Source organism: Struthio camelus, chromosome 1 (assembly GCF_040807025.1).
Source record: "Struthio camelus isolate bStrCam1 chromosome 1, bStrCam1.hap1, whole genome shotgun sequence".
In the NCBI taxonomy this organism is placed as follows: Eukaryota; Metazoa; Chordata; class Aves; order Struthioniformes; family Struthionidae; genus Struthio; species Struthio camelus.
The window spans coordinates 41,557,277-41,701,455 of record NC_090942.1 but is presented as its reverse complement, the minus strand read 5'-3'; the positions used below and the strand labels follow the sequence as shown (position 1 = coordinate 41,701,455).

Genomic DNA, 144,179 nt, shown 5'->3' with positions numbered 1-144,179 from the left:
GAAACGAGGCCCCCTTTTCAAAAACCCTAAACATACATTACAGGAGTATTATTCTTTCAGCTTATTGAACCACTAATAGGTTTTCCACATGGGATTGGCTCTCTATCAGGTTTTTTGTCTGTGCCAAATCATATTAAAAGATGGCTGTAATACTTCCCACATAAGTAACTTTACGCAGATGCCACGAAGACTGTAAACAAGTGGTCTTCATGTTTGAGAACGAGGCAAAGTGGTTGGTGACATACAACTGACATAGCAATTTTCAAAAACTTAACTTTTTCTGAAATTACGTATGGCCCACGTCTTAAATGGGAGAAAAAGTGGGAAATACTAGTTTTAATGCAGGGTAGTGGAGAACGAGTCTGTACCTTAAGTCTTTATGGCAACTTTCATGTTTCAACCTGAATTATAAAACAACTTCAAATATTTACCCAGTTTAATGGCCTCGTTTTCCTGCAGACTGCAAAACCGATGTCAGAAGGGTTGACTCAGATCCATTCTTCCTTGAAGTAGGATAATAACCAGTTTCTTTGAACTCGAGTAATACAACTCAGAATGAAAAAGATATAGGTCATAAAAATGTAGTATTTCTTTTTCTCATTAAAAAGACCCTCAAGTATGATAATATGGGCTTGTATATGTGTTGCCAAATGTTATTTCAAAATTTATCTTTAAAACTTTGATAAACATTTCATATTTGTCTGCCGCAACACCTAGACACATGAAGTATTTTACTATGTGATGCTGTTTTACTCATTCAGCTTTTATTAAAAAGTCAAGCTTAATACTGTCAAGGGCTATAGCATTAAAAATGCTATGTACACATTCTCTATCTTACGCTTGTCTCATGACTGGTAGTTCTGTTACTGTTCTTGTCTTGCTGTACAGTGACTTTGTAACAAAAGGCCTAGTTTCTGGTTTTTTTGGAGACCTTAAGCCTTAAATTTTCATCAAGGATTAGTCACAGGTACTCTGCCTTAATGGTTTCTTGAATACTTGGAGGTAAAGAGGGGACCCCCCCCCCGCAATGTTCTATCTTCGTTGTCCCTGAGTCCAAATTGTTTTAATTAAAATACTCCTGGTTTATACATGGCCTTTTTACCCAATTTTGCTTGGCTTGACATGGAAATGACTAATTAAAATGGGAATTGTTCATCCAGGAGCTGAGATGAAGTATGAAAAAGTATATTCTTTGAGCAGCACAAGCTCATACAACTTCTTTTACCAAGCAAGAAACAAAATGCACTGGGTAATGTGGAACTTCCCGGAAGAATATAGTGTTTGCAGGAGGTCTACAGTTAGCATTGAAACCTTTTCATTCTTTTGTGTTCCATTTGTTGCAAAGAAGGCATTCAATTTAAGAAATGAACGAGGCATTTCATCTGTCATTTTGCAAAACTTCTTTAATTCACCATTGGGGAGAATGAAATATGCAGATCAATTCAATACCCTTGGTTGTACTAGTCTTTTAAATTAGTGATCTCTCCTGAGGACTTCTTCACTTCTACAAGAAAGATTTTCCAAATTATGGGTAATTGTGTTAAATGATGGGAGAAGAAAGGATAATTTGAGCTGTTCAAGCAAAATGCTAGCTGTATAAGAGGAAAATTAAGTTCAGCAGGAAAGCACGGTAATACTTAAATGTCTTCTACTTCTTCTGTGCTTAAAATGGCAACCTCAGGAATAGTGATTGGATTATTTAGGTTTTAGTTTAAGCTCTTCTGCAAACAAATTTTTGCTTTTCAGTAGTACTACACCAAGCTATCACTGCTGCAGTATTTTTCATTTCCTGGCTATTGCAAAGAGACAACAATATAAATGAGACCTTCAGGTGCCTTAATTTAGAAGAAAAATAAATGGAGAAACATTTTTCTCTTTTCAGCGGAGACCTACATGAAAAATAATTTTCCATTACTGGAGTAGTTCTAGTGCTGAGCAAGAAAATGATCAGTTTATGGGAGTGGTATGCTATTTACTTTTCCTAATGAAGTCTGATACATAAAAGTTCATGTTTAACCCAGCTTTGACAGATAGAGTGTTCTCTACAACTACAAGGTGAAGATGCATTAGAAGGTTAGTGCAGAGGGACAAGCAATAGTAGGAGAGAAGCAGAGAGGTTTTTCAAGAATCCTTTAGATAAATCTTTCTAGCTAAACTTCTTAAGTAGCCTTAATAGCCTTTTGTGGGGGGAAAATAAGAGGATATCTTTTTCTATGTACTTTTTTTTTTTTTTTAATGCTTTGGAATACCAAGTAGTTGTCTACAAGACAGCTCCTCTTTCCATTGGATTCAGAGGTAACCTATTCATTCCTCTAGAGTCTCAAGTTTAAGCATCCTTCAAATAAAAGCAGACCCACCAACAAATAGTATGTTACCCTCAGTAATGCTTGTACAAGTCCTGTTACGAAACACTGGGCTAATGTTGAGTAATGCAGAGCTGGCTACACTAGTATTGAACCCACTAGTACTGGGTAACTGTAGCATGGGCTCATCAGCTCTGAAATATTTGGCATTAGCAGCTATGGGTGGGGCAAGGGGAGAGGCGCTGATCTGGTGCAATTTCCTAGTTAACTGTAGACCCTGTCAGAGCAGCGTTCCTAGTGATGAAGATTGCTGGTCCATTGCCAACTAAATGCAGTCACCTAGGCCAGCTGCATATGAACAGCGGGTTCAGGAATGGATCTGCAAGAGGAACGTTTAACTTGATAGCTGTGAGCGTGTCGACTTTGTTGTCTAGCATATATACGCACGCTTTCTCCTCATTTCCCTTCCACCGTGGTCCATTCAGTTGAATTTCTTCAAAGACTGTGAGAGGAACTGCCTCAATAGTCTTTTAGCAAATTTCTAACACATTCAGGGCAACCTGCTGCAAGTCTTAGGCCAACTTAAATGCTCCATAATTTCAGGGAAGCAAAAACTTAATAGTGATGATTTCTGCTCCAAAAACATTGGGCTATTTCCTTCTCCAAGTGAAATAATTAACCTTGTGTCCCAAACATGCTAGAATCACTTTCCTATTTTAGAACTTAGATTTCAGATACTTGAGTGACCTGCTAGAAGTCTTGCAATAAAGTGTATGTTTGTGTTTTGGGGGATATGTGTGAGTTTCCCCCCTGCTGCATCCTGCACATGACGGAACAAGGTACTTGAGCCCTACTGCACATCAGATGTCAGCCATAAGAAACGTGAGCTATCCTCAGGCTCATTAGCTCAGAGTCCTCTATTTTAGGGGTTAAAGCTGTGGGTCTTAATGTCTAACGAATTGTTTTGCAGCGGAACCAATTGTACCTATTGTACAATTTTGTAACCAACCAATTGTTGGTTATTTATCATTTCTGCTCATAATACTGAGTTAGTGCTATTCCTGTATGAATTGCATTCTGTGCTTTGATAGGTTCTTGAGCCTCTGTATCTTACCTTACTTTTCATACTTCATAGGATGCACTATGAAGATAGCCACATGCTATTTTCTCCTCAAGTGAGGAGTGGAAGGAGGGAAAGCAAAATCTTGCCTTAACGAATTTATAGACAGTTTTTCCTGATTGGGTTATATTAGACTGCAGATACTAAAAAGGGACTCCCATAAGGAATAGTTTCTACCTAAGAACTAATTTATACTAAGACTGTAATTACCGCAATGCACCAGAACCTGGCCTGTGTTTTTAAGTATAAATGTATGCTGATATTTGGTATTGAAGATTTCATAGTGAACTTCTCTCATACCTAACAACCCACTTAACACTCATTGTCATGCTTTCATTGACATATGAAGTCAGATGTTTGTGTGGAAGCTAGAATGACAGGAATACATAGGGGAAGGAGCAGATCTCTTCTATGGGAGATGATCTGTACAGCATTCCTGGTGTGTATGAAATCCATATGCTTTTATCACCATTGTTAATGAGCTGCACCTGGCCCCTCATTGCCCACATGCTCCTTTTGTCAAAGACAAAGAGCATGGAGCCAGGCCAGCAGGCTTGGTTCTTTCCTACCATCACTGGCTGAGACAAAACCGTGAGTGCTTTATCTTTTGCACTTGGCTAACTTTGTTTGTAAATATTTCTTATCTTAGTGTACATAATAGCTTAAGAACTATTTAGGGACCTTGTAGAGTTTCTTTAGTGCTTTTATTGAGGTGTTCTACACCACACCTTTCTTTTATATACTCAGTGCAGAGGCTGCAGTTACAGGTGGAATCTTTTTGCCTTTGTTCTTCCCGGAGATAACCCTGTTCTTCAGTGAAGGATGGACTTTATTTTTTGTTTGGGTGATTGGCCAAAAAAAAAAAAAAAGCTGAAATTCAGAAGAATGAGGAAGCTTGTTTATCTTGCATAGCAGACAGTTGAGAGCCTTCCTCAGATCCACGTGGTTCAGGTACAGAACTGGCTTCCTCCTAAAATCTGCAGGCATTTTTCTGGTGCTATTTTTGCCCTCAGGCTCACTGACTACATCTCAAGAAGTAAGATAACTTTTCAAAATAACGATATCGCACCAAACATTGGAAGTTGGTATCATCTTTGGAGGAGATAAGTCAAAACAGAAGAGGGAAGCTTCCACCTCCTCCAAGTTTCCCAAAGAGCACATTATGATTCAAAATCTCATGCAGTCATTGGTCTACGATACTGTCCTGTATCTATACTGTGTCTGAGATTTCCATACCACTTGTTGCGGATGGCATAATCTGTATTTATTTGAGACGACTGATAAACTATCTAGCATCCTAGGTTTTTTGAAAGACTTATTACTTAGTAACTGTAGCAAATTGAACGCAACATCTCCCTCTAAACCCTAGATGTGTAGCACGTGCCAAAGTGAGCTGTCTTGAAACAGGTGCAAGTGGCTGGACATGGAACAAGCTTCAGGCTTTAGAACTGCAAACCATGATGACTGTTACAGAAGTGAAATTACCCCAATAGTTAATGACCTTGAGAATAGGTTTCCCCTAACAATGTATGGATGAAATCTCCTTGATCCAGGAAAATCACAGAAACGCAGAATCACAGAATGGTTTAGGTTGGAAGGGACCTCTGGAGCGCATCTAGTCCAACCTCCCTGCTCAAGCAGGGTCCTCTAGAGCATATTGCCCAGGATCACGTCCAGACGGGTTTTGAAGATCTCCAGCGAAGGAGACTCCACTACCTCTCTGGGCAACCTGTGCCAGTGCTCAGGCACCCTCACAGGAAAGAAGTTTCTCCTCAGGTTCAGATGGAACTTCGTGTGCTTCAGTTTCTGCCCGTTGCCTCTTGTCCTGTCGCTGGGCACCACGGAGAAGAGACTGGCCTCTTCCTCTTGACACCTCCCCCTTCGGATACTTGTAGTCACTGATGAGATCGCCTCTCAGTCTTCTCTTCTCCAGGCTCAACAGGCCCAGCTCTCTCAGCCTTTCTTCACAGGAGAGATGCTCCAGTCCCCTCGTCATCTTTGTAGCCCTCCGCTGCACTCTCTCCGGCAGTGCCATGTCTCTCTTGTACTGGGGAAGGAGCCCAGAATTGGACACAGTATTCCGGGTGAGGCCTCCCCAGGGCTGAGGAGAGGGGCAGGATCACCTCCCTCCACCTGCTGGCAACACTCTGCCTAATGCACCCCAGGAGACTCGTTGTCCACCAGCACTCCCAGGTCCCCAGGTCCTTTTCTGCAGAGCTGCTTTCCAGCAGGTCGGCCCCCAGCCTGTACTGGTGCCTGGGGTTATTCCTCCCTAGGTGCAGGACCCTGCACTTGCCTTTGTGGAACTTCAGGAGGTTCCTCTCCACCCAACTCTCCAGCCTGTCCAGGTCCCTCTGAATGGCAGCACAGTCTTCTGGTGTGTTAGCCTCTCCTCCCAGTTTAGTATCATCAGCAAACTTGCTAAGGGTGCCCTCAGTCCCTTCCTCCAGATCATGGATGAATACATTGAACAAGACCGGACCCAGGACTGACCCCTGGGGGACAGCGCTAGCTGCAGGCCTCCAACTAGACTTTGCGCCATTCACCACACCACTCACCTCTGAGCTCGGCCATCCAGCCAGTTCTCAATCCACCTCACTGTCCACTCATCCAGCCTGCTCTTCCTGAGTTTACCTACGAGGATGTGATGGGAGACAGTGTCCAAAGCCTTGCTGAAGTCCAGGTAGACAACATCCACTGCTCTGCCCTCATCTACCCAGCCAGTCATTCCATCATAGCAGGCTATCAGATGGGTCAAGCATGATTTCCCTTTGGTGAATCCATGATGACTACTCCTGATCACCTTCTTGTCCTCCACATGCTTAGTGATGACCTCCAGGAGGAGCTGCTCCATCACCTTTCCAGGGATGGAGGTGAGGCTGACAGGCCTGTAGTTTCCTGGCTCCTCCTTCTTGCCCTTTTTGAAGACTGGCGTGACATCGGCTTTCTTCCAGTCCTCAGGCACCGCTCCTGATCTCCAGGACCTTTCAAAGGTGATGGAGAGTGGCCTAGCAATAACATCCACCAGCTCCCTCAGCACTTGTGGATGCATCCCGTCAGGGCCCATGGATTTGTGGATGTCAAGTTTGGACAAAAGATCTCTAACCTGATCCTCCTCAACCAAGGGAGAGTCTTCCTTTCTCCAGACTTCCTCTCTTGTCCCCAGGGTCTGGAATTCCTGAGGACTGGCCTTAGCTGTAAAGGCTGAAGCAAAGGCGGCATTCAGCAACTCTGCCTTCCCTGTATCCCTCATCACCAGGGCACCCACCCCTTTCAGCAGCGGGCCGACATTTTCCCTAGTCTTCCTTTTGCTATGGATGTATTTGAAGAAGCCCTTCTTGTTGTCCCTGACATCCCTTGCCAGATTCAATTCCAAACGGGCCTTAGCCTTCCTGGTCGCATCCCTGCACACTCTGACAACATCCCTATATTCCTCTCAAGTGGCCTGTCCCCTTTTCCACATTCTGTAGACTTCCTTCTTCTGCTGGAGTTTGGCCAGGGGTTCCTTGCTCATCCATGCAGGTCTCCTGCCTACTTTGCTGGATTTCTTACTCAGAGGGATGCAGCCATCTTGAGCCTGGAGGAGGCGATGCTTGAATATTAACCAGCTCTCCTGGACCCCCCTTCCTTCTAGGGCCCTACCCCATGAGATTCCCCTAAGTAGGTCCCTGAAGAGGCCAAAGTTAGCTCTCCTGAAGTCCAGGGTTGCAATCCTACTTGTTGCCCTGCTCCCTCCTCGTAGGATCCTGAACTCCACCATCTCATGGTCACTGCAGCCAAGGCTGCCCCCAATCTTCACATCTCCAACTTGTAGCATGCTTGAGGAAGCAGCAGATGGTTCTGATGTGGCCTGAAGATACATAACCTCTGCAGTGTCACTGCAGTTGCTATCAGGATTGTACTCTGAAACCTGAGGAAGCTTCAAATCTCTAGAGAAATTCTCCCTTCTGAGAAACTCACTTATATAATGATTAAAATGGAGATGCCCTTCACTCAGGGATGAATATGAGACACTCCGGCCTCTAGTGAGCAGGTGAATTAAGAAACAGATGCCCTGTAAACAGGGAGCACTAGTCTATTGAAAGCAGTCATCTGTGAAGGAGGAAAAGCATCACAGAATAAAAATATCTTCCTTGCAGAAGCTAGATTCTCTGCATTCCTGAGAACCACTTGGGCTTTCTTCTGTTCTTTTGCTCTTTTCTAGCAATTTTGGACATTGGCTATTGTTATTTTTCCTTTGCTTCATGAAGAAGACTGCTTTAAGGATCTGGAAATTGTCAAGAGAGACTATATTCATTAAGTGGAATATTTAATAAGGTAGACTTAAATAAATGAATTTTGTGATAGAAGAAAGAAACTGATTCTGGACTTGCCTGGTGCTAGATCCATGGGATTGTTTCATGTCCCAGAGTTTTCAGATGCTCATGTACTTAAATTGGCCCCTAGGAAGGCAGTCGCACTCTAAGTAACCTTCCTCTTAACCTGGTTAATCTGTTTCATGAACTGTCACTCAGAGTTACAGGAAGACAATATTTCTTGTTTTATATGAATAAATGAGAAGTCTAGTCATCCAATTTATGCCATGGAGCAATTGAGCTGAGGGATTAGTTCATCAGTCATCTGATCAGTTTTTTCAGATTATGAGCAGACTACTTCCCTGCGACCGTGGAAACACACTCCGGTCAATAATATTGTGAGCAGCGGGCACACGATCATTTCTCTCCACTAGTAGTATTTCTTTGGGTTTTAAACTAAAAGTTACTAAATGAAGGCCAGCCAATCAAACCAGATGCAACCTTCTTTCCCTTTGCAGGTTTTATGTTGGTTGCCTGGGGTCATATCTGTGCTAGATAGTGCAAGATAGGGTTGTGAAGTTCTTATTGTTTGTTCTCTCTCCTTTTTTTTTCTTCCCCTGAGGGCAGTTAGCTTCCTGAACTGTTGTGCAACAAATTGAGCTTTTCTTAACCTCTTGGTTTCAAGGACTTGTGAAGAAAGGAATACCTTCCATCATTTGTGTATCCACCAAAAATCAGAGCATTTTCATTGACAGGGGTTTTGGGTGGACAGGGACAACACATGGTATTTATAACATTTTAGGAATACAGATTTTTAAAATAAAACTGCATGTATTCACACCAAGGTACGTTCATGGAGCTTCCTTGTCACTTCTCCAAGACCTAGCCTACCTTTCAGTGTCTGGCTAATAAAGTCATTTATTTCCTTGGCGCTGGGAATCTCAAAAAGAAATAATTTGAATAATTTACTAGACTCTATGTCAAATCCTTGAGTCTGATAGATCTCAAAGATAGATATGAAGTGAACTGAATGTGAGGACGTATATCTTGGTGGTATTTGATTACAAGATGATAGTTCTGTGGGTTATGTATCTTTAATGAAAAGACTATTAGATGATGTTTCTCTATCTAATCTGTCTAATGCATAAGATATGCTAGCTATATCTCTATCCTGTAATGAGAATATAACTGTAGATGCAGAGATTCTCTTAAGTAGTTTCGAAGAAATGAAGATGTAGCAGCGTAAACTTCAATATTTTTCACCAGCTTTCAAATTCATAAGAGATTCTAAGTAGGAACTGACATAGTTTGACTGCATAGAAAGAGATGTTACTGCGTCTTATCTGAGAATCTAGACTAAAACCAGCAGATGTCCTTACATGTCCTGTCATTTCACCTGAGATTAGGGGATCATCCTACCAATTGTTTTATGAAGTCAGATTTGAGATGATATCAGAAAAGGGCTGTTTTCCAGTGTATCAGTATCTCACACTAGGGCCTTTCTGTTGTTCCAAAGAATAGAGTGAGAGTACTAGCTTATCCTTATCTGTAAAGTAATTTATGTGCAAGGAACCCAAGATCAAAATTTGGCCTGGAAGAGACTATAGACGTTAACTGCTATTTTTTTTTTTTTAATCACGTCATACAATGTGGTGTTGTCCTACCTGAGTAGCAGATAATAAAGAAGAGTATGGCCTGTAACTGAAACTTAACCTTGTAAAAATTGTTGGCAATGAATTATCTATGAGACTGTTTGCTCTCTGTTAACGGGAGCAAAAAAATCTAATCATAAAGTTTGCAGTACTGCACCTGGGAGTCTGGCAGAAGTGACTGTATCATGGCTCTCTACCACGCTGACAAAGAATAAATGGGAGTAGGCGTTAAACTGGAGGCAGCAGGGCCTAGTCTAGCAGAAAATGGGGTAAAAATTTATGCTGTCGTATAAGTGACTTACTTCAAGGAGGCTAAGCTGCCTAATACTGCATTTTTTGAAAAAGAGAATGATTTCTAACTTATTTCTCACTGCTATGACATGGGATAGCTGCAGATGACCATTGAGGAACCTTTGCTCTTAGAGATTATAATCCTTTAATTTCCTTGAAAACTGGGGATCTCTCCCTTCTTTGTGTCTACTCTCCCAGGTTAGTCTCTTTTCTAGTCAGGCTGAGAAAGCCTTAGGAAAGGTGTTTGGGGCACTTACAAGTACAGGTCGCAAGAGCAACAGTGTTTTCTCTTGCGTTGACCAGAGTTAGTGCGGTGTGAATGGGAAGGCAGAAGAATTACTCTTATAAGTTTAGATGACAGAGTTTTAGTGATGTGGGGATGTGATGTGTTTAGTGATGTTATGTGGGGAATAGCCCATATTTTGCTCTCCCTCAACTCTTGCCCTCCCATGATGACATCTACCTTTCCCATAAGCTTTTACCTTTCCCTACTAAGGCTTCCTTCTCCCTCTGCAGTCTTACGTGAACTTCTTTCTTCTTGTAAAAGACATATTAATGTACCTTTTCCTGCTAGGAAAGGATAGGTTGTGGTAGGAATTCCACTGCCAGAAGGTCACCGTCAGGACCTGTGCAGTTCAGATCTCTGCAGTGTCATCCTAGAAAGCCAAGCGTTGTCTAACCTCCTCTTGCTGGGACAACAGGAAAGAGTGGTGGTGAGTTCCTTATATTGCCCTGGATAGTCCAGCAAGACTGAAGTAGGCCTTTTATAGGTTAATAACATTAAACTGTGCTATTACAAGCACGGTATCATGGTTCTTGTAAAACGGTTGAGAGAGGATCAGCTTAGAAACCTATCTACACAAGAGGACAAACTCAGAGGTTAAAAAAATTGATATTCACAAAAGCTATCTTAAGATGGCAGAGGCTATGCCTAAAGCCATAAAGCCATGAGCCTGGGGCATGCTGAGGGTGTGATGATGGAGGATTGGATTGATTCTGCATCAGATGCATGTTCCTCTGCTGCACATGCTGCACAGACTCCTCTTTGCCTCATAAGCCGAAGTATCCAGTAGAATCTAATGTATATTATATTGGACAGTAGTAATCTAATGTATATTATATTGGATAACAGGAATCAAAGTCACTCTTAAAAGAATCTGAGTTAGGCTTCTTGAGTTATTCTGTAAAGGCTATGCTACTATAGAAGTTTCTTAGAGAGGTTAGTAGCCATGCCTCAGACTAGCTATTGGTGTTATTAGTCTATGTTATCTATGATGGACTATGCTATTTTTGGGAGGAGCTCCCTGTATGGACTCAAAAAGCTATGGCAAAGTTCAAAGTATATAGACTAGAGCTTGCAGACGTTGACTGCACTGGAAACAGTGGCTCACAACAGCATACAGCATTCCCTGTCCTCCAGGCTTTTTACAGAAACTAAACTGCTTTTCCTTATTGGGATGATTTTGTTGGTTTTTGATGCATTGATGCCCTGTTGATCTGAAATCAAAGATTCTCATGTTCTGTTTTAGTGCCCCACACACCACAAACACATGATGTTAACTACACAAGGTACTAATTGGGAGGATATTTTATAGTCATGTCTTTTCTTTAAGCGTAAGTTGGACAACATTATAAGATTAAGCATGTCTTGGTGACAGTAATTCCATCTGAGAAAAGGATAGTTTTTTTTTTTTTTTGACTACAAGCCAAGAAAAAGATGTAGGTCTCTTCTGTCCTTAAAACATTTTTCAGCTGGAATATTTTTTGCTAAAATGTCAGAAGCTAAACATGACAGATGTAGATAAAACCAAACATTGAATTAAGGGCACCAACTTTGTTTAGACTTGTGAAGAACTTCTGCTCCCTCTTTTTATGGTGGGTCTATTTGTTCCAGCTGAGCAATGTCCAGGGAGACTGACACGTGGTGCTTGTGCACTAGTTCTCAGAGCTGTGTAGTTCTGGCTTAGAGAGTAGAAAGTCCAGTTTCAGCGTGTTTTCTGGTTATAAAATCCCGCTATAATCTGGTGAAATGTCCAGAAGACAGTGTGGAGAGGCAAAGAGTCTGCACCATGAATAATGTAAGTGGACTTATAATTGACTGACGGGACATAAGAAAATGACCAGTGGAATTCATCCAGAAGGTAAAAAGTTAATATTTTTGTCTGAAATCTGCACACGAGTGGGTCAATGACTGTAACGTTCAAATGAACACAAAGCCCATGTTTGTATCACTTGTTCAGCAGAATCCTTCCCAAGTGTGATGTTGAGTGGTTTTTGAAGGCCTTGTGCCAAGGCTTTATCAGATCAACCTAGATCAAAGTTTAGGCTTGATTATTATATACCTATATCTTCCTGTCTTTCTTCTGTCCAATTCTATTAAGTTGTCCAGAGGCTGTAAGTTATGAAAGGCTTTTATTAAAATGAAGCAATGAAAACATTAGTTTCAACTTGGCCTGCTCTCATCTAGCATATCGATGGATGGAGAACATGGGTGTAAAACGCTGGGGCCTGAGCTGACTCCCAATATTGTACACCCTCTGATTTCTAACATAGTGGAAATCCTAAATCAGAATTTGGGCAAAAGGCTGTGCAGAGACTCGTGCTAAGAAACTTGGGGTCAGGAAGGCTGCAGTCCATTCACAAAGCTCCACTTGAAGGGCTATGAAACCTTATGCAAAATTTTTTTGTGTGTGTTTGTTATATTGCAAGAGAATTAGACAATGGAGCAGGCTGGAAATTCTCTATGTGAAGCCAGAAATCCACTTGGGTTGCCTAGAACATAATGCTTCCAGGTCTGCAGACACACTGATAAGATGCTAATTCTTAACCCTGGACCCTATCTAACTTGATTTGTGCCAGAAACTAGTTGTGTTTGCATTGATTAGATTAAGCAGGATATGGGTGCAAGCACAGGCTAACAATTTTACATGCTGTTAGCAGACTCCCTGGCATGGTTTTGGCCCGTGCATCCTCTGTCCACGGTATTGTTTGGTTAATCACAGGGGCCAGACACTATTTCACATATATTCTATGGACAGTGCCACTCTGTTGTGGAGAAAGTGAGATTAGAGGGAATGTAAGCATATGGACCCGGATTATGCCCTGGACTGTTTTATAATACAGACTTAGCCATTGTGTCCACAGGCACAAATGCACTGTCCTCTAGAGCCACAGGAGCTAGTAAAGCAAGGTACGTGACTGGAGCCTCCCAGCTTTTTGCTGGATGGAGCTAAGGTCCCGAAAGTCCTGAGTGCCCAGATTCTGCCAAAGACTGCATCCTGGCTCCTTTTCCTAGGGCCAGCATGACCAAGACCAAGTCAGTAAGCTGGGAGTCTAACACTGCCTTCTTCCAACTGAGCCTTTTCAGAGCAGCTCTCATCTCTTTCCCTTCAGGTCCCCTAAGCCAGCATGAAATGTCAACCTTGCTAGGGCTGTAGTGATTATTACAGGTACATGAATAGTTATGCAGGGTGAAAGAAGGGATGCTTACCTAATAAAGTGATTATTTTTCCATATGGCTTATAGAAATTTTGGTTGTGACGGTAATTAAGATCTCAGTTTGACTAAGCAGTTTGACTAAGCAGTCAAGTATGTGCAGTTGGAAATGTTTTCTAGGACTTTAGAAGAGCATTAAGTCTCTTTTCATATATCCCTAATATAATTCCTCAACCTGGGCACTTGCTGGGCTGCAGTACTTCAGCCCCTGCACTTGGGCTGGGAGGCTTCTATCAGCGCGTGTCAAAGTGGGCTGCACTACTGTTTTCTTGGCTTCTCCAATGTGTTTTATGATGTCCCACATGGCTTAAGATTTTTGGAATCAGGAACTGTACCCTTGCCCTGATCTCCAGCCTTCCAAGTAATACTCTGGGTTTAAAAACCTTTTCAGATAGCTGAACCAAACAGGCACGTGTTTCTTTTTATACAACAATAAATGTATAGATCTGAACAAAAGTAAGTCCCAGTGCACTTCATTTTCTGTTTCCTGACCACTACAGACTGTAGAGTCCTCTGTGAACAATTTTTCTTCATGCCCCCGCATTCATCTGCTTGGTTCGACTCTGTTTTCTATGCCTCTGGTTTTCCTGCCCTAGTTTTGCTCAGTATGGCTGATGAAATTCTTTTCTCTTATAACGCTAGACCTCTTTGATCAGTTTTATCAGTTGATCTCTTCCTTGATTATTTTCTTTCTGCAGTTCAGACTGTTTTGGCATGGTTGGCAACCATCTTGCTGATCAAGGATGCTGTGTTTTCGGTGGAAAACCAGCAAAATCTGAGGGATCCCATTGCTAGCCCTGTGCCAGTGGCACTTCCCACCTCTTTGTAGTACGACATTGTGGGGAGCAAACAATAGCAGAAACAATGAGTCTCCTCCACCATTGACGTGAGGAGAGTCTGGGAGTGCTCCCTCCATCAAAACCCCTAAACTCTAGTTAGAGAGATTCCTCAAATTGTCCTTATAAGTATTTCAGTATAGGGGTGACCCACTCAAGTAGAACCTGAAAAGGGAAATAATGAATGCTTCATAACCTTTATTTGTTAAGGCACGCCTGGGCACATGGTGGCACTAGGTGCCTGGCTAAACGGGGCTAAGTTTCTTCAGCTGGCTCTGACTGTCTCTGACCTCACATCTACATCTCTGATGAAAGAGTTGAAAGCCTGAGTATTGCATTAGTGAGACAAAGTAAGAAATCTGGGTTTCTAATAGGATGTCTGGGGATACTCTCTTACAAGTGTCATCTTCTGTCTGTCATCTGTCTTACAAATTCTGCTTCTGGTCATGTTACACCCTGAAACCTCTTGGGGCAAACTTCTTCTGTAATGCTTTCTCATGCCTCCCTTGCAAATAAACTCAGGGCACATTCCTTCTGCCTCATTAAAAGATCTATGACATAGTTATCTGAAATCTTGCTCATGTTAAAAAAAAATTAGTAAGTTTTTAAAAGGTGATGGCTTGATTTTCAGTCTGGGGTCCTTCTTCAGAATCCTCTAATGGCTGGTTAATATCACACTGGCAGGCCTAAACTTCTGAGTCATAAATGTGAAACTTTTAAATTTTTTCCTTATGACAGAGGTATTTGGGATAGAAAAATCGGAATGACACAAAAAGAGAAGTTTGCCAGGGAGCTCTGGGCAGGGGGGGGCGGTGTGGAAATAGAGCCGGACAATCTTTTTCTAATTATCCTAATAGAGTGCCATTATCAGGAATTCTCTGTGTTCCACTGGGAAAGAAAGTTATGTTAATAGAAAACAAAGATATTTGATCCTCCATAGATCAAAGCACTTTTATGATGCTGCTCTCATTATGAAAGGCTCCTGGTGTAAGAATGGTGCTTTGTGGACAATGGCTCTATTGTTTGTCACTTATTTACCTTTTAAAAAAAAAAATCGGACTTAGCATATCATTTATGAGGTCCTAGATTTGATGAGAAATGCTTCACTCCACCATAAACCAAAAGCTTTTAAGGGTGTACTGTTGTTTTCTGCCCTCAAACACCAGAAGTTCTATTGTGCAAAATGGAATCTTTGACATGGAAATAAAAACTTATTGAAATTCACCGCAGTACAGAGAGTCCCTGCAAAGCCTCTACCTTCCACACTGGAAAAGGCTGTGGGCTTTCTTACCCATTTTTTCCCTGTTTACTCTCACTTGTATTCTGATTTTACCCCAAGCGTTTTCAAGCAGCCTTTTTCCTTCTGCATCTAGACACTGCTTAGAACAGTGGGATATTTGTTCACGCTTATGTGCTGTCCTAATACAGGTAATAATAAAACTAGAGAGAGACTCGTACAGAGAACGAAATGGAGTTCCTACTGCTGTAAAGCCTTGAGAGCAGGGAGCAAGTGCTTAAAGACCTGGAAAGCCCTATGTACACCAGCAGTGTCATGTAAAGAATAACGTCCTGTCAAAAGCAGGGTGGAAAGGATTAAAGAATGTTTTTTAAGGTAACATCTGCTAATTCTTTTAGATGGAAAAGCAGTACTGAGGGATAGAACTAAATAATTAATACTGGTAATTGACTTTACTCCTATTTCAGTTCCGTATAAGCTAATATATTAATTCCCATTTCAGTTGAATGAATAGAGGAAGAAGAAAAGTGTTTGAAGTTTGAATAGCTTTTCAAACCACCAAACTCCACACCCAATAATGTTTTATTGTTTTGCTTTCTCTCTACTGACCCTTGTATGAAGGTGATGTTTTTCATATATTTTTCATGGAAATACTTTGTTTTTGCATGAATATCCTCCTCTTCATTCTTTGAGTGACATTTCACAAGGATGCTCATGCTGTGCATGTACATGCTCCTCCTTAGTTAAAACTGCAGAACTTTCCTCACCCTTTTGCAATACTAGTAAATGGTATGGCCTTTTGCTCAGTATATGGGTGCATATGCAAACCTGCCGTGCTGGGCTTCTTCCCTCAGAAAGCTCATCCGAAGCTTAACAGGTCTTGGGACCCGAACTCTGTTCCAGCCTGGGCCTTCAGTTTCACCTGGGTTTTTCCAGGGTTCACCTGCTGGAGAGCAGCTCTGCAGAGAAGGACCTGGGGACCTGGGAGTGCTGGTGGACAACAAGTTAAGCATGAGGCAGCAGTGTGCCCTTGTGGCCACGGCGGCCAATGGGATCCTGGGGTGCATTAGGCAGAGTGTTGCCAGCAGGTGGAGGGAGGTGATCCTGCCCCTCTCCTCAGCCCTGGGGAGGCCTCACCCGGAGTACTGTGTCCAATTCTGGGCTCCTTCCCCAGTACAAGAGAGACATGGCACTGCCGGAGAGAGTGCAGCGGAGGGCTACAAAGATGACGAGGGGACTGGAGCACCTCTCCTCTGAAGAAAGGCTGAGAGAGCTGGGCCTGTTGAGCCTGGAGAAGAGAAGACTGAGAGGGGATCTCATCAGTGACTACAAGTATCCGAAGGGGGAGGTGTCAAGAGGATGAGGCCAGTCTCTTCTCCGTGGTGCCCAGTGACAGGGCAAGAGGCAACGGGCACACACTGAAACACAGGCAGTTCCATGTGAACCTGAGGAGAAACTTCTTTCCTGTGAGGGTGCCTGAGCACTGGCACAGGTTGCCCAGAGAGGTAGTGGAGTCTCCTTCGCTGGAGATCTTCAAAACCCGTCTGGACGTGATCCTGGGCAATGTGCTCTAGAGGACCCTGCTTGAGCAGGGAGGTTGGACTAGATGCGCTCCAGAGGTCCCTTCCAACCTAAACCATTCTGTGATTCAGTTTGGCTTCTCTATGGGCCAGCTTTAGCCTATCTTCCTGCCTGACAATCTTTCCGAGCTCTTTGTATCCCTGAGACCTTGTGCCTTTTACTCATCATTTCATGCATTTAGTTTTTATTTATTTTCTGATGCCTTCCACACCTTCGTTCAGTGAACTCCACCCGTTTAACAATATCTTTCAGCAGAGGGAAAGTCCTGAAATGACCATAATATTACAGAGGCTATTTCTTAAGGGCCAAGCAGTGGTAGGCAAAGCTTGTCAGAGAACCAGGCAGCTCCAGGCCGAGATGTTTCTACGTACGTGAATCAAGTTTTCCTTCATCTTCTTACTCTTGAATGTATCACCACTGCATATCTCGTGAGATATGCACTTACCCTCTCTTTTGAGTGAACATTTCTAGTTCTTTATTCTAACTTGATAATCTATTGTTAGGCTATTTCATTCTAAATGTATTTAATATTTGAGTTGTTTTTTTCCAGTACCAGGAACCTTCATATTGCTTTTGCATTTCTGGTATTCTCAGTGTGTTCCTATACAGCATCACTTGCAAATTTCAACAAAATGTTCTTTAGCCCTGCCTTTAAATAGTTAGTGGATGTTTTACACAAATAAAACAGCCTCTCCACAGTCTTCCCAAACTAGAAAAAGTTTGATTTTCTTGGTACATTAGCTTAAAACTAGCTAGAGCTATGTGATGGCTCCTAACCAATTCAGTCACATTGTGGTAATACTACTTTCCACAGTATTTATCGTTAAATGCCTGCGACAGCTAGCTATTTGTAGACAAAGTTCCCATTTGTGGAGTACTCTTGCAAAAGTAATATACTCTTATATAAGTGATATATAACTACTGGGTGGATATGATCTTAGGCAAAGAACTTTCCATTTTCAATAACAAGACTCTGAAGCAACTATTTGTTTGACCTCAGGTATATAAAAGTTACACTTCTTTGAACTTGATAATTCTATTTAAGAAGTAAGAAAACAAGAGAGTTTCTTTAGTAAGATCTTTCCTCTAGGTTCCAGCAAATATATGTTGTTCTAGAATATGGGCAATGTTGCACTCATCTATAGCTTCTTCCATAATTTTGCAATTAGTAAAGTTAGATTTTTGGAAAAACTGTTGTTTAGGATGCTAATTGTTTTCTTATTCATAAATGCTGGTATGTTATTTACTATTCACATTTTGCCTGAATCTGTGCTCTCTGAAAGAAAAAATGATCTGCTAAAACATTTGGTCCATGCCTGTCTGCATTTAGTAATTGGTAGAGATCTGAATCCTTAAAGGTGGATTGTGTGTCCTATCTTTTAAAGTATGACAAGAAAGTACATCAGGAATAGTTCTTATTCATCCCCTTTCCCGGTCTGGTGATCAGGAGTAAGTCCATGCTGGCAGTTTTATTGCTTACTGTTATGTATTGCTCTTAATCAAAGATACGTGAATTCTTTATGATATTGTTCATAGCTGAATTCAGGCATGGTTTTAGACGAAGGTGAAGAGGGGAAGGAGGAAGCCAAAGAGGTTTTTAGCTGCCTCCACTAGCTCTGGCCAGTATGGTTACATGTGTGGCTGCGTAGTCCTCTGTCAGAGAGGGCTTTGTCCATAAATAGTTTTTTTCTCAAGGGTTTAATTTTTCCTCTAATGCTTACTTCTTTGCAAATGATGAGATTTATGCAAAACATTTGTGCCTTTGCCCTCAGGGAGAGCGGTTACTCACTGCAGCTGGATGTCCTCCCAGCTGCCCGGTCCACGCATACCATTGGGCTGCACCCGAGCCCCCAGGCAGGAGGCCTCTGCCTGGAGCAGAACTTATGAGAGAGTCCAGTCATCACCCCCGCGGCCCTGCGTGCGTGCTCATAGGTAGAAAAGGGCTTGTGCTTCATCTTCCTGGCACCTATCTGGCTGAGCTCAAGCAAGTACTGTGAATGTTTTCTGTAAATAACTTATTTTTGTATTTTGGGGTTCTTTTGCCTTCTCCTTTTTCTCTCTTTCTCCTTGAGTCCCTCAGTGAGATCTTCTATGTCCTTCACTGGGAGATGTGTTCTCACCTGGCACTGCATATGGGGTTGAACCAGAGCTTTTCTGCCCAGGAAGCTTCCTTTCATCCTCTGTCTCCCCAAACCGCCTTCACTTCCCACCTGAGGTGGCAGCAGTACAACCAGCAGGGTTTTGGCAGGTCCTGGTGGTGTGGCTGGCTTTGTGTGGCAGCTCAGGAGCTGGCCTCGGTGGGGCTGATCCCACCGTGTACCCCCTGCACGGCAGTGACTGAGCTGCCTGGTCATGGTATGGGGTGACTTGCTCAGCTGGGATTCACCTGGGAAGCAGGAGCTCCTGGTCCCCCTGCTCCAGGCAATATTTATATACTGTTGCATAAAACAGTCAGTGGTTTGAATGCACGAACAACTCCATTTTCCAAAGAGCTGTATACAAGAACAAATGATGTCACAAGAAAGTTTTCGCTTTGTTTTTAAAAAACTTATGACTTACGTTTTGAACTGAAACATTCTGAGTAGAAAAAAAGCAGCTTTTGATTTTGAAAAATTTTGGAATACAGTGTTTTGAGCATATATATATATATATATATCTTTTTAATTGAGTAATGTGTGGAAACTGGACCTTTTCTGCAAAAAATTTTTGTTAGGCCACACCTGCGTTTTCAAAACAAAACAGAAAATTCCTAGCCGGACCCTGATTCCTTTCCTTAACTTAGAGCTAAACCATTCAAAAGTAAAAGCAAGTGTTCATGATTTTGTTGTGCGAATGAAGCTCCTTCATGTTTTCATATTTTGGGTAAATTACTTGTAATGCCTTTGCATAACTTATTAGAAGATGGGCCTTCTTATATGAAATATGCTGAGTAAGGGACGTAATTAATTCTGTTGCAATTCTGAATAGATCTCTTTTGTTGCTGACAAGCAGAAAAAAAAAAAGTGTTAGGGAAACAAAGAAGAAAATCTTCTGCCCCCACTCTGAAGTGTCATTACAGAAAATTGGCAGGGAGAGACCTAGTTAAGCATTTTTCACACTGGACAGAGGCAGAGTTCAAGTTCTTAAAATGAATATTAGAACCAAAAGGTCTTCATCTCCTTGTAGCGCACAGCTACTTGAAATGTTTTTAGGCTGGTTTCGCAGATAGCAACAGAAACCTACCTACGAACGTAGCTGAAAAAATTTGAATTGAGTGGCCTGTGGCTACAGTTGTTTTGTATTAGTGGCAATGAGTGATGGTAATTGCTGTAATTGCCTCTGCATCAGCAGATTCTGACTTGATGACAGGAGTGTTTCTGTGGGTGCAGGACACTATGGCCGAGTCATTTACAGGCTGTACCATCAATGGTTGTAAAAATTCATATTGTTATCCTGCAGGTTAGGGAAAAATTTCCTCAGGCTGATAGGTGATAGAGTCCCCTTCACCTAGATAAAGGTAAACAAGAGTGCCTGCCCCAAAATGAGCAAAGCCACTCTGAAAACTAAACTAAATGAGCCAGAAGCACATCTTGGGTATTATTTCGCAGCAAGAGCGGGTTAGGGAGTGGGAAAGAGAAGCAGTTGGACATGGCAAGGAGGAAGTACCAGGGTCATCCAGAGAAGTTCGCTGTTGTATGAGCTACAGAGGAAGGTAACAACTTCTGGGTGACATGGCTGGAAGGCAGCCTAGCATTGCGAGCAGAGGAATGCTGTGCTCAAGGAGACAGCATTTCATGTGTGTGTGTTGTAAATGTACAGGATAGTGCCGGGAAAGTATCCTTATTCTCTAAGGATGTCCCCTCCTCACTGGATTTACACAGGCAGGCTATTTCCCCATATCAGGGCATTTTAAAATATACACAGATGTTTCTGCACAGGCCCATGGGGATTCTGTTTTCTAAACAGGAAGACCTGATTAACTTTAGTTGTCTCTGGAGTTAGATTGTACTTTAAAAGAAATGCCTAAACCCTGCCTAACATGGGGAAAATTAGGCTCTGACCTTAAGACATTCATACTTTAGTTGAATTATATTAAACGTACTCTTATGAACATAGTCCTGTTTTTGCCATTTTAAACCTTAAGTCAGCAAACTGGACCAGCATGAAGACTGTGAGATTAAAGATCGTTCCTGAAAGTCGTGAACTGAGATACTTTCTTGCAGGATATGTCTTGCAAAATTTGATTTGTTATATTGTTCTGTATTTTGGGGTACAACCTAGTGTGATGGATTTTAGATCTTGAGGTATGAACATAAATGTGATGACTGTTCTGGCAGCTGGAGCATCTCAGGCCTTTCTGTATTCAGCAGTCTGGAGATCGATTTGGGCTGCTGCTAATTTATTTTTACAAAATAAAGACAAATTCAGTCAAAAAATTAATATTGGATTGTTCTCTTCAAGCTTCCTACACTTTCCCAACCAGCTGTAGGTGAAATTTGAGATAAATATATACCACTCATTTTTGGGAAATGGCTTTCTGTGTCATTCAGTTCTACAAATGGGCCTTGCACCTTGCGGCCTTGTCATACTGAATTTGACAAGTGTCAAATATACCGTGTCATCATTAAACAAGGGAGAAATTGTGTAGAGCTGTGGCCACCTTAGTGGTAAGCATCAGCCAGTTTCCTTGAGGAACAGTTAGCTCAGAGAAATCTTTGTGTAAAATCTGCATGCAGTTATAACTTAGTATTTAGGAATACACTGAAATCTCACGAACTCCATAATAATGCCAATTGCCCAAACCTACAACGAAGAATGTGGACAAAGGTAACAATATGCCGCGTTGTCTGTATACTGGGACAAGTACACATCAACTATGGCAAAACTCTTCATACTTCTTGCTCACAGTAGAGCATCTACTTAACTCAGGGATCTATTTTTTCACTGCATGACCTAAGATGAACTAATGATGTCTAGAGAAGACTTGCTACCAGAAAAGGTCTTGAATTGCTGGCAACTGGCAGGTCGTGGAAGGTTTGAGTGATGGCTGGTTCTTCACTTGGCTCGTTTGTCATGGTTTAGACGTGTTCTCATCAATCTCTTTTACATGCTTCTCTGGAACAATAATCCTGGCTTCCTTTTTTGTTTTCTGACTTACGACTACACTCAAGGATAGAAGCACTAAGACACCTGTTAATGTTGCAGACTGCAGACTGACTTCATATCCTTTAATTCATTCCCTGACTGCACAAGGCTTTCTGGAATTCATTTTCATAGTTAACCAGAAAAGAGGCCTAGGAGGATTTCACAGAAGGCTGTGGTACTTGCTACAGGAGACGAAACCTGTTTCTAGTAGAACAATCTCCCCAGTTGCTTTTTTTTGTTTGTTTTCTTAGAAGGCCAGGAGAGCTCCCTCCTCAAGCAAAATGTCAGCTCATAACTGGAAATGTTGATAACTGCAGGGAAATCTATAGATAGTCTTGAGAAGTTCTTGTTGTGCATGGAACCAAATTAATAACTGCAGACACCTGTCAAAACAATGATTACATATCAAGAATGACTCCAGATGAAAAAGGAGATGTTTGAAACTTCCTTCAAGTATTAATTATTTCAGAGTCCTGAGACTTTCAAAGCTAGTTGGAGAAGATTCTTGGTACCTATATGCATAATACTTAGTGGAAGTCTTTAGTTTCACAGATGAACAGTTTTTTCCCTTGTTAATGAAGGCATATTTTTGCTTGACAAGTGGAAAGCGTTGCCACCTGTGAAAAGATTAAAAAGGGATTTTGAGTGGACTCTTTGTCTGTGACTGATTTTTTTTTTTTTTTTTAGGAAACCTGGCTGCAAGCCAGCTCTCAAGAGGAATCTTCTTAATGTTTGTTTTTTCCCTATGACTGAGATTGGATCCTTAGATAATTTTGACAATGCCACAACAAATTGTTTTATGGAGGGAATGTACTCGTACTTCCTATGTCTCCAGAGTCACTGAAGCAGAAGTCTGTGATTCTCGTTATGTGAACAAGATGTTCTTAATGCTCATATTGCCTTTTTTCTTTAGTATGGTCATAAGCATTAGGTATAAATACATGGACATTCTTGTACTTTACTTATTAGCATTGGTAAATTTGTATTCTCCTTTAAAGTGTTAAATCTCATAGCTGGGCTTCTGCTCTAGCAAAAACAGGTAATAGTTGAATCAATTTCCTAAGCCTTGTTTGGATAATAAACAATAATACTCAAATTATTTTTTTACATTAACATTGTTGGAGAATGATAGATTTGTCCCTACAATAATTATAGTTGATACACGTTTTTGAAAATGAACATGAGATACTGATTGCTGTTGGTGGAGATGTTGGTCCATCATTTGTTGCTGGAAGAAGCCTAGCTCTGCTGGAGTGAGAGCCATGTTCTCTTGCAGCAGCTGATGATCTGCACAATTCTTAAGCCTGATGGAACTGGAAAAGATTTTCCAACGTTGTTGCTCCTTTGATCCCAATTTTGTTCTTTTTTGTCAGCCTTCCTATACTGATGTTCTTACTCTTTTGTCTCCATTTTCTTGACTTTCAGTGCCTTCCTGAAGGAAGATAGTTAATTTTGCTGCAAACCTCTTAAATTTCTGAGCTTTCCCTTAGGCAGTTGAGTAATGAGGTTTTCAGCTGTGCCTTAACTTTCATACAGCAGTCTAAACTGATGATAGAGAAATGTCTGATTATGAGATTATTGTTTCAGCATCTCACATAACAATTTGAGGAAATAACTGGTGCCCAATATTGTAAACCAGAAATTCCTATTACAGAGACTATGAATAGGAAAGAGTTTGATAATTTATGCAGCAGCAGCTTTCTTGCTGACTTATACAGGTGGGTCACTAAGTCAGAATGCAAAAACGGAGCAGCAGCAAGGACTGTGAAAGTGGTTGGTCTCAATTCAAGATCAAGTAATGCCACCAGCTTACCCATGGATGTATCCCACCTGTTGTGAGGACAGGGACTGAAGACACTGGCCCAGCTGGTAGTGTTTCTCCTGCAGCATCATTCTTGGTGCTCCTCATCCACTAAAGTCTGCTAAGGCTCAGCCATTGTCCCCTTCCACTTTTCTTACAGGTGATCTCATCTACTTTATGGCTTTCACTTGTATCTCTGCTGACTAGTTCTTTTTCCTCAGCCAGCCTATCTGTAGCTTCCTCAAGTACTGAGTTGCCAAATAAAACTCCGTATTTTATCCAGTGTGCCAGAGTAGTGAACAGGTGGCTCTGTAGGTGATGCTGCACCTAAATGATCTATGACATAAGACTGCTGTGAATTCTCCTTCAGTTGTTACTGACGGTTAGACTACACTTGGGTGGTGTGAGCACTTTAAAGCAGAAATCACCTATGCTTTTTACACTGCCCAGAACATTGAAGTTCTGAACTTAGGCCCTACCACTATATGGTAAGTAAGTCAATAGAGATCTTTCTCTCGTGTACCGAGACATACAACTGTGATGTCTGTCTTTCTGCTCTGCATTCAGGCTTTCATTACCCAGGCTGTTCTTCCTTTCTAGTTACTCTATTTCCTTTTCTTTCCTCAAATCACGCAATTTCCTTTTTCTCCATTGTTGCCCCTCAGCTCTCACATTGCCAAGACCAAGCAGGTGCAGGTGAAAGCCTCTTCATTGACTGTTTTCTTATCATTTTAATCTCGTAAGCCATCACACTGCTTTTGTCCTTTTGCATCAAATCTGAGCTAGCCCTCAAAAAAACTCCCCCACTACGCTTCCGATCCCATAAAACTCTGCTCCCATTTGCCTCCTGCCTCTTGAAGGCCTCTCTCTTCCTTGGCTCATGCGCTGTCTTATGCTGTCTTTGCCATGCCTCCAGTTTTTTTTCCTACATATAATGCCTTTCTCCTCCCCATTTGCTGATGATTCTGTCCCACCTAATACAACTGCTCTGAGACTTGACTGCCTAAGGCCTGCCAGGTAACTTCTATGCGTTTATTGTGTGACCAGATGCATGTCATCGTCACATAGTCTGAGATGAGAGGCTCTCACATGCCAGTTGTGCAGCCCTGAGAGGCTGTTACTGAAATATCAATAGTATGCGTGCGGGGAGCAGAATCTGTTGAAAAAAGTTCTGTGAGTGAAGTCTTCATAAAAAGATTTGGTCTGTGTGGAAAGGAAACACTATTCTTCATGTTTTTTGCTCCCTTGGACACCTAATGAGAGCACACAACCCATAACTTTAAACTTTGCTAAGAATTTTGGACGTCTGGGGAAGTCAGTGTAAGTATTAGAATAACTTAGGAATGATGAATTGAGGATGCACGCACATTTGTGAGGTGTTAGGCCCCAATTAAATGCTTTCTACCATGTAGTCACATTTTATTACAAATTACGTATGTTTGGAACATTGATAAAAAAGAAAGTATGTCATCTATTTACAACCACTACACATTTACATATATTATTTACAGATAATGAATTTAGTAATATATATGAGCAGAAAATATAGCAAATATCAATATGAAACTGTACAGGGCTTAATCTCATGTCCTTTACTGTGGTTGCATTTCACTGTAATAATAAATACAGTTCTATATTTACACATTTTACTTTAAAAATCTATTAAATGAATTTTAACAATTTCAAGTTTAAAATATCTGATCAAAATATTTCAAACATGCTTATAAAAATAAGACAAAGCCTTTAGGACTTTCTGCAAGCTAAAAAAGTTCTGATAAAAGAAGCTTTCTTAAACTAGTCTTTAGAAATATAACATTATTTTGCTTCTCAAATCACTTTACAAACTTCTTAAATATAGCGAGCTGAAAGGAATTTCACTGACATTAAGCAGTGCAGCACAGATGGATCCTAGTTAAAATAAAGCTAAGTAAACATGGTAATAGGTATTGTGCAATGGTTGACTGATCCTCTGTTTAATCCAAAGTGGTTTCAGGCATCATTCTCCAGCTGTATGCTGCACTGCTTCAAAAGCCACAGGAGATAAAGGATCGAGATAAGTACACAGCTGACTTTATCATACATAATTTCTGCATTTGTTCATTTTTTTTTTTCCTGAAGGATGAACATGCCAAAGTCAACTGATGCCATCTGTAAATGCAAAACTAAAAATAAGCCAGTGTGAGTGGAGAAGAAAATCAAGGCATGTCCATTGCTGGCAACAGATTCTTCATTAGGAAAATCCATCCTTTGAGTGCCAGGAAGTTATGTACATAATAACAGATGAACAACAGAAATCATCTTAATTACTGGGCTAGCCTAACCTTGGTAATGTTCAAAAATTGCTTGTGCACCTGGAGATTGAGTGGCCATTAACTGAGAAACAAGTGCTGGGCTATTAAATGTTATTGCTTGGAGAACTATTTTTAACAACAAAAAAATCTCCAAATTTGTACACTTCTGTATCTTAAATGGTCTGAAAATGTGCCAACTTTGACAAAAGAATATTGGAATTTCCCCAGGTGGCTTAGTCAAGGTCAAAGACTAATCTAGGAAAATAAAGGTGGCTCTGCTGTCTGAAATATTTTGACAGTAGGCTGTAATTGGGATGCTTCTGGCATATGTAAATGTATATGCCTTGATTCGGCAAAGTATTAACAGATTTAAAGCTAGAGAGGAACTCTGTGTTCTAATCTACCCTTCTCCTTATCTAAAGCCATGAAACTTCCCTGATTTCCAACAGCTCCTCCACTACCTCTTTTCGAGAATAAATCCAATTGGAATTTACGTATACTTGGTTCCCCCTAAGCCTTAGCAGTTCCAATCACCAACTGCCATCACTGTCAACAATTTGCACCTTTATTTCTATGCTGTATATCCCTAACGACAACTTCCAGTAGATCTTATTAGATTCTTCTCCTCTTGATTGACTAGACTGTTCCTCTCAAACTCAATAATTTCTTAGTAGCTGCTAGTAAACTGTGATCAAATCACTTCTTTGATAACCTGCTTTTTACATTTATGGTATTTAAATCCTTTTCAGTTTTTCAAAGTTCTTCACAGCATGTGGATGCAAGCACTGTGTGAAATATTCCAGTACTGTTTGCGTCAGCGGTAAGGACACAGATCATACAACCTTTTAACTCCTACTTGATATTCCCTGGTCTGTAATTAGAGAGCATTGTGTCCCCTTGGATAACTCTTCAATTGGCTAGCAACCATGAACTAGAGGCCTTCCACAATCACTGCTTCGCAGGACAGAGATCACACCAATAGTAGGATTACAGCTTTTGTTCCTAGACAAATGACTTGAATGTTTCTAAGTGAGTACCTCTGGTATCATTTATTTGCACTCAGCACACCCAACGTTCTGTATTGATTTTCCATGTAGTGCTTTCCACTCCCGAATTTTAAGAGTCATCTGCCAAATTTATCAGCAGTAATTCTGGAAATAATTCTACTAGCATGACAGTAAGTCATGATCAAACTGTGCCGAACCTCACTAGAAAAATGTCCATGTGACAGTGGCTTGCCATTAACAATTACATTTTAGCCACTTAGTAGGATTTTGATTAACTTCTTTCCCGTCATGTTAATTTTGTATTGTTTTAGCTGACAGTTAAAGTCAAGTCAGATGACTTCTATAAAACAAACCTAGAAGCAACTAAATTATTAAATTAAAAGCATTATCAATAAAACATGGAGCTTCATCACTGTCTATTTTCCAGAAACCTTTAGGACTTCAACAGGATTACTCTTTCACTTAAATACCTTGCTGAATCAGGGCCATACACAGACACTTAAAAGAAAACAATCATGGAACTGAAGAAGTAGGAAGAGCAAATGATATCAAATAGGGAAAAAAAAAATCCCAAAACATAAACTCTACCAGGTAATGCTCTGAAGAAAAAGCTTACCAGTTTAACATAGTATTTTTGCTCTTGACGAACAGATGCCTTTTCTGAGTAGTGCCACTTTAAAAGAGAACAGTTGATACAACTGCATGAACTCTGGCAACTCTCAGTTTCTCTTTTCATCCCAGCATTTTCTAAAGAGGCTGAGAAGGCTCATGTATTGGATTTTCAGCTTGCTGCAAGTTTTGTGATGGTCTGTTTTTGTGATTCATGTAACAATAGTTTAGAGCCATTCTCTAGCTTGTATACACACACTCATACTTACTTTTGAGATTAAAATTTTTGTAAACATAGATACTTTCTGCATTGCCACTGAAACTAGCGACATGGAACAAATGCTACTGATGAAAGATTACAGCTTTCTGTCATTTGATAAGATGATGGCATTAGTGAATTGCTGGTAGGCATGTCATATGATATGCTGGCACTTGTGAAGGTTACCAGTGCTTGTGTTGAGTCACAGGATTGTTTTTCTATGTCTTCTGAATTCACAGAGATCAGACTAGTGTGTTTTGATCTCCTCCACAAGAAAGTTTGCTTTCGTAGACCTCCGAGGTCCTCCTTGAAGTGGGGATTGAAAAGTATATAAAGGAGTGGGTTTAGGCATGCGGGCAGTGGAACAATCACTAGCAGTATTGATTTAATCACTTCTGGGCTGATAAAAGTGAGATTGAGTAAGGAGGAGAAAGATAAGAAGGCCACAGGGCAATAAAGAATGCAGTTAGTAAAAAGTAGCAAGGCTATGTGTTTCACCATAGAGCAATCCCAAACGTTGTCTAGTTCTCCCTTTTCTAAACTGCAATAGAGCTTTGTATAAGCAATAGTCATTACTAGAAAACAAAGGGAGTTCAGCAATACCAGTGCTACCATGTAGCCCATAGCAGTGGGTTCTCCAAACGGCAATGGTAAACAAAGTGGAGAAACTCCATATTCCCTTCCACTGAGGAGTGGTATCACTGCAATGACTAGCGCCAACATAAAGCAAAAAGAAATGGCTATTTTTACACTAGCAGTAGAAGATTTTGTTTCAAACTTTGTAGCATGCTTTACAGAAAATGCACGTTCGAGTGTGGCAAGGGTAAGGAGGAAAATGGAAACCTCTGAAGCAAAAATGGACAGAAGGCCAGTTATCTGGCAACCAATTCCACTTTCCCACCATGCTCCGTACTGAGCAAAGCTACCAAAAGTTGATGCATCCACACTGGCTAATATTCCACTGGCTAGACCCATCAAGGCGTTTACAATGGATATTAAACCAATTAGAAGTCTTATGGAGGAAATATACAGCAGAGATCTGAAGATCGTAGCAGTCACCAGTGCATTGCAAATAAAGGCCAAACCCACTATGGTCCACACTCCAGTTCTGATCAGCCAGCTACCAAACAGATGGTCACATGGTTTGAAGGGACCTGAAATGACCAAAAAAAACAAAAAAAAAAAAAGGAAAGGAAAGGGAAACTCATGTAAGATTCAAAAGTTAATTTTATGCTGTTCAAGACCCTAACTTTCATGCCTCTTGTTGGTTCCCACCACAGCCAGTGAATTCCAGTCCAAAAGGTGAACTGGATGTTTTTTCTTCCTGAGCCAAGCTTCACAATCAAAAGTGACTAACTTTGGAGTGACCAGAGAGGTCGATAATGCACTGCTCGTACGCACGTTCCGTTATTGGTACACATGAGTCTCTCTGTCCCTCAACCTGAATAGGCTGTGTTTTCTTTTTTTGCCCAGCAGTGCAAGTGCAGTGTGAACGTGGCCAGGAATCCTCAGGGCAGGACAGCATGGCTCTCCCTCCCTTTTATCTCAGCTATGATCTTATAGATGTGCGAAACACCATTGCAGGGAAATGAGAAGGTTACTGGGAAATCCTGAAGCTCTCACTCTTACAGTAGTCACTAGATACATATTTTGCTATTGTTAATTTAACAGCTGGAGGCAAAACTTTAGTCTGAGGAGAACAGTGATTAGAAAGCTAATTTACTGAATGAAATGTCCAGTCTGTAGAGTCAAGAAACGTTGTGATGTCTGTAAATGTGTGAAAAAAGCCGAAAGATGTTTCTCACTGAGCTGGTACAGGTTTTGAAGAGTCCCAGTGAAGTGTGATATAATGGATATGGGCAGATGCACTTTGGCTACCTTGCAACATGTCATTTGCAGTGTCCTGTCTGAAGCCTGCTTTGCTCTTCTGTTTCATCCATCAAGATTCTAGAAGGTGATTCAAATGGCTCTGACCTTTGCAAGTAAAAGGCCAGGCCTGTTTTTTAACAGCTAAGGTGTGGGGAAGAAGATGCTTTTATCTTTAGGTGCATGTAGTACTGAGAGGAATATGAGAAGGTGAATCTTTAATGAATTAATTCTGAAAGAATTTGGGATGGATTTTGTAATCCTGCTGCAATTCTTTCTGGCAAGAATTTGGAGTGCATCCTTAGAGACACATTGCTCAGATAGCATCTCTGTGCCATCGTTAAGCCTGCCGTCAGAGAAACCATCGCCACCTTTCTCACTGAAGTGAAGGCTACTACATATCCTATATTGACAGATGAATGCATCATGGATTACACTAGTTTGGACTGAGATCCAATGAGATCTGAGAGGTTTCGGCTTAAATTAGGAAATCCGAGTTCTTGAAAAATGTTAATGTACTATCCTCCATAGACACAGATACATTGAAAAATTGGAGAGGGTCTAGTGGAGGGCCACCAAGATGATTAGGGCTGGAGAACCTGAACTATGAGGAAAGGTTGAAGGAATTGGAGTAAAGGGCATTGGAAGATTACGAAAAGTGGTGCCAGTAGGTTGAGGAAGGTGAGTCTTCCCATCTACACAGCTAGTGCTGTGTCCAGTCCTGCTCTCTTCAGTCCAAGGAAGTACGTGGACATAATGGCAAAGGGCCACAAAAATGACTAAGGGATTGGAGCTTTTCTCATATGAAGAGAACCGGAGAGAGCAGGGATTGTTTAGCCTGGAGAAGAGAAAGCTGAGGGGGGGATCTTATCAAGTATTACATACTTGGTACGAGGTAGTAAAGAAGACAGAGCCAGACTCTTCTCAGTGGTGCCAGTAAAAGGACAAGAGGCAAAGGGCACAAACTGGAGTACAGGAAATACACTTTAAACATGAGCTAGTCAAACACTGGTTGCTCAGAGAGGTTGTAGAGTCTCCCTCCTTGGAGCTATTCAAAACCTATCCGGACATGGCCCTGAGCAACTTGCTACGGTTGACTCTGTTTTGAGCAGGCTGGTTGGACTAGACAATCTTCAGCAGTCCCTTCCAACGTCATCCATTCTGTGTTTCAGGTTTGTTCAGCCTACAGAAGAGAGGGCATGTGGGGGGCATCTGATCACAGTCTTCACCACTCAAAAGGTAGCTGTAAAGAAGATAGATTTACTCTCTTCTGATGGATGCATGGTGACAGAATGAGAGGCACAAGTTGCTTCAGGTTTCTTATATCTGTCCAGATAAAAGAAAACAATTCTTCACTGTGGGAGCAAGCAGCTACTGGAATAGGTTGCCCAGTGAACTGGTGGAATCTCCCTTGCTGGAAATATTCAAGACTTGGCTTGACAGGGCCCTGGATAACCTAACCTAAGGACTTCCTTTAAGGGTGGATGAGATGATTTCCAGAACTCCCTTCCAATCTAGACTTTTCTATTTTCCTATGATGTGATACCGTTTGGTTATTCAGAAAGGGATAGCAGGTTAAGAATGCAAACAGATGTTCCCTGATGAAAATTAAGGTTGGGTTGCCCTGTCCTTTAATTCCAGAAGGAGACTCAGACTTTGTGTTATCATCATTTCATAGACCATAGAGATGTGGTTGTAAGGGATATCTGGCAGTCATCTACTGTAATTTCCCACCTCGTAGCAGGACTACCATTGATACTAGATCAGGTCAGCCAAAGCTCTGTGTAGCTATGTCTTAAAAACTTTACAGATGGACACTCCACAGCCTCTCTAGGTAAACTGTTACCCTTTCTCAAAACGTAAAAATCTTTATGACACCAGGAATAGCATAGAATAGAAAGGAGTAGACTCTGTTTTGCTAATATTCCTTACAGACCTTTTCTACTGTTGTTTACAACAGATGGATTGGGTAAAAAATTCATCTCTGTGTGGGTATCTATCCAACTGCGGAAGTGGAGGAATTCCAGATCTTTTCCTGAATGGAAGATTTGTCATGTTTTTAGTTTGGATGCAAATAGTCCCTTTTGGGACTATCCAGTCCGAGAAAATATATTTATGGATTAAATATTTAAATCTTTCATTTATGAAATACATCTTCCTGCTTAAGTTGACTATCAAGCTATACTGTAAGCAAGGTAAGTGCACCACAGAGAGTGAAATCTATTGTTTGATAGATTGTTTGATACAGCAGCTCCACAGTGACTCTTTCCCCAGACTGACTGTTTCCTTGAATGGTAACAGGAAAGTTTGGCTCAGCCTTGTCTGCTAATGCAAAATATGCCAACTCTTCATCATTATTAGTACTGATTTGTTTCGAATATGCTTTATGGGAATCTTTGCAACTGCTGCAATGTTGAAGCTCATCTGCATTCTGTTGAGACCACAGTCCCATACCTGGAATCATCATTCCAGTAATGAACAACATGACACTGCTGTCTGCATGCTGGAAACGAAGCGCAAGAAGTGCAATCCCTGGGAACTGCTCTACTCGTTGGAGCTGTAACAACTAAAGGGGAGAAGAGATGGCTTATTGGCGTGTATGTTTTTTTTCCTTTGGTGGCCAAACTTATTTCAAGCCAAAACTGCAAAGAGGCTGGTTGTCCTGAATGTGCACCTAGCTAGCATTTCAAGCCAAGTAACACAAGTCTCATCAGTAGCATAAATAGTTGGGAGAATGCTGAATTCATTCCTGAATCTGTTTTGCTGTTAGAAAGCTGTGGCTTTTGGGGAATCCAATGCATTTGAGACTGCAAGCTGAGGTAAGGTATGCATTTTGGGAGGTTCCTCTTCTAGATACCAGGGCTGGCACCTGAGAGTTGATGAGAGAATTTCCCTTTACCAGCCTTTACCAGATTTCTCTTCAAGCGTGCTCAAAGTATTTGGAATAGTCTACAAGTAAACAAAAGACAGTTGATTATAACCATACTCTGGATGTGTTTTTGACTCTCCATAAATCCCAGATATACTTCCCATGGGATAGGCTTGGAAATACATGCTATTTCCTGCTGAAGTACGCATCATGAAAGTTGAAATGCCACCTATGTCACCAAATTTAGGAAAAGCATTATGGAGGTGAATATAATTTCAGCTGGCAGGTGGATGCTTTGAGTTTTTGGAATCCAAGGTGGGCCCTTTGGGTCTTTAGAGATCAGAAAATATTAAGTAAAATCATTTTCCCTGCTAACCACCCTCATTTCTGAAGGAGGAAGATATGAAGATAAATTAGGAAGGTAGTTTGAGGATAGGCAGCAAATAAAACTGGATTGTCATTTTTGTAGTTTCTTGTGATGGTGTCTGTGAGGTAGGTCATGAGAGGAGAGGATCGATATAGCTGCTTGGTTTCATCATCTAAGCAGCCTGAAAAAACTTGTGATCTGAAGGGGTCAGAGTTGTGGAAAGTTGAGGTTTTCTTTGCATTTGGAAGTGTTGCCTTTTTGGAAGTGCTTCTCGGGATCTGTGATTGAAGTAAGACTAGAGCTGGTCCTTCTTCCTGTAAAGGCAAGTCATGGCTGAAGTCTGCTGTGTAATGTCACAGATTTGAGGTGTGTATGCTGTGTGATTGAAGCTGAATACTCCAAAGTCTCAGAAGCATTATTTTTCCCTATAGTCTCACAGATAACTGTGCTCTCTCAAAGTCCTCCACAGTGATCTGTACCTCTCTGCAAAGACACAACCCTTACAGCTGAGAGGTACTCCATGCGGGTACAGCCATCGCCATCAAGTGGGAAGAAGCAGCTATGTGCTAGTTTGCAAGTTTTTCTAAGATACCATTTGAAAGGTCAGCATGGACGCAACATTTTCTGTTGTGTTTGTGTCACTTGAAGACAGTGATGTTTTTGTGAACTCAGTAGTTATAATAAGGCCATAGGAGAATATGAGTGGCCAAATTTATCCAAATTTTTTGGCCTCCTATCTTTTCTATTCCTGCTTATGTAACTTCTGTTTTGTTATTTGCTATTACAGACAAGAATCTTGGCTTGGAATGAATGCTGAAGCACTAGCTGTCACTTGGGGTTTTTTTGCTCACGTTTCACAAGGAAGGAATGGCTAGGGAAAACGTTTACTGAATCAGGCTAGCAAAGCCCATGACCACCACTGCTAAAGCAAGGAGAGACATTCCAGGGACATGCTTCTTTCCTTGCTTTAAAGCAATCTTTCAGTGGAATCGATGGCGTGCAGCTTTGCAGTTTAACTGAAGCATTTCTTCTTCCTTCATTCCACATTGCTAAGCCACAGATGCACTACTCTATAACGAAAATGACAGTGGTGAGAGTCCTTTGTGATGGCCTGTGTAGGACCAAAACAGCAGTGTTTGGTATTTATTAGCAGTTGAACTAAACTGTGTTTTTCAAGGAGTTAAAGTGTAGAATAACTCAATGCAGTTCAGAGGAATTAACTTAGTTTTACAAGGAATGAGAGAGCAAAGACTCTGTTCTACATGTTCTTCTTGCTAGAAACAGATTTTAATAACTTTTGATAAGAGGCCTGGAGTGAAGATCTGCCTGAGGACTGGGTAAAACTTCCAGTATATTCATAGATGAACTCAGTAGCTGAATAGTTTTCTGGACTTCAGTGCAAAATTTATATTATTGTAAAATGTATTTGGTCTCACCAAATTATTTCAAAACATCATGTTACTTCCTAGTACCAGATTCAGAGTTTGTTCTGCATCTCAAATATTTGGTAAAGGTGTATTTGGTTTCCCATCTGCCTAGCAGTTCCATACCTGGAGAAGGCGAACATTGCACTGAATGATGAGCTTTCAAATCCTCTTCAAAGTCAAGAAGAAAATCTTCAAAGTCACGTTCATCTGTGGGGGAGAAAATACCCAAATTTGGTACAGCCTTTTTTAGGAAAATCTCTTTCAGTATATATTGCAAAATATGTCTGTTGTATTTAAGGCTTGGTCTTGTCTCTTCGCCTGCCAAACCATAAGCAGAAGCAGACATAAGCTTACTTGGTTTTGAATCACTGTACTCAGGAACATTTAAAAAGTTGGCACTATCACATCTCTGAAATAATCACCTTCAGAAAGGTAGGCTCTCCATTACCTACTAAGAATTAACCCAGCTCCTTTTTATTTTTTATGCCATAGCTTCACCATGTGTTCTTGGCTTCATTCTTGCTCGAGCCAGCCCTGATCTCTGAAACGTACTGGTTTGCAGGAATAGAGATAGCACAGAAAGCAGCAGGATAGTATAACACGCATACACTTACAGTAACAGGTCACGTAACAGACCCTGTGCTGAAGAGGAGGAAACATACAGTAATATTCTAACCTGGAGAGCAAATGCACTCTTTGGTACTCAGGAAGCGTCAGAAAAAAACACTAGCAGGGATACCAAGTTAGCCATACTAGCGCTCTGACTCATCCTGAAGCAGGTACACAGCACACGTAAGCCAAGGACAAGCTACTACCTCCAAGCCTGGCAAGAAACGGTGACCTGAATCTTTGCTGGCTTGCTATGCTATGGTACGTACTGCAACATACTAGCACTGTTTCCCTTCCTCTCAGTTACAGGGAAGATTCCACTTTCTGCATTATTATTGCTAGCATTTAGATGGAAAGAAGAGTGATCGAGACTTTTGAAAGGCTGACCTGACACAATGAGTTTGCTAAGTACGGCAACGCTTGAATGACATATTATTGGGCAAGAGAGAGGGAGAGGCTATCTCTCCACCTGGAAAAGAGTACCACGTTTACTTAATATCACGGGCTGCTCCTGTGAAACTCAGGGTCAGAACTTCCACTCCTTTCTCTGGAAAAATCATAGGCTTTAGGAAGATTTAAAAGCAAAAGACAAGGATTACCTTGAATTTGTAACAATCCAGCATCCTTCCTGTGAAAATCGTCAATGCTGCTGTTCTCATCTTTGTTCCAATGGTTGGAGATTTTGTAGTGGCTCTCACAAACTCCAAAGGCACAGCACTGATAAGCATAAGGCATTTCCATGACCCTGTACAAGGAAGCATGCCAAGGTTGAGAGTACCAGAGTTACTGGATTGTATTGCTCCTCTGAGGTCAGCACAGAGGAATTTCAATCATAACCATGATTGAAAGTAAAAATGGGTAAAAATCAGTCCTGGTAATACAAAACGGAGGATTCACAGACAACATTCCATGGCTCAAAATGCAAATGATTTCTAGGCTGATTTTACTAAAGGCTTAATGAAGTTTTCCTATATATTTTCATGATGGACATATTTAGTAATATTTATAAATTTTATATTTATATTTAAATATTTTATATTTAAAGAAGCAGTTAGAGATAGATGACTTGCAGTTGAATGAATGCTGCTCTGAGAATCATATTTGTATTTTATGATTTTTAACGATTTTACAGTGTAGCTCAACATGTCACTTCCTTCATGTTTTCTTTTTAAAAAGCAGATCTAAAGATCACAACTGCCTCTACCTGCATAGCAGGCAAAAATAAAACATCATTTCCCAAATGGAATTTCTCCAATTTTAGGAAAATGAGATCTACTTTTGGATTCAAACTTCATCCACTTCTCTCCACCTCAAACTTTTTTCACAGTGAAACAGCAGAAAGGAGATCATCTTTCATGCACAGACCAACAAAGCAATGTTCTGAACTGAACGGTGAATGCATCAAAAACATCATATGTGAAAGCAATGTCACAAAAGAAAAGGTTTTACTTTATTAATTGTCATAGGAATGAACGAGGTGATCACAGTACACTGGATGTCCACTACTAATTCTTTTAAGATCACTGGTATTCCTAACACATAACTGGGTATTGGTCAGTGAGTTTCAATGATTTTGAGGGTTTCTACTGTCAGACAGTTGCTGATTTCCTGTATGTTTTGGATTCCATTACTTTGGGCATGTGCAAATTCTGGGGTAGTATGGAAGAGCTACATATATTCAAGTTCTACAAACGATTTCTTCTATTTCTTAGATATACTTTATGCTTTGGAAGTAGATATACTTAATCTACACTGTTCTCCAATAATACACAGTAAAACCTAACAATTCACCTTCATGTCAAAAGCCTAATCAACCAAAAAGTTCAAACATAAAAGAGGCGATTAGAAGTTATTCTAACTTAACTTAAAGGGAATAAAATAGAGCTACATCCTACTATCAGATTACTTTTAACAGTTTAATCATGTAAATTAACATAACGAGCACTCTAAGCAACCCTTAATGTCCTGGGAAATCTACAAAGGGATCAATCTGTGAATAAGGCCTAGCGTCAATGGGACTTAAACTTGCGCACTAGTCAAAAGGCTTGGTACAAAGGGGAACAAACTAACCCCAGGGGCTAAAGTTATTTTTTTGTATTAGTGCATTTTGGGTCACTTAGTTTCTACTTGCTGATACTTTTGCTGGGAATGAGCAACAATAAGCCGTACTGTTGTACATAATGCAAAAATTTACAAAAGGAATTTTTTTTTTTTTAGGTACTGCAGTAAAGTTCAAGGTAACCAAGATTTAACTATCAAGCAGCTTTAATGGCAGCAGATCTAAACATTTAATTTCTTAACTCGTTTCTGTGCATATGGTCTTTTAAAATAATGAGATTATCTGATTGAATGTTTTTGTAAAAATTTGCCAGAAGCTGTCCTTAAATAAACTATTATTAAACCCACAGGTTAATAGACTACTCCAGAGTTAGTCACCTTCTAGGCTGAAAAGCAATGCCCATGACCTGATTAGAAGTAGAAATGCCCCTTTTCTAACAAAAATAACCTTATTAAAAAAGACCATTGAAAGTTCTGCAAGGTGATGGTGTGACCTTTTTGGAAGTTCATACTGCTGGGGGAAAGACTAGCTGGCGGATATTTCAGCCTCAAGTGACTACTACTAATGTATTCTCTGGTTAATCAGAGAGCTCCCTATGCCTAATAATGACAGGTTTCCAGATGCTGTTGGCCTTCTACCAGTCTGATGGCCAGTCTTAGAGAAGAAATCTGGACCTCTCACATTATCCTGTTTCCAAAAAGTGGCCAACGCTCCAAAAACTTTTAGGCTATCTAAATTAAAGAGTAAGACTCCCATTTCCAGTCACACAGGGCTGGAAGCAGTTCTTTTTATGGCTGGTGCCTATTTGATATGGGTGATTTGGACTTTGTCAAATTAAATTCTTTAAAAAACGTTGGCTGAATCTGTTTTTATATACTGCTTATCTTACTGATGGTATCTGCATCCTTCCTTTTTTTTCTTTTTTTTCCCTGAAGCAAGGAATACTTTCTTTGTTTTTCAGTTAAGCAGCAGAGAACACAGTGTCATTTTTCAGCTCACAAAGGTATGGGTTGTCAGTGAATGGGAATGCATAGTTACGATGCACGGAGCTAGTAACTGAATTCTTCGCAGTACTGAAACAAAGCGTCAGATAAAGAAGGAAGGAGCGGTTGGCAACATGGCTTTATTTCCTCATAGCTTGCCACAGCAGGCTGGGCTAGGCTGTGTGCATTCTTGTGCCGTTGCTGAAGGTGGGGCAGAAGATGCTCAGCTGTTTGTTTGATGTTTCTGTATTGAACAGCAATGACCCACTTAGAGGAGCAGGAAGCTTTTATACAGGAATTTGTCTTTAATATTGTAACCAATACAATTGGTTCCAAAAATTACAAAGGGTGAAATTTAGTTTTGTTTTAGATCTCTGTTCAAGTTTGGTGCTTTATTCATTGCCCAGGCAGCGACCTTGTTAAGTCACGGCCAATTTAATTTATGGTAAAAGTCCTAAGGAACTCCAGATTAAGATTTTACCCCAGTCTCTCCTGATGAGACATCCTTTGCTCTTAAAGAGATCAATCAGCTCTAGATATGTAATCACATCTCTTATACCTTTTTGAATGACTTCAGCTTTTTCCTGACACTTCCTTGTTAAGTACTTATATGGCTTAAACTCACTGTAGTTGCATTTTAGCAAGATACATAATTTTACTGGGGGAAAAAAAAATCATATAAAATATAGTTTTAATAAAAGAATTAACAAATCCTAGTTGTACATAATTCAGTTGAATAGTGAATTATTCTAGGAGCTATACTTCCTATGCCTGTAGGCCACGGCATATACATATATATCACTGTACATTTGCTAGCTGGGACTCTCGGATTTTCTGGTATTTACACGCTTTTTAAGAACCTTCAGCTATTTAGAATTGTCATCTACCTCAACATGTGGACAAAGCCAGAGAAGAAAAACTGTGATAAAAACTGAGCTTCAGCCATTATAGGATTTCTTATAGTACTTGATTCTTGACCTCTGACACCAATCTGGAGACTTGTGCAAGGCTTCTAGTACTTTGACTGTTTTCATTATATAACAGTTTCATATACTGCAGTCAAGTCATTGCCCAATCTTTTCTGCCGCAAACTACAGATACTGGCTTTATTAAGTCTTTTAAGGCATGTGTTCCTAACCCTGGAACCATTTTTTGCAGCTCTTCTCTCTGATTATATTAATGCACCACCATAGAAGTGTTCTAGTGTGAATCTCTCCAGTACTGAGGTTAAATCAGCTTCCTATTCCTACTCATCACTCCCTTATTTATAACTCCAGATCACCCTAGTCCTTCTCACAAGTGATACGTCTCCTTGAGTTGCCTGCCTGCTAGCACTTACGGAACTTTTGCAGTGCAACAGCTGAATCTAGTGAGGATATAACTATGCACACAGTATTTGTTTCAAATTTTATGATATTAAACCTTTTACAGTAGAATGGGGAAATGAGGAATAAAGATATGTTTTGCACTTGGGCATCTTCCAATTAAAATGCAAAAATCAAAGGAACTAGGATAGTTAGGGGTCACTCCCAAATACCCTAAAGTTGGAGGCAAATCTCCCCTTAATATGATTTCTCTATGACCATCCAGTGACTAGCAGAGCTGCAAATAATCTCTAGAAAACATTTCCTTCCTGTATCACAGAGCATCCAGCAGAAAACTATCAATCAGCATCAAAACGTTTTAATAATGATGGACAAGTATTAGCTGAATCTTAATCAAAAGATTAAAGGTAAAACCTGTTCATTTCTACTTTAAACAAATATGACCACATATTTTAAAACGTCAGGAGGATATTCTTTCCTTGATATTTACTGAGTTCTCATTAAATTTAATGGAAGTTCTGTAAGAACAGCCAGCAGAAGAAGGGCATATCACTAAGCTGCTAGCAATATTGTTTTAGCAGCTTTTGAAACATATCACCAGGAAGCAGATGTGGCTCATATTAAGCAAGTACTGGGGTTAATATTTCAAAACCCTTCATAGTTTCTTCAGTTAAAAGTGAGCATAATAAAATAAGTCTATCATATTTTTATCATATTTGCTTTAGTTTTAATAGCAGAGATCAAAGACTGATAAAACAAAGCAACATGCCTTTGAGACATTGACACACCTTCTATTGCACATGAATCCAAATGTGGCTTATTAGTTTTAATGATATACTCACTTGAGTTCTGGAAAATTTTCAGATGATATCAAACTTTGTAGGGCACGATTTCCTGTTAATTTTAAATGAGTTAAACCATGCAGCCCCGTCACAGGAAAAGAGGACAAAAGGTTGGATGACACATCCCTGCATAACAGTAAATAACAATCAATCAGCTTACAGGTTTTCTTTTTTTTTTCTTCAGCACTAGAAGTGTCATGTTGGAAAAAGAAGTTATCCGTTTCTAACTATCAAAGATCACTGCGCTAAGCAGAGGCCCCGGTCAGCACAGCAAATCTGCAACACCATTCACAAGAAAAATCTATGTATCTAGCAGAAAGCTAACAGTAATATCTAGCAGTTTGCGAAGAGCAAGCTCTGTTGTCAAGTTTTGACTTCAAGCATTCATAGTGCCAGTTTTGAGACTAGCAAATTAATTTAAAATCAGTTCACTGGGCTGTTGGTATGAAAGGGAGTCAGTACCAGAACAAATTCCTGCAGCTTAAACAGTTCAGTGGGATGCAGAAGGAAATGGCTGCTCTGAATCCTCCATGAGCAGTAGGGCCAGTGGATGGAGAAGAAGTGTGTTTCAGAGCAGGACAGGTCTAGGCTGGAGAGAATGAAGGTGACATTTCTGAGCTGAGGTTTGTCTGAGCAGCTGAGGAAAGACAATACAGATGAACGTGGCTACATGGCTTAGAGAAAGTAAAGCAGATGAAAGAAAAAGTGACTGCAACCACAGAGAAATATGTGAAGTAATGAAAGAGGAAGAAGTTCAGAGGTATGCTTTTCTCCACTTCGCCCTCTCCCCCATTTCTTCTACAAGCCTTTTCAGTCCTCTTCACCATAATCCACACTGCAATATTTCAGCTGGTCAACACCCATGAAGGAGAAAGAAGGGGATTGCTTTTGAAATGTTTTTATGCCAAGGGTGGGCTCTTTTGGACTATCTACTGAAATCTAAGAGGCTAGTCATAAAACAGGAGTTGATGTGCTGGTCTTCTGCCTTTTCTGGTTGTGTGCATGTGTGATATTACTCACAACATGGTTAAGTACCAAAGGTGAAATCTTGGTCCTACTGAAATGGAAAACTACTATTGATTTCAGTCAGATCAAGATGATCTGACAGATCAAGATGAGTCAGACCAGACCAGCACTTCAGGTAACACTGGTACATTGGTTTACTGTGTGTGTTAAAGGGCATTTTTCTTCAATGCTCTCTGATTGTTCAGTGCTATAGACCAAAGCTACAGTTTACTGCTGGTAGAATGGCGTTCCCTCATCCATTTCTCATTTACTTTCTTCTGCAGAAAAGCCCTGAGGAGGGTCAAAAAATACCAGCATGCCATAGGCAATGCTCTGTCTATGGACATTGGTCAGTGCACCATCAAGAGCAGAGGCTTGCACGTCAACAGGATGCTGATGCAGCCTACATCAGTTTTCCAAATGTAGGTTTCCCAGCAGCTACTAGATTATCTGTGAGCAGATGCCCAGCAGTATGTCTCTGTGAGCAAGATAAGTCCAAAGGAATTTTCTTTCAGGTCTTCCCCATACACCCACTGCCTCAGGGAGTCACCTTGAAGAGGTATTCCAATGATAACGGGAAGCAGGAAGAAATTAATAAAGACTGAGAAGAGCTTGTGAATAAAGCCTGCAAAACCAGGCCTCTGATGTTTTGACCACTAACTACTCTGGCTGAAGTCACTAAAGAAGAAAACCTGTTCCATCAAATGAGAAAAAAAGATGTTTACTTGAAAATGGCATGCAATTTTGAATCTGATTTCTTATTATTTCTGTATCAGGACTAAGAAATCTGCCCTGGAAACACTGCTACAAGAGACTAAACTACTAACAAACTAACAGAAGAAAAGCAGATACACTGATGTACTTCATGGACCCAAAATCACTGTGATTACACAGTGGTATATGCAGATTTGCCATAAAACCAAGGGTGTTGGTGAAGTATGAGAAAGCAGACATTTAGACAGGAATTCATTTTACCAGAGAATTACAATAGAGAAAACCTCAATTTCTGCTGAGTGAGGCACTAAGGCATTACGTTTTTATATGCTCTTGCAAGAAATATGTGAAAATTTAAACATAAAAGATATATAAATACTTACAGTTTGATCAGAGATGGTAAAGAAGAGAATGCATTGGGATGAATAATTTTAATTTTGTTCCAAGCTAAATCCCTACAAGAAAAGTGAGTGGAAAATTACGTACCCACTGAGCAAATATGGTAGTTTTCATACATTCGATTAGGATGTCTAAATATAAAAAAGGTATTAATTACATGCAAATATTTTCAATAAGCTTCTGCATATCTCATAATGAGATGTCTTTTTCCATTTTTTAAATGATGTTACTCAGTTAATGGTGTTGGTTATTAAAATGACAACTTTTTCTAAAACTTCTTAATGACTTCTATACTCTAACTAACTCAGTTGTTTTTAGTCTGCTTCACAGTCTCCCAAGGCAGCAGAAAGAAGAGTGGGTATATGCACTACTTCTAAGAGTTTCTCATGATATAACTAGGAAAAGCAAATCCATTGTCCATAAGCTTCCTAACCAGAATCTTCACCTCCCTTGAAAAATCCAAAAGACTGAAAATAAATCATAAAAAAAAAAAATTATAGATTATGAGCTAAATCTTGCAAAGGCTTATACCCTTGAAAATTACACAATGTTATCTTACTAGAGTACTTGTCTGAGTAAAAACCATAAGCCTAAGCAGGATTGGAAGGTATTTCTTAACATACCATCCTCTATAAAAAGATTTCATACTTTCTAGAGCCAGTTATTGTGAACCTGCCAACAGGTACTAGCTCTGGCTCAGTATCTCTCTCCACTTCCACCAGAAATGTTTAGAAGCAGCAGCTATTATGGCTATGTGCTTACATCTTTGAATTCATTGCTGCAGATGCTCAACTTCACAATGTTTACTCTGCTTACGACCTAACGGGTGAATGATCCAAGTGAGGAAAAATAGAAACAGGAATGTTTTCGGGCAGACAGTATATGCCTCATGTTTCTGAGAACCCAGGTGAATCGCTGTAACGGCTGTACTCACAGAGAACGCAGAGCAGCCAGCTGCTGAAAAGTGTCTGCTTTAATTTCATCGATTTCATTGTGATGCAAGTCGCTGAAACAGCAATAAGAATCTCATTGGTTTCAAAAACACTTGGAGGACGCTTTGGGGTATTCTAGACTGTGTTTATGGATCAACTTTCTTACATTGTAAGGGTAAGCATTTGGGATATGTCATATTGCCTGGCAATAACAAAATGAATGATGTCCAAGCAAATTTGTACACAGATACCTCTTTTTAAGCATTTTAGGACAGTTTGAAGCTTACATTTTTTGGAGCTTTTTACATGCAGTAAAAGAGGGTAAATCTTCCAGCAGATTGTAAGACAGATCCCTGCAATACACAAGAAAAGAAAAAAAAAAGGAAAGATTAACAGCAAGGTAACATTAAAAGAAAAAGTTTTCCTTTCATTGTCTACCTTCACGCTAGATTTAAAAATAACTTGTTTTTACTCACACTCACAAGGGAATAGAAATGTGCAGTCTCAGTTATTATCTCTCATCTGTCAGATTTTTGACTTCTAACTGAGGAGGAGGAGGGAAGGGGAGGGGAAAAGTTAGGATGCATTAAATCCATATCCTATGCTTGAAAATTCCTTGCATTGTCTGAAGACTTCCTGCCTGAAACGTAGATGTCTTGAGTATTTCACAGTAATGAAATCTGCACTATGCTTTTATGGACTAGCTTCATATTCATCAAGTTTAATGTCTGACAAGTACATCATTTAAAATTATCTACCAAATACATATATTTTGTCAGAGAAGATCCTATATTTTCTGGCTATAGTCACATTGAACAGCTTTCCATTGAACAGCACATTAATCAGCTTTCCATTCTACACTTTAAATTAAAAAGTATTGCCTCTGACCCTTAGAACTGTTACATCTTTTAGTTGAGAGCTGTGGTTAAAAACATATTGGAACTAACTTGGAAATCAATCACTACATGGAGGAAAAAACCCTAAAAAATACTTGAGCCAAAACTCAACAAATTACAGAATAAGTGAAACATCTGGACTGATTTATAGTATAGTATAACTAATCAAAAACAAGCCCTGGCAATTTGCAGAAATTGGAAAGAAAAAATAAAAAGAACCAACACCGCTCCCCTCTCCGAACAATAGTCTCATCCTGTACATCTTGCTCAGGGAATACTCACACTAAACCGAATGGGAATTTTGCCTATAAAGAGAGTATTACAAACATAAACAGAAGATGTCCTTTTCCACTGTTATCTAATATTATCCATCTAAAGAGCAATATGTTTCCATGCCTATTTCAAATTCTTTAAAACTTTTACTTGTTCATGTCTATGAAGTTGTGTCCTTCGAAAAAAATATAATTTAATGTTCACTGTTACTACCCTGATAAGGGCATTTCATATATTCTATATGTGATTTGTCAAAATGGTGCAAGCAATGACAGCGTGTGAACTGAACGTATCCCACTCTTTACTGCGCACATAGGGTACTATCAATATATATACCTGTTTGTTACAGGAGGGACGATTACTGACTCCGTTTTTGTGCTGTTCACAGGTAATCTGTGGTCCAAATCAGGCATATCAGAGAACAGTTCTAGAGAGCTGGAGGCTTTTCAGCTGAGGTGAAAAATGTTTGGTATATCTGGTGGATTATGACTATTCTGTCACATAGACATGTGACTTAGGTATTCTTAAAAGGATGTTACCGACTCGGATTTTTTTTACATACTGACATTCCCCCTCTACACATCAAAAAAAAAAAAAAAAATCCCCCTCTGCTCAGTTCAGATAGAGCACTATGAAATATTTTACTTGTTCATTTTTAAGGATTTTTTTTTCCACCTTGTTTACATACTTTGTTAATACACGAGCAGAAGGCAAGTGGTTATGGTTCCCATGCTGAGGTGCACACCGACTCGTGCTGAGAGCCGTCTTGCGAGGACTGCTGGGACCATGTTCACAGAATCACAGGATGGTTTAGGTTGGAAGGGACCTCTGGAGAGCATCTAGTCCAACCTCCCTGCTCAAGCAGGGTCCTCTAGAGCATATTGCCCAGGATCACGTCCAGACGGGTTTTGAAGATCTCCAGCGAAGGAGACTCCACTACCTCTCTGGGCAACCTGTGCCAGTGCTCAGGCACCCTCACAGGAAAGAAGTTTCTCCTCAGGTTCAGATGGAACTTCGTGTGCTTCAGTTTCTGCCCGTTGCCTCTTGTCCTGTCGCTGGGCACCACGGAGAAGAGACCGGCCTCATCCTCTTGACACCCCCCCTTCAGATACTTGTACAGATACACCTTTGCTGCAGGTGCACAGACACACAGGAAGCCTCTACGTACATTAGTCCACATTTGGAAGCATTGCAGGCTAGGGAGGATGCCCAAATTGACTTTCAAAGCAGTGTTTGCACTTGTAGTATTTGTGTTTCAAAGCAGGGTGTTTTGCTGTGTCTCAGCCAGGCACTCTTCAAGATCGCTGCTTCCAAATGACTTGTGGAGTTCAGCACCCAATGATATTTCATGGGATAGACAAAACGAATGTGGAAACTTAAATGTGAGCTTGGCGGGTTTGTCCCAATCTGATGGGAATGGGGAAAGAGCAACTCTGAGTACACAACACTGCTGTCAGATTCGTTCTCCAACCTATTAAATGTCAGCTCTAGTAATACAGAGTGATACTTGAAAATATAACATGTGAACTTTCAATGGAGGGTCCCACTCTACTATGAATTGTGTTGTGAACTGTATTTATAGTACTATAATATTTATTTTCCTTCTGTTTAGAGATTATTTATCCTTTTTGAATAACACAAGACATACCTAACTTAAGTCTATGTGCAAACTTTCTTCTGGCAGCAAACTCTGGTTTTGTCTTTTATCATTCTGGAAATGATTATAATGAGTCCATCAACTAAAACTTAATTTTTCTAGAAACAGTTCGTGACATCCACACTGGTATTCAAATAATGTGTTATAATTAGTGCTACTTCAGCGTTGGCCAAGAGAACTAATACTAAATACATTCCTAGTGATGTAATACATAGAGGAAAGTGCTGTTGGCCCATTCTCAAAGAAGCGGACACAATGATTACTTTCGTTAGTGATATGCTCCAAGGATATTTCCAAGCTAAAATAATATTGGAGAGTTAGCATAAAAACTATGCCCCAACATGCCAAGGAATAGTCTGGTAAAATTTCAGTCAACTACTTAAGTCTGGTTGGAAAAGAAAGTAAAAGAAAAGCATACTAAAGACTGAAAACTGCACTCCTTACTCAGTTATATTTTCCATTGACTTCACCGACTTATCTGCCTCAACGAGGAAAAAAAAAAGAGACTAGCGTAGGAGAGACAGAATGAACACAAACAAGGCCATAGAAGTTGTTCTGTTTTTTTTTTTTCAAACAAAATCACAGAAAATTTTACCTTCTCCTAAAAATATGCAAAGTAACTATATGTGAAAAGGACTCTTTCAACAACGCATGGGAAATCCTCACTGAGGAGTGGACTGTGAGGTTTTTGAAGCTGGTACTACTGAGCAAAATGAAGGCCTGCTCCTTGATCTGAGTTCCTAAGCAGTAATGTGATACATAGATATAGCAGAAAGGGGGTAATTTCAAAACAATAATCATTTCATTTGTCCACTGATCTCTTGTGATAATGTAAGATGTAATCAATCTTACTGAAACGTACAGCATTTGGAGGTTAGGTAACTGGTCACAAGCTGATTTGGGCAGAGAGGTGATCTGTGCTCCTGTGAGTGTCCTGTTGAAAGTATTTACAAAAAAAAAAAAATTACTTTTTAAACACTGCAAAGCAAATACTTCTTTTTTTAGGACTTCCCTTAAAATAAGTCAGTATCCCAGATACAAAACAAAGCAAATAAACTCATTTATTTTGCATACTAGGGAGTACTTCTCTAGCACTTACAGACTCTCCAGACTTGTAGTCCCAGTCAGATCAGGAAACTCTGTTATCTGTGAAGCACCATTTAAAGTCCTGGAATTTAAAAACATCATTTCAGTATCATTATTGTGAGGGAAGTGTGGGGCAATTGCAATAGCGCACTATATAAAGACAATTAAAATAAAAAAGTAAACACATACAAAGTTCTGAGTTCTGGTAAGTGTTGAAAAGCAGATTTTCCAACAAGCTGGATAGGGTTATCATAAAAATGTCTGCAAAAATAGGGGAAAAAACATTTTATGCAAAATATTTAAAAAGATTCAAAATAAATCATATGATTATACTATATGAAAATGAGTAAACTCCATAGCATGAACCACAGACCTGATGCTCCTCTAGGCTTTGTCTCACCCACTAACTGACTTTCATCAGCCATACTTTGAATGCTCAAGCAAGTCTTTGTTATCTTGGTTTTAAAGCTAGAAGCCAGTCAACAAAATATTTCCTCTTTCTCCCAGGTTTGCAAAGATAGAAATCCAAAGAGGAAGCGCTAGTTAGGATATGATACAAATTTAAACGCAGCAGGTGAAAAAGCCAGAACTTCATATATTTGGAAGAGGCTGTCTATCCATAGCATTTGAGTCCCATTGCACTCTTGAAGTCATGCTGCTTTTGCTCATAGAATAATATTCCTCAAGCTGAGTCACTATTTTTCTTACATTTATTTGACAATTTCTTATTTCGCAGTTTGCCAGTTAAATGCATTCATTTGTAAGACAATGGGAACTGAGGTTGGAAGCCATCAAGAGTAATTTTTGCCAGCTTCTACACTGCCAGTGATCCTAGGAGACTCATCATGAATAGTCTGAACAAAAGGTCAAATGTTGGGGAGCAGTACTGTCCCTTTAAACAGGCATGTAAACTGCTCATCTCCATGAAGATGGAAAGATATGAGCTCTTGTCTGCTTGTATAATGCTGCGCTACCCAGAAGGAGACAATTATGATATTTAATTCCACGTTTTCTAACAAGAGCTACTGGATAAACTATTACTACTTACATTGTAATAAGTGAAGGATTGCCCACAAATGCACGCTCAGGTATTGACTTGATGTTATTGCTATGAAATCCCCTAGAAAAATAAAAATAATTTACACAGAAAAAAAGTGAATGAATGATCTGGGATTTTTTTGTTTGTAATAAAAAAAGTGGCTGTGTTTAAAGGTATATCCTTGTTTTCTGGAAGAAGACAGCTGAAAAAAGCAAAAGAAAGAAAGCAAAGAAATAGCTGGAATTCTGCACTTTTTAATGTGGAAAATGTCATTCGGATGAAGCAAATTGCAAAATGGCTTTCTAAAATTGGTACTGCACAGTAGGAAACAGTGCATAACAGCTATATATCACATATACATGTAGGTACATGCCCGTGTATATACATATACGCAAAGTATGTACTATATATAAAATATACACACATATATATTTCCCCCCCTGCACTTGTCAAACTGCAAGTACTTCTTTCCTTGGGATAATAACGAGTCGTGTAAAGTTATTAAGTAAATTATTTTATACATTATACTGTAATATGCTGAGCTTCCTCAAACCACCTTTTTGTTGTAATATTTTAGATGCGGACTTGAACAAACTCTCCAATGTAGTTGTGCCTGCTGAATAGAGGACCAAATCTTTGCCTTGTCACCAATTACTGGATTTTATTCATATGAATAATTCTCCATTGTGAAAAACAAAAGAAACAACTAAGGTTTCAAAAGGAACAATGATGATTTGTGTGGGAAACTCCCATTAGTTCAGTCTGGTATGAAAACAGCTTCCCAGATGAAATTTATGCATTTAGAAAGGCTCAAATTGTTCACTGATGCAAGTACATTTGGTCATTACTTGAACAGGTCCCACAATATTGTTTTCACTCATTTAGTTGTCCTGCTACTATTGATGAGCTACAGAGCAAGGCTCTTAACTCCTCGTTCTTTTGCACGTAATAAAGAATGTAATCCATGTAAATGTAGATTCTAAGTCAATGTGAGGAATCATTTCAGCTAGAACCAGTAAACCGACTGTTTGTGTGGCTATATTGAAGGGGATTATTTGCATGGCAGAAAAGCTAAGGAAATGGCCTGACTACTTCCCGTGGCAATATCTGGCCCTTCATCATCATTCTGACTACAGGTTGAGTGAATCAGCCAAGAGCAGATTCCAGTGCATTTCTACGCAAATGAGCATGAAGCAATTCTGAGCTAGTCGGAAGCGACGCAGCCCATGGATAGAGCCCGTTTCCTGTGCCCATTTCCTATGGCACTGTACCCCAGTGGGTACGTGGTGTCTAAACTGAAGCTGGTTTTTATGTTGTCTGCTCACATAGAGAACGAAAGCGCAACCTGCACTCCTAGGTAAAAAGCCTAGAGTAAGGCCACACTGGGAAAATGTTTCTCTAGGTATCTTTCAAATCCAGTCTGGCAAACACTACTATGCCTTGGGTATTAACTTTGGGTAATAAGTATATCCACTTACTTTAGAGGGATAACTACTCTTACAGCTGAGATCTTGAAGTAGAGCGTCTGGGACAACAGAGTTCCTATAGTATCAAGCAGATACAGCACTGACTCCCTGGCCACTTGCCCACAGATCCCCAGCTCTGACTGGCTGCCTTGATGTCTGCAAGCCCTTTACAACTGGCCGTATTCTGTGCTTTCAAGCTCAAGCACAAATTCTGACAGAGAAACAGGCCCTGTCTGGGAACACCCTTACTAACCGAGCCCTGCAGGCTGTTAAACCTCTACAGTCCTGGGCTCTCACTCAGGTCAGAACTGAAGGGCACGCAGAACCTCAAGGGAGAGATCCCGTGCTGTCAGGATCAGCATCCATGGCCCAGACAAAGCGCTGAAGCATATGAAGCAAGTTCTGTGCTTGATTTGGGACTTCAGATTGCAATTTCATGCTCCTAAGATTTCTGGTACCTAGGAGATTATCTGAAACAACAAGGTTTGAGGGAGGTCCTGATCAGAGGTGAGATCCTACGGGGACCAGTAAGTAATCTCAGGCAGTTTGCTGGACTGGACAAGGTGCATTTACTGCAAACCTGGAGTTTTCCATGTTTGGCTACTGGCTCCTGAGGTCAGCAAAAAGGCAATCTTTTGAGGCCTCTGGCTTTCATGGTAATCATTTGTAGCCCACAGGGGACATTGTGGCAGCTGAGAATAGCTGAACTGAGAAACACATAGTCCCGTTCCCTTCTCCAGGGCCACACTCTTTGCCAACACTGGAGCTGCTGAGCTGGTGTCAGCATTGCCTGGAGATTCCCTGCTTTGGAGAAAATCCCAGGTAATTACTTAAACTGGTTTTAAGATCACGTTTTGATGCAACGGTGGCACAACTGTGTCCAATTATGAGAGAATTACCTAGCTTTTTAAAATCTATACTGACGTTACCAGTAACATGGTAAATTAATCAAATGGAAAGAATTTTGAGCATATACATTGTTGCTAACTCATTCATTTTCATCTGTTCTTTTAAAATTCAGCTGCTTTTTACAATACAATTGGCCGGTTAGTTTTCAGTGTTGATTCTGTTTTATGCAAACTGTGTTTGTGCATTGGGAGTGTTTGGTTTACAGCATTACAAAGGACTATTTATATTTTTAAAAAACTGCTTTAATTTAAAGCTAAAAGTGGAGGGGGAAGAAACAAAAGAAATTTAAACCTGATGGCCTAATAGGAGAGCTGCAGCTTTTTCTTAGTCTAGAAGATTGTGGTATTCTAAACTGCCTGAAACAAACAACTGCGGTGTTTGGGATACAAAATGAATTATTGTGTTAATTATTTACTATATTCCAAGGACAAAATTCCTGAAAAAAAATCAACCGCACAATGCATTTCAGTGCAAAAGTAAAAGTTGTCAGAACTTAAATGCTCTAAACTAAATGTTGAAAATGATCTTTTATGTAGGTTGGCTTGTTTATTAGCTATTTCCAGGACATCAGTTTTTAAGAATAACTGATAAAATCATCAGCATAAAAAAAATCACTCACTAGACAAAACATCCTACTTCCTAATACGAGCTCAGTACTTACAATTCTTTTAGGTTTGTCAGTGTCCTGATAGCAGTGGGGAACTCGTCCAGACTGTTGTAATTTAAGTCTCTGTGTAAAAATAGATTGTATTGTTTAGGTTATACAGTGTTTAAGGGATAACATAGAATTGTTGGCATTTGTAACCAAATATCATCTTCCATGCATTAAATAAATACATGAGCCAAAAGTCAGGAAATCCTCAAGAGCATACGGATGTTTTCTAATAAACTCCATTCAGGGTATATTATCATTCCTATTTTTTGATCAGCATCCAATTTTTAATTATACATTAGCTATTTTTCAATGAAGAAAATATAAATGGATTCAGATACTAGCAAGGGATCTGCTTGGTAAATTGCCTATCCTTTTCATTATTTCAAAGCATTAATGGAATAAAATCTACTTTCATGAAGAGAATATTCAACAACTTTGTATGGTGAACTGAATTTTACATGGCTGATATGTCTCATTATGAAGGCTTCATTTCCCTCTCACTCGCTATCTAGTTGTAGTAGTCTTTCATTCTTTTCTATGATGTTTCTTTTCATGGTCTGTGAGATCAAGAAATATTAAGTGGGGAAAAACAAAAGATATCAGAATTGGGAGGGTAAAAACGATTGGGGGAGATCTTCCCCTGGCCCAAACAATTGGCAAAACATCCAGTAAGTTCAACATTATCATTAATTGTATTGTTAATTGTGAGTTTTGACAAAATTCACATGGAGAAAGTTTCTAACCACACAAATTGTAAAAACAGTATTTTAACTAGCCTAGTGACCTCTGCTTTAAGAAATGCTCAAGCTGCAATGCTACTTAGACCTCCTTCTGGTAAGCTGAAAAGGCTGTAAGCATACTCCTGCCCTTAGCATCACATGTGCATCATTTAGCCTTAAGAGGACACCTGAAACTAAAACTGAGATATGCCTGTTTACTGTGATGCTCCTCGGACACTGCTTTTTGAAGCACATAGTCTGAAAAGCTTCGGTAAGAGACTTTTTGAATGGGCAAAACACAAATCACAGTTTACAACAGACTGAAATTGAAATAGTATCAGGCTGAAGTAATGCAGGCAGGAAACTGCTGTCTGAACTCAACAAGGCTTTCCTTCCTGCTTGTAAATCTTTCTCCTACTTATTGATAAAAAGAGATTAGGGGTATGTAAAGTTTGGTTTTGCTGTCCAGTGATATGCAATTTCCAGACCTATGTGTTGATGCAAACCAACGGTCCTAAAGCTGGTTTCCATCATTTACACTGTGATCTCTCCAGATTATCTTGAAACTATCTAGAAACTGCTCTATACAGCGTGGGTTGCTAATCAGTGTACTTGAAGCAAATGCTATATTGACCTATTGCAGTGAAGTGGCTGCACCTACACTTATTCCTAGGTACAAGGCTGTCCACTATGTTTTCATCTCTTTCGCACCAGGTGGCTGGGACTAGGTTTGTAATTTCTTATTCCATTGTTCTTTTTTCTCCATTTTTGACCAAATGCCATGTGAATCTCATTTGAAAAACAAAACAAACTATTACATTATCCTTCTCCTTTTCCTGTTCCCCTTTCCGGTGGTACACTGTGGGACTTCCTTTCAATTCACAGCAGGCTAAAAGTCAAAACTGTAACATTGCAATGCAATGCTATGGGATTAATGCAATCAAAACTAAGGATTAAAAAAAAAGAAAGGCACAAATTTCTTGCTTTCTGATCTTAGTGAAGCATGAATACTATATGGTTCTGTGGATGAGAAAGCAAATTGTTAGGCTTAGATTAGCATTACCCTTGTTTGATACTTTTTGTACTTGCTCCTCATAACGGGTCAGCATCATTTTAGCCTCTGTCCTGGTTGGGTAAAATCTCCAAGATCCCTAGAGAGAGTTCAACTGGTGCTGACAGAGCAGGTGTGGTGGGGGATATGCAAGGTTTTACTGTCCTTGTAGCACTTTGGGTTTCTGGGGTAGTCTATTCCAGTGGGCAACATCTTTATTCATCTAACTGTAGCAAAATACTTTGTACAATATATCAGCACTGCTTTCTTGTTTGGCTTTCTTCTGTAGAATTAATTTTTGTTAGAAAAATTAAGAAAATTTGAAGTGATATGAACAGAACTATGGTGAAAACTTAAGGCAATTTCAGTCTTTGCCAGTGCCATTCTTTAAAGGAGCTCTTTGCAGACAGACAGCTTGGATGCAATTGAAGCACTCCTTTCTCCCCCTTCTAAAATACATATACTTGGCTACCTGACACTTCTGTTTTTTACAGGGATAAAAAACGTCAAAACATCTGATTGTATAACCCACTCCTCAGCAAAACAGTTTATTAATGCTAAAGCTTTTCATTCTGACAGTTTCCCAATCTAGTTATTAGCTTTGCTGATTAAACAAGACAAATAATACTAACCTAGCCAAGCACAACTGTTTATGAATAGCCACTTCTTTTTCAATGCCTCATACAGTTTTCAAATATCCTTTAAACCATTTATTAATGGACCACGCTTATTAAAAAGGCAAACTAATTTTATGGTCAAAAATAGGATTCGTTATATACATTCATTGTGAATGATCACTTAGATCCTGCAGCAATCAGGCTCCCCAAAAACCAGATTTAGCTTTTAGGCTATTAATGAAAACACTGGAGAAAAAAAAAAAGGGGGGGGGGAAACAAATAAGAGGTCAACTCACAAAGTCTCTAGGCTGTGGAGCCCATCAAAGCATTTCTTTCCCAGGGAGTAGATTCTATTGTTATGGAGATGTCTGCAGGGGAACATTAAGCACACAGTCAGGAAAGCACGTTGCACATAGTGGACTTAAGCAAAACATTTTGAGGGTTAAATCAAAAGAAACTTATTTTCAAGCATGCACTGATTATATGCAAGTCATGCTTTAGCAAGAGCTTGTATAGGAGACACCACTCCCCCCCTGCCCTTTCCTCCTGGTATCTCCCCACCCATGCAGGTTTTGATTTAGTTTCATAGATGGATTTGTTTTAAAACCACCTAGATTGTTTTAAAAGTGTATATCCTGGTAGGTTGGGGTTTACATATTAAGTACTGTGAAACCACATATATTCTCACTGTTGATTAATTAACATGTTGCCTTAAAAACTGTGGGGGGGTGTGAGGTGTGTTTGGAAGTTGTATATTCACAGGATGTCAGAGGGGATGGCACAGAATTGGAGCAGGTGAGGAGAGGGATAATAAAGCACATCACAGAAAACAGACATTAGGCTTGCGGAATGCAAGAAGACACACAAAGCCACAGCACAAAAAGCTGTAACTTCATCGAGATGAGTAAACTAATTGACCTTACACGTGCTGTAGCTTGTATTCCTTTGAAACAACGAAAATCAACAGCTCCTTTTTCAAAAGTTCAGCAATTGAAAGTAATTTTATTTTCTTACAAGATATGTTATATTTTGATCAAATTTTCCCGCACGGAAGTTTGGGACTTTCATGCTCTGGCTCAGAACGCTGTTTATTGCTAAGTTCTTTAGATTGACACACACAAACAAAATTCTGTGTGCAGCTCATTAACGCGAGTGGACAGAACTTGGAGGAACTTCATGGTGTTTTTTTTTTTTAAAAAGGATGCTTTTTTCCCAGCAGACTTCTCTTTCATTTTACTCTTGACACTCTAACCCTGTAGTGGAGGGAAACTATGGGAGTAGGACTTTAAAAGAAAAGAGGGGCTGTGAATGGGGAGCTGCCAGGCAGAAATCTTTCAACGCTTCATCCTGCTCTGAAAATAATTTTACAGATCACAAACTCTCTGAATGTTCTGCAGAACCTACAGAAATTCAGTACCTGCTTGGGGGCAGTCCATAAAACTCAGAGATTCTGAATAAAAATGAAAAATGCAAATGAAAATGAAAATTTTGTTTTTTTTTTCCTTTCCTAGGAAGAAACCTAATCAACTTTTTTTTTTTATTTTAAAAACACTATTCTGACCTCTCAAGCTCTAGTTAGTATAGGGTTTGTCTCCAAATTCCAATTAGGTTTGTATCTTTAATGACTACAGCTTCAATCCTACTCTTACTGGATATGATTTTTTGCACTGACTTGTAAATTTGCCATACTGAATGAGAGAAAGTAGAACCACACATGGAGATTTTGGTGAGCCAAAAATATCAGACGTTGCAGATAATAAGGAATGATTTAATTATTAATAAATCTATTAATACGTAGAAGACAACAAGATCAGAAATAAGCAGGGTGGATGTGAAAAAAAGGGGCCTAACTGAGCAGAGACAATTACGGCATCGAAGAAGTGATTTTCGCCTGGATTTCTTAACTGCCCTCATATCACTGTATTTCTGGTCAGTATCTAGAGCACGATTTTCAATACTTTCTCTATCTATCTTCAGCATTACTAAGTCTAGAAGCTCAATCAAATGACAAGTCCACCCTCTCCTTCAACTACTTTAACCTGCAGGAGATTTGTAATGCTGAAGTTCAGTTTACTTTATAGAAACAGAAGGCAAAGACAGTGTAGTGTGGCACAACACAGCTGTTACCCCTTATTTTTTGTGCCATATACAATGTTCATATTAAGCACTAGGTGCAGATGGTGATTATAACTTTCAGTAATTAACCGTGAAGTGTGCCAGGTACACTGCTTACACTGGGATCAGACTGCTACGTTAGAGTATGCTAAAATATGCTAAGTCTCTTACACACTATAGTTTCAGACAGCTTGTAAATCTGGCCTATATTATCCTCTCTTTAGTAATGGTACCATTTTCCAAGGTATCCTGAAGTAACTTGTCTCCCTCAGTTCTTCTCCTCAGTTTCTTTAGAAAGTCTAGACTTTTTTTCCTCTTGGTACATTCCCAGAAGATAAAAAAACTGAATACTTGTTCCATAGTATTCCCTCCAGATTTTGGTGCAAGTTTTGCATCCATTTTCTTTAGCGGTGCTGGCATATGAACATATCAAAATAACAAAACCACGTGTACTTTCTATGAGTACTTTCTATATACATCTGTACTGGTCAGAACTCTTTCCAAGTCACCCAGAAAGCTTTTCAGTTTAATTCCTTTTTCTAATCTTCCCTCATTCACTATATACTGCCTTAGAGTTTTAAAGGATATACAATTTATCTGTTCCTGTTTGTTTTGCTGTGATCTTTCCATTCTCTTACACAGTTCTTTACTGGAGATGGATCAAAACAAGTGATTTGGTAAACACTAGTTTAACTGTAAGAAGATGTAAAAAAAAAAATCTATTTCTCCAAGATCATTGATTTTTTTTAAATTTTGTTTTCTACTACCTGTACAGTGCGCTGCATAAAAATGAACTTCTATATGAAAAGAACATCTTTCGTTACAAATCTCTTTTGCTGTGACTGATCTCTTGGTAAAGGAATATAATTAAAATAAAGAGGAAACTTTAGATTTATAGCCCCAAAATATCAATTTAATATTAACATTGTAAGATAAAATAGAGGTTTAACTAGCCTGTGTATTTACCTACCAGTTGCCAAATGGGGGGGAACTAGGGGAATATTTAATTACTAAAGGTTGTCTCAAGCGAAGTCTAAATTAAACATTGCATCTTGAAGTAATTTGTCACAAAGAGGCAAAAGCCTGGCAAAGAAGTCACAGATTGTGGCTAAAATACAATCAATAAAACTTACAAAACTACCAGACTAGAGAGGTTTCCAAAAGCATAGTCTGGTATGTGATGAATTTTATTCAGTGCCAGCGTCATCGCTTGTAGTGCCGGTAAACTTCTAAAAGCTTGGACAGGAATTTCTGTCAAAGAATTATCGTCTAGCCACAGGTGTCTAAGGGAGACCAAACCACTGAAGCAGTTGGGGGGCACATAGTTGATGTGGTTGGCATCCAGACGTCTAGGAGAAAAAGAAATAGAAAAAATTGATTCTGAGAAAAGAACAGTGAATTCACACAATGGATATAAGAAGTTATCATTAAGAACGCAACCCCAAAGGAAGGACACAGGTTGCCACATCGGTTTTCATTTCCTGGAGATTCTACGTTTCCGTCTTGTTCGCAACCTAATCCCTGAGACCTCACATCATGTTCACAATTCTTCTAGTTAGCTGGATCACCGCAGTGAGCTCTCCATTGGAGCCACCAGTTCACTGAAAGCACAGGCTGATCATTTTTGAACAGAGCCTCTCTGTGGACTGAGCATGAATTGTTTTTCCTCTGCCAATCATTTCAAGTATGGAATAAAAAAAGGTATAAGAAACGCAATAAGAGTTTCTCTTTCAGAATCTGTAAATCACTAAATTGTGGAGTTGAAAGGTGATTTGGCTTTCCATGTACTGTGTACCCATTTTAAAAGCCAAAAATAAAACTCATTCCTGAGTCTTTTTTACCCTCTTACCTCTTGTTAAACACTGGTTATTCCAATGATTCCCATGAGCACTGAAATTAGTATTTTTTAGCAGCAGAGAAAAATATTTTTTAAATAGAGATCAATGTTGCTAACATATTTATTTTGAGAAATAAGTTATTAAAAACACTTCAGTTGCTGTAGAGCCAACAGAGGGAGCTCAACTGCACGTTGTACTGCCCTTCTCGGGATTCTACAGGTGAAAAACTTGCTCTTACACTTGTGTAAAGAAATAGTAAATCTACTGATCCTTTAGCAGACATGAGGTTTTAAACAGGCACTAAAAATATGCCACATTTTCACTGGCTTTTACTTTTGTTCTTTTTTCATTGTGATGTTTTCAAGGAAACATTTAAAAATGTGCTTCAGATTTCTGAAACTTCATGAAACATCAAGATGGTGATCTGAACTCTGATATGTTTTTTCTTACTTCTGATGTGTTGCAGTGACTTGTACTTTGTTCGCAACGTAAAAGCCTTTCTCCAGAACTTTTGCTGAAGATGTCTGCAGAGAAGAGTAATTAAGCGAATGCTGAAATAAAAATGAACTTACATAGAAGTTTGAAAACATCACAAAAGAGCAGACGCACCCACGGTACAAAGTAATTCTGTACAACCTAAATTCAGTCTATTTGAGAGAAACGTAATACACTTTGTGGCTGGCATAGTAATCTCTTTATTTAAAGCTGCTTTTTCATTTACAGTCATGTAAAATGTCAGGTCCATTTTATCTCCTGCTCTATGCTGCTTCTACCTACTGCATGAGAACAAATAATGAATGCTAAGGCTCTGTGCCAGACTGGCAAATAACTGAGACAAGGTCAGTTGGAACAAATTTATAAAGTTCAGTGTCAAAGCCCTTGTACAATTAAATTTTCAATATAATAACTGACATGGCAGGCAGCAGAGACAGAGCTTCCAAAATAACTCAAGGGTCTGTCAACAAATGGGTGAGGCTGGAAATGTTTAGAAATACTCATGCTGTACCTCCCCTATTCCCCAGGCAACAACCATGCTATGCCTGTGTTTTCAAATAAGGTATAATTTGAATGAGTAGATGAGGTTTCTTTGTGTTTGGTTAGAAGTAAATTTCTTCCCTGTGTGATGCTGGTATGTAAACTAAGAAGTTACAGTTGCATTAGTTTGACAGTTACACTGATTAAAGAATGGAAGCTTTATTCAGCCTAAATGTGTTACTGTGTTACAGCTGACATCTTGTTCCACATGAAGCCTGAGCTTGCAGCTTTGACTTCTCTGTTGACTCCAAATGTGTTGCTCTCAGAATCCTTGGCTGCACGGTGAAGCCATGTTGTTGTCAGTTGTCTATGTGTGATCCTATGGCTAAAATGGCAATACTGCTATAGTCTTCAGTGCAATCAGGATTTTTACCTTACCCATATTTAGTAGCAAAACTACAGGACTGATTTTGTTCATAGGTCAAGTTTCCACCACTGGTTATATAAATAAAATATACAACATAAAAGGAAAAATAGGATTGCAGCAATATAAATGAGATTCTGGGTAGCTGGATTATTGCTTAAATAAACTTTGTAAGAAAATAAGAAACTACAATGATTTGTGCTGTAAGCTCTGTAACTGGCTTACATACCCTAAAAGTGCTCTTGAGAAGTACTACCTCAAATGTTCTTTTGTTATCTAATCTTTTTAAAATTCCCAAGTACCATTTTCGTAACTGCAGATATTAAAAGTTTCAGTAATGGCTATGTTTCCTATCATACTGTAGGTAATGTACACTGATGTAAAAAGCATTGATCAAAATCATCGTTTTCAGCCAATTGTTTTACACGTGTTGATCAAAGTTTTGGCACTTTAAGAACTAAAGCCATTAACTCACAAACATGACCCTATTTATAATTTAAAATATATAGATAACACGTGGGGAGTTTGAAAGCTGCTATTATATTCCAGAGAGAGCCAATTTAGAACACAAATGCTTGATCTCTTCTGATACGCAGCATATGAGTTAGACAGCCAGTATGAAATTCATCATGAGCTCACTTAAAATGTCCAAACCTTTCAAAGTAAATGCTTGAGCCATGCGGACCGTATCCCACTCTTGCTTCCCGTGACATAATGTGAATTTTATGACGATATGCATTATAATTTACACAAAGATATTATTCATATAGAATTTCGAAGATGACTAAGTTATTGGCACTCTGAAACAGGTGAAGGTAGATGTTTGAAAAAGATTTGATTCATATTTGTTTTGATCGACTCAACATAGTTTTAAGCCACTGTTTTTCTGTTTTAAGCCACTGCTTTTCTGTAGAGCCCAATAAAAATGCTTTCCTTCCTGATGTATGAATAATCTGGCTTCTAAGGGAATATATATTTCTTCCTTTTTCTGAGTCTTTCTCTCAAGAGCGAGCCCAGCTACAACCTGGATGTACCTACTGATCATGACATTTGTTAATGCCTTGTGGGTGCATCTTGCTCATGAGTTCAAGGTCAAATCAAATGCTAGATATGAGTCGAGGAGGCAAAGTTCTCCCAAGTCAGACTGTTGACGCACTCGCCTGAAACACTTGCTATGGTCTCTTTGCTAGCATCATCTGTGTTTTAACCTACTGAATCACTCGAAACATTGCAGGGACTGAGTAAAGTGTGATGGCCTTTGTCCCTCCTGCTCTTTTCCTGTAGTAGGCTGTTGTTGCAGTTGATGGTAAACTTTTTTTGGTTTTCACATTTGCTGTGGCCTCTAGGAAGCAGCTGTGGCCTGATGTGTGCAAGGGCCAGTCGGAAAGAATTATCTCTTGATGCCTCTGAACTAGACATCTATTGCATGAGTTGCCTCTTCTTTCAAGGAGGGACCCTGAAGAGATATCACAAAGGGACTGGAGTGGAAATAAGCCACAAAGATACATAAAGACAAGGATAATATGTTTTTTCCTCGCACTCAAGTTTAAAATAGGACAAGTAACATCAAAGGAAAAGGGGATTATCTGCAATAGGTAGAGGAGGCAAGCAAGTGAGAGCGCATGAGGACTGATTTCAAGGACAACAGAACCTTCTTCCTCTCCTGACCTCGTTCTGCTACGTGAGGAGCAGCAGACAAGCTGCTTGTTGCAAGGTCCGGGGCAATGATGAAAAGTAGTTGAGGGTGGGACCTGTCTGGGGATGGCATACGAGAGAATATGGATGGGGTCATCATGCTCAGCCCCACCGTCTTCGCTAGCTTGTGCTGGTCTCTCCACAGATCAGTTCTCAGCAGTTTGTTTATATGAATTGCGCTAAAGCCCAATTTAAAGAACAGCAACAGTGACATCAAAACTGGCTCTGAAAAGCGGATGTAACGAAAATATAGCTGTCTATTGTGAGTTTGGTTTTCAAGCATGGCCCTTTAAGCAGGATATCCCCTTCACTCCACAGGGGGAAATGCTAGGACTATTGTAAAAGCATAATTACAACACGCCAGCACGGCAGTTTCCACATCTCACTTTCAGCTCTGGCCTTCTACAGACCTGTATAGGACTGATACAAAGAACTCTGTGCAGTAAGAGTAAGATAAAACAAGATAAACAAAAAAAGTCACAGTTCTGGAGCATTTTTTCCTGTCCCACTGTTTAGCTTTACATGACTGGGAGTTTTCTGCAGCTGAGAGTTTCACTCCTTAGTGTTTCTCTTCACATCCAAATATGTTGTTCAGGTTATTTTGATAAATAACCTGCATTTGAGACGGCAGCCTGGAATACTAGTCAAATGACAGTGTCTTAGGGTAAAGCATAAACAGCTTGTTGCAATGTTATTTTCATACTAAGATCAGCTCTGACACTGGGTAATCTGAATCCCCAAAGGTGGGAAAAAGTGGGGCCAGCAGGAGTTGCTGGGTTATCCTAGGACTCTGGCTGAATACCCAGATCAGAAGTCCATGCCTAACCTAGTGTGCCTAGGAACCATTACGTGTGCCTAGGAACGCTCCGAGGTCCTGCGGCCAGGTGGCTTGGAGTGGCCCACATTACACTAGCGACCTCTCTTGGCCTCCCTAACGAGGTGGCTGTGTGCAATGGTCACTCTGAATGGTCCTGGGGGCATGTGAACTGCCAAATGACCCTGGGGAACAGTTCAGGTAAACATTAGTTGGCACAGGTCAAAAGTGTGCCAGGGACCCTGCTGACAGCGCAGCACTACAGACGGTCACGGCCGGTCCTGGGAGCACTCCTAAGCACTCTTTGTTTTGCTGGACTGGCTGTAGCAACAGCGTGTCATTTTATAGTGCCTTGCAGGATCTCCCCTGAAACCTAGTGTCAGCTCCCCGCCTCGTTTACCATTCCCAGGATAGCTGCTCCTCTTCCCACATGCAGAGTACGTGTATTCTGGGGGGGCTCAGACAGGCAGGAAGATTTTTGCTCTGTGGTTCCAACGTTCAGAAATTTGTCTGTCCCTTACAGACAAACACGATACAAATTTTAACTCTTATGAAACTGCTCAGAAGACAGAAAAGAAGTCAGATGCCTCTTAGCTTCTCTTGGATGAATCAGAACATCTCTCAGTGGTCTGGAATCGCTGAGAGATCAGTCTATTTGCACCCCACTTTGGGAACAATCTGACCCTGAGGTGGGTTGAACAACGGATTGCACCCAAGTGAAATTGTGGCAGAGAGAGCTTAGCAATCCTTGCACCTTGTCTTCCTCCCAGCTGCCTGTGAAGCTGGAAGAGCATCTGCAACTGAGAAGGGTGGTCCAACGCTGTATTAGTGCTCCATGTTTCAGCTCCTCTTCTGGTGTCTAATGTGCCCCAGGGCTCTAACAGTTCAAAGGGACAGACAAGCAATAAAATAAGGAGACTGTAATACTGAATTTTGAGACATCTTTGCATATGTGTACTGATGCATGCCTGGGTACACACAACCCCGGTTTAAACTGTGGAAAATTCCTCCTCAGGGAGTTTGTGGGCAACTGCTGAACTACTAGGCTTCCTAAGAAGGATAATGCCTTCTGCAGGTTTCATGATCATGGGATATGACATGGAAAAATCATAGCTAAAGCTCTTTTCCTTTGCTAAAGCTCTTTTCATGGAAAACAATTCTCTTGGGAAAATGTGCTTTCCAAGTAATTTTATCTTTACAGGAAAGTGTTGATTTTTAACCAAAAATCAGGATTATTAGCACAAGCATCAAACTGAGGGGAAAAAAGTAGTTTAAGGTTATTATTTCTGAAAAAGTCCTTTTTTATTTTAAGATTGGATTGGAAGCATTTTGGAAGTTTATTCTATGGAAGCCTTCAGTTGTTTGTTCTGATGCAGAATGATAACTTCTCCTGAAACATCAAATCTTTGCAAGGCTAGAGAGAAGGAGATGAAAATTCCATTTTATGGCGTGCTCCATCCAGGCAATAGCTAAGAATGGCCTAGACTATTTCCAGGTAACCCGTGCCACCTTCATGTGCTCCACGTATACCAAAATATCTTAAAAATAAAACGTTAGTGTTTTAAAATTCCGTTAGGCAATTTGAAACAAATTTCACTGGCACTACTTTCACATCTTCCTACCTGTAAAATCAAATTCGTTTGCTACAGTAAATCCAACTTTGCAGGTTTCAAGGGAGAAAAGATGGTTTATCAACTGTTTCCAGCTCTTTGGAAGAGGGGCTATCTTGGATTCTGCCCTGTTTTCTAATCTTAAAGTAAAAGTCCTCTCAAATTTTACAAGAATGAAAGCAGGTGATGTGCATTTCTGTAAAGTTCTTGCTTTTAAATGTCCTCAATGACTGGTTGGGTATGGACAGTGACATCCTACTCTATGTGTTCTTGATCTTGACTGTTTCTGCGTCTGACAAAGCAAGAGTAAAAGCTGCTCATTAACAATGATGTCTAAACAAGAAAATAAACAGGGGAGTGAAGTTTCATCTGTAGTATTCACTGTGAAGTGTTGTATTACAATAGACCAATTAAAGAAGAGCAGAAGGTTTGCTTCTCCATCAGCAATGTTAATTACACTTTCCTTCTTTGTTTAGTAACATTTACAAATGGAGATCTGCAAATCAGTTCCTCCTAACAAAAAAATTGTTTGTGTTAACGCTTTCAGGGAACAAACACAAGTATTCAGCACACAAGTATTATTACACCTTGGTTGAGAAAGAGGAAGGAGCTTTGCTCATCCTTGCAACACATTAGTTCTTCTGGCTCTATGTACCACAGGCCATCTAACATCAACTAGTCTGTCTGCCAATATTGATATCTAGACTGTCATTTCTGAGCCTGGAGCAAAAGGATAAGGAAGGAATATCACCCAGAAGCACCTTTTTCTGCAAAAAATTTGTGATGAATTTGTATTATGAGTGATCATGGAAAATCTGTATGCGTGTGTACATACACACATGCATACAATTACATTTATATAAAAATGATTTTAACACAACCCTCTTCATATTCATTAAGGCAACAAGGCAGTTAGTATTACCAGTCCCTCTACCCTCTTTCTTGGGTAGTACAAAAGGGAGAGGTTTGAGTCCTGTCACCACTTTTTTTCTTTTTCTTTTTCTTGCAACTGTTCTAGCCTAAGGAAAAGGGTTAATGAGGCTTCCATGAATCATGTCAGGCTATATAGTTAAATGTAATAAATATAAGAACTTGCTGTCTTATAGAAAACGTGCCTTTGTGAAGGCTTTTAGCCTCTTAATTACGTTCTTGAAAAGACTCCTGTTATTTCAAAGGTTTCAAGAAATAATTCCTTTTGTAGATCAGAAACCAATGCAAGAGTCACCTTGTGAACAGAAAATTGCTAGACTGTATGAAACAAGAAATTGAATCTCTGCACACCTTTATCTGACAGGTACAATCCAATTTCAGCAAACAAAAGAACAATAGTTTTCCTCAAAGAGGTCTCTCTTGCCACTGATCCTCTTTCAGCTGATAGCAGCTTTTCTGTACAAACCCATATCATTCTATCTTGGGTCTGCTACACAGCTGTTTGAAGGCTTCTACTAGCCACTGCTTTTCTCCCTCTGTTTTGATTCTGTCACAGGATATCAGTCCTTTACACAGAGTACATAAACGACGGTTTACTTCTTCGGCTTCTTCCTCACCTCAGGGAAAGATATTTGCAACAAAGAATGAGCGTCGAGACCATCATTTTGTTTAGAAACTGTATTGAAAATTCAATAGTTTCTCTCAGAGCAACAAAGAAACTCTTGTTTGCTTGGCTTATCGTGTTTTGGTCCAGAATGTGTATAGAATGATGTGATCTCAGCAAGATTTTTTTGTTTGTTTAGCAGAAAGAAAATCTAATATAGTCACTAGACCAGCATTTTCTCATGACTTTTTTAAAAGATCAAAGGAAAGAACTGTAACCTCAAAAGTATACGGCTCAGATATTTCAGTCTATGTCTAGTCAATAAAGAAAAAAGGCACTTACCAAATAACAATTGTAAGATAATTAATTCTTAGGGTTGTTTCACCTTTAGGAACCTTAACAAACATTCTGTATATAAAGGAGATAAACACTGTTCAAGAAGGACATAAAAACCTGGTAGCTAACACCGTATGACGTGTGTGTGTGTGGTGGTAAGTTACACATAAATGACAATTTTGTTGGAAATCCATTCATTCAATTAAGTCTGTTCTTAAGACTTTGGCTGACTTGAACATATGTAAAAGAGGTTAACTGCCTGGCAGATCTCCTTTATACACACAAAAAAGAAGAGAACACATTCAGTGCAGTATGCTCCCCACTGATAGACACATCTCAACTCTGACCAGACTGGATAGCGTGGTATACACGCTCACTCTATCCTCGTTTTCGTCAGACTTTTATACCTGTGAGGCTGCTGATTAGCATATGCTGCAGGAACACTCTTTGTGACAGGTATTTGAACTTCTCTAATGACTTCCACATTAAGAGTTTGAAACTTTTAAGAAAAATAAGTACATTTCAAAATAATTCTGTGGAAGTATGAGGTAGCTAGGTAAATCATAGAGAAGAGTCAGCTAGCATTTTACTGCTTCCAAAGAAGCTGCATGCCTGTCTTCCATCATCTAGATATCTTGTGCTGCACATTCAAGACTAGCAGATACAAAAATAATAAGGACTACATTTTCTAAAGTATCAAGCAACAATGAAATTTTGCGGCTAATTTGGAAATAGAATCTATTGCATCCTGCATTGAGACAGCAAGAGCAATCTTGTGGATGCAAAGTGTTAACTGCAAGAGCTGCAGAAGGAATTCATGATATGGAATTGACCAAGTGATAAAATGGCAGATGGATTCCAGTGTAGATAAACGTAAAGCGATGCAGTTGGGGAAAAGGCAATCTCAACCTAATATGACGAACTCTTGAGTAGCTATTAACATGCCAGAAAGAGGTCTTTGGGTTGTAATAAATAAGTATGAAAACAACAACTCAGTGTCCAGTAATGGTTAAGAACATTAAACAAAACCAAGTTTGTGGAGTTAACAGGAAAGGAAAGAGAATAAAAGAATAAAAGAGAATAAAAAAAAAGCATCATCGTGCCATATTTATGGCATGCAAACACTTTCAACATTCTGCGCAAGTCTGATCTCCCCCTTGACTTATCTCAAATACAATATAAGAGAAGTGGGGAAAAAAGTTCCAAAAAGAGTGGCAAGAACGACTAGAAGAAAGGAATAGCTCCCACATACGAAACAATTCAACATCCTATGACTGAAAAACATGACTAACGGAGATATAATGGAGGTCTACAAAATATGGAGTACATCAACAAGGAACAGCAATTCACACCCCCCTCCTGATACTGCATTCAGCAAACACCACATGTGGTGGACAATTTAAAGTAAATAAAAGGAGGTACTTTATCACACTGCACAGAGTTAGCTGATCAGCAGATACACTGCCACAAAAAATCGTGGATGTTAAATGGGTTCAGAAGGCAATTGTTCCAACTCATGGACTGAAATCCTTCAAGAACTATTAAATACAAAGAAACCACTATTGGCTCAGTGAGTCCCTGAATGGAAATCTCTAGCAGCTCGGACAGGATACCAAGGAAGTATTATTGTATTCTCTACCTGACCTCTTACTTTCCTCAGGCATCTGCTGTTCAAGCCTGGATAATGGGCTAGGCCAGCTTTCAGCATGACTTGGTACAACCATTCTTGTGTTACAGGGCAGAAGCTCTTCAAAATAATTTCATTCATACTACTAAGCAGCCAATCCTCACTCCTGGTCTAGGAATTTTGGCAGAAGTTCTGTTAAAACTAAAGCTTGTGGACTGAGTCAGCAAGGCAGTCACGAAATATAAACATGGAGACCTGCCTGAAGCACGGACTATAATTAAGCATCCTCTAGTATACTTTGTTTCATGAGTTAATGGTGTTTTCAATGTTGCTGAAAAAGTTACACTAGATGAAATAACATTTAGGATTCTTCTCACGGGAAAGACCAGTGCTCTAGGGATCATACACTTCTTGACAGACAGAAAATATTGCAGGGCAAGGAGCATTTTCTCAGACTATGAACCAGCTTATAACACCGTAAAACAGCTGCCAATGTCACAAAGTTACTGGAATGAAATTAGCCTCTTCTGATGTTTACCTGTAAGTACAATTCTGAAGAAAAGCATCTCAAAGAGTTTAAACAAAAAGTTGGTTCAGCACATTAAGGAGGTAATTAATAGGTAATACATTATTGTTAGTACAAGGTTACAAGTTGATATATCAAGTATACTCACAGAGACTGGAGGCTGCGCAAATTCTGAAGTGCTTCAGCAGGAACCTGGTGTAGTTGGTTATTCTGCAGCATCCTACATTTAGAGTAACATGAAAACTAGGCCCAACACAGTAAAGATAATTATTTTCTAGTGTAAATTTTATTCCAAGCTTGCCTCCCTTTTTAATTTTGTTATACTTTGAGATTACAAACAAAGAAACAATCTACACAAATACTCCATTCCCCTGCTTCTTCAAAGCAAACAAGCAGCTGTAGCATACTAGCTTCATTAACAGCTACACACCAACTTTGAGCAGGATTTTCACAGCAGCGGAGGAAGTTAACAGAATAAATCCTATTCATTTTCAACAGGGCTCGAGCACCTAATTGCCTCCACTGATTCTGAAATTGTCATCCTCATGTATTGATTTCCTTTCCCTTCTGAAGTCCTTCAGTTTCTCATTCTGATACATATCTGAAGAACTGACTCTTGAAATTCGTAACTTAAGAAAATGCTACATACTTTTAACTGTATGAGGAGTTCATGATTTGGTTCTGAATGAAATTTTAGCTCTGTAAAGAGTGCTGAATTCTTCCCAATTAAATCAATTTTCTGAAAAGAAAAGTTGCTGGCAATAACACAACAAATCTCCTTTCTGAAGCTGTCACATAATTTAGCTTGTAAAGATTGAAAATAATTTTTCAGTCCAGTAACACCTTTTATTCCCTTAGAATATGATGCATCACTTTGCGAGGAGAGAGGTAGCTTCCATTTACACTGCCTAATATCCTTGTTTGGGTAAACTCCTACAAATATAAAAGGATTCTATCTGGGTAAAACTGAAAAAGCACATGCTGTCTTCTAAATGAGCCATACGTGACGGGACATTGCTAGCAGAATCATTTTTGGCAGGCCGAAAGCTCCTTAGGCCAACAAGAATTACAGCTGTGCCAGCTTAAGGGCAGATGGAACGGGAAGCTCTTCATATTTCTTTCTCACTTAGGTATCCTTGCCGTAGAGCTCTGTACACTCTTTCATTAGGATCTGGACTGGCTTGACATTGACTAAAAGGTTGACATTTTTGGTAGGAAAGCAATTTCTGTGATCTTTCCACAGGCAAAGATCCTCTCAAGTATAAACATAGTGAGATGTGGCCTGCTAATAATTTTTGTAACAATATGTGCAGTCTTATTATTCTAAATAATACAAGTTAAATACAAGTTTTAGGCATATGTTTGATAATTTATCTTGCAGTTATTATATCTGCAATGAACAAGATCTAGATATCAAGTAAGAACTGGATTTTAAATTACATACTACTCTATAACAATTAGTTTTTTCTCTTGCTCTCAATTAAAGGAAAGGGCAATTTACCCTCAATTTTATGTGATCATGAAAATTCCACTAAGGTTTTTAGACTTGAACTCAGAACTTATGAGTCAATTAAAGAAACTATTAACTGAATTTTTACCTTTGATATTGTACCGAGACATTTACTTAAGGATTTAGTTATTTTTAGAATGACATTAATGTTTTCAAACCTTTGTCTTTAAGATATTTTCTATATGAAAAAGCAAAAATTTAATGATGTTCATATTCATCTTCACTTCAACTGAACTGTTCTAAATGAAGCGATCACAATATGTAGTTTACTTGATCAAAACTCACTAGTTAATTAGTTCCCTGGAGCATTTAAGAAATCAGAAATATATCAAACAACACACAGTTTACTTACAGCACTTTAAGACTGAAAAGGCCAGCAAATGCTCCCTTAGGAATGTATGTCAAGCCATTTCCTGCAAGACGTCTGCAGAGTTTGAAAAAGGAAAAGAAAAAAAGAGTAAATACTTTTTCTCTTCATGTGGAATTAATTTGGTTGTTAGAAGTGCAACACAGCTATGTTTGAACAACTGATGCCAGAGGCAGTAGTTTAAGAACCTTGTTTTGTCATTAATACACTTTTAAAAGCAAAAAAAAGAGAAGCTCTTAACTGTACGGTTGATTTACTGGCAGCTGGTCTGCAGAGACAAAATGCAATTTCACTATAAAACAAGCTTATGGTTTAGGATGCACATCTAATCCTTCATACTGTTTTTTTTTTTTAAGGAGCAATCCCTGTAACTAAAATACAGATATAGTGACTACTATTAGCATTATCAGATTTAGAGGCACACAGTCTTGGAATTGTGCATATATGATTTCTGTGAACATTTAACTCAGTTGTGTGTTTAACTCGTTTGCACATGTTATCAAAATACATCCACATACTAATGACCACAGTTCATTTTACAGTAAGTGCACATAAAACTGCTGTACTGGTGGATTCATATTTTTACCTGTGAATAGATTTATCATGGGTTGGCAAAAAGTACAGCTGTTAAAATTTGTAGGGTTCTTTTCCCCCACTTCTATTGCATCTTCTTTCCTTCTCGGAAGGCCTCAAAGTATTTACAGACGTGGGTAAGTACAACAAATATCTTTTTCAAGTATGTTACTCTGCCAAAAAAGAAAGCATTCTCTAGGATTTGTGTCTAGGAGAGAGATTATATATTTAACGTGAAACAATAGCATTTGGATGTCCCCCATCAGTACAATCCTGGAGCGTCTTGCATTTAGCCTCCTTACATCCCAGTCCAGTGTGATACCTGCTTCACAGCAGGAAAACTGACTGGTAGGGGTCAGATTCCCAGTCAAGTTACTGTGTTAGCAAAGTCATACTGTCTGCTCTTAGCTGGCAACAAATATGGATTGACATGACTTGACTTAGATTTGCAGACCAAGTTAAGCCAAGTGGAATTACTTGATATTTCCCACCAGCTAAGATACTGCACATCAAAATTAGACAGTTACCGCAGACCAGCTGATGTGATGACAGAGCTGACATTTGATTTGGCATCTGCTCCCTAGGAAGACTAGCGGAACAGATCCACAAAACGCCTTAGGTGCTGAGTTGCCAGAGAGGAATCTACAGCACTGAAGTAGGCACCAGGGTTGGTTATACTGTTCATGGAGAAGACCAGGTGCTTGGAACTCCAATATGAAAGACCCAGAAATCTTTGGACCTTAAACCTTGTCTTCCTTTGTAGTTTAGTCGCCCCAGCTATTTCGGGAGAGGGGTCATGGGCACGTCTTCTTGAGATATTCCCCTTCATACAGAAAAAACAAGAGAGAAAAAAAAACTTGATTCTAGATCCCAGCTCCAAAGATTGTTGAGGCATTTTCAGTTTGTGGAAAGGGCCTTCCCTGTACACACCTGCCAAGTGATGTAACCTGCTACTCTTAGAAGGCAGCTCTTCCTCTGGTCAATGAATATAACTCTGTTCTGCAGAGAGGCTCAGCTTCAGACAGAACTGCCGAGCCTGTCTCTCACTTTGGAGTACTCTGGAGTCTGGTGTGCAGACATTTATCTGAGAATTGAACACGTGCATTTGAATTCCTGCAGGTAGGTGAAAGAATAAAACCTGGCTCAATCTTTCTCAAAGGCGAGCCATTCAAAGGCTGAGTGTATTTTACCTCAGACATGTGAAGGGCTTCTCCAACTTCAGCTTTCATTTTGAATTAAAATGGCAATGACCTTTGGGTTTTGGCTTGATCAGGTAGGTGTGTGCTAAGTTAGGCATGCCAGAGTGGGTCACCCAAAGTAAATGCCATCTTTAGATCACAGACTAGCAGCAGCTTCGGACCTGTCCAACGCTGATCTCAGTTTATAGTATGATTTTTTTAAAGAGACTAAAGACTGGTTCTCCCCGAAAACATCTGTTTTGGTCTGTTACTTTTACTGACACGACTGGACACGGGCTGAACCAGCAAGTGACATGTATGCAAAACTTGATTGGAAAAAGGTGTAGGTACAGGTAGTTAGGTTTTCGCTTTCAAATATAAGTGCCTGTTTTGAGTGCCACATGGAAAGCTTGATAAAGAGCAGGGAAATAAATTCGTATCTCCAAAGACTCTGGTTAGTGGTCTGTTAGTCCGCTATTCCTTTTTAAGAGTGGCTGACTTAGGGATAGATAAAAGGGATTTATGCTGCAGCAATTTTCATCATTGTCACAATTCAAACTGCCAAATACACTGCATGTTCATACCTCCTGTTCGAACTGGAATATTCTTTGTAGAAAGTGTTTAACTAAGAAAATCAGACCTGTTTAAGAGCTCCTGGAGAAGGAGTCGGGCAATTCCCAAGCATGCTCCTCCCTTTTCCAAATGTAGGACTGTGACAACTAAACTAGGACACTACGCAGCCTTAACGTTTTGTTTCAACGTTTTTGTTTCAGCTTCAGAGCACCACCATATCTCTCGGTGGTAAGCTACAGCTTAACGTTTGGAATTTTTTGGAAATGGATTGTCATAATAATTCTAAATACATTTTTACGGTTCCTGTAATATATACCTAATACATTTAGAAAGCGATAACTGTGCACAGGGACACACATATACCGGTATGTGGTACACACCTCACTGACATTCAGGGTGGTTTAATGGGATTGCACTGCACGAGGTTGTATTTGAACTGTTTTTTGATGGCTAAAACTCTTCCATGTAACTTTTTTCACTGCTTTCTTTTGTGGCCAGGTTTTCTGTCCAACTGTCTTCAGGAGAAGATCTGCCAGAGTACACTCTTGTCATTCAGATTGTAAGCTCCATTTTGATCTTCTGGCCACCCACAATATACCATGCTAAGAGCCTGATCCCTCAACATGGCCCCATTCCCAGCACCTTTCACAGGAATAACCAAAGCTGACAGACAGTTGTAAGTGAGGGATAAAGACTCATGTTCCTGAACTGTTCTAAATCACATTTTCCTTGGCACCAAAGCCAGGCTAATCACCTATACTCTTCCATGAGGCTACCTTTTGAGGCTACTTTCCCAGTCCTTTAGAATTCCAGTGATATTTGGCAAAATCATCAGTAATGATTCATTGGGCTCATTGGCTGAATCTTTCAATGCTCTTGAATGAAATTTAGCCGGCCAGTTCTTTAAGATATGCTGCAGAGCCAATTCAATTTGGCTTACTTGTCCCTGACCATTTCTAACGCCTTCCTTGTCTTTTTTTTTTCTTTTCTTTTCATACTATTACTGTGCTTCTCTCCTCACTCTTGGCATAGGGGGAAATCAACCTCTTTGTTGACACTACAGGTATCTGCCAAGTATCTATCAGGATTTACTCTTCTCCAGTTCAAGTGTTTCATTTTCCTTTACACTAAGCTATTTGAGAGAAGCTGCACAATACTTTTACTGAACTTTGGATGGACTCTGGGTAGTGATTTCAGTCTGCATGGGTAAATATCCCCTTCCCTGAACAGATGAGGATGGATATATTATCTGTCTCTACAGTCCAGTATTTAGTTAATGATTTCTGAGAGCAGGAATGAACTAGCTTGTTTATCGTGCTTACATAACTAAATGGCTGGCCTCTATTGTTTGGACAAGCTTTGAATTTCAAATTTTAGAAGTTATTTCTTTTATTTCTAACATTTCTGAGATTTATTATTTTAGAAATATTGCATTAAATAAACTCAAGCTCAGGTGTATCACATCTCTTTAACGAGAAGCTTAGGTATACAGTATTCCTGATTTTTTATTTTTGGAGCTATATTAATTTAGGACTAGATTTCCCCCATTAATCTTGCAGATTCAGACCCTAATCAACGGAGGCTGGAAGAGTTTATGGAGAAGTGTCACCATGTGCTTCCTTCAGTACCTGATACTTGCCACTGTTGGAGACAAGATACTGGGCAGTTTGTCTTAAGCACAAGCTAAGTTTCTATACTACTGCATATTTCCTTCTAAAAGATGTAAATAAGTGAGCTGACGGAAAAGTATGTTCCCACTATCCTTTCAAAGGGCAGCAGTTTATAAGATATGTTTCAAGGCTGTTCCGCTGAGCTGGCAATCTCAACCAATGTTGGAAAAGCTGCAGTGCTGCAAGTCAGATTTATGGACTACTGTCAGAACTAAGAGAACAGTCTGCTGTCTCCTTGGAGTACTCTTCATCTGTCCATCCCTTTTAAGTATTTTGACCTCTCTTGCAGAGTCACGACTCTGAGAAATGGTGATCACCTAGTCAGAGAAATGTTCCTAAAGACAGTACAGCTAATGAGACACCCACAGAAAGTTTTGAAAATGATTAGAAACTTTCTCTTGTTTTCCTTCTGTTGTTGCTCATGTATGAGGAGAACAGCTTTATACCTCAGAAAAAAGCAAATAAACAAAGCTGTATCTGAACATACTCAACTATTTCCATTACATTTCTAGTGGAAGAATTCTTCTCCACCTACTGAGAACTACATTGTCTGTGGATGCTTTCTACGACCAGGACAGACCTAGCCTGTTACCTAGCCTCTCCTCTTCACCTGCTGGGAAGGAAGGTGAACTTGAAACACTCTTACAAGTGTTTACTCTACAGCCAGCAAACTGTGGCATTTAATAAAGATAGCCCCACTTCTCCAGCACCAGCGTTAGAAACTCTGGTAAAACTAACCTAGTAAATCCTCATTGTTTGCAAAGAGACAGTGATAGCAACATATGGGTAGTGGCTGCTTTTCCTCATTGCTTGAGTAATATTTAGTCCAGCAAAGGCTGAACAAGCACCTATAAAGTGTATTTCAAAAACTGGTAGTACCAAACCTATACTGCTATACATAAAGGCAAGATAGTTGTGTCCTTGAGAAACAGCAAGCATTTAAATTCATTAATATTCATGCTATATTCTAACAGGAATAGCAGAACGGAATTTTCTTGATCAAGTTACTGAACAAATCTTCCAAGGTGCTGAAATGTAGGAGAAGAAAGGACATGACAGATCTTGGTATGGCTCAGCATATGGCTGGTATACATAAGCCGTGTAAGGAGTTAACTGTTTAAAAGTGAGAATCCAGTGATTGTAACTCTCGACTTCCGACCTATTTCAGAATCATCAGAATGAGCAGAATTTCACTACATACAAATTTATTATAAATATATTGCACTGTTGTTATTAGGCCTGTAAACTGTAATAGCAGTATCAGATTGAATGAATATGTTTCTAAGCTAGTGTCACTGCATGTCCTTTAGTACAGACTAGTACAGTCCTTTCAGTACAGACTTATACTTTGTTAAAGACCTCTCATCACTTGCGTTCAAGGCTAGTCCACACACTATTTGCTTATATGTATTGTAATATCCTATATAGGACTAATCTTGAGCGCAACTTGAAATCATCCTTCAGCTGTGCAAAGATATTGGGGCATTTCTACAAAAAGCTATCCCTGACCTACCGTCTTGCCTTTATTTCTCTTTTACTCCGCATTTTACCTCCATGCACTAACTGGTTTACTGATTTTACTTAAGGAATGTGAGCAAAGACTACATGTACCAAGACAATACTGTCATGGATTTGGCCATATATATCTCTCTATACGTTTAAAGATGAGTACTACATTACTGTCGCTAATGTTACAGTTTGACGAGTTTTATTTTTGCCTGTTTTCTCTCTAAAGACATGTTTCTTTCCTCATTTGCTACACTAGATACTGCAACAAATAAAATCTGCAGACTGAAAGCTAAAAAGGAATTGTATAGAAGAACTTAGAAACTGGTCAAAAGATTTTTGCTTTTCTGAACAGAAACTGAATGTACAAAAGGCCTGACACAGCAAGAAAGACCTACTAATTGGGACTGTTCTGCTGCTATGTGGTACTAATCTTGCTGAATTTGGTGCTAGAACATTAGTATACCGTTTAGGGATATTCAATAAAATTTGTATAAATTTGTATAAATGCGGACTGTTTCTTTTTTACTCGGGTAAAAATAAGAAAGAATATATAGATAATTCTGTTTTGTAATATAAAAAGTCTTTTCTGAAAGCCTGATCCTCCCCTCCACCTGCCATAATTGTTCTGAATAACTAATAAGGATATATTGTGAAATTTTAGTCCCACTGATGCCTGTGCAGAAAATTGGGTTGACACCAGTAGAGTCAGGACTCTCATCTGCATCATATCTCAGTACTGTACCTGCCAATAATTTATCTCTTCTTCTGGCAGAAGTAGTACCAATAGTACTAGTACCAATACTGTAATAAACATCTCCATTTCTAGTAAAGAAAGCAGTAGTTTGTGAAGGAACAAAGCGGAACTATAACACGAAAATATACTTTTTTTTCCTAAAATGACTTGTTCTGGGTATCAAAAATTGCCTCTGCACAAGGAAGAATTACTGATCTTGTATCTTTTGCTTCAGTTTTGTTTCCTGCCAGCCTTTACCAGAGATGCACACACATGCATATACACATATATTTCGTCTAACTAAATGAATGAATATACAGCCAATATATTATCTATCATCATAATTTTCTTCAGTTTACACATATATCTAGAAATAGATAACACAAAATGTTCTTGCTTCTTATATTAACACAGTTCTGACAATATGCATACTCATCAAGCACTTACCTAAAAGTCAACTTGAGATAAGTGTTTAATTTGATATTTATAAGTGGTTATTCTTGGGCCTACTCAATAGAGACACATGAATTAATGCATGATTAATTACTATGTCATTAATTAGCTAATTAATTAATGGATGATATCAACATATGTCTTTCAAACTGTTTTTGAGGAATTACTTTGTTAGACTAGGAATGTAAATGTTACTCTGGGTTTTAATTATCTATTTATATTTCAATCTGTTAATTAAAAGTGTAATCTTTATAGAAATATAAAAAGAAATATAGGTCATTAAAAATTCTGATGATCAGAGTGCTCAAAGAAGAAAATATAAAAACATGCTCCTTTAAAAAAAAAAGGGAAGTGTGTGAATTATAAGTGTGCTATATATTTATATATATTTATTGCTACTTACAGGTTAGTTAGAAATTCAAGTATAACACAGTCTGCTCTTGCTTTAGGGCCCAACTGCCTTTTAAAATGCATGGGCCAAATTCTCAAAGGGTGCAAACTGGAATAACTCCAACTGACCTCAGGCAGTTGGAATGAAAGCAGTGTGTATTTGATCTTGAGCTGGCTTTGATAAAACAGATTACATATTTTTGTCAGTTGAGGATGTGCTCTAAAATGTACTATTTCTCACTTATAAAAGGGAGAAACACTCTCTGCACCTGGCATGATAAGAGTATCTGACAACTAACAAAGAACACTGATCTCTCATTTTCTGAAGCTGTCCAAGGCTGGCTCTAAGAATAAACTGTTTTGCTTTTAGTACTGGAGAAGCCAATACCTTTCTAGAGGCCCCTAACAGTGGCCTTCTACTAAATATGCAGCTGTGTACCTGCCTTCCGACTGACAGCAAGGTGAATTGCTAGGACATACTCTAACATTAGGCAGGAAATCCCATGCTGATTCCCAGCAGTGGATTCCAAAGACTCTGAATTAATAAGAGGTACAACTTTGTTTCCATATTTGATGAGTGCTGTCACAAATCATTAGCCCCAGAATAATCTTGGATTTGTTAAAATGCCTTAATACGTGTATAAGCCTCACGGCAAGATGGAGCAACAAATGTTAGATCATATCGCTTACATTTCCTAGGCTGGGCCTTCCAAGTGCCATTTATATTTCTGATAATGGTTTTGGTTTCATGTTGGTAGTGCCAGTATCACCAGAAAGGGTGAGAAGAAATAATAATCATCACTGATAACAGGAGTTGGCTAAAGCGTACAGCAATACAATATACCATGATCAAATGATCAGTAAGGAAAAACGTGCCAGCTGTTTGCCATTCCCGTGGGATAGGCAAAGGACAAAAGTTGTCCAAGTTTTGAGTTACTGCTCTTCCCTGAGTAGTAAAATGAAGCAATACCAAAGAATTACTGGAGAGATTACTGCTACTCCCATTTGGAAATTCAAAAAAACAACTTAGAGATAAGAAGACGTTTTTCTGTGCTTATGAATTAGATATGAAAGTGATACTGGCTGAATTTGTTATCTCTAATTCTGAGCAAGTGAAAAATGGAATAGTATAGGTATGAGAAATGTTAATCTGTCACTGCAGTGAAATCAAGCAGGTTGCAAACAGGCTTAACTTCCACTGACAGAAAAGGAAATCCTTTCTGCATAACCTGCTACAGCAGAACATGCTGAATGTATAAGACTTAAATTAAAATTCTGCCTCAGGATATGTGGATATATACCACATTTAATTAAGCATTGTTTCTCCTTAGTTTAATTAAGTATAATTTCACTATCTGTATTGATCGCAACACACGAAAAGCTCTTCTTATGACTTTAGTTGATATTGTAAACTAGTTCCTAATGAATATTGCTGAATAACAAATTACAAGTTCCAGAAAGCATTTACAAGCTACAAGCTGAAAATATACTTTTAATATACACTCAGTACGAGGAATGAAGCAGCACTGACAGGATTTTTTGGATATTATCCTAGAACTTTTCTTGTTTTCACTTGCATATCTTATACTATTTTCACTTCACTTTCACCTTTCCTTTCCCCTCATCCTGTCCGCCTCTGCCTACAAGCGCACAGCAGTTCCAGCGTCCAGGCTGCTCCCTGCAATTTGCGTTAACATTTCAAGCATAATTGTCTGTCTGTGCTACAAGCTGCTCTAATTTAGTAAGACATTTACTCCATTGTTTCTCCTTTTTTTTGGTCCTCATCTTGTCATTATTCAATACAGAGCAAAAAGGGCAGTTTGGAGGTTGCAAGTCTGGCTCATCCACACGGAAGAGTTCTTTGTTGTTACTCAGTTTAGTGGTGTCAAAATGACAGTAACAAAGGCAATGAGCTCCAAAACCATCAGGGCCCTTGTTTTGTGAATGAAAAGGCCACAAACTACTATCTTGTATAGTAGGAATCTGCTGCAGTTGGTTTTTTTTTTTTCCAGTAAATCAGACTGCAAAAATTAGGGGAGAAAACTATCAGAATTCCTGTCAATCGATCATTTGAGTAAATATCTTCTCACTGTTTTTACTAAAGCATGGTTAGCTTCAAAATGACTGGTCCACTTCCCTCAGGAAGAATTTTCAGTGCCTCTCTGTCTGCAGAAAAACAAAGTTGCGGAGCCATAGCCCTGAGTTATCAACACAGTCCGTCTTATGGCAACGGAATTTACAATGTGCCACTGGCTGTCTGCCCGGCTGGTGACAGACAGGTCTCATTGATAAACACTACATATTAAACACAGTGGTATATTCCGAACAGTTCACATCTACTTGTACGAATGCATGAAGTGAACAAATCGATTTCACAGCTTATGTGAAGAAGCAGAATTCAAAACTTACGTTTCAGATAGCATGCAGCACTGGAATTACATACGGGACCCTAAGTCATTTAACAAAAACAGTTCTTGAAACATTAGCTGAGGGAAGTGGCATAAGCCAATTTCCATCACGAATAGCTCAGTAAAATCTGTTGTGCAAAAACCGTAAAACTGATACTTAAGTGAGATCAGGAGGCCTGTGTACATACACAGCTTGAGGCCGCTGGACGATACTTGCTTGTCTTTTTTTCTTTTGTTGTGGTTGTCAGTTGCAGGGTTTTTTTTTTTTTACTTGTTTGCCTTGGACGCTTCTAAATCTATGCAGATTAATATTTGGGAAAAATTCTGGTACTTAAGCATCCTGTCCAATGCATGTTGACGTAAATTAAGATTCCCCCACTCTCTCCAGTACCTTTTGGATGATGACTGCAGCCATTTTCATGTTTTCTACTATGTAGAATCAGTTTTCAGCGCTAGCCACAATATGCCTGCGTTCACAAAAGATTGTACACAACTCAAGGAGCTAATGCGCTCAGTTTTCAAGGGTGTAAATGACTGGGGGGGGTGGGGGGGAGAGAGAGATTGAGAGAGAGAGAGAGAGAGAGACAGACAGACAGACAGACAGATCAGTTCCACTCCAAGTCAGAAGGGAAAAGAACACCTAATTCCCATTAACATCTTTAAAAACCTATTTGTGGAAAGAAAGAGCAAACAGAAAGAGAGGTAAAGGGAAAACAGTAAATAAGAACAGATGGTAATGGATTGTGCCTGGCAATTTAGGACTTCGTTTTCAAATAGGCAGCAGCCTCTTGATCACTTCTGAAGCATGAAGGGATTTCCATACAGTTGATGGTGAGGTTCATTCAATACGTTTCTGTTTTGTATTGTATCTGTAACTCTGCACTTCAGGATTGTAATAAAATGCACTTTTAAAGGCACTGCTGCCTGAGAAACTGCTGTAATAATACAGTGGGCAATCTGAAAAACTTTGGACATATATGTAAGCCTTTTCAAGGTTTTATAAGAAATAATATAGGCCTCAGTAATCTTTCCTGCACCTGTATGCAAGCTGCAATTAAGTTGAGAGTGTATTTGTCACTTGATTTTGCAAAATGGAAGGTATTTGAAACTGTCTTACTCTGTAGATAAAAAAATAAGAAATAAAAAAGCCCTCCCTTGCTTTTTTCCCCGTTTTGCTTAAACACCTGTTTTAAGTTGCTGAAAAATAGCAACGTACTAAAAATCACTTGGAGTTTTGCTCATCTGAGGAGTGTTCTGTGTTTAAAATTAAAATTAAAATAAAAGCCTTACAGATACACGTGTGTAAGGGGAGGCATGCATATTTTTATGCATATGCATATGTATGCATGTATGTAGATATATCTCATTGGAGATATGTGTAGTAAGGTCTGATTCAAATAGTTTTATTTTATTCCTTATTCTTTATAGAGAGATTACTTTATAAAATAAAACCATTTCAGGCAATGCTTTGAAGTGTTATTAATCGCAAAATGATATGTGTACATTCAGATATGGTTGTCTGTTTAGCTCTTAAGAGTCCTGGTCTAGGTAATACGTTATACTTTAAAAAAAATTTTTTTAATGCATTACTCTAATTTATTGCTCTATTACTATAGGCATTCAAAACATATTGTAGAATAAGATAACTCTAGAAAAACTCTACATGAGATTGAATCCTGGACCCAGTCATACTGATAAATATCTGTAGAGTTATTTCGAATTTATAATGAAGAATTTGACTTAATGGTATTGTACAAGTCCATGCAGAGCAACTTCCTGATAATCAGGCTGCTGAAGCATTTTTTTTTCTTGGTGGCCGTTCCATCACACATATTTTAAGAGAAAATTAGGCCTGAAAGGCCCATCACTTTCAGAAAGAAAAGTTCTTCCTCAAAACTAAGCTTGCTAGAACAGCTCAGTTTTCAAAGCACCACAATGTTTTCCAGCACTTCTAGAGGAAGAGGCACCTCAAAAACGCAGCAGTTTCAAGAAGTCGTATTTCAGCGACCAAAGTTTTTGGTTGAGGATAAAGCCCAGACACGATCATCAGGATTGCAAGAATGGTGCCTGCAGAGGTGTCAAACTGTGGCTGGAATAGTGAATCAGATTCAGCCTGGATGGTCTGAATTGGCTGAAAAGATCTGGTTTACACATCCTTTCTTTGGAGTCAAAACAACGGGTTTAACTCTCTTCATAATAAAGTCTCAGTTCTTTTGAGGTAACGATGTATCAGTACCGCCAAACCACACACCCAGGCCATAACATCTAAACCAAAATTCAGTGGATCAATTCTTTTGCCTTTATTAGGTTTTGAACCAGGCCTATAATCAAGTGATTACTAACATTTTTTTCAACACTAAAAAAAAACTATAAATGCATTTTCAGCTCCTACTGTTGTTCTGTTTCAAAGAGCATATGGACATTTCTAAGGTGCATTTTAATTTCATGGAAACGTTGCTTCCAGTCTAAAGACCTCATAAAATCTTATTTTTACAATGTCTGCATTATGGGCCAAGTTACATTTTACAATAGTATCCTTGAACTAAGTCATATAAACAAAACATAGAATTCCCAGGTAAGCTGGAAATAAAAATCATGTGGTAATACCTGGATGGGCAAAATAATTTTAATATGTACAATCACTGTTCAGAAATGAGCATAAGGCGAGCATGGAAACTACTGTGGCTGTAACTTTCTATTTCAAAACTGAAAAAATAGTTCAGTGGAAACATTGTCTATAATTTTTCTAGATAATACTAGACCGAATTGTATTGTATCACTCTGAACATTGAAGAGACTCTCAATATAATGGGTTGGAATTTGCATTAAAAAGAGGTCATCAGTTACCTCACATCTCCAAAGGGTTCACGTCTCTAAGCTACCCGTTATTTGAAAAATGAATACAAACTGGAAGGGTTTCAGGGAACAGCATCACAAATAATGAGACCGAAATGACTGGCTTATGTGTAAATAGTGGAGGAGCAGAGTGTTGATGTGTAAAGCAAAAGATGATAATAAAATAAATACTTTTGGAGTAGTACCAGTAATGAAGGATTGGCATTACTTTGGAACAGAGAGTTATAAGCATAGTAGTTTAACATCTAAGGAGGAAAAAGTAGGCTCAGCACAGGAATAAGGTAAGAACATTTTCAGAGTTTTTGGACAGAAGTAGACTGCTGAGGAGTCTCCCGAACAGTGACATGCCTCACTATTTGGGTAACCTAAGTTTGGACTGTAAATTGAAAGACGGGAGGTAGCTCGATGAATTAGCAGCATTTCATTCTAGGAAAAGCCCAGACTTTTGTTTTTCTTCTTAGATGGCTGAAGAAAAATCATTGGGCCAGAAGCTTTTAGGAATGTTATTACAGTTGACAGGACATTGTACAAGCAAACATGAACACGCAAAAATGTGCAGAGTCTTTTTTGTGTGATTCTCTTCATATGCACTTGATACTGTTATATTTGGTGTGTAACATCTCTCCTTGTTATGTCCTTATCTGTGTTAGCCGAAAGTTAGATCAGCAATAGCAATATGGATAACGATAACCAAAGCAAGTAAAGAAATAATACCTTTCAAATGCAAATTCTGCTAGTAATAAAAATAAGCCCAAACACCCCCCATATGCGGTAAAAAGGGATAAGAAAACAGGGAAGGAAAACCTGCTTGCAAATAGGGTACCATTCCAAGTCAGTGTCGCTATCACCTATGTTCCCAAGATGAGTTTTTTCACATTTTTTGTTTTTTTTTTGTTTGCTTTTCATAGATGGAAAGACCAGGTGGCAAAATTCAAATGAGTGTTAGTGAGGACCCCAAAAATTGGAAGCGTAATACCCACCTAAAGGAGATCAAACTGCAGACGACCATGCACATTTCATAGCTTAAAATAGACTGTGTCTTTGCAAAAAGGGCAGCATCATGAGTTTGCATATCTTATGTGGGTTTTATGGTGTGTTAGTGGCTAAGCTTGCCATAAAAAAGGAGGTCTTTACTTTTAAAAGCTTATAAAGCACATGTTTCGTAAGAGGCTGCATGCCTACCCAATTCTTTTAATCAGCTTTTAGAGGTGCGCATGCAAATGCAGGTGCAAGCCTTTTCCCACACATTCTATGGTGCATCAGCTACAGAATCTCCATCACTTCTCAGGAACCTAAATTTTCTTTTAGGCCCGGGTCATTACAACTAGGGTCACTGCCAAACCCAGGTCTCATGAAAATACAATACTTTTCACTTTTGGTTAGCCACCATCACTTCAAACCAGCACTCCTCTTTTGATGTTGTGCTTGATTAGCTAGCTTTTGCAGCATACTTTTTCCCCTCAGTGAACGTACTAGATAGCATAACTAAGCTTTTTGTACGATTCTACATTTTATACTCAGCCTTCAGGGATGCTAAACTTAAGAGTAGGGAAACAGTAATTAAAAGTGATTAGGACAAGAAGCCTTGATACTATGAAAAGTGGACTCAATTGTCCTTGACATAGGCAGAACCAGGCAGCAAAAGTTTTGGTTTTGATTATAGCTTTACTTGCGATTTTAATAAACATGAGCCAGTATTCAAACTTTTAATATCCTGCTGCTTAACTATTTCCAAAAAGCAATCCAGCTCTTTTAAACAGCTCTTGTTTAAAAATTTTAATTTGTTTGGCTCTGTCTCTGCTTAGAGAAGTTGTAGCCTCATGGTAACTCTTTTACAAGTTCATTTCCAGAATCACAAGCAAACATTTTTTTCAACTAAGTGTTTCCGCATGTGCCAAAAGTGTCAGGCTGACAGCTTTCCTGCACTGTTTTATCTGGTTCCCACAGTAAGTATGAGAGACAAACACAGGAATGTGCCTAGTGCTGACTATGCCCATCAAGAATACAATGATACTTACAGCTCTTCCAGGAAGCGGAGATTGTGCACAGAGTTTGAGGGCAGCTTAGTAATGTTGTTCATACTGAGATCACTGTAGGAGAAAACAGACAGAGACTTAATATGGCATGCCACAACTGTGGTATCCAGCTGTTCATTCCACACATTTTTAAGTACTACGCTAACAAAAATTAGTTCCTCTGCCAGAACTGATGACTCATTATCTAGTTAGCACTTTAAACATTTCTCTTTCCTATGAAAATAGCTTTGTCACACCAAATACAGGCTGTAGCACGTTCCTTGTTTCCAAAAATTTTGGAATGTTTTATCATGCTCTATAAACCAGCTGGCATACTAAACAATCCTTTCAGTCTACATAATTTTAATAAACCACCGCACTGTATTAAAATTTATTTGCAGTAGTAAAAGAAAACTACTATAATTTTTTCTGTTGTTCTAGCACTGTAGCACGCTGTTGGTTCACTGAAGTAGACAAGCAAGAGTGTACAGACATGAACTATGTGCATCGTTCTTTACATTTCATGAATACAGAAAAATATGGCTTTTGCTGTACAACCTACTGCATGGTGCTATTGATTTTCCCTGCATTACATCAGGCGTTCCAAGCCAAATCACTCGCGTCAAAGAAATGACATTTTTTCAAATAATAAACATCTCCCTTTTAGAGTGCTCTTTTTTGCAGGTTCTCAGATTGCATTAAATAAGTGAAATGAACCATAAAACAGGGGTGTAATGTGATCCTGCTCCGTAGCACACTTCCTGGTGGGGTTCCACAGTAATGCCTGGCCACAGGAAACAACCAGCCATGCCAGCTCTGTCAGAGCTCATTCAAGCTCTGTTTTAGACTGAATTCCATATAATACCTTTTTACTCTTAAGATGCTTTTTTCAATGGTTTCCACTATTATCATTATACTCCACAATATCATCCGAACTGACGTGTATTAAGAATAAATCTATAAACAGACTGCGTAATAAAATTCTGCATAAAAGATACAACTCTCATACAGCTACATCAAAAATATTATAGATGCTGCTAAAATAAAAGTATCATAGACCCGCATATTATATGCAAATGGCCAATTAAAAAAAACTATTTAAACATGCATATTTGTAATGGTACTCCTAGTTTCTAGCTACTTCAGATAGCATTTGGATAATTGTATTCCTTCCAGCTGTTAAGAGCTCTCAAGGCAAATAAGTTATCATCTGTACTTTGGTGGGTAGATGTCCTATTCTTATTCCATCCAGTTCCTATTACTAACAGTCTGTTTCACACTACAGAATATATGTTTTTAGTCAGCATTGTTAATTTTGATGTTTGATCTTCCGTTGATATTTTAAAACGTATAATTTAAAAACATACTTCATGTAGAGATTTTAAAATAAAGGAAATGTGTTAATACTTTACAACAATTATCAAATCACTGCTGGGCAAACTTTCTCTGCATTCACTTCAAAATCAAGGCCTAATTTGAGAACTGTGTACTTACTAAATTCATTTTTTATTGTAATATTTTATCAGCTAATTCTTTCATACACTTAGCAGGTAAATACCCTTTCACTTTGATAAAGGCTCAAAGGATTTATTTTGGCAAAGGAACAAAAACATGGATTTATTTGGCAAATGAAAAGCTCATCCATGTAGTGAATATTAAGATACAAATGATATTTTAACAATATCTTTTTAATTATGAGATTTTCTACTTATGTCTTTTTTTTTGTTGGTAAGCATACTAAATCACATCTTAAGACGCAAAAAGCCATCTGTGGTGTAGGATCAGAGTAATTCATCTTCAAACAGGCACATATTTAGGGCATTCTACCAAAACAGCTTTGATCAGTACTCTGGATGACCAGGAAAACCTGAAGCCTAATGTTATGGCATATTAATTTTTATTAATAGTGGACAGTTTTTGTCTGCTTGTATCAAAGGACCACGTATCTCCCAACTTCTGAGCCACACTATCTTAAGCAATACACAGAGCAGCCTCTCTCTCATATCTTAGGATCAGAAGAAGAGAAGGCAACCTTCATTAAGTCCTTTGATGCACGATAAGAAAATCAACAACACAGGCACTTTCCTTAAAATCATCTTTAAACCTTAGAGGTGGATTTACCAGTAGTGAACTTCAGTTTCTATCCTCCCCTTGGGACCTCATTCATATGGTCAAGTATGAGTTCCATATCACATGATGGAGGAGAACCTCTCTTCTTTCCCAATCTACGCTGCAGTAGTTTCTAGCTACGTTTAAAGGTACCAGCTAAATAATCCCATTTCGTTAGACAGGGTCATGTTTTTCAGATTACTCTTTTCTTGCAGCATGAAGTACAAAGACATTTTTGTGCAACAAGTCTACTTTTACCTATGCATATTTTTTATTATTTTAATAGTTTCCTCATAAACACAAATTATCTCCAGATTTGCTCAGTAACACCTGTCCCGACTAGTTTTTAACACACTAGTAACTAATGCACAGACCATTGCAGTTTATGCTGGCAGCGGGTTATTCTTGCAGGTATATCTGATTAAGGATGTAACTGAGACTACTGTAGCGAGAGGTAACATCTTTTGTTTAGGCTAGCTGATACAGCTGAAAAAACTGTGAAGCTTTGAGATAAAAGCTTCAAAGAGACGCAAAAATCAAAAACCTCAGATTCCAACTGGCTTAATATATGATACCATTTCTCCCTAGAAACTGGCAAAAGCATAGTTCTTCTGCACTTACAAGTTTGGATTCAGAATATTGTCTTGGGTCAGAATCACTATGGATGTATTTCGTCTATATTTGTTCACTGAAGGAACTATGACCTGGGAATAAATGCTATAAAGTTGAGATTAGTTTGTGTGTCTCTTTTAGACTAATTCGTGCACTTGGTAGTACTAGAGAAACAGGATTTTTCAACTCTTGCTTATCTTGGTGAGCACTTACATATGAGAGAAGCTCATATGGCAGAGATATGACCATATGAAAGAGAGCTACTTCTGGAGTGATGTTCAGAGAAGTGAGACAAACAAAAGGAGTTACTGCGATGCGATCAGTCACTGGATCTCATTTGGGCAATACTTCATAACGTTTGGGTTGCTGAGCAGAAACTCTTCACAGTGCTCCAGAGACAAATAAAGGAGGTTTCAGCAAACTCGCCAGCTTTTGGACCATACTGCCAAGAAGACATAGCCTCTAGGACGAGATTTATGGCTATTAGCTAGATCAAGCACGGCTAACAGCCAGAAAGAGCTAGATGGTGAACTGTAGGCTTACATATTATTACTGTGAAAAGCAGTAATAATTGTGATGGATATGTCTTATGTCCTGCACCTGCCATAGTTTCATTCCAAAAAGTGCATCAAACAGGTTTTCTGATTTCCCCTTTCAGTGCTAGGCTGTCATAACCAGTAATTTCCTCCTACTAGAAAAGAGGAGAGGATGAAGGATGGCTTGCACATCAGGAGTAATGTAATGTTGAAACAAATATGAAAATCAAGGTACTAGATCTTTAACTATCCTCAGTGGAACTAATTCGGATTTACACCAGGTCCGTTCCCCAGTTTTCTTTTTGTGCCTGTGCTTGTGTACTCAGCAGAACCAAATCTGCTGAAACTGCAAACATTTCTTGTCAAAGTTGGTAGACTCTTACAAACTACAGTGATAACTACATTTTTTGATAAAAAACTGCAATTAAACTTTCAATTATTAGAATGATGAAAACCTTTTAATAAGTTGACATAATATACCTCTTCCTATACCCCACTATCAAAACACAAGCAAACCCCATTGATGTCAGTAGGAGCTGCATCGGAAGGATACATTATGAGTTTCTAAATCGTTCCTAATGTAAAGAGCCATAGTATCAGATCTACATATATGAAAACAAAATACACCATGAACTTAAGCACTGCATTGGAAAGGTGACAGATTATTTTGAAGAGACGAACGTATCATCTGTTGTCCCATCAGCATTCCTGCAGCCTGTTTCCAACTGCTCACTATAAAAGCAACATACCAGCAAACTAAACTTTTATCTTTTCAAAAGATAAAAATATTTGCTTGAATGACTACATCGGCAGTGCTGCTCATATAGCGATATCTTCATTATACTCTGTGCCAATCAATCATGAGGCTGTGCCTCTGGTGACTTAAGAAAGAAATCCTACTCATGATGAAATCATAAAGCACTTCTATAGCAGATTATTTCTTGAAGAATAGTAAATACTGCAAACTGCACCATATCTACACACATCTGTCTGTTTCTTCTTGGCAACTATATGGATAAATCCTGAGCATTTGCAAAACAGAGTGAGTCCAGCAAGGTAAATAAAACCACAGTTTCCGTGCTGCTGCCCCAATTTTGTTGTCTGTGCATACACACGGTGAAAAAATATCCAGTTACCTTCTCAAAAGTGAGTAGTTCACAACCAAAAGCCAGTAAAACAAGTTAAGTGAACTACTTTTTAACATATAATAGAGGAGTCTGGAGGCCAAGCTACTAACCTGTTATTAGCTGATATTGCTAGAGATGTTTCAGGGACTATTCATCTTGGAAGATCAGTTTTCCACAGTACTTAGTCTTTTAAAGGAGAACAAAAATCTCTTCCGGGAGATATGTAAGGCTTCTACTGGCTTCCACCACCTGTTCATTTATTATTAAGCTTTTATTTCAATTATACTGAATGTTACAAACTTTTCGACCCATCACAGGGTTAATATCAGAGGCAATAAATTTTGCAGCCTATCATTTTTTTTTACAGTTGTGACTTGATTGATTTTTAGAAAATGATCAAGACTTTACCATTACGATTGTTAACTATGCTTGCTTTAGGCCTTCCTTAGCCCAACAGGCTGTATAAATGATTATTTCAACAGAAGTCTTTGAAAGATAAAGCACTCGCATAAAAGTACTGACAACAGACTGAATACGTTGAGTTCTTAACCAGTTCCTTAACTAAGACCATTTCCTTAATCTATTTCCAGCAAAATTGGACACTATGTAGCAATACAATATCCTGAAAAGGGGCTAGAATCAGTGTAGCTGTTCCCTTTCTATGCCTGTCTTTTAACCCAGAACTCCTGGTTCTGCTGTACTTTACCAGCTCCACTGTACAATGAAGGAATATGCTAGCTATCAAGTGCATGCTGTCCATTAATGTAAATGCTTCACTGTGATTATTAAACATAACTTCATCTTCCATGGCTATTTCAAGTAGATGATAGATCTTATTTGCCAGTGCTATAGTAGTAAATCCTTACTCTTACAACTACATTCCTACAGCACATTTTCATTGAAGGGTCTCAATACATTAAATGGAAGAATAACTACCATCCTTTTACAGAAGGGAAACTAAGACACCTAATGGTGAAGAGACATGCTCACAGTCAAACAGCAGGTTATAGGCTAAGGAGGAACCAAACACTGGAGATAATTTGTTCAGTGCCCTGTTCATTAGAGCATGCTGACTGTCCATGGCATTTACAATGCAGTCCTCTGAACTGTGGTGTCAATAGCTGTCAATAGCTTCACAGAAGAGCTACACAAAACTGTATTTTCATTTTAATAGTCCTAGATTATATGATTTTCCAAAATCAATAGGCAAATTGGTAGTGATGTATTTCCATATATTTCAATACATCCAGGCAGAGAAGCACAGGGCAGAGAATGAGTATATATGTAACTGTATGAGTATATATGCACTGTAAGCATTTCCTCACACTTAAATTATAGCATTTATTCACACAACTAACTTCAAAATGCATTTGTGGTTCTTTGAAGGAGTTCATAGAAAAACCGTGATTAAGATGTGAATTTCCACTTATCGAGTCACATTTAAAGTAGTCTTGTATTTGAAAAGAGCTTTCGGAAAAAAAGTGGTAGATTTGCAGGAAGAAACAGCAAAGAGGGCAAGTCATAATAGACATTACATGTAAGAGGCAGTCTCTCTCTGAAGATATTCACAGTAAATAACAAATGGCAATAGCATGGATATTTCTGCCCTTCTGCACATTAATAATGTGAAATATTAAAGTTAAGTATTTAAAAATTCAGTATCCCTTGTAATAGTATTTGTAATTGCAAATTATTAGCAACTGATCCCATTCTGTGCTTTTTAAAATTGATATGGGAATAATGCAAAACTAAAATGGGGGGGGCCTGTTGCTGATTTTTAACAGAAAATTTTTGTTTCTTGACTTCGATGTTCATTGTTTCCATAGAGACCCATCTCCTTTTTATTAAAACACACCCTGCAAAAAGCAATGGCTTGTGGTTACACGAGAACACATCGTGCAGAGAGATTACGTGTGCCTGCACACCTCACTACGAGCTTTTTGCCAGCAGGCGCCTGGTACTTCCACTGTCCCCCTCCCATTTTCCCTCCCTTCCCTCTGCACAGCAGCAGCACTAGGTTTCCTGCAGTGCAGTTTGGCTACAGAAGATCTAATCTCTGCAACTGTACATAGAAGTCTGTGGAGAGGATTTGATGCCTGGAACTCAGAGGTGATCCAGCAAGGTCAGGAAGGCTCTGCCTATACCTCGTCTGCTGCTGTGTAACGACACAATACTGCATAATGTATGGGTGAATACTGCATAAGGGATCCAGGCAAACTAGGTTGACAGGCCCTGGCTGAATTCAACACAAACTAACAAAATGCTTTGTTGAAATTCTGCGCTTCACAGCAATTGTCAATGGGTTCTTCCAATGTCACAGACAGGAAAAATTGGTTTACTACTGAAGAAACTCTGTAATAGTCATTTTAAATAGCATGCATTATGCCTGAACATAGTGGGCAATTCTGTCATATAAACAGCTATCAAAGACTTACTTAAATCTAGACTACAGAACATTTGTAAAGCAAACACTATGCGCATGATTAATCTTTTCAGGAAACAATTTTGCCATTCAGTTTATCCAAGACTCCAGCAGAGGGAGCAGGGCAGAGCAAACAATTAGGGTCAAAAAGAAAGTAAAGATCAAAGATCAGATCAAACACACACAGTGCTGAATTAATTTGACAAGGACCTGACATTTTATTTTAGGCACAAAGATTTTGGCCCTCTGTTTTTCTTATGTATCAAATGCATGATGATCCCTCCATGGAATTATCCATTTGCTTTCAACGCTGATTCACGGCTGCTCACTAGGCAGTGAATACTCACTTCAGTAAGTAATAATTACCAGGGTAAGTTACAAAAACACTCCAACATGTCAATCATTTACTGTACTTAGCTCACATATTTTAAAGCTTAAACAACGAGCAGAATATTTTATTACACAGAAGCCGGCAGGAGCAGCTAAAAGAGGACTGAACGGAATACCTCCTCCTCCCATGCCTACAGACCACATTAGTATTATTTTACTTTATGAGTGATTATTTGTTTCTGCTGCACGAATACAAACAGATTGCACAAGTAGTACGTACACTATTTATCTTGTTCATATACTGAAGACGATATACAACAGGAAAAACATCATTTTTGTTGTAATTTATGAAGAAGATTAGAATGTTTTGTTCTGTTTTTTTTATCATTATCTGCTTATCATGTATCATTTAATCTTATTTTTGATAAAGGTCAGCACAGTTAACTTCAGAAAAGATACATATCAGAAGTGACCAGGTCTGGGAAGAAAACCTTGGTTTCTCTTAGTTCCAGAATATTTTCTGCAGCTCTAGGTTTTGCTTAATTTTAACATCTCTTCAACACGAAATGGCAAAAATTGAGGAAAATATATACTTTTTCTCTGAATTAATCTCTGCTTTAGTCCATTTTAGAACCTGTGGGTCCAATTTCCTTTTTACTCCAGATTTATAATTTGACCCCCCTAAATTCAGTGAAGCTGTTCCTAACTTGTGGTTATTTATAGGAGAGAAGAGGGTCCACAAAGCATGGAATATTTTGCTTCAAAGGGTACTACACCTTGACTACAGCAGAAAAGAAATCAAAACATATCTGAGTATAGAAAAGGATTCAAAACACAGGCCTAAAGCTGCAAAGGACAGGTATCCCAAACTGAGCATCGTGGGCCACACAGCTAATTGGGCTCAATACCCAACTAGAAGTTATGTACAAGATGGATTTTATAATACTCAAGCCAATAGAAATATTCATTTTCACCAAAATATCCGATGTTACTTCACTGAAGCTTCTGAGGGTTGAAATGAAGACGAAATTAGCTGATTTCATTTAAATAGAAATAGTTGTAAACGATAAATAATTTATTCTGCTTGCCTTGATTTGCCTCAACTCTATTTCACAGCACAAATCTGAAGAACTGAAAAGCCAACAGTTTTGACAGCATCTACTACAAAAACATTCTAACAGTGATGATGTAAGTTGGAAAATCTGGAAGCTCTATGCAATACACCTGCATTTAGAAAAGGAAATATAAATGCTACATTGCACAGCACAGAGATCCCCAAGGTACAGATGAGCGAGCTAAGTCCAAAGCTGGAAGCTACATTATCGTGTCAGGTGCCCTCAGTAAGGCTAATTATCCCAGGTACTGCAAGTGCTGCTCTATGACTATTCTAATTTCAAGATTCGGGATCTCTGCACAGTGTTACTGTGTGTGATGTAATGTTGCAGCTGTTTTATATATAAAACTCGGTATTCCTACAGTGGTTCACTGCAATGCATAGACATACCCTAGACGGGGTGAAATTCTGGCCTCTTAAAGGAAATGGCAAAAACTCCATTCAGCAGATCCAAGAGTTCACTGCTTCAATCCTAACTAATCTTATTGTCATCCCAGAGAAATTTTTAGTAAAATTCTGGTTAGCTATTTCATAGGTTCCTACTCTCCTATGCATTGGTGCTGTATGATTGGTTTTAGCACAGCACTGTCAACTTCTGCTTTTACTAGAGTTGAGTTGTTTTTTGTTTAATTGAAGAGTAATGTGAGAGTTTCAGCAGAGAAAATGATGCTGTATTACAAATACTAGAGTTATACTCTGAATTATTCATTTGACCATCTTTGTGTTGTTGCTTAGCTGAAATAATTCTTTACAGGCTTTTCTCTTTAGTGCATGGACAATCAAACTGAGCCAGCATACTCAGTTTCAGCCAGCTCTGCAGCTAGAAGAATTAGTCTGGATCTCCCACCACCGCACCACCACCCATTCCTCTGTGGGACAGCAACCTTTTTTAGGATGCTGTTGAATCACAGTGGGTAACTGATCTGGGTTAAAACAAATCCAGCCAAAAAAAAAAAAAAAGTTTTAATCCAGATCAGTTCCCTGAGCTGGTTCACTGCACTGCTGTTTGTGCCACCACAAGGCAAAGTGTAGAGGAATAATGAATAAGGGCACTGAAGCGGAACTGTTTTGAAGTTGAACAGAACTGAAAAGAAACTTTCGTTTCGTCGGCAGTGCTGACTTACAGTAGTGCAGAGTGATCCTAGAACTGGGATGTACATATTCTAAGTCATCTTCAGATACACAAAGTCATGGAATTGTTTTTATATGCACCTTTTTGCTTTATGTCTCAGGGAGCTTGTTCCCTGAAATACGAGAGAGCCTCCAGATCTGCCAGCTTCTGGCAGAGGCTGACAGCCTCTTGTAACACCTCCTACAGAGCTCAGAAGAATGACAGAGCTGTCACATTTTTCACTGACAGGTTCAACACCAAAACTGCTGCAATAAGAAGAACCAGGAGCTACTAATATTTTCATTCTCGTAAAGATAAATACACTGTAGCTCTACATTTCTCTGTCAGGTAAGTTTTTTTCTGAAGTACTCAAAATTCACTTTCATCATGAGACACCTTCACATCAGAGGGTATAAAATAGTTGGAATATAAATAAAAATCAGATCCTTAATCTTACACTGACATAATGTAAACTTGGTCTGCACATATTTTGCTTGCTTATAACTGAACAGGGAGTAGCTACCCTTCAGATAGGCACAGTATTCAAATATCTGACATAGCTGTAAACAATTCAGCTCTCGGACCAGGGTTCAGCATGGGCTAATTTGCTGTATCAAGAACAAATCTCCAGTATAGCCCTTGCCCGCGTTGGATAGGGTTGGCATATGTTTTTATGTGGTTATATCCTTGCAGTCTTCCGGGAAAGGGGATATGCTCCTTCTAGTAAAAACATGCCTTCTCTTGAGATAAATTGTTACCCTTTTCCAATAACTTAAATTACTGGAATCAGAGCTGTACAAGACTATTTCTACTGAGATCAACAGGGCTATTCAGAAAATACACTAATACTGATTATGAGTGGAGATAGTAGACTCTGATCCAGAACAAATGTTCTCTGTTTCCTTCCTTTTATTGACAGTGTTTACATAATCCACTGTTTGGCAACCTCATTCTGGGGCCAGTGACCCACTACTTCTTGTGATTGTTACAGTGACCAAGAGAAAATCTCTTCAGGACAGGTAATTAACTGGTACTGTTCAGTCAAATCTATTGCTATGCCTTAGCTTCAGGTTTCAAGTATCAGCATTAGGTCTTCCTGGAGATAATATACAGCAATATATAGAAAATATCAGTAGCTAAAACAAACATTTAACAAACGTAAACTTTTGCTGCTAAGTCTATTGCACCTGCATGTATATATGAAAGGAGTGTGTTCCCTATACTGCACCTGTCTGGTCTGCTTTTTTTGCACATGAAATGAACTGTCCAAGATTTCTCTTCTTTTCTTCAGCTACTCCAAATCCTGTAAAAATGCTGGAGAGAAGCAGTCTTTCTATTATTTACATGTCTTACAACTTATAATACAGCAAGTCAATGTCAGCACTAGGAACAGTGCCTGGGGGTAAACACCTGGCTCCGCTGAAGTCGGAGGCCAAACTCTCAGTGACTCCCATGGCAGTAGGACATCATCCCACCCCTCTGAGCATCTACAGCCAGACTCTACCCAACAGGCAGTTTTTCACGGTTGTGGAAATCATGTAGCAGCAAACCTCTTCACCTGGAGTAGTGAATGCGACACTGCTGGGTTCACTGGGAATATGTCCACCTATTTTTCCAGTCCTTTCATTTTATTATTTCTAAAATTTAGTGAGTTAAAAGAAGAAATGCCATTGGTTCAGATCACAAGGGAGAGGAAAAAGTGATATTTTCTGCTGACAAAATCATCATTATACCTTTTTTTCAAGTGAGAAGGTTCAAAAATGTTAGGAAGCAATTTAATTCAGTTTCTTTTACATCCACATTGCTCATTGTTAGAGCCTTTATTTTCTTTTCCCTTTGTTTGTCATGCCTGCTCCAATTATTTGGATATGTATCTCTCAATTCCTGGCGTTCTGCTACCAAAGTGGTATGCCAGTTCTGTTTGTTTTTCCCTTTTCTTACCCCTCTTTTCCATAGCCTTTGTTCAATTTTTGTTTCATATTAGGTTCCACTTTCTAGTTAGCTCTGCCAGGGAAAGAGAAGGATTACTCAGAATAACCTGCATTGTGGTGGTTCGTTCTGGACGAAGATGAATCAACAATTTGGAATTAAAGTTTAGACTCTATGACACTCTGGGAGATCTCTCTAGGGCCTACTTTGTCTGATGGTGGACAAGCAGCACAAATGAATACGATGCCCACCTCCTTCACGACAGCAACTGCTGATGACCGCTGGCCCCATCTTGCACAAAACTGCACAGACAGTACCTGCCACATACAGCTGTTGCTGCTGCTCTGCTCCTGCAAATGGTGATAAAATTGATGCTAGCTTGCACATGGTGCAGGAAGAAATGAAATATAGGACAGAAGTAAAGTTGAGACAGGCACTAAGCAGAAATGTTTCTTTCATATTCAAGGTGTTATCTTATTCTCCAAACTCTAAAAAATCCAATCATCTACCTCGTCTGCCTTTCATGATGGGTTTGAAGTTAGTGGGAAGCTGACTGCTGCTCCATTTCACAACACCTGCATAGTGTATAAGAGACTACCTCAGCCCACAGGCTGGCTTCCTTCTCCCATCCCGCATGTGGAGCAGTGTGAGGATGAGATGGGTGAAGGATTCCCATCTCCGTCATGGTCTTGGCATTCGAGCTGGAATTTGGATCTTGACTCTTTCACATATTTGCAGCAGATTGAAGAGGATGGCACTGCAGAGCTCAACACGCTAATGCGTGAATATTGCTGCTATTAAAAGCACCACAAAGGTGCTTTTTTTGTGGAGATTAGTTTTGATTGAAAAACACAAACTCTGCAGAAATGTCCTGAATAAAACCTCAGTGTATTCTTGCTGGCATGATCAAACCCAGATTTCAGAAGCTGTCTAGAGGGTTCTGCTACTTTTTCATTTGTGCAGTTCTATTAAGCTATTAAGAATTTTCTTCTTAATTCCTACAGACTTAGCAGATCACAGGAAAAAAGGGGGCTTTCTGTCAACCTGATCCTAAATTAAAACCTCTTTAACAAAAACATGATGGGATGTTAAGTCCAAAACCTCTTTTTCTTAATCTAATCTAACTTTCCTAACTTTTTTTTAAATAGAGGAATGTGGTTTGAAAATGAGACTTTAAATTACCAAAGGAAAAAGAAAAAGCATAGACACAGGTCTTGAAACGCCTGTGGAAAAAAGACAGAGCATTATTTTAAATAACTAAACTCAAAGCTCAGGTGATTTGTCTTGTTACATGTTTAAAAGTATGAGCTGCTTTTCTTTAAAAGTCAATGTTAAAGAAGGAAATGGCCGCATTGCTAACAAACGCTATAGGGCAGAGAATATTTTCTGGGTAATTTTTCAAGTTTAGTAAAATTTTCAAATGTCTATTTCACCATTTCCAGCCCCCATATTAAAAATCTATTAGCAGAAAGCCTATTGAAAAGCTGACCATGAGCACAAGAGACTTTTTCTGGAAACAGTTCTATTCAGTTCTCATGGCTGAACAAAAGCAGACTGGCACATTCAGTTATATACTATTGTCTTTGAAAGGGGCCTTCCCCCCCCTTTCCCATAGCCACGCGTTTCAGGGCTCTATATGCTGGAGGAAGCCAGTGAAAGACGTGAAGGGGTGGGGAGACCAAGGGCTTCCACTGAGATTCTTCAAAGTCCTAGTCTTCTATAGTGGGAGGATTTCCCTCTAAATCCCTTTCAATAGCATATTGATGGCTTTGAAAGCTTAAATGGCATTTGTCAACCATCAGTAAATCTTTAAAACTGTTTCTGCAAATAGCCCAACTATGAGTCTCAGCTTTTCCCATTAATCTGTACGTAAGGCCACTGAAGACTTTTTCAGAGCCTAGATAATGCCTGCATTAAAAGGTCCATTCAGAAGGGAAAACTTTAGCATTCACCTTGTGTACATAGCCATTTCACCAGTGGTATTCATGGGTTGTTATTTCAACTCTGCATTTGTCCTGCAAACAAGACATTTTGCCACAAAGACTTGGTAGAGACATTCTTTAGTGAATTACTGAAACCTAGCCCCTCTATTTGTCACGGCTTGTTATTTTTATCAAGTGTAATCAGTTCAAATAGGAACTCCAGATTGACAACTTTACAATTACGTTACTATTTTAAGAGAGAAAGGTAGGTTTCTTCTAATTCAGCAATGTAACTGATTGAAGTACAACCTGATTGCTTCACCTAATGAAACAGCCCAAATTTTCCCCTAATCTGATGCCAGTAGACTTCCTGTTCGTTTTCTATTAAAAGTAAAGACAAGAACTTTGTAATAATCGTCATTCACCATTTTTACTTTATAGTGTTTTATAAACACTATACTTTGTACATTTAAATGGCTTAATAATTTATAACATGTTACGTACTGCCTCATGTTCATATCTCAGGACAATACTATATTAATTTAGCTTCCTTTGAACAAACTAAATGGACAAACTTTAAATCCTCTCAGCCTTTGCCCCTTAGACACACACACACACACACACACACTTTTATGTGGGCTGATCTTACATCCTGTTAATACTTGTGTTCTCTCCCTTCTCATTTTTTGGTATCTAAGCTTGGTATTTCTGACATACTGAGTCCACAACAAATATTGTCCAGAGAAAATCATTACAGACAAACTAAAACACAACAGCATCTTCAGGCTGCCATCCTATGTGATAAGTAACAGCAAAGCCAAGGTTCTGAGCTATTTTGAAGGGCACCAAGTATTTCGTTATTATTATTGAAATAATCAGGTCAAAATGTTTATGTGCCACAGAAAAGAAGAGAAACAGAATGAAATCAGGCACTGAAGACTTCAGGGAAATTTTAATTAGTTGCCAGTGAAGGAACAGTAAGCTGGTTTTTGCATATTAAAAAAGAATCACAGATCTCTGTCAAATCTCCCCTACCGAGATAGATCTCATTTTCTGAATAAACAGACCTTTTCACCATAGTGGACAACATATAGTGAATGACAAGAACACCCAAACTGGAGATCAGTCAAGTTCATCGGACATCGTTCTTTACTACACAAAGATTGTCCTTCCCTACAGTAGAGTCGAAAGGAAAAAGCCTGCTGCGCTATGAAAAGTCTAGTCAAGGATTTAGATAAGTAAAATCACGTGAGCTCAAATCTGCCATGCTTTCATCCCCTCGCTTATGTCAACAGGTCATTGATGGCTGAGGCTGACACCTTGCATCTGCTTCTTTTGTTTGCCTTACTGTCCACCTATGTTCAACCCATCTCTTGCTATCAGCTGAAGGAACTGCATGTTTTTAAGTGTGAAAACTCTCCATGGCTTGAATATGGCATAACAGATGCCATATTCATGCTCAGCATGAATCAGAGCAAAACTATCTGAAGAATCATCACACAAGTCTAAGCAGCAGGGTTTTTCTGGTCCAAATCTGCCGCCCCAGGGACACTATCCCATAGGTCTCTTGGCTGACTGAAAGCAAATTAAGCTAGATTTTTTATCTGAGAGTTTCTTGAGGTGCCCTAGGGTATCCTGCCTGACTTCCAACTGCTACTCTCCACAAAGTAGGGGACAAGCTTCCTGTACAAGTTGCACCACATTCACCCCATGGGAACATGTCAGAAAACCTGGAGAACCTTAAATGGCATGAGACAAGTGTGTGTGAGCACCTAAATGAAGCTCCAGACTAGTGCTGTAATGAAGAATAGGGGCTCAGTTCAGTTGGCTAAACACAGGCATCTAGTGTCATCTGAAATGCTAGAATACCCAAGACATCCCCAATGTGTCTGGCAAATAGAACATATGACCTATGGCAGATCTGCTGCCTTTTGAAGATAGAGCTGAAGTCCAGGTGAGATGCCTTAAGGCATCTCAAGTGAACTAGGTATCTATGCTTAAGGAATTGTCTTGAGCTCCAAGACTGTAATTCGGCTCCTAATACTCCTACATCAGCTATCCATATGTGAAACAGGCATCTGAGCTGCTAGTGTAGTTGGTTAAATCTAGAAAGATTTATCTCATTTTTAGATCATTCTTTGGTCAACTGCTCTCCAATGACTAGCTCTCTACTGACTGTAGGGAGAGCAAAACACTTCGCTCACACTAGACATCTGCATTTTATAAGCACCTGAATCTGGAGCTGAATACCAGCTCAGCTGATTTCAGGAACAACAGAATTACAAGATAAAGCGTGTGTACAATAGTCATATGAGGGCTGGTGTAAGCACTTAGATGAACAACTTCACTTTTATGACATCTGCAGCACATCATTGTAATGCCTGGTTGTTTACTCAAACCTTTCCTTCAGTGAAATAATCCAGTTTCCTTTCTACAGGAAAGTGAGAAGTTATCTTTAGTTTTATCAGTTTATGTTAAGACTTATGACATGATTTTGGGGCTTTGTTTTATAAAAATATAAAGGTCTTCCTAGAAGTACAAAATACTTATTATGGATAGTTTAATAACAATTATTAAAATCCCACCGAAAGGGAATGCAAGCTAGGCTGTAACTTCACTTAAGAGCTTTTGAAATCCCTTTTCTCTGAAACTCAGGATATGCTTCATGAAAAGTATTGCTTAGGGGGCCTAGTTTCATGTGAGTTTCTGTCTTGTAGTTGGATTCTTCTAGGTCCAATGAAATGGAGCTGGTTTCTCTCCCGTGCAGATTCATAGGTGTCTCTAGATAAGAACCATCCTTTTTGGTAAGATTAGTTGTTCAGGCTCAGCACTTAGCTGATGGTTTCCAGATGGCTCAGAACATGGGCAGAGCTCACACACATCTTCCTAAAAAATACTACGTAGATGTGACTTCAAATGTATGTCCAATCCTTTGGGACTAGAAACTTGACTGACAGCACAGAACTGTACAGAATTCCTTTTAAGGCTCTTTTTCTGCTCCATTCTGAGAATCATGGATTTCCAGATTGCAATGAGAACATTATTTTAAAAATCCTTTACCTTGTAATAAATAGAATGCTACAGAAGAAGGACAGCTTTCATAATTACAGTGATTTCTTCCTGTAGGGGCTGCATATCCTCTGATTTCCTCATGGTTTTGTTTTTGAAAAATCTTAAGGACTTAGAAAACTAGTTTCTGTGCAGTTCTAAAAGGGAGACAAAAGCAATCCTCTGCCCTTCCTCAAGTTTGTGAATAAACAGATGTAGGAATCTGCACTCTAGTTCACATCCTATAGAAAAATATGGTGTCATTTAAAACTTTGCGGTAGAATTGCTGTCTCTTCTCCTGGGAGTACCAGAGGAGCAACTTCTGCCCACCCATACACAGGAATGATGTGTGTGTTTATGCGTGGCGGGTGATTCTGTGAATTTTCCAGGCAGGAGTATCTTCTCTGGCCTAAAGTAACTATGCGCTGCTGGCTTCTCCTTCCTGTGTTTTTGTACAGTGATATTTGTTTATTCATTACTTTTCAAGGAACTCTCTAAAGAAAGAGTTAGCTATAATTCAGGAGCTGAGGAGACCGAGGCATGGGAGATGAACTGATTTAGCTGTGGCACTAAGCAATAGCGAAAACGGGAAGAGAGTACAGGTCTCCTAAATCTCTGACCAGTGCTCTGCCTATCAGGCGGGGCTGCCTCCTTTAGCATAAACAATAACAACTCCCAGGCTAACCACAACTCTCAGCGGTACTTCACCGAATGCTACTTTTCTTTATAGCTCTTGCATCAGCTTTTATTTTCATGATCACGTTCTCACATTCAAACTAACATCACTTTTGCAGCTGGCATCACATGGGTTGGAATATAAATATTGCAGATGTTCACAACCCCAACATATTTTAGGAGATAGAAACAACTGAGAAACCTGTTATCTACTTCAGTTTAAGAGTGATATCATACTGGAACATACTCTTTTTTTTTTCTTGCAAGTTCTATTAAATGCATCTTGCTGGCAAGAGAAATTAATTTTCCAAATGTGGTCTTTAAAGGATTTTTCTTTTTAATAGAAGCGTCTTTGAGACAGAACATATGCCCTGTTTCTCTATCCACACCATAAAATGGTTTTCCCATTCATCATAAATAGCTGCCTTTTTATTTTTTCCCTAGGAAAGTTTTTATAGAGCCTACCTTTGTATTTTAACTGTTCCTGACATAGTGAATTCACAATCCTGATTATGAGTATGGGCTATAATACAACCGTAACATGAATGATAACTAGAGTCCTTATGATTATCTGACCTTCTAAATATAACTTTCAAATTATAACAAGGTAGGTGGATGAGATTATTCCAGACACTGGCTGTAGCCGCTTGCTAAACTTCTAAATTCATACAAAAGGTGGGAGGACCCGGGGGAAGATGCAGTTCTTAATCTTCACAGAATCACAGAACGGTTGAGGTTGGAAGGGACCTCTGGAGATCATTTAGCCCAACCTCCCTGCTCAAGCAGGGTCCTCTAGAGCATATTGCCCAGGAAATATGGGTACATGGGTATTCATTTAGTACAGCCTAAAATTACTTGATTACTCTCCACATTATTACTGGATAGCACAAAAGCATGTACAAGTGTGAGGACCTAGTGCTTTTGGAAGGTCTGTCTGGGCTCTGCAAGGAATGAATATTTTAAACCCTCAGTGCCCTCACCTGAAATACCTTCTCTACCCTTGTAAGCCAAATTTGTGAACGTGATATTTAAGAGCTGACCAAAGCAGTGCAGTAATTTCTTCTAAGTCATGTATGATGGATAATTTAGAGATCTGTTTCCTTATAATAATAAGCATGTTAGTAGTGACAGTGCATCAGATCATTGGTTTGTGGTAATCAAATATCAAAAATTACAGGAACACATTCTTTGACAGCCAACAAAGAACAGTTAGGATGGTTAATAGTACAGAAAACAAAATCTTCATCTTAAAAGTAAGAATTAAAATTGAGGGATTTTGCAATGCACGGACTTCTGTAAGAGTATCTGAATGAGAACTGTTTGTCTGAGTAAAGACCGCAGGACTATGTCCTGGCATTTCATCATGTCTACATATTAATCATTTTATAGAGTAACTTAATCTCTTAAAGCTCTCTTCCAAGGCATCTTGACTTACACTTAAATGGAAGAATGGTTGGAGCCAAAGAAAACAGCTCCCCAAAAAAACTTAGCTGAGATACACCGTAGTGTAAATGCTGGAGCAACAGTCTCAGTTCAGGCTCATAGAACTACACAGCTGTTACATAACTGAACCAGGAGACAGGGATATCCAGCAGTGTTTTGGTTATGTGGACTTCGAAACCCTTCTCTTCATGATTTAAAGGTGGCCAGAGATCCAGACTTCAATTAACCAGTCTGTGAATTACTCCAAGGCAATTGCGAAAAAAGACACCAAAATGTCTTAGGAAATCAAACAGCATCCTCAGTGAACAGCAGATGTACTTTTTATGGAAAAGGCAAATCCCATGTAAAAGGGAATAGAACCTAAATACCCTAAACTTCATGTTAAAGTACCTTTCAGAAACTTTCAGCTGCATAGAATTATAGATCATGGTGTATAACGACATCCCAGCCCAAAAAACACCTTAGTCAGGGCCTCTCTTCTATGGCACCATCCTATTTTCAACTAACAATGCTTTCAGATGAGCCAAAAAGATGTACTTGCTCCCACCATTACAAATTTCTGCTCTTCTTTTCTTTATCCTTTTCAAAAACATGAAAGCATTGGACTGCTAATTACTTTTACCCAGCCTATAGGAAAATTAGTTTATCTTCTTGATCAAAGCAAATTAGGCAGATCATGACTGATTAGAATGCAACAGTAAAATCTCCATACTTTCTATTCCACCCCCTTTTCTCTCAGAAACAGGCCTGTGTCAAATATGTAGGTATTTCCCACGGCCAGTCTGGACTCTGCTTCCAACAGGCTCTGGGGCTGGGACAATGGTTCTTATACAGACACTAAAGTTCTTTAGTTCAGTCATTGTGCAAGGAAAGAACCGGTAACCCCTTAGCTAGCATTTGATGAAACATCTAGATTTACATATTTCCCTAATTGCATTTTTTGAATGTGAGTGCGATTTATCTGACTAGAGTTAAATGCCTCCTTTATTCTACTACCCAAAATACAGCTCTCTACTCTCCAGGCAGAACTGGTTTTGATCCCAGCGTTAAAACGTTCATTTTCACTATAGTGAGACAAAGCAATGTGTACCTTTACTTCTCAAAGCATGATCTGAAGAATGGCTCAGCTAGCTGCTACCAAGGTAGCTGCTGCATTATAAAAACAGAATATAGCTCCTTTTAAGTAACTTCTTGAAGCAACATTTTCCAACACTACAGCATTTTACTATTCATTTTTTACCCTTCATAGCCCATTTCCCTATAATTTGTGTTCTATGGCTTTAACAGATGAAAGCCAAGCTGTACTGCTACTTTATTTATAACCAATTACTATAAATTAACAGTAAATCTCACATTTAGCTCCATTTAAACATCACTATGCAGCTGCCCATTTGAAAATAAAATGGTTGCCTTCTTTCACTTCAGTGGGCACAATACAAAACATCCATTGAGCTTTTCCTTTATTGCAGCTGCCAATGCCCAGCCGACTTTTAACAAACCAACCAAGCGGAATAACAATGCAGCTGCAACATTTTATGGTATTTCTGTTAGTTCTCTTTTGAGACTGAAGGTGTTAATTAGGAATCAAAGAATACAACCCTGCCAGTTTTCTTTCACAAACTATACACTGGCCACTGCAGTTTTCAGAAGAAAAATAAATCTAATAAAGGGACAAAAATGTTGTTTGTCACACCAGTAACGTGTATTTAAGACCCCTTTGATCATGAGCTTTTTATGTAGTCTTCTTACGTAGCCTAGACAGGCTGAAAATATTTTTTCCTCTTTTCTCCTTTCTTTAGGCTTTTCTGAATACTGATTCTAGGGTTGTCTAAAAAGGTGAAAAACCCAATAGTTACTGGAATGCTTTACAGGTGAAAACAGCTTTCCTGAGCAAGCCAGCTTTAAATCAAATAATTATTGTTGACTTTTTTGATTTGAATATAAGGTGGTTTTAAATACAAATTCTATACTCCTATCATACTCTTTATTAGTTTTCTGTATCATTTAGTATTTCAAGCATCTTAAAAGATGCAGGAGTTCAATATTGAACACAATCTGTTTTGTGGAATCTCCTTTTAAATCATCAAAAATGGCAGTTTACACGATGTTGTAAACATCCCATAAACCACATCCATTAGATACCCAATTACATACATAAACTACACAATATAATCAATATTTTATCCTTATTAACCATAACTGTATTAGAGTATCATATATTCAAAGGTAACAGCATGAAGTCATTACCTTTACTCTTCAGTTAAAGTTTAAAACCTTAAAATAGGTTTATGAAGTAGCACCACTGAGAATCAGTCAAGCTTGCTAGCTTACCCAGCAAGAGCTTTCACTGTTAGATGCACAAATCATGCCAAAATCCATTAATCCTGCCAGAGAAAGGCAGGAAGAAGCTCTGGTTGTTGATTTAATGATAATGAATTGAACAGGCTCTTAAGGCTACCTGCAGAGTTTTCTAAACTGTAAAACAAATACTCAGTTTTAAGAAACACTTACTACAGCAGTATATATAGTGATTTTCTTGCCTCAGACACGATGTAGCAGAAGCAAGTTTGTAAAAGACAGCTCTATTTAGCTTGTAATACTTTGAAAACAGTTCTTTATCACGTCATATAGAGACTGTGATTATAAAACATAATGAGGCGAGTTGCTTTTTGGTAATTAAGAAACACAGAACTGTCTTGAGAATGCTAAAATACAGATCTTTGTAATGAACATAAGTTCTTATCAACATTGTCATACGGTACATCTCATGTAAAGGGCAGTCTCTGGTGGCTGTAGCATACACAAACACGGTGAGGTGATTCATTACTATAAATATACGTTTTCTTTAATGGCCCAAGTGTATCATTTCTTTACATTTCTGAATTTTAGAAAAGTGAAACACAAAATTAGAGACAGGTTAAAGTTTTTAAAAGCACAAACACGTCTGCCTTATCCATTTTTTTCTTTTTAAATAAAGTGATGTATGAGATGGTAACGTATTAAAGGTAACTGCCGTATTTTTATCTCAGTTTTACTTCTTTAACTGCAACAGAAAACTTCAATCATGAATGCTGCAGGAATTTCCTTTGACTTACGCATTAGTTGGGGATGCATACAAATGGCAGAATTTGCCTTAGTTTTCAAAATAAGCAATAGCAGCTGGGTGATGGTAGCGATTATTCCTTTTCTGCCTATGGAATAAAGTAAAAACAGCAAATATATTTGAAATTGGCTGCTGCAATCACTGTTTATAATGCTTATTCTGTTATTGTATTATAACAGTGCTGCAGCGTCAAAAGAAACGAAACTATGTTTGTAAAAAGATGTCAAGCAGATACATACAAGCTGTATCACTCTTCACAGGGTAATCATCACTAGGGTCTTGCAGCTAATGATTTGTTGATTTTCTGCTCCAGATTATATATTTCTTAGCTATGTCAGAGTAATGCGACATTTTCAACTGTAAGCCCGTATTTGATGAGTCTTCTTTCATTCTCTTAGGTATGTTCTTGTGTGGTCTGCAGGCAAAGGCTTGAGCGGAGCTTGCCGTTAAGCAGAAAAAATGTTTTACCTGTGATATATTGATGGGGTGGGGGGAGATTTTTTTCCAGTTTTGGAAAATAATTTTTTTTTTTAAAACACAGTCATAATTCAGAAATTATTTGGTGCATAAACTTCAAATTTGTTTGATTCACCAAATCAAGAAAAACTGCTCTGTGTGATTGTTTTAATAGGCTTGAAATTTTTCCTCTTAGTTCACTACTAAAATTTGAACTGCTGAAAACAAATTCAAGTTCTCTGAATATTTTAAACTTAGTTCTGTAAGTTTTGCTGAATTCTAGACTCAGCTAGAGTAGTCTGGAGAATTTATTTCGTACCTATTATAAGCAGCTACAATGAACTTTTCACAATACTGTGTTTATTCAACTGTACCCTACTAATCAAAGCAAAAGATTTTTGCTAATGAGCACCTGAACACAACTAAATCAAAGATGACAAAATCCCACCTTTATGGTAGGTTCTCTCTGTGCTCATTTCTGCCTCGCAAACTGCAGGGGTAGAAGAGTACCTGAGGAAACTTCCATCCCCTTTAGCTGTTCACCATACCCCCCTCAGTTGCCCCTGTCCCTTCAGCCATTTTTGTGGCTACATTCTAAACAGATCAGTAAAATGAGATATGTATTTTTTTTCTTAAAGACCAGAAATGTGTTTCTTTTTACATTGGATTATTTCAAAGATCTGCTTGGGAGCATAGTCCAATCAACGCAGCACAGCTGAAGGAGAAGCCTCGAGCACGAGGGTGAGAGGAAAAGCCAACAGGACCATCTTAAACTGTCTCTGTTGTTGAGAGATTCTTAATATGGAACCACGTTTCTTCTGAGTTTCCAATTCCAGTGTTCCAGAAAGTTCTGAGCACCATTTTCTTCTAGTTCTGTGGATTTAGAAGCTCAGATAGCAAAGACAGGCCATTCCTACTCAAGGAATTCAGCTACAGAAAGCAAGTTCCCTTCCCCGTGTCCTGCCCTGCTAACTGAAATCAGCCTTAAGCCAGGAGTGCAGGGAGTCAGCACACACTGGCCCCTTGGAAGTATGCTTTTGGTGGAGCACCTTTGCTTCTACATTGTTTTTCCTCATAAACCTAGCAAGTCCTAAATCTGATACCTTTTGTGGCTTGGAGGAAAGACCATTTTGGTTTCTTATGCTTTTCTATGAGGAGATCCTACGTTGATGGGACCAGAAGAGAATGTGGATAATTAAAACACATCAGAAAATAAAGCACAGAAAATAAGCTTGCCCTGCACTCTTCTGCTCTTTTTCACTCAATCAATGTTACAACATTTCATGGCCTGCTTTCCAATATAATCCATGGACCAAACCCAACATGTCCTCTCCATCTGCATTCTGTTCTCCTTTCAGGCGCAGTAACTGTAACAAAGGCCAAAACTGGCTTGCAGTCATATTTTTCTTTTTGGTAAGCAAAGAATTGGGAAAAAAAAACCAAATTCAACTTTCACTGAATTTTATTTGCACCAAGTTTTTTTGGTTTAGCTCATGAAATAGTTTTTCCTGAAGAACTCTAAAGAAAGAAAACTTTACCATAAGAGGGAAAAAAAAAAAAAAAAACAGATCAAGATTGATTAGTTTAGAGAGAAGATGAATAGGATGGTTGTGCCAAATTATGTACAATTAATGAAAGAGAAAGTCATTAAACTATACATATTTTTCCTCTTTACAATAATGATCAAAGAGATTCCTGTGATAATAAAGCTATTCTAATTTTATGGTTAAATTTTATTGTTTTTAAAAATGCTGTATTTGTATCTGTGAAAACTGTTGTCCTGAGGTAGATGAAAACAGTATTTTGACAGGATTCAGAAAAGGTACAGACAAGATGCTGTCAAAATGCTCTCAGAAATAAGAATATTCACAAGTATATTAAATATCATGGGCTACAAATATTTTCACTTATAACCTAACAGTTAAATATTCTCTGAAGCACGTAGGAGCAGCCACTATTGGAATGAGGTATTGATTTAATCATCTTGGTCTGATTCATTTTGCAGCCTCCTACGTTGCCGTTCAGAACACAGCCTGCCCAGTGGTTCAGTTCCAACCTTCCCCATTTCTGATTATTTTATAGTTCAGAGACTCTTTAATAATTTGACTCTATCTTACTAGAAATCTCAGTTCACAGTGATAACAAGACCACCCAATTTTCACCGCAGTTTTTTTGACAATGTCTATTTTCAGAAGCAGATGGACCTAGGAACATGATAGAAAACTAGCTAGTGATCTGAAGATTAGGTTTAGGCAGGCTGTTACGTGGCCGTTCTCTACTGCCTATACACTTGCAGTCATGCTCTTGCTTTTAATCAGTGTAGTTTTGCATAGGTTTGCAGATTTCCAGTGTGACTATGAGGCACACTTAGCATATAAGAATTGAGGTAAAACAAAACAAAAAAAAACTGCCAAACATATTAAGGTCCAAATATTTGCCAGAACCACTTTCCCAGCCTGCACACAAGTACACACAAACGTATTTGTGTGATTCACCAACTGTTACTTGCAAAGTAAACAGTCTTCTGATATCCGTTCTTCATCTTGCCACTTAATGTCTTAAAACGTGAGAGAGACATGTAATTCCAACTTGTTAGCTAGAAAAATCTTATGAAAATCTCCTCCTATATCTGGAAGAGTAAGTAGTGAAGCCTGAAAAAGCTTTTAGTTTTCTGGTGTGAGGCATCTCTTCCCCACTTTAACAGCTTAAAGATGGTAAAGACAGAGGCTGCAAAAGCTGTATAGGCACTTAAAAAGGTGCAGATAGCAAACACAGGCTTACTAGGCAGGGACCAGGCATTGCGCAGATAATATGGAGGCAATAATCCCCATATTTGGATTGCCTGGTATCACACCAGTCACATCATGACCTGTCTTTCCTTCAAACACAAACATGCTAGATCTGCACCTGTATTCAAAAGTAGGTAATGCCTAACTCCCATGAATATAAGGTATATTTTTCCTCAGATACAAAAGTAATCCGTAATAGAACCTCAAAAGCCTTTCTACCTTGACAGAAAGGAAGATTCAGAAACTGAGAAAAACTATATTAATTTCTATATCTTAATATATTTTACACGTTGTACTGAGGTAAGAGTTAATGAGTTTCTGTATGGAGCATCTGCACTGAATCAGCTGAAATTATTAGCATGCAGATGCTAGCCTTTGCACTAGTCTGCATTTGTTTTTGTCCCTGGAACACAGATAATAATATGTATAACAAATCTAATCATTTTACCAGAGACCTTTACTTAGAGCTAGCAAAGCTCATAGTTATCTAGTCAGCTCTTCTACATGTTAAAATTTAAGAATAAGATGTGTCTATTAAGATCCAAGAAAAGCCAACGATTTCAACTACAGCATTTATATATGAAGAAATTAATAGTTCTGTCAGCTCTCAGTCACTTTTAACAGAACTAGGGAACGGTGCTTCAGTGACTTCTCCCAGCTGAGGATCAATGCAAACGTGGCTCACTTGTCTGTAAGCAACCATCTCTCTTGGGACCAGAGAGACTACAGCATAAGGAAAACATCATCAGAAGCTGATGGAAGATACTTACATTTTTCTGCCTGACAATTCTGAATAGTAGAGCAGTTCCCAGGACCGCTTTTCTAGAAAGCGGCCTTAGGGTTTTTCTAATTTCATTGAGAGCTACGCTGCTGTCATAAATAGCCTATAATGGAAACTTTTTTAAAATGGCAATGTACCTCTACCTGCCCCTTGCAGACCCAGATTTTAGAAGGAGCATAAAATCTACTCCAATATCCCTTAGGAAATTGTTCTTAATATTTTTCAAGGTGTACTTTGTTTTTATCAGTTCTGTACCTCATGCTACTCTTTCAGTATTTAACAACCTTTTATTCATTTTAGAACATCACTCAGCCTCACTTATGCACTTTTATGGTGCTATCTCAAACTGATTTCTTACAGTGGAAAACCTAAGTATTATTTCATTACTCTTTTTGAGAAAACTGCAGGCCTACTCCCTGTCATGTTTTAAGACGTTGCTCTACAGCTTAACTTGTACTTTCATTTGTCTAGTCAGAATTTTTAATCCATCAATATTCAGCATCTAAAATATTATGTTAATGCAACTCTGTGCATCTCCCTTGTGGTTGGAGGGCTCTACAGTAACTTTTAAATTAGTTTATGATCTCATGCCAGCAACCTGGTGAGAAAAATTATTATGAAAATGAAACAAATCAAAAGATTATTAATAGGAAATAAAACTCCTAATTTCACATGAGCTATATTATCTATTATGATAGATGATAACCTAGAAGAAAAGACTGAAATAGATACCTAAATGTTGTGAGTGTGGAGAATGAAACACCCAAATCTTTGTGGGCTAAGATCAATCTCTGTGCACAGTTAAGTTACTTTGTTATACTTGCCCTCACAAGCTATTTAAAAAACTTTTTGTCTTTTTTAAACTAGAAGTGAAAGCATATATATAACAACATTGTTAAAATATTTATTCAAGAATGATATGCTCTGAAACAATGCTGCTGAATCATCTTAGTAATATACAACTTCAAAGCCTCTAAGTACTGAGAAATAGTCACCTCACATTTCATCTTTGTCAATGGTGCCAAGGCGAACAGAGAAAAATTTTGTTCTGTGTCATCCTCCCTACCTGGTGCAGCCCTGGGGTGTTTCTTTCAGGTCAGTTTACATAGACTTGAACCATGTGTTCCCAAAGTGCACGCAAGACTACTGCAGTAGCGACACGCCTGTTCCAATTGCTTCCAAGTGGACTGATTCGTAAGTCTGCCTGTTACACTGTTTGAAGACTTTTGTTTGTCTAGTAAGCGAGGAGATGCTCAGAGGTTTAAACAGTGTACAAATATACTAGCTGCTTTTTCACACAGCCTTCTTCTAAAGAGTCACATTGGACAGTACTGGTCCAAAGCATTTCATCGTGATGGACTTGCTGGCACAGAGGAACACTCAGATTAACATCTAAGCTTGGTTATAAATGTAAGTTTACCAAATATTTTAGTTGCTGGAATCCCTTCTGATAAACATCATCACATAACAGGAAGAGAAGTGATAGAAAGTTTATTCTGTGTGTAATTTTGTTTCACTATGTTATAGCTAGAAATGTATTTTATGTATCTTCAGTGCTCGTAGTGATATTACTGGCTGAAAGACCACACTTTCAGTGAGAGACACATCACTTTGCTGAGAAAGAACATTGTTTCTCTATGTCTTTCTGCTACGGCTAAGACATTCAGCTGTTTCCCAAATTCATATTGTTACCTGATGATACACAGAGTGCTTACTGTCATTTGGTCTAATCTTGATCAGTACATGTTTTTTGAACAGCCACCTTAATGCTGCCTTATAAGAGCTGTGAACACTTCTAATACACAAGCTCTCTATGCAGAGGTAATCAAATGAATATCTTTTACAGTTACTATCATCGTGTACTTAAGCAATTATTCATTCACCAAATAAGGAAAAACAAATCTGTTTGTGTACTTCATAGATGGCGATATTTGGATAAGAGTGAATAATTTCCCCTTAGATTAGACTCACCACAACCCAACAGAAACCTCTGCAATAAAACGAGTTGTGACATAGCAGGAGCTCAATCCACATAATCAAAAGGAGTTTCAGTTTATTCTGATAAGGGTTTATGAAAACTGATTATAAGCCAGTTCACTGAACTAGATTAAGCTAGCAGCATGTTGAGAGCATGCAGCATTTCCCTATATACTTCTCACAAAGAGATACAATACTGTAAATAGTACCAGCCAGTGATTCTGGATATTGCAAATTCCTTGTGACATCTGATGCTCTTATGACAGTCCCCCATAGTCAGACAGGCAGGAACATAGAGCTACATGACCGTAAGATGCTATATCCATGATTGATGATCAATGTAGAAAACAGACCACATCTGGCTTCAGGTTTACAGGACTCTTCAGATTGACTGGAGGCAGACACTGAAGGCAAAACAGCTGAGGCATTAATATGTGAAGAAATGTGATTTTGATAACTCTATTTGGCAGAATGGCTCTCTTTGTCTATAAGAAACGTAATGAATGTATCACAGTGCTGCGTAAGCATCCTCCACAAAAATCTGTTGCAGTTTTCACTGAATACTATCAAAAAAACCCCACTTTGAAAAACAAAAGAAAAATCCCACCTTCCTGAAACTGCTGGGAAGTCTGCACAGTTGACCACAACTCCTTTATATAACAAAAGTCTCCTGGCACAGTCTACATGCTGACATAAACAACACAATAATGATCACTTGGCTGTATGTTTAAAAGCCTTTTTTCCCTAAAAACAATTTTGACTTTTATTTGTTTCAGGAAGACAAACACCCTGAACAGCAATAACATATAAGAAGCTGTTAGAGTTGGCACATTTGTGAAACGAATTTAAGTAAATGCTTCATTTTAATGATATTATTTAATGCTTTCCTGTAATCTTCAAATTTTTCAAACTAAATTTATTTTAGCAGTACCAATACCACAGAACCAAGTTAGCTCCCTTAGTAATAAGCAGAGCACAAAAAAACCCCTAAAGTCTCTCTTGGCATAAGTCCATTAAATTACACACACACAGTTACATGCAGAGATTAATCTGGCAGTAAGTCTTTTTTCCTCCATTCCCTCTAGAAATATCCCACCCAAACAGCCCTCAAAATACTTCCCCTACAAAGTTCTTTCACATACATATGTTCCTACACATTGGCATTTTCTATCCCAGATGAAAGACATTTTCCCCTTACCTTTTGAATTCAGTAAGCATTTTATTCTAAAAACACTTATTTCGTGACTTCAAGAACTTGTTCAGCTATATTTTAAGTTGTCTCTGGCCTTCAGGTAGGTAAGTAGCATGTTTCAAGATACTTGTCCTGCCCTTCCCTTTCCCATCTTCTGCTTGGATAGGCACCAATAATGTCCTGGCACTCAGCAGTTCACACTGCTCTATGTATGTACAGGCAACAGGTAAAGACATATAGCCTCCATACACTTGAGGTGCTCAGAGCTTTTCCATACACTATCCTCAGGATCGTGAGCTCCACACTGTCCCTTATTCAGTGCTAGCCCCAAATAACACCATGTGAACCCCTTATTTTGCTCCAAATTACTTTTTCACAGTGCCCCATACTTAATTTTTAAAAAACACCTAGTGGCAGTACTGCAAACCCATACTCCCTACTCCACCACAACCATACTTAGGTGTTATGCTATCTCTGCTGGGGCCAGTTAGTCACAAATGTGACAGGTAATAGCCATGTCAAGATAACTGTACCCTATACAGTAAGACTAAACTGCAAACCTGTGAGGGTAAACTGTGATTTGCATTAGTGGCACTTCCCCTGAGGGTTTAAAAACTGGTTGAGCCGCCTGATGAGATCCACATTTCACTACTCTGTAGCACCAGCACCGATGGGCTCCCAAGCTACATGGCATTCCTCTCTTCACAATGCACTTTTTGCTCCTCTGTTAATCTTCCTGTAACTGTGTGTGCCTGTTGCAGGTAAAAGTCAACACGTTGAGGCTTTATGTGGGGACACTATCAGACTGGAATTTACTCCCTGAGACCCTTGTCAGGTCACAGGGTTGAATGTGCACTTTTCTTGGCCCTTTTCCAAATCCTTGTCTTTGCGCAACTTCAGCATGAATTCAGGCAATACTTCCGTATTGCACCAAGCATATGGAACCTGTATTTTCTTGTCCGCAGGTCAAATACTGTTTTCAGGTGCCTGTGTGGATTTTACTTGTTTCAATAAGAACCTTACCTAACAGAGAGTTCAGCCCATGAAGATAGCTGTGAGCAAAACCAAAAAGCAGATATCCTTAAGAAGAGAAGAAAATCCTTTGGGATTTCACCTTTATGTCATAGTCATAATTAGCACCTCATTAAGTGTTCGTAATCTACTGATCTCCACATTTATCAGCTACTACCAAATTAGTCAACTCAGATGTAGATAGCTGTCTCAATCATCATGTAAGTATATAGAGTAAGAGTACAGAAAAGTTGAGTGACTTAAAGTTTAAAGTTGTAAATTATTCTATTATGGTAGCATGGAGTAGAACCCAAAGGTCTTGCTACCTAGATCCTGGCCGTAACTACCTAGCCATTCTCCCTCTTCCCAGAAGCAGTTTACATTTGTTCCTGCCCTTTCTTTACGCATCTAAGATGGCAACATCTGTGAATCAGGGCATTTAAGGAGCTTTGGATTCTATGACTACATGAGGATGAATCTCACTTCCCTCAATTTTATTTCTGGGCAATGGATAACCTGTTCTGCCCTCTACCACATATACAAACACAATCTCATCACATGTGAGACCAACAGCAGAAGGATTTAATTTCTGAGGCAGCCCTCTAAGCCAAATTGATCAGTGATAAAAGACTCAAAGGCCAGTTACTCATCAAGGTGGTTCAGAACAGGTAATTTTCTGTGATGGCTGAGAGCAAGCTTTGACTTATCTTACTTGTTTCCTTTGCCAGCTATGACCTACTTTTCCCCTTGGGGTACACAGAGACTCATTTACAGACTCAGTGAATACCAGATCAGTGCAGTTACACTTCCCTTAATGCTGACATCATCTCACATCTGTTCTCTCATTCACTTAGTCTAGCATTTATATTATCACAGGATCCAGAAGACATGGTACTACCGGCATCATAAGATGCCTACTGCTGCAGAAACAGGATTAGAGAAATTTTATTTCTGTGCAACACCAGTGCAATAATGTTCTTCCTCAGGCAAAGTAGAATGAAGTATTTTGTAAAGGAACTAACAAAAAAAGAAAAAAAAAAAGGAAGAAAATGCAGAACTAGTAATACCAAATATCATCTTTACCTCCGTCCACCTTCATAAATAACAGCATAAAATTACTGCATATTTCTTATGGGAAAAGCAATACGATATGAGGACTAAAAAAAAAAAACCATGGAGACTGAAAAGGTCAAATTTATACACCACTGTTATACAAATCAAGTCCCAATCCTGCAAATACTTTTGCACGTGCTTAAGTTCGGCAACCTTAGTAAGCAGAGCTACTCTCAATAAAAATGGAAGTTTCTATTCAAGTGTCTGCAAATGAAAGAGGAGATTTTGTGTGGTGGGAGCTTTGTTTGTTTGTCCTACACTGTGCAGATAGGCTTTGAGCAAACTAAAGATATATATATATATATAAAAATAAATATACATCTCCACACACACCTTACCATATCTCCTGTACAAAAAGAAGGCATGTACCTTTGTACTAGGCAAAATGGTATGTCAATTTGTAATAACAAATAAGGCTTTAGAGATTACTTAATTGCTCTTAATACTGTGGGAAAACAGTGCTATTCAAATTAAATTAATATATGTTTTAAATCAGATTTCAAAATATTTTGAAATATAGGCTTTTAAATGATTTATCATAAATATAATGCTTCACCAAGCTGTGTTAAGAGACAGTGTGGCAGAACATCTTGGTGAAACCATTCCACACAAATGAGTTCATTTTGGGGGAAGGGGGTAATTGTTTTCAAATTACACAAGGCCTTAATCCTACAAACATTTGCACATGTGATTTCAGTGGAACCATTCCTGACACTGAAGTTAAGTATCTGGATAAGTATTTGCAGGACTAGAGCCAAATTATACAACTGGGCCTAAACTAAGAGCCCATTTGTTACCAATAAAATCTTAATTTAGGAGTGGTTGATTATTGTAATTATCACTGTTAGATAACACTAGCCTTCAGCATAATTATTTTTTGTGGTAGCGTCTAGTCATAAGAGTGCAACTTCTCCTTTCTGGCATGGAACATAGGGCTATGGTCACTTCCCCCAAACCCAGACGCTCATTGCTAAAAAAATAATAAAATATAGCAAAAGAGTAAAACTGGAAGCTGATGCAGAATGCACTGCCTCAGCAAATGCCTTATGAAGCTAGGGACATATCGTACTAATTCCTAGTGATCGGCATTGCTATCCCATTTCACTCTTGCATGGGGTTCAAGGTATTGCTGGTGCCTACTATGACACTAGCTGGCTTGTGCTCCATCAGCTTGAGTAATCACTTCTCCGAGCAGCAGCTGATGGCATCTAAATGGCAAAGATGCTCCAGGATGGCACTTCTGTGAGGGTGCTGCTGCTTTAATGTTCATTCCTAAGTCTCTAATTCAAACAATTCGAGCTGTTGCCAGTAGACGCTTAGAAAAAAAGCGGGCTTCTTGGGAATAAAAGTAGGGATACCAGGAGTCACTATCACATATAGAACAATCTGTGCATCGCTTGTCTTAGTTTTGTGATTTTCTTTGAATTCCCTATACCAAAAGAACCAAGAGGGTAGCATTCCTTCAACAGGTAACAATAACATCAATTCAAGTCCTACCCTTCTTCAACTGCATTTCTTTCTTTTATAATTCTCCAGGCATGAAACTTCTCACACCTGATCAGTAAAATTGCACAGAAGTTACTCAGGCCTTCTCAGCAAAGAGTACCGAGCACGGAGTATAGGGATTTGCCACATGAATTGCTAAATCCCTGAAGAGTAGGCATGCTTTGATCACATCTCATTCTTTCTAAAGAGGCTGGGGTATTTTCCTTTAGCTCAAGCCTAAAGCTGTTTTAGTATGTCAAAAACACCACATCATGTTCTGCCCTCAGTCAGTTTACTCAGAGCCAAAGGAACCACACCTTATCCACCATGATTTTCACTGGGGGAGTGGGGTGGGGTGGGGGAAGAAAAATCAGATCTGCTGCACACTTCAAGGAAATAAATCAGGGAAAACACCATAAACTATAAGAGCATTTAAAAGATCAATAAAAAATTAAGAAAGCAGTGCATATGGATGAAATACTATCTTTGGCCAACAAACATAGAATAGAAGAAAGCAACCTGGACTGTAAAGTTCATAGTAATTTTAAGCATTTGAAAGACAAAACACATTGGAGAAAAGACTGGATTAACAAGGGAGCACTTGAGGAAAGTCTAATCTCTGCTGGCATGCTGTCTGGGAAGGTCAGCCCAGTGCACACGTTCTCAGCTGGAGTCAGGCTCCCTCTGCCCAGCCAATTGTCCTATGCACTTCAGATACCAAGCCAAATTGAAGGTGCCTTCACCCTGCCAGCTCCTTATATTCTACTAGCTTAAAGACAGCTTCCTTTCCCCTGTCAATTTATGCAGTGTTTCCACAGAGCAATCGCTACAAAGGAAAGAGGTAGTGTGTGTGAGTGCCTTTTTTTCCCCTCCCAAGCAGCACAAGGCTCTTTAGAAAGCAGTGCAAAGACTTATTCTTTAGCATGGTATCGTCAAGTGGAAAGGGTGACATTCCCCTCTTAAATGCAGTTTTAATCCATTAAAAAAAAAAAATTCTCATTTTGTGAACACAAACTTTGAATTGGTACATTGTATTCTGAAATTAAGGCAAGTCCTTTGAAAACTGTCATTTATACTTAAAACAGATTGTGACTTCTTCAGTCTTTTGCACCTCCATTTTATCTATGCCTATGTTTAACCTCCATATACCTCCTATGGCCAAGAGTAGAGAAGAATTTGCCTCGTTTTCTTCTCAAAGACGGGTTTATCACTAAGTTCTAATTCAGATTCACCTTCATCCTTAATTGGAACAAAAGTCAGCTTATTCACTGAAATCACATGGCAATCATTTAATTCAAGCAGAAAGGAGAAAAATGTTTTAAAAAGTACTTCTTCTACCTAGCTACAAACGTCATAAGGTAGGTATTTTACTAGCTACCTAACACCTACACCTTATCAATGGATCTAGAAGTTGTAAGCTTATAAAGCTTGCTCCTGCATAAAAAGATACCTTGCTATTTGATCTCTTTGGGAAAACCTGCAATCCCTCCCAACGTATCTTAGACGTAGAGAGGTAGGCAAGACTGAGTTAGCATTGTGAGACTGGAATGAAATAATCTATATTTTCCCCAAAGAGTTGGTCTTAATGCTTTGGGGTATTCCTCTGACACAGAAACAACCAACTTCTATTTCAGAAGTGTTGTTAACTTCTGCAAATATACAAAAAAAAATTCCAAGTTTTGTGTCCTTTTTTTCTTTTTACTGCTCTTAAACATTTTCTAACATTAAAAGCTGAGAATACGCTTTACAGGAATAATTATCATCAAATACATTATTATGGAAACAAGTGAAGTGGAAGGCCAACATTCTGAAGTTTATTGGAAGAAGAATACGTTAAAAACCCTGTAATATGTGGTGATTTCATGTTCGTAGATTTTACTGCAATGCAATCACTGTTATCATAGTTTTGGAAAATAATTTCTTCTTAAGAAATTATTTCTAGAAACAATTAAAAGTCATAGGAATCAGATTTTTCCAAATGTTACAAATACCATGCATATTTATGAAGTATTCCAGATCAAACTTTTCAATGCAAATAGCACTTAACCCAAAATAACTAATTAATTATAAAGGAAAAGGTAACCTACCATATGCTGCAATACTTTCACATGTATGCATACACAAATGACAATTTAAGGTGGTAACATTATGAAAAATATTCCACTTAAGAGTTCCACAAAAACCTCACCAACCAAAATCACTGAAGGTTTTTGTTTGCAAAGAATGCGGCATTTGAGCTATTAGATAGCACCGGTATTTGTAATTCAATTCACTTTTCTGCATTATCCAGGCATGTAACAAAGACCCTCAAAATCTTTAGGAGCTATCTTTCATTTTGTTATTACATGAGAAATGAAAAACAGATTTTTTTTAAATACTTGTCATACTAAATATTCTTAAATAGGAGTTGACTGATTTTACACTATTTTTAATGAGTAATTATTTAAGAGAAGTAGGGTGAGCCTGTGGTTAAAGAATGAAGTTAAGATAAGGCACCCTGGCTTTAATTACTGGCTTTGTCATAAACTTACCTCTAACTTTGAACAAGCCATTCTTTGCCTCAGTTTTCCACATCACAGTAAATGGTAATAATTCTTCACTAACTCACAGGCATGATTTGAGAATTAATGAGGGTCCCATGTGCAAAAGACTTGTAGATACCGGCTTCTTCCTTTCACTGTGCACTGATAGGAAAGTGACATGGTCTTAATTTGAAACAGAGAGCCAATGCTGCCCTTCATCAGCACACGGAATTCACATTAATGTCAACAAGAACTACATATATAGAGTACGTTATTTAGCTTAAAAGTAAATGAAAAAGGAATGGAAAGAAATTCCTAGATTCTCTTCTACTGTTTTTCTTAGAAGGTCTAACAGTTCATGGCAGCATATACGTAAACATGAATAAAAATATTTTTGATGGGGAGGGAAGAATTGCTGTCTGGGAATTTAAATGGGAATGCAGAAATGTGTAACAGGTCCATCTGTAGATTTCATTTAGCTCTACTGCAGAAGCATATCATACCATCATATAAAACATACACAATTCAGTCACTGTAATGTATCATGGTCTACTAACTGCATGCATCTGCCTCAACATAAAACAAACTTTAATTGACTTTTCACTTAATTTTTTCACATGATTTCCAGTGCACACCAAGAAATCACTTATCTTTCTTTCCCCATGTAACTGTCCAGATATGATAAGAATGACAGACACTTAAAAAAAAAAAAATTAAAAGCCCAAACTTCACAGAAGACAATGCCACAAACTGTTACTGGCCAGAACCGTACACTATACAAGAAGAGAGTCTACTGGAGAAGCATTCTTTTGCTGGAAAGGGAGCCAATGTGAGCACGTAGTTTTAAACTCCTGCTTTGTTCTGAAGTAAGAATTGTCACCATGGAAAGAGATACTTCTATTCTACTGGAAAAAAATATATATATCTGGAAAAATATCTATATGAAGAAGCATATCGTTGGCCACTATCATGCTCAAGCAGGAAAACACCTCTGTAACAAGCAGGCATGTTTTAAAGTTTGCCATTGCTTAACCATCTAAAGAAAATGAGACTTGACAGTTCTTTATGGAAGGAGGGCATGGAGAGCTACAGCTCTGCATAATTAGGCAATAATTAATCAATCCAAAGAAAACAGCCTGGTACATTTGGAAAAGGGTAAATGTAGCTGCCTATGTGTATGCACCAGTCTTTTACACACTTGACTGGAATACTGCACGTATACAGTATTGGTCCTTTAAAAGTCCTCCTATCCTGCAGTGGAGTGTTTACACTTCAGGGTGTATGCTACTGAACAGCACAGAGTTCTTCACTGGAAAAAGACATTCCCCTGCTGAAGGACAAGAGGATTTAAAAACAAAAGTGTGGACCAGACCACCACCGTCCCACTGCAGAAGCAGGTTGCTGGAGGTATATAGCTTTTAAACAGCAGCAGTCCACGGCAGTGGTGTCTTGGCATCATCATGCACATCTGTATTCTCTTTATAAAACTGCTGGCCCCCAAAAGTTTTTCCAGTTATAGCTTTTCTCCAAGAAACCATGTATTTGGGGCATCTACTTCTTGACACAGGTTAAGTCTGTGTTTGTAACTTCATTACCTGTTTTTCTCCCTGAAGCACCAGAAAGCGTTAAAAAGCATCCTCGCACCCCAAATCCTCACCTGCTGCTTCTGAAACCAGTGGCACATTTCATGCACGTCTTAAAGTCTGTGTCTGGATTGCGTATGGCCAAAACTCTGCTCTGCTTTAAATGGTCATTCAGTAACACTGACTCTTGCTTGTTAACATTACTAAAAATGTTGACTCTGAAATGTTCACAATAAAATAAGCTAAAATTGATCTCAAGATCAATTTCAGCTGAATATTTACATACACAGTATTTTAAAGAGTGTTTCAGTTGCATATTGTCTTTCTAAACCAATGCTATCTTCACTAACCTAAGCCTTCTCCTAACATATACTTAATACTTACATTTTATTGGTTGCACTGCATTTCTACCTTGTCTACATTGTCAAGTTTTTCCTCTTAGGAAGGCCATTTCTAGTTTAGTTTCATCCACTTTCTTAGCTGCAACATATGTTTTCTTATATCCTTCTTTGAAGTATGGTATTAAGGGAGAATTGAGTTCAGAATTACCTCTCTGGTACCACACACACATAATCCCTTGAAAGCATCTTTACAGTAACCATAGCAGCAAGCATGCCAACCACATGTCAAAACATATGGATGGACAAACACATTCAGATACTGATACACTTTACACTGGGTATGCAGGATAAGGATTAAATTAACAAGTTCTGGGGCATATAACCACCAAGAAGTGTATTAAATCGGTAAAAAAAAAGACAGTAAAATAATGATTTTTGCACAAAATCCAAGAGAGGCGAAAACATAACCTCTCCGCCAAAAAGGCAAGAAAGAAACAAAATTCCCCCGCAGGTTTTTTGGTTACAGAGCGGTTCCCCCCCCCCCCACCTCCTCCCCGTTCTCGCCGCCCCCGTCCCAACAAGCCGTAACGCAGCGCTGCGGAGATGCAGGAGAGGCTGCAAGGCGGCGGGGATGCGCCGTGCGCTGCCGACGGGCGGGCGGGCGGGCGGGCGCGGGGCACAGCCACCTGCCCGGCGCGGCGGCACGGCGGCGGGCTCGCAGCGCGGGCCGCCCCCTGGGAGCTGGCTTTATTTACTGCCTTTCCTCAACCCGGGGCGGGGGAAGAGATCTGTTAAAGATTAAATCATCAACAGCCGCAGTTCAAAGCCCTGTCCCGGGAAGTAAAGGTGGAGATAACGTCCCTGCACATCTAATCAAGGTTCTGCCGTTGCAATCGCTTTTAATTACCCTCTAAACGGCACATCACACAGCGGTCCTCCAGGCACCGCACCGGGCACCGAGATAGCCAGACACCCATAAACGCTTTACAACCCGCCCGCTGATCAAAAAGCGATATTAGAAACTTATTTGAAGTCGGGTGTTTTCTAGGCAGCGCTGCGGCAACGCACCGACCCCGCACACCTCCTGTCACCGCCGGGGGGGCCGGGCCGGGCCGGACCCTCCTGCCGGGCCGCCCCGCCGCGCACGGCCGCGGTGCCCCTTCCCCTCCCCGGCCCGCCCGCCCGGTGCCCCCACTTACAGGTAGGAGGTGAAGACGCTGAGGTTGGCGGGCACCGCCGTGAGCCCCAGGTCGGAGCAGTCGGCGCGGACCAACACGCCCTCCTGCTCGCAGCGGCAGGGCGCCGGGCAGCCCCGCGGGCGCTGCCCGCCGCCGCCCCGCGCCCCGCGCCGCAGCCCCGGCAGGCAGAGGAGGAGGAGCAGCAGGAGGAGGAAGGCGCGGGCAGCGCCGCACGTCGCCATGGGAGCCCGGGGGTGCCTAGAGCCGCGGGGCGGCCGCTCTCCTGCCCCGCGGCGCGGCGGGGGCGAAAGGCGGGCGGCCGGCTCGGCTCGGGGAGCTGCTGCTGCGGCCGCCGCGCCGCTGTCTGTGGTAGCATCTCAGCTTACACGCTGCTTTAAAGCCCTGGAGCCGGCACCGCGCGCCCGCTGACGCCGCCCCAGCCTTGCCCGCCGCAGCCCGCGCCGCCGTGCGAGCGGGCGGGCGGGGGCGGCCGCGGGCCCGGCGGGCGGGGAGGCGGGGGGAGGCCTCGCGCCTCCCCGCCCTCGCTGCCTGCCTGCCTGCCTGCCTGCCTGCCTGCCTGCCGCCTGGCGGGCCGGCGGCCGCGGCGCCGTGGGGCTCCCGTCAGGGCCGGGGGGCGCGCCGTGGACGGTTCTGGAAGGCGGTGGGACGGGCGGGAGCCTCCCCTCCCCCCCTCCGGCGTTTTGAATTCGGAGCGTCGGTTGGCGCCGGGGGGGGGGGGGATGCGCGGTGCCGGGTGGCCGTTGGGGTGGGGGGAGTAAGGGCCCGCAGGCGGCCGTGTGTCCGGCGGTGTCTCCGCGCCTGGGTGCTCTTTGGGGCTGCAGAGGAGGTCTAACCCAGACGGTGATGCCTGTTCCTCCTGCGTCGCCGGGGAACAGTCCCTACACCGCGAGCAATCGTGGGCTTGACAGTTTTAAGAGATTACGATCCACTCTTTTCCCTTACTCCCACTCAGTTAAATCACAGGCTTGCCGACAGGCAGCAGTTTTCCAAGGAGAGTTGCTGCCGAGGGAAGGGAAACTAACCTTGCAGCAAAGCTACCAGTGGAAGCTCTGTAGCTGCTGTCCCTCACCCAGCTTCTTGCCAGAGGTTTCCTCTTCTCCAGGCTGTGCTAAATGCGGAAAGAGGCTTTCGTGCAGCTCTTCTGTAACTCTTCTGTAACCAAAGCCATTGGTGAGGGAAAGGTGAGGATGGCCATTTTTAAAACTTTTTTCCCCTCCCCTTTATCTGTTCCTAGTGCCAACAAGTCCCAGACTTGACTCTAGCTACCAGTTTAAGAATCAAGCCCCAGCCCCAGTCCTGTTTAAATTGGTGACTAAATGATTGGTCAGGGTACTGGGTATGCACTGGAGAGTATTAGAGGTTTGCTGCTAGGCTGTCTTTGAATTTACAAGTAAGTCTGAAATGAGAGCCTAATGAAAAGGTTGTAAAATATATCCCTTTATCTACTACCCTCTTTATAATCCCCATTCCCACTTCTGGACCATCATTTTGATGCAGTCTGAGCCACAGAAGGATCTTGCAGTGGAGCCCAAGTACTTCATTTAAAATAATAAAGCAGTCCGCCTTGCTGGTTTAGACAACCTAGAGTGTTTTGTAAATCCAGGCACATGAGATTGCCAAGAGACTTTTCCCCCAGCACCAACTTCTCCTGAGCTAGTAAATACAATGGTTGAAAGCATAGAGATTCTCAGGAAGAAAAGGTAGAGGAGAAAAATTCTGCAGGATGCAGAGTTTTCTTTATGTACCGTGATAACCTGTCCGGGAGACCCATTCTGCCAGCCCCCTCTGACTTACTCCTGTCTAATATCACTGTGAAGCAGCAATACTTTTGTCACTAAATTACTTGCTTTTTAAGAAGTTGCATGCTGTGCTGAATAGGTACAAGCTAATGATTTGATGAGCTGTGAATATTTTACTTTCTTCTAGTATAAAATAGTTTCGTTTAGATACCTGAACTATATGACATTGGAGTCATATAGTAATATGCTTTGCCAAAAGGCACCAAAATAATTTTAGTTAACAAATAAGTAAATATTTTTCATAACAGTAGTGAAATAGTATTTATACAGCCTGAGGCCATTACACACAAATTTTGTTTGTTCTAGAAGGTATAGTGTGTGCTGTTTGCCTTGTTCATTTTCTGTTGAGGATTTAATCAGCACTGCACAAGATATCTTAAGTTAGACAGACATAGATTAATTACTTGTGAGGGTATAACTATAAAGATCCTACTTTGAGCATTGTTTATTTTGCATGAATACATTTGTTCAGCTAGGGACTTCCTTTGAAATATTAAATCTGCCTTTGTTTAATTTTACTTAATGCATTATTTTTTAAAAGACAACTAGCTTGAAGATTAAAAGAAGGATGTGATAGGAATGGATATTTGATAATTCCTACCTTTGTACATTTCAATTAGGCTTTACAGTTATTTTCTTTTCATGTTTCTCACAGATCTCTGGTTCCCTGTAAAGAGAAAAGGAAAAACATCTGGTAGTCTGGTAGTATCTCTGGGAGGTGCGGTTACTGTTCCAAAAGGCCATCAGGGGTTGTAAGATTTTCTGCAGGTTCTGACATCTCAACATAATGTCCTGGTCACTGGGAGTGACATCCATGGTACAGCCTCCAACAGACTTTGGCTTTCATCAGGGTAGTAAACAAAACTCTTAGTGGCTTCAGCAGAGCTCTCTCTTGTGTCTTTTCCTATCTAGGGACGTGCTAAATGCAAGACTCAGGCACCTTCCTCTGAAGGTGATGTGCAATGTGACGACCCTCTAGTCTGAGGTATGTCAGTATAAAATATATGTTCATGAAACATTGTATACTGACAAACAAAATGATATGCCATGTTAAGTATTGTTAGCACACAAAAAGCGTACCGATTCTTATGAGAAGAACGCACAGTAGTTATATATTAAATGTGTCTTTTAAGCAGACTGTGAATCACAGCATGCCAGATTTTAGACTTTATGTGAAAGCTGATTTTAAAATACAGAACTGTAAAAAGAAAATGGGGTATCCAAAATATTCATCTCTATTTCCTTTTTGTAAGCTTAAACTGGATTAACTGATTAAAAAAAAGATGTGGCTAAAACATTTGAGAATGGAAACTTATGTTGCATCCTGAAATGAGCACCAGTGAGTTGCCCCAGCCAAAATGGAGTTTAAAGCAGAAATGGTAACAGATCCTACACTACCAAAGTAAGCAGCTGCTGCTTAAATATTAAAGCATGTCCAATACAGTGCCAAAGTAGAAAGCACAGCAGGGAAAGACAAGGTAGTTTACAGCTGAATGTATCGTGTTTCTCTCTTTCTTGTCTACGGATGATAAGTACCTGGAAAGCAATGCAACCTTGTGGTTAGGCTGGAGAGAAAAGGAAGCTCTTGTGCAGGCTGGTACTTCTTTTTCTGCACATTGGGGAAACACATTCTCCAGTGGATGTGTTCAAGTCACTAGACTTTCTGAAAGAGTGCATTAGGTAAGCGTGGAGCTCCACTAGTCCTTAGGCTGTGGTACTGTAGAGCAACTGCCCGGTGATCAGTACAGAAGGATCCTTTTCTCGTTGCAAGACGTCTGATTTGTCCTTTTATTCTGGCTACCCTTGGGGGATTGTGTATGCCTTTTAAGGTTTATTGCTAGGTAGGATTTTTGTATATACAGCAGAAGTTTGTTTCTATATATTGTGTGTATTGAATTCCTTATTTATCTGTCCGTATATGTACACATCCATTTATATCATGTATCTAGCATGTTTCCGTGAGAATCTTAAGCTAATGTATATATTTGTAACACTTCATTAAGCGTACAGTGTTCTTGAGACCAAGGCAAATGAGCATCATTTCTGTTTTACAGTAGTAAGTGCTGGTATAAGAAACATTGAGTGATTAGGGCTGATTCACTCCTAGAACCAGACAGAAACGCAGGAGTCTTAATTACCCTGTCACAATTTGCCACATGGCCACAGCCTACAATTCATAGTAATGTTATGGGTTATGTGATATTGCCATGTTTTTATTTAGGATTTCATGCTATTTAAGAGCGCCTCTTTAGAAATTGTTTTTAAATTGATTCTTTTGTTTGGCACACTGCCACCTAGCTGCAGTCTTCCCTGAACAGTCCTGTGGTTAGTGTGATGCTGGGAGCAAGATCAGACTTTCAGTGGGTGAGGTTTACTTGGGTTCACCTTAAAAGTTCTTCAGCAATCAAGTTGATGATGGAAGGAAAAGACAAAATAGAAAAAACAGTATTATTATTACTGTTACTATTGGTACAGTGACCAGTTCACCCATCATTATGTAATTTTGAAGCAAGTTGCGATGTTCTGACACTAACGTTATTTTCACTCTGAAAATATCTGATTGCAAAGGAGGAAACTCTAGTGGAAAAGTCAGATTTACCCAGGTTTATTTTACTAGCTAGGTATTGGAGAAGTAAATCGGGAAGAAATGGAAATGCATAGAATGTGGATTTACTGAATGTTTGTTTGGAGGGAATGTGAAAACTGATCATTACAGTAATTCTTTGCTTGGGAAATAAAAAACATATGTTAGAGTGAAGATGTGGAAATAAGTTATATCAAGAAAACTTATTATTTTGAGTTGAGGTGGATGTGACATCATTTAGGGAATTGCAGCCAGGCTACAAAAGCATTAAATGGATATTTCACTAACATAGGAACTACATGCTTTAAAGGGTACTTTAAATTATGCTTTTCTAACTCTTAACATTTACTGTTCTGTTATGTTATCCCTATATGTCTTATCTTATGTGAAGCCAAAGGTATAAATGGGGAGACTGTAAGCTATATATAAAGGTACATGAAGAACACTGAGGCTTTAGGTGGTAGGGAGGAATAACACTTTTTGTCAGAACAACTAGTATTTGAAAACAGGCAAACTTTTGGCTTTTTGGCTCATCTGTCTTTTTTCTCAAGCTATATGTAACTGCACGTTCAAAGCTTGTCTCACTTGTAGCCCTAAACAATCCTATCTAAAGAAACGATATTGCTTCTAAAGAACTGTGAGACAGGGAGTATGGCAGCAAGGCAGGTCAGCTCATCTGTATCTGTCGTCTAGCCAGGTATTTATATTGTATTCCTAGCTATGCTGTCTGATTGTCAGTAAATCATTACAGCAGGTCTCTGAATGAGTTGATTTGTCCTGCTTCTACATGTACAGAAAACCACATAGTAGGTTTGAACCCAACACATAGTAGGTTTGAACCCAAGTGCCAGGTAGGCTCCAATCTTGCTCAGAAAACACTGAAAAAAAGGTATGAATTTTAGAAGGATGTCTTGCTCTGAATGAATCACTTTGACTGTTTCTTGAGTTGCGTTACAGCACAGTAGTGAGTCTAGAAAGTGCTAATTTCTGTGGTGCTTGTCAGTGGGACTCTGTGGAAGACCCGAAAAGTGTCGTTCAGTTAATGCAACAAAAGTTCAATGCAAAGCCAAGACTTGCACATCTATGAGGAAGTTAACTCCAGTTCACAGAGGCTACTGTTTTTTTTTCTCCTTAACACTTTAAAATATAAAATCTTTGAATTTGTGTGCATATGGAGATGTATGATGTATTTTGGGGTCCTCTATATGCTGTCTGTCGTGACTTGCATTCTTATCTGAGTAAAAGACAGTATTTGATACATGTATACATGTGCATGTGTAAAGTCATTTCTTCACTTAGCAGCTCATACAGAAATTCTGTCCAATGCTTTTTGTCCTTCTTCCTCTCACTGTGTCTGTGTGGCAAACACCCTGTGGTTTTTGAAGTATATTTGCATGGTACTGTATAATGGGTGGTTACATTGTTTGGTAGCTGTTTGAAGGAGGTCACAATAGTGGATTTTTTCTTCTTTTTCTATTTTGTGGTGATTGTAATAGGATTTTGTTTTAGTCATTTTGTAATCAGCTGCCATACAAAAGGAGAACTGTGTCTATGAAAAAGGCACCTAATTGTGACAAATTAGATGTGATGTAATACCTTTTTTTTTTTTCCTGTAAATCCTTCCCTAGAATGGTATTTGACTTTTGAGGTGTAAGCAATGGAAAAAAGAGATTTCTCTGGAAAGAGGAAAGTCAAGAATTTTTTGTTTGTGAGTAAGACCAAAAAATTGTAGAAATCTCTAACATCCTGGGATGCTATTATTCAGATAACAGTGCTTTTCCTGTTCTTGACTAGCACTTTGGAGCATTGAAACAGGAAATACCCAATGGGATTTTGTTTTTAAGAAGTTTTTGAAAACTCTTTGGCTATCATTCAGTGAAAAAAGTAATCATCAAAGCTTTCCGATACATACTTAATCAGAGTACATGCTGAAGTGTCGATATTTCTGTGGCTCACCTACTTTTTTCCTCTCTTTGTACTACTGTGGTAAACTGGCAGGATAGATTGCCCATTACTCTGTTGACTCTTTAAGTTGATGTACTTCCATACTAATGCACAAAGGGAGGGAAAGAAAAAAACTGGAGATCTGTGACCCTCAACACAGGCACACAGCTTCCACCAGAGCCTGCCAGTGCTCAGGTGTAAACAGGAAATGTAGAACATTTACAAGGATGTACAAGAAATCTTGTTTCTTCTGCATGCTGTCAATCATTCAGAGCCCTTTCTGTAGGTGGAGGAAAGGGACTGGCACAGAGCTGGTAGCACCGAAGATGCACAGAACACCTGGAAGAAAGGGAAAGTGAGAATGTGGGCAAAAAGGAAGGGGATGCCTACAACCACTGAGGAGATGGAAGACAGAAGGAGCCTTATAGAGGAGGACACGGAGCAAAGAGAGGAGGAGTGATTGCAATGTAGATATTTATAGGAAGATGAGAGTGGGTGGCTGGAGGAGCCTTAGTATTTGAAAAAAGAGAATGGGGACACACAGAACTAATAGGAGATTTAGAGGAGGGGAATCACAAGGAGGTCTTTAAAGAGAAAAGAAGGGAAGGTTGCTCACAGAGAATTTGCAAGAGACAAAGATGCAAGAAGCCTTGGCACCTGCAGTGAACTCAGCCAGCTGAAGCTATGAAACTCCCAAGTTCCTATGCCCTTTCTTCTACAAATGCTGCTCTGATAGTGTTAATAGTCTGTTAATTCCTATATATTTACATGAAATGCTTTTGAAAGATATAAAGATATATTTCTGGGTTGAATGTCAGAATCAGGGCCTTATATAACATTCGCATGTTTGTAACATGCATTGAGTTGCTCTCCTTCCACTCCTTGGCAAAGCTGGTTAGCTGACTTTAGGGCAGGCACAGCTATTTTGGGATGTGTTTGCCTTCGAGGAAGGCAACTTATCTGAAAGAGTTTTATATTTATAAAACCCACCTTCAAAGGAATGTCAGCATAGACCCGTGTCATGTAACATCTTTTTGACAGAAGTGGGGAGCAGGGTGTTACATCATTTAGCTTCATCTGTCACCATTGAAGAGACAGAGGTACCTGCAGAAGGCACTTGCCGGTCCCTGCTTCTAAGCTGGGAGAAGCCCATGTCTGTCTGTTGATTACACAGGGAGCCTTAGAGCCTCTTATATGGCTAATGTAGTTGCCTACACTGGATGGTTTGAATATGGCCCGAAAGTGGCTGTCATTAGGACTGAAGTATTTCCAAACACATGGTTGCTGCTGGACTTGCTTTTGAAAAGTGTTTCTGAAAGAAGTTCAAATTTGTAGTTCATAGGCCTGGTTCAGAACTCAGTTAAACTCTTGTAAATCCAGAGTAAGGGTCGTTTTAGTATAGAAGCTGAAAAGGTGAGATTCTCAGCAATACAAAATCAGTATGTTTTCATGGAAGCCAATGGATCTATTTCTGTTTGTAACTCAGGCCTCTGAGGATTTGGCTGCTTTTCTTTGGTATTTAATGAAAGCAGTAGGAGATGAGGAGAGTGTGTTCATACCACCCAAATTTAATCTCCCAGGCATCTCTCTGAAGCTGATTAAGAGTAATAGACTCCTCCAGACGGTGGTTCAAAGCTCCTAAGTTAGCCTCCTGCTATATTAATTATTGTATGTATATGTTATGTATATGTGGATGGTTAAGGTTGCAAAGCAAAAGCATCCTTGCATTGATTATGATTAGAGCTGCTGTTACAGTAGAGCAGAACCCTGGGAAGTTATTTGCAGGAAAGAGAAAACTGGCAAACAAAGGCTAATATGAAAATCCCAGGCTTAGCATTATGTTTATGTACAGTTTTGGTCTACATTTGGCTCATTTTGCATATATGAGCCCCTGAGATAGGTGAAACAGAAGTTTTCAAAGTAAATCAATACTAACCACTTTGGTTTAATGCCACTTTGCAGCAGCGGAGTAGAAAGCAGCATTTGGTGAAATTGAATTTTTCTCTGAAATGGTTACATGAGCAATGGTAAAAACAGATGGAGATTGGAATATACTGAGAGGAAGAAAATGATAAAAAGGAGAAAGCAATGCTTTGCATTGACAAATAATTACTTTTAAGTTTGACCACTTGGAATGGTTTTCAAAAGCACTAAGTCAAAAACTATTTATTTATACCTTTTCACTCTCGTAATCATTATTGGTTTTTCTTTGCAGAGACCACGTCTTAATTTGCAGAACGTTGTCAAGAGTAATAATGATTAATGCAGCATTTTAGAAAAAGTTGTTATGAAAAGAAGTGTCACGTCTCTTGGGTGAGGATTCTAGGAACTATTTCTTTGAACTTGGGAACTGAATGTGATTGAAATGATTGGTGGAGAGAGGAAGACTTTGTAAGGGATGCTGTTTTGCTCGTGGATTGCCGTGAAGAATTCAACTGTCCTCTTATTTTGCTTCCAATTGTATGTCCTCTCAACAAGTTGCAGCTCGACTCATTCGTAACAACAAAATCTGCCTCTTCCGTACAGTGCCAAAGTTTTAGGATAAGTTGTCTTATCCTAAACTGTCCTTGACTGTGCCTAAGGAAATGAATATGTATGCATACGTTAATATTATATTCAACTTTTTCAGGCCAGGCCAGTATTATCCTTAGGTGAATTTTAATCAAATACTACTCTTTAGTAATGCTCATTTTGCTCAGAAATCTTCAGAATGGGATATTTCTGTTTATTTGCATTTTCAAGACATGTTAATTCTGAGATACAGATGTTCTTTGCTCTCCGAACTTTGGGACATTTGAATTATAAATTAAGAACTACATAAAAGCAATATGAAAAATTAGACTAAGTAAGCTGTTTTGAAAACTTTGTCCTAAGTTCAGAATTACTGTGGTGATCAGAAAAGTTTACTTGTGGTATACTTTACTTTAGAGCTTTAATGTGTAGGATTTACTCCAGTTTTACAGTTGTCCAGCAGTATGTCAGCAAAGTTCTTCCCACTGCATTTCTTCAGAGAACCATTTCCATGCGGTAAGAATGCTCAATTTGAATTTCTTGAGAATATGTATCTGACAGACAGCATCAAATGCAACATTAAGTTCATTTTATTATTGAATTATTTTGAGGTGTAGAAGTTTGGGCTAATCTGTTGAGATTGTGTAGGTTATTTCAACTCTTAATATCACTGTGGGTCAATAGGTGCCAGCAGATGTATTATCCGGTTTGTAGCTGTTTATCAAATATAGCTTCTTATTTACTGTGGTCTGAGGCAGAGACTTTTGTGGTAGTTCCATTGCATTTGGTGTGCAAGGCTGTTCTTTCCCTCTCTACCTCAGTACCTGGCCAAAGTAAGAACAAGTTTAGAATAGTGTCCAGGTAAATTGCAATTGTTCAGAGGAAATTCTGTAGAAAACATACCCGTAACACATGGGAAATATGGTGCCTTTTATTAATACTTTCAGACAGAGAGTAACTTGAGTTATGACAGAGCTATTTGAAAAATAATCAGATTATAGAAAGACATTAAAATGACAAACTACTCTTTAGAAAAGATACAGATAATCTGTATTATGTAAGTATTGCTCTTAAGTTGCTCAGCTTTGAGACGGTTCTTGTGGACAAATTAAGTGTATATACATGTTTATAAGGCTAGAGCATAAAGTATTATGTGAAGCAAAAAGATAAAGCAGTAGATGGAAGACATTATTTTGACTTCTGAAAAAATAGTGACAGAGAAAAAGGCATATGAGGCCAAGGGTTAATTAAAAGATTCCAGCCATATCTACAAGTTGATCTGCGAAGAAGTTGAATGGATTCCCATACATTTGTGTGTTTGCACCAAATAATTTTTACTGCTTATTACTGGAAGGTATAGATTGTATTTATTGCTTTGCCAAAAGCACGCAGACACAAGAGAGAGATATTTATACTTGGAATTAAAAAGTAACTTGGCTGCCATCTCTTAATCAACACTTGAGTTTATCTGTACAGAAGCTGTACGTTTAGTACTACTTTTTTACATGGCTCTCTCTATCTTGTTTCTTACTGATTTCAGTAAGGCAAGACCAAGTTAAAAGCGTGGGCTCCCTCTGCTGGCTGCTGGTGTTGCTCTGAGCCCTTGTCAGGACAGCGGACGCACCAGGCCATAAAATTGAGAAGACAAAAGTTGCAGCTTATTTTAAACAATAAGACTCTGGTACAAAAATGTAATCAAATGGCTATTAAAGTAGATTTAATCTAGCATTTAAAATATAACTGCTCTATAACACTCACCTTTGAAATGCCCAGAGATTCCGAAGTATTTGTATTACAGCAGAAAAGCAGTCAGACCTAGAAAGAAAATACTAGGCAGAAAAATGCTTTTATTGTCTGTGATTTCAGATTTCTCTTAGGTTTAATTTGTAGCATGATGTAATTTAGTTACAATAATGTTAGTTACAATAATGTGTCTGTAACTGCTTTAGCCTTTTGATATCGAAGTGAGCATGATAGTAGTAATGCATAGAGACAGGGCAGTATTTCTTCAGGTTTGTGAACCACCTCTGTCTTCAGTGTTTCAGAAGTCACTGAGAGTTTGCCAAGGCAGCAGAATGCAGACGTAGTTAGAGTTTGTATGATACATATAGATTTAATAAGCTGGGTATTCTTAGAACTCACTACGTCTACGTGATTACTTCAGGAGTACCCATTACAAATAGCGTTTATTAGGTAGCTGAGCACAGTTCACTTGCATGCAGCCCATTAAGGTATTGTTAGTAGACAGCATTTACCACTTGAAACTTGGAGATGTTTGAAGTCTAGACTGTGTGCAGGCACACTAATAGGGCAAAAAACCTGCTTTGAAAGCATCCGCACGTTAAGAAGTTCTCTCTCCTTTATTTCTGGGTTTGCGACACATCATGGATAGTATTTGGGTCTTGAGGGATGAGGTTTCAAGAGCTGGCCAGTCTTTACAGGGAAGGGAATTGTTTTTTCTGGGACAAAAACTCTTATTAACTGAGCTAGCATGGTAGTTATGAAGGGCACAGGGGTCAATTCACATTGAGCCCAATGTGAGTTCAGGAACTTACTCCTTTCCATGATAATCTTAACTCCATAGCTGTAGAACCCAATCTTTCAGTTCATGCTTTGTTTTGCTAATTTTACTTGAAGTCACTGGAAATTTCGACTCATGAGGGATATGTCGTGACACAGAGCAGGGCTGTTTACATATCTCTCTGTATCTATACAGATATACCTCTGCAGGTTTTGAGACAACAGATACATCTTTCAGGCCAAACGCAAAGCTGAGCTAGCTCAAGTCAGTGAATCGCTGAGTGGCTGCATTAGATAGTACTGCACAGCACAGAAACGCTTGAAGAATCAAGGCTGCTACTAAATAGAAATTGCTTTCCAAAACGAAAGGAGGAGTTAGGCTTTAAACTTACACATGTCCTTTTATTTCCTTGAACAATTCCAACATACTGGAGAACATATTATGCTGTTAATACAAATGCCTGGATTTTCAACAAGTGAGTTAAAATATGAATAGGATTTTCCTCCTCTCAGTGCTATCTGCGTTTTAGCTTATTTGATCCCATCACAAAATACAAAAAATAAAGTCTTCCATATGTTACCTAAAAAAATCTTGGGAGAGGCATACACAGTTCATTGAAATAAATGTATAATCTACGAATCTGGTTTTTTAACTTCCTTTGATATTCAGTATATCTGCTGTTAAGCAAGCATAAATTCTTTTTAAATGGTTTCTTCTGCACATCAGGTTCGTCTGCTGTAGTAATAGCACAGGGGAAGGTTTGCTGAAGTGCGCTGTATCCAAGCCTGTAACTTATGCCTTTACAGTCATCAAGTAGGTGTTCAAATTTATGAATAATAGGTCTTCTGGAGGTAGACAAATGAACCGATACACTGGCTTGCCTTGGTATCTTCAAAGGGAGAGTTTTTTCAGAAGAGACAGAAAGATCACATTTGGAGGTTGAAGGGGTTCATTGCACCCTTTAGCCAAGACAAGGCGAATCAGCCAGCATCTGAGAGATCTCTTGGTCAAATTATTTAAATAAGAATACAAAGAAGTTGTTCTTTAAGCTCTAAGTAGTGTGGATAAAGTTACTTATGGGCAAAGTGGCTTTATTATTGTTTCCAGATGTAAATTTTGAAACACAGAAATGGCAGCTAGTGTTTAGGTCCATTAAAAGGAGGATAATTCTGGACTTACTCAGTCTCGTATTCTCACTTTGATGACAGAGAGAAGACAGGAATGGGAACCTAGTGCAGTTGAAGGCAGTAGATATGGATAGGGCCATTATGTGGAGCTTGAGTGGGATGTGTTACTTGAAAAGCAGTATTTGGTCACATACACAAATCAGTATAAATAATTGATGGTTTGGATCCATGGCCAAAACAAAAAAAAAAAGGAGGGGGGGGGGGAATTTCTCTTCATCTGACTTCTTTTCTTGCAGCACCAGAGGAGACATTTAGATAGCCATTTTCAAAGGAGGCAAAGGGAGAAACAGCTTCCCATTTCCCACTGAAATTCAGAGGCTACTCTTCACCTTGTAGGCAGCTCTGAGGGCAACTGCAGTCAATAAAGTGGAAGTGCACACTAGAATTACATGTTTTTCCTCCTTGTCTGCTTCCACTGTGTGCTGAACTTTGCCAGCTCTCTGTGCTGATTCTCTACGGGTGAGTGTAATCTGATGAGAATAGCTCTGAGGACTCTGAGGACCACAGGACTCAGGGGCTACACAGTTATGGGCTCCTTCCTGGTTCATGAAAGCTCTCAAGCACAGGCTGAGGAACCTTGACGCATAAAAGCAAACAGAAAGCAAGCCAGTGCAGGCATCGAAGCCAGTGCAGGCAGGCTATAGCAAGCAGGCTGCAGCCTGTTCTTAAACAGTCATGTGTATGGGCAGCAGGCAGACAGGAGCTGGAACACACAGTGCCTACAGCTCTTCCAAAGGTGGCATAGCCCTTGCCAATATATTTTAGTTGCTTTCTATAGAGCCAGCAAAGTTAGTGAGAATGATTTGGATTATTGTCAATCTGGCACAATAGCATTGCTAACGGAGCTCCAGCTGCATAGCTTCTCATGATGCTGATTAGTATAAACTTTAGAAAACCTATTTTGATCTTTACACTCCGGGCCTAGTTTGGAGGGTTGGCATTTACAAAAGGAATCTCAAACATAATTTACCTTGTAAACTGAGCACTATTGATAAGAAGTCTATGAGGTCATTAGGAAATAAAAATAGTGAAAGACCACAATTTTACAGAGGTGTATTTTAGGATATAACTGCACAGCGATAGAGGTTTTATTCTGTGAATTCTCTTGGGACGCTGACTGTTTGCATCTTTCTCACTAAGGGATGTTTAGGACCCGATTCTTCCATCACTGTACACTCACAACTCCTGTAGGTTTCAGGGGAGTGCCACATGTGGAATTGATGAACTCAAATTATAGGACCCTTGTAAAAAGACCTCTCCTAAAAGTGTTGCAGCTTTTAAAGTTTGTCCCTTGTTTTGGCACATAAATTTCTATGAACACAGATTTTGTCTGTAAGTGGATGCAGCCAAATATGTAGGTGATGCATATATGTTACTTAGTCAAAATAAAATTGTCATGAGTAAAATTTATTTTAGCTTTTCTTTATCATGGCAGTGTTACTGTTTTAAAAATATTTAACCAAAAAGCACAAACTGTACTTCACACGAAACCCTCAGGAACTGCAATAATACACCACAGGAGAAGAGAATAAAAATCATCAATTAATAACTCATAGCATTTCGGTAGCTATAGTAGTATCAGCCGGTAAGTGAATACAAGAAGCTACTTTACAGAAAGCATAACAAAAAGATTATCTCAGCACTGACTCCACTGAAATCACTCTTCCTTGGGCAACTCTCGGCGTCGGATTTTCACAAAGCAAGCCAGAGGTCAAGGCTTACCTGTCTCCTTTCTTCTGCATGTTTGTTTTATGCAACTGTCTATGCAAGTCTTTCATTTCTTAATACAAATATGGTTTTACTATTAATATTAAATCCCACTGAAGTTGGTGGAAAGGTTCTCATTGAATTCAGTAAGTTTTCATTGGTCTCTCAGTCACTCAAATATCAATCTGTTTTGTCAAAGTTATATTTGAGGATGCAATTGCAGCACTTGCTGGTGAAAAAGGCTCATAAAATATATGGATATCAGTCTTTGCTATATGAAAATCTGTCCTACAATGCCAGGATAGGCAAACTTAAAGGGAAACTTAAAGGCACTTAATACTTTCCTGATTTAAGGATGATCATGCATAACTCATTTGTGGCTTTTTTTTTTTTTTCAGTCAACACCCTGCACTTTTGTGCGTGAAGTCATCCAAAAGTCACAACTAGAAAAGGCATGTTCTAGGGGCCACAATTCTTTTTACGCCTCTTTAAAATTAAACGATAAATATAAATCACAACTGAGAGAATCTGGTAAACCTGTTGCATAAATATCTAGACGGCTGCACTCCACTAAGTACCTTCAGATGGCAATAGGCATTTCTGGAATTAAATATTTCTAAACTAAGCTGTATTGCGTTACCAACACTTAGCTCCCATCTTCCACCTCAGAAAACTCCAAAGAGTGAGATCTGGATTGCTGAAACCATCTTGAAATGAGGTACGTAATTCCTGAAGAAGAAGCCACAAAAGCTGTTCTCAAGGATTAGGTATATCTAGTGCTGTACATCTAGCGCAGCTGAAAATTGCTTGGGCATCACCCTAGTTGCCCTTGAAGTTGCCCCTAGGCCCATGGCAGAAGTGTGCCCAGGGTGGGTAAGAGGTCCCTTTTCTGGGCTGGGTTGCAGGAGTTACTTTGCCCTGAAATGCCCCCCACTGCAAAGCCAACTTTGCACGTGCAGTCAGAGTGTGCCCTGGCCACTTTCATGCTAAAACGGTACTGGCAGTACTCTAACTTTTGCAAAACACTATTCATCAAGGAAGTGTGAACTAGGGACTCCAGGCTTTCTTCAGCCCCTGGCTTTCACTTCCTTGGAGAGTGCTGTGGCTCCTACTGCAGTGCGTGCTAAGAGAGTCGTCTTGTAGATTCTGCTGTCAAAAGAAAAGCATAAAGTTTGACTTTGCAGCTCCTGGATCTCGGGAAAGCGCACACCTGTGCACATTAATGCTACCTAAAAATCTGGCCTTGGAGTAACTTTTTTGTTTGACAGAGGCAGAAAATTAACAAGTTACATATATGAGTTGTATATCCTTTGTTCAGGAAAGTGCAGCTATCCTGTAAGCAGAAAAGGAAAAGAAGTAAGAACAGTCCAGTCCAGTCCAGTATATTTTTAAATAGTCAGTTAATTTAAATACTGCTAGGATTTAAGAGAATAAGTAGTCTACAAGGTTATCTTGCCTTCATATAGACAGAATTTCCTTCTAGAGAAATATATTGCATGTAAATAAACTTCATTGTTTCAGACAGTTTCAAATGATTTTTCTTCCTGGGAAAACTGTCAAAATTTTGATGATTTTTTCTATCCCTTGTCAGGAGCATATGTTGAAATTTCAAAATGATTTTGAACTTAACTATTGATTTGACGTTAATTTTCTTTCTGGTAGCTTCTAAATACATGATTTGAGTTTCAACATGTAATATTTCAGCTTTAACTGCCTTACATTTTGAGGTTACAGCTTTGAAAGTAAAACTGATCAAATAGAAAATGAATTGGAAAATTCTCTAAATAAGTTTTTTCAATACTTTTGAAATATTTCTTTTTCTTTTTAATAAGAAATTCAGTGAAGCTGGGTCATCTCCCCCAAACAACTTCAGTTTAAACCATCTTGTATCTTGTAACAATAATACATAACTTAACATTTTCCATTCAGCAGCATTCCTAATCCTGGAGGGCCTCATTATTATTTTGTTCAAAGTGATGATGAATAGGTAGTCTGCTTTTTTTTGTTTTTAAAGTGTTATCTGATAGTTAAAAACATAATCATATTACAATATCTTAAAGCCCACAGATGCCTTAGTATTTTAATAGAAGAGTGAAACAAAAAATATCATACGGTTTTTCCCAGCATCAATGCCATACAATCATGTTATTATAACTGCATAGGATTTACACTGGTGATATCTCACAAGTATTTTATCATATGTATCAATATTTGTTTTGAAAGGGATTGATTTTTGGGTGCCTTTTTAAACATCGGAGTTGTCTTAAATTGACAGTCTTCTCATAGAAAGTTTAGAAAAATTCACTAGGTGGGAAAAGGGGTATAAGGAGGTGAAACATGTATGGTTTTAGGTTCGCAGAGAATGCTTGGAGCATTTTATATTTTACAAACATTGTTAAAATCCCATCTGGTGTTTGTGAAGTATTTTACTATCTCCTGCTGGGCCAGGCAGACATTGGTTTTCATGTCTGTATGTTTCTAAAACATTAGAAAAAAATTCTAATGGACCTGGACCAAGTGCAGCAAAATGACAGAATACCATATTTCCACTCTTCTACGTTTGGGAATGGAGACAAATGCCCTTGGTTCCAGAAGAGATCCATCAGTTCACATAATGGAACTTCTTGTGGAAAATGCAAAGGAGTGAATTTCTCTTGAGCAGTTCAGCATTCAACATCTTGCACATGATAGATTTTTATGAGCAATAAGTACATAATTTCTCTTTCAATTATATGCTTCATTTTCAAGGCAATTCATTCAAAAATATAAAAAGCCAGATGAAATATGTTCCATTTTGAAACACAGATTTTGCCTTTATACAGTTGACTTTACCTATTAATTGGGTGCAAAAAAAAAAAAATACTAAAAGTAAAATGCAAAGTCCTCCTAATTATGTATTCCTGGAGCCAGAATCATGCATACATATAACCCGTTTTCTCTGAAGTCCATGGGAACAGACCCATTTCTGGCTTTGTTAATATTGCATCTACAAGTGATATAACTTTAATTATTTTAATTCAGTTATTGCGCTAATAAGAGAGGTTAAAAGAGAATCAGTTTGGAAGCGGGAAAGGGTAGGTGGGTCTGCATTAGCTGCTGTTCATAGAAAGGAGAGACTTGTCCAAAATGGCATGGTAGTGATAGCATACCTACTGCATACAACTGCATTTTCATTGCTTAAGAAATAAATATGATAATATTTCCAATCAAATACATATGTTATACCAAAAATCCTAGGAAGCCTTTTCTACAGTCACTGATAATTCATAGAAAATGTAGATACATTGCCAAAACAAATAAAAAAATCTTACAGGACCAGAAGTTTAAAAATATCACTGTTTACTTTTTAAGATGTAATACAAATCCTACTATGTGATATCAGATGGAATTTTCCTTATGTGCTTTTATGCCCGATTGGCTGGCGTTGTATCAGAAAAGCTTTTGTTTGCCTGATTTTGACGGTATGATACGTTGTTTTATCAAAGAACAGAATTGTGATGGGAGTGTTAATTCTTGCTGCATTTTCTTCTCTTTTTCCATTGTGCATTCTTCACTGTCCTAGTGTGATTCCAACACGGAGGGCCCAGCTTTCTGCTGAAAGAGGGAAGATGAGGAGCAGGTATGCATGTGCACATGCATGGTTTATAAACTTTGTATGTGAGTAACTAAATGGATTGACTGTGTGTGCAGGTAGTTAAGAGGCACATCCTCACTTTCATGCAGTCTTGGCTCCTGTGAAACACCTTATCCTTCTCATTCCAAGCCCTCAGTTCTCTCCTTTTGCTGGTAGCATAGCCATTCTTAGAGCTAAAGAACAAAGTTAAGAATGTGAGGTCAATGGATCATCTGATGTATGTATAACAGTTATGGAAATTAGGTTGCTCTCTGCTTCTCACTTTTACACTGACCAGTGTAAAAAACCAGCTCCTTTGCTATTTAAAATGGTAATTTCAAATATTGATCTAAGTAGCATTGCTATGGTAATCTTAAATGTCATGATAATCAGCTTTCTGGATAAATAATATTTATTTCTGCTTCAGGCACTTATGTTGAGTCCATATACACAGAGTTTCGTAAGGGTTCTATGCATAGCAGCAAATACAAACTGTTAACTCTCTGGGAAACAGGGCAGAGGAGAGGAGGAGGCTGCTGAGCTAATTGCTGGCTCCTCCATAAGGCAGATATGCAGTACAGATATTTGTTCCTTAAAGATCTGGATAGTTGATAAACTGGAACTGGACAAGCACTTAGACAAAAGTAGAGCTGAAAGAAGCTGAGCTGGGATAGGAATTGCAAAAGTCTTTAACAGCGCTGAGCTGGGATAGGAATTGCAAAAGTCTTTAACAGCAAAGAGACAATCGCCTCTTCCAGCCCCTTTATCCTTGTTTAGGAGGATGTAGTGGTCGGTGGCAGGCTGGTGACCAGCTGTGGAGGTGTGCGCATGGGGAGGGGAGGAGTGACAGGAGAAGGGAGGCGGACTGCAGCTCTCCAGCAGGTGGGAATGATTATGGAAAGAATGATGACCTGTACTGTACAAGTTATTGATGGTAGTTCCCAGAGGAGTTGAGTTAATAAAGCTGCAGCCAAAATAAACTTGCATCTTCTCTTTCTTCCTGCATGTCCGGAACAACACAATGGGTCTATTGCCTCCCCTTCCCCCCATGTCTGCCCCAACGCTCTGCAATTTTTTCCTACTCTGTCCTATGCAGCTATGTAATGGAAGGATTTAAGTTTTGTTTTCTGTTAAAAATATGAAAATAGGAACACTCATCAGGAGATTCTGTTTCTACTTTTCTGAAAGGAGCTATATACTCAAAGTGAGAAAATGGTTAGAAAGCAAACGTGCAGAAATATTACCTGCTTGATGTAACAATTGGTTAATTTTGCCTTTAGCATCTGTGGCTAGGTCTGTGCTCGGCTGCACTTCTCTCCATTGGGCAGAAATAACTGTGTTTGCACTAGAAGATCCAGGATGGGAGCTAACACCCAGCAATCAGGTGATAATCTTTTGAAGTGATTGTTCTTTTTAGTAGTATACACTTGTGGAAAAGGGATTGTTCTTAGTGGAAACAATTGTAGGATGGAATTCATCTGTGTGTTGAATTCCTAGGATCCAAACTCCAGCCTTCTCAGTGGTTCCTATTAATCTAGAACTATTTTAGTGTATGATATCTTTCTGGTAAAAGTGTATATATTGTCCATTTTATAGACAGAGCCACGCTCCAGGTATTTTCCACAACAAACAACACTTGGCAACCCTGATCCTACATCACATTCTTCTATTTTCTCTTAAAGCTCCAGTCTTTATTTTCAAGCTATTTGCTGATGCTAAATGGCATTCTTTGGTACAGTTTGGTTTCCAAGCCCTTTTCCAGTATGGAAGAACATTTGAACTAGTGGAGACTGAATGACTGGCTTCAACACGATGTCTTTTGTTTAATAGTTTTGGCTTGCTGTTTCCTTGAACATTGTTTTTTCTGCTTCCAAGTCTATCATAGGAGCTGCATGTGCCAGAATATTGTTTTATGTAGACATCAAATCCTGCAGCTGTTGCCCTGGATGTGATTCTTCACACAATTATTTGTATGATCCATCTAGGAACTGGCCCATTTCTGAGGTATCTGAGTTCTTCCTGAGTATTTAAAATAGAAATAGCTATAACAATGTAAGCTTCTCTTTCTTCCTTCTTTTACCGGCTGTAGGAAAAACAGCTGGATTAGTTTGTAGTCTGTGTGAATGGACATTTTTGTATGTGCGTGTGTGAGCGTGAGAGAGCTCTGTGTTTACATGGACAACTCAGAGTGAAAGGTATATCAGTTACGCCGTTTATTTCTGAAAGTGGTGGCATTTTGTGGTCGTTCTTCTGTGAGTCTTACAATCAACGTCAGTGTTTCCCGGATAAGGGGGCTGCAGCATTCATGAGAAGGTCATGAGCTGGAAGTGGGGTTGTGGGCCTGAAACTAGGTGTGCTGATAGAGAAGCTTGGGTAGCTCATCTAGGTCAAACTGTAGTTAAATGACATTGGAATTGAAGACAATATATAAAGACAGGTTTATTAGTAAAGAATCTTCTTTTGAACCTAGGTGGCAGAGATTTGAAAATTTAGAATGATAGGCATGAGCTGCATACCTGTTTACTACCATGTCAGGCATTTCAGGTGCAGTAGTTTGTTGATGTTTGATATCTGCTGTAGTTACTACATCTTCTTGTAACAGTACTTCTCAATCTTTTAAAAGCTGAGCCCCCTTTCAAAATGAAATCAGTCAAACCCATCGCCTTTCCATGTGCTTTTAAGGTCAACCCTTCAGGGCTTCTCCCAGTTTATCCTTATAATTATAATCCTCATCATTATAATTATTATATCCTTATTATTATCCTTATTATTATATCCTTATTATTACTAGAGGACCCTGCTTGAGCGGAGAGGTTGGACTAGACGATCTCCAGAGGTCCCTTCCAACCTAAACCATTCTGTGATTCTGTGATTATATGCCTTTCTTGACTGCTTAGTTTCAGAAGCCCTGGAATAAGGATTCCTACTAATGTACTTTCTCCTTTGTGTATGCTTCAGTAGTGAAATAGTGAGCAGTATGGGCATTGGCACATCTTGAAACTAGTGGATTTGATGCATGCCTCAGAGTTATAGTTGCAGGCAGACATTTCTAAACCGGTTGCTTCATTTTTTCAGGTACCTTTCACAAGTGTAATAGTTAGAGCTTTAATTTTTGATAATGGAAGCTCTTAGGACATATACTCACCAAAGGTGCTCCATATTCACCTCCTAATATATCCCAAGGAACGTTCTACATTGGGAAATGTTATCCTATAATTAACAGTGCAACAGCAGGCAAGTGGAAAGCTGTTTTCATACATAGGGCCTAGACCTTTTATAATGATAAAATATTTTGCAAACTGCAGAAATTTTGCCATCATGGTGATGATCTTGAATTAAGTTAAAATGAGGGCATTTGCTTCTATTGATTGAATTTCAACATTCACTTAGACCCAATTATACTTAGCTCTAATCAGCCTGATCTCGTTTCCCAGTGGAGGGTGGAAAATTTCCTTAAAATCCCTTTTGCTAGCCTGGATTTTACTTGTTTTGCAAGTATGAGAACCTATCTCTGTATTTTTTTTCAGGTGCTCTCTGACGTGAAAGCCTTTAGGGAGTGAGTAACTCAACTGTAGGCTTTTCATGTACTACTAAGTATTATGATTGTGTTACTAAAGCTTTAGGCATCAAATATTTTGAATCCGTTTCTCACTTACTTTCTAAATTCTTTGACTGGCCATGGAATATTTGGAATCTATGATTTCGGGGATGAAGTGGATATTTCAAGGCATCTGTTTTGATTGTATTGCTGCGATTTAGGAAAATAAAACATTGTATGTATTTGACAGTGAATTTTTAAAGAAAGCCTCCTCATTTAGGACGTTTCGCTCACCACATTTGCAGCTGCTTAGACAATTTTTATAGGGATAAAAGCTAGTAACAGAGATCCTTTTCATGTCTTTGGCTTGCAAATAGCTTGTAATTTCTTAACTTTGTGTTTATAAGAATTTAAGTCTTTCTGTGTGCTAAACAACATATTCTCACAGTTCCTTTTCAGCTGTTGTTGAGTTACTGTACTCATATAGATAGATCGGGAGCTGTCATGTGCATTCCTACACATCTAGCCCAAAGTCTGTACAAAAACTTGTGCAGAGCTGAAAATAAACAGTGATATTTTGCATTCCAGTCTCAGACCATTACTTGTTAGAACTTCTGAAAACAGTACTGCCCGTCTTGTTGAATTTCTCACCTGCCATGACTGCCAACGGGCCATGGCACAGAAGGCCCATTTTTTGAAAGGAGTGTCCCCCCCATCCCGTCCTCATCTCCATTTTCCCTCAGCTTTCTATATGAGTTCTTATGCGTTTGTGCTAACTCATTGCTTGCAAACTCCGTATCAGTGTGCCCTGAAATGCAAACAGGCTTTCTACATGAGACGCTGTGGTTAGAGTAAAGGAACAGAATTCATATCACAAAATGGTTGTGAAGCCCCCTGTTGTGAAAAACATGTAAATACTCACCATTTGTTGTCTAATACAGCTTTGGAACCGATGCTCAAAAACAACGTGGTAAATTAATGTGGATCTGCCCTGCATGCTTGATCGTGGGTCCAATCCTGCTTGCTTTCTGCAGATAGTACAAGATCCATCATCAGCAATACACATGCTCACAAGGTGCCTTCTTGGGTCATTAGCGCACGCTGTGGACTGGGCTAGTGATCAGAGATCTCCGATACAAGCATGCACAGAGAAGAGCTTGCAGCATTTCTGCAATGAACTGTATGCTGCTTAGTGCAGCAGTACATTTTGGAATGTCTTTGCATTGCTTTTCTTGGTATTGCAGAAGTCCACTTGTCTGCCAGTCAAGCAAAGGGCTAATTAGATTCTGCATCCTTTCTTTCTTGAGTCTTGAAATGCAATTTTTCCTGATAGCTACTGCTACTCAGTATGTAGGAAGTTTGGCTACAGATTCAATACCCAGGGGTAAATAAGTAGGCCAGATTTGGATCCTTGCCACCCTGCCCCAACTTCCAAATTTTCTTAAGAAAA

General features: G+C 39.2%; 1 protein-coding gene and 1 long non-coding RNA gene across 2 annotated transcripts; one reads left to right on the top strand and one right to left on the bottom strand.

The window, feature by feature from the left end:
• Positions 1–25,106: 25,106 nt before the first annotated feature.
• LGR5 (leucine rich repeat containing G protein-coupled receptor 5) lies at positions 25,107–121,776 on the bottom strand. The gene is made up of 18 exons (XM_068935650.1): positions 121,326–121,776; positions 83,399–83,470; positions 69,023–69,094; positions 67,309–67,380; positions 56,915–57,130; positions 53,963–54,034; positions 51,286–51,354; positions 48,259–48,330; positions 47,400–47,471; positions 47,224–47,292; positions 46,987–47,058; positions 43,586–43,651; positions 43,301–43,372; positions 42,351–42,422; positions 40,249–40,374; positions 35,639–35,784; positions 34,554–34,637; positions 25,107–29,055 (listed from the first exon to the last, which is right to left on the bottom strand). The coding sequence occupies exons 1-18, from the start codon at positions 121,544–121,546 to the stop codon at positions 27,965–27,967; spliced, it is 2,736 nt and encodes a 911-aa protein (XP_068791751.1). The 5' UTR covers positions 121,547–121,776; the 3' UTR covers positions 25,107–27,964.
• LOC138065768 (uncharacterized) lies at positions 90,649–95,868 on the top strand. The gene is made up of 5 exons (XR_011138842.1): positions 90,649–90,803; positions 91,648–91,719; positions 93,006–93,104; positions 93,676–93,775; positions 94,741–95,868. It is a non-coding gene; the product is annotated as an uncharacterized lncRNA (long non-coding RNA).
• Positions 121,777–144,179: the final 22,403 nt, after the last annotated feature.

Excerpts from the sequence above, each read along its gene's own strand:
- LGR5 (XM_068935650.1), bottom strand. The coding sequence starts at position 121,546 with ATGGCGACGTGCGGCGCTGCCCGCGCCTTCCTCCTCCTGCTGCTCCTC. Across the intron at positions 47,293-47,399 it reads TTACCAGAACTCAGAACTTT|GACTTTAAATGGTGCTTCAC; the intron begins GTATGTGTTTAC and ends TTTAAATTCCAG. Across the intron at positions 47,059-47,223 it reads ACTACAAGTCTGGAGAGTCT|GACACTCACAGGAGCACAGA; the intron begins GTAAGTGCTAGA and ends TACTTTCAACAG.